Source organism: Bombina bombina, chromosome 3, assembly GCF_027579735.1.
Source record: "Bombina bombina isolate aBomBom1 chromosome 3, aBomBom1.pri, whole genome shotgun sequence".
In the NCBI taxonomy this organism is placed as follows: Eukaryota; Metazoa; Chordata; class Amphibia; order Anura; family Bombinatoridae; genus Bombina; species Bombina bombina.
In genome coordinates, this window is record NC_069501.1 from 168029974 (window position 1) to 168174152 (window position 144179).

Here is a 144179-nt window from a genome sequence, read left to right on the forward strand (position 1 = left end):
GCATAGGGAGGTAGGAGATTAGGTGAAGCCCAGCCATATTCAATCACTTTGATTAGGGTTATTGGAACAAGCAGTTATGTGACTTATATGCCTCTGTGAGCTAGTCACTGATTCAAATTCAGTCAGCACGTTATATGTTCTGTTAGCATAACATTGAAAGAGAGGTTATTGTTCAAATTTGTTAAAATTAGTTATAGGTATATATTTGCTTTTCCCGTTGAAAATAATGGTCAAAAATCCAAAGTAAATATTTTTCCAAAACAAATGCCCACATAAAAGAAATGTGTCCAAACCAAACATTGAGAAAAAATACAAAAACATTTTTGGACAAAAAAAAAAAAACGGTTTGCAAATGTCTAGTGTATTTGTGCATTATACATCTTCATATAAAATAAATGTTTTAAAAGCATTTTTTTTACAGAAATGTCCATTATTTTGCAGTCCAGGTACTCCTTCTCTAAAAGCTTCTTGGTATATTTATTATATTTCTCCTTGATTTGACCATTTACAGACAAATATAAATCTGCCCCTGCTCTGATCAAGTAATCACTTAGTAGAATGGTGTAGTGTCAAAATAATTTATCATGCAGGATCCACTCTAACCTTTCAGGGGCAATAGAAAAAAAAACCATTATATTATGAGTAGAGGCTTAAGGGGACTCCAAAGTCAAAATTAAATTTTCATGATTCAGATAGAGCATTCGATTTAGAGAACAAAATCCCATTTTACTTTTATGATCAAATTTCAGTGTATTGATGTATCCTTTGTTGAAGAGCAAATCTATGTAATCTCAGGAATGTGTATATGTCTTTATAACTCCATGTATAACATTTCTACAAACATTGTTGCAAACACTGCTGAATACACACATACATGCCTGAGTAAAAAAGGCATTTTTGTGTTGTTTTTTTTTTTTTTTTTGCTCTATTTTTTTGCCTAGATTTTCACTGCTACCACACACTAACTCTGGAGACTGTGTTGCAATGGCTTTATTTTTCTAACTATTTAGGACCCTCAGGACGTGCAAATAATTTGATATTGTAAATGTACTGCACTCTGATCCAAAGTATTACTCTAAAATAATTAAATAATTATTGACAGTAAGTAATAACATATCTAGAGACAGAAGATTTTTTTTTAATTACAATTAGTTAGCATTTAGGTTTGAGGTTTGAAGCACAATTTTTTTTTTTTTTTTTGTACCATTTGTTTCTCAGATTTAATTACCGGGTCATTAACATAAAAATTAAGCTTTCACAATTCAGATAAAGCATGCAATTTTAAGAGTTTTTTTTTTAAATTATTCCTATTTTCAAATTTAATTTGGTTATTTTAGTATTCTTTGTTGAAAAGTATGTATGGGTAGGCTCAGGAGCATCAATGCACTACTGAGAGCTAGCTGCTTATTGGCAGCTACATAAATATAACTTTTGTCATTGTCTCACCAGATATGTTTAGCTAGCTCCCAGTAGTGCATTTCTGCTCTGGAGCTGACTCTAACTGGGTTTAAACACAGTAGAGTCAATGACAATACTTTAGAAAAACTTTTGTTATGATTTGCCACAGAAAATCACAACTAATATCTATTGGTATTTTTGTAGATAAAGGATTGTGATCAACAGTACAATAAGACCATACATTCTAGCAATTTATTTTTGCATGCGTTTGTCACTTAAATCATTTATTTCATTTTAAATAGAAATGGTCAAGTTAGTTTTTTAGTCTTTTAATTATTTCAGCAATATGTCCCACTAATTCTACAGGTTATTTTGCCAGGTATATTGCTGGCCGTAATGTCTTCATCACAGTCTAAAGTCTATCTGTATTTTGGCAGACTTCCAAACATCTTGCTGTTAGTATTACTGTTTGAAGTTGCCACTAGCTCGGTGTATTAAAACTGCTCTCCGGGGTGTCCATCTTTTATTGACTGACTTGTATAATTTTTATGAACCTATTTTAGAAATGTTTAGCCTCTTTCTGTAAATACTGTAATGTTGCTAAAAGATTCAAAAATTTACAAAATAGCTCCTTATGTAAAGTGTATAACAATTAACCTTGAATTAACAAATGTACTGAGATTCCTTTATTTTCTGGCACTGGATTAATTTGATTTAATGGTTTGCATATTTGCACAGTGAATTATTTATGGCTAATGCTTAGAAACATACTGTAATTGAAAATTAATTTGGCAACATGTTAACCTCTGGTATTCTGTGAAAAAGAAGCTGCAATTCTTTGGTAGCCAATGGGTTCAATGAATATTATTTAAAACATTTAGATTCTTGTTTCTGGAATTCAGAAAAATTGTTTACATAAAAGTGGTATTACTATTTTCTGTATTTTACTTGTTACATAACTTTTTTCACTATTAAAGTAATTTATAAGTTGAAGATTTGTTTGCTTATTTGAGTTTTTATACTAAACCTTATAGGGGTCACACACTATACTACCCCTAGTTGTTCCTTATAGGTTTAGGCACTGTGTCATATAGACATCTCCTTTATCTCCTTTGAGCCTAGCTTCCCACCTATACTCCTAATCCGTGGATTCTAAAAAAACAGGTAGTCAGCAATACTTTTTACCCCATGCTTAGGGAGAGTCAGGGGTGGGACATTATGAACAGTATAAGCAGGGACTGTAGATTACTGGTAAAATGGAAAACAGGATCTCCATTGGTTATTCATTTGGTGCTAATTTATTTCACCCTATATATGAATGCAAAGCAGATATATAGATATATATGCAAAATATTTATATCCAGAAAAAGATTAATCCTATATAATAAAAGGCCAAGTGTGTTTGTCCAAAGCTGTCATGTGCAGTAGAGACTGCGTGCAAGGACAAACACACCTGGCCTTCCAACTGACCTGGCACCTGGCGTGTGGTGGAGTGGGCGTGGCCGGACGGGTGCAACATGGGCGTGACCGGGCTGGTGCATTGTGGGCTGGGCGTGACGCGGGGCCGAGAGTTTTATGGACGGGGCCTGGCATGACGCAGGTGGAGCCAGATGCTGGGGCCGACTGCCGAGACAGAGAGCTCTAAAGAGGGGGGATAGAGAGAGCAGAAGAGTGGGGATAAAGAGAGGGAGAGAGTGCACAAAAGAGAGGGGGAGAGTGCACAAAAGAGAGGGGGGAAAGAGCGCATAAGAGAGGGGGAGAGAGCACAAAAGAGAGGGGGGAGAGAGCACAAAAGAGAGGGGGAGAGAGCACAAAAGAGAGGGGGAGAGAGAACAAAAGAGAGGGGAAGAGAGCACAAAAGAGAGGGGGAGAGCACAAAAGAAATGGGAGAGAGAGCACAAAAGAGAGGGGGGAGAGAGCACAAAAGAGAGGGGAGAGCGCAAAAGAGAGGGGGAGAGAGAGCAAAAGAGGGGGAGAGAGCACAAAAGAGAGGGGGAGAGAGAGCAAAAGAGAGGGAGAGAGACAGTAAAAGAGAGGAGAGAGAGAGCAAATGAGAGAAGAGAGAGAGAGAGCAAACAAGAGGAGAGAGAGAGCAAATGAGAGGGGGGAAGAGAGAGAGCAAAAGAGAGGGAGAAAGACAGCAAAAGAGGGGGAGAGGGACAGCAAAAGAGGGGAAGAGAGACAGCAAAAGAGGGGGAGAGAGAGCAAAAGAGAACGGGGGGGAGGGAGAGCAAAAGAGAGGGGGGAGAGATAGAGCAAAATAGAGGGGGGAGAGAGAGAGCAAAAGAGAGGGGAGAGAGAGAGAGAGCAAAATAGAGGGGGAAGAGAGAGCTCAAAAGAGAGGGGGAGAGAGAGCTCAAAAGAGAGGGGGAGAGAGAGAGCAATAGAGAGGGGGGGAGAGAGAGAGCAAAAGAGAGGGGGGAGAGAGTAAAAGAGATGGGAGAGAGAGCAATAGAGAGGGTAGATAGAGAGAGAGCAAAAGAGGGGAGAAAGAGAGAGCAAAAGAGAGGGGGGATAGAGAGAGATCAAGGGGTGGGACCGCTCTTCTTCAAAAAATGGCCGTGTACACAGGCTTTAGGACTAGTATATTATATTTAGCAGCCAAATAGAGCATTCTGGATTTATTGGACTGATAGTGACCATGCATCCTGCATATGTGGTATTGAGACCAACATAATAATTACTTAAAATATGTAAGCCCTCCCTCTCCGCCCATGAAGGATTTAAAAGAGAGACTGGGGACTGACGAACATCTAGGTACGCTCTAAAGTGAAAGGTTAGTGAAGGCTATAGCAGATGCATAGCTGAGACTGAGCACTGTCTCTCCCTCTACTCCAACTATATGGAACTTAGGAGCTCTGCTGCACATTTATACTTCTGTAATCTGCTGGGTGGGAGTTCAAATCTTTCTATAAGTTGATTGCAGTAAGTATCTAGCTTTATGATCATGATGTGACAGAGGAAGTCTGCAGGTATTTATATAAGCATGTGGGTGTGAGTCTGAGTGTCATCTCTCAGGTGCTTGCATGTTCACACAAATATACATTTAGGCTGACACATACAGTTATTTGTTAGTGATCCTAGCTTTGTGTATGTAAGTTTTCATGTTCTTCACGTATGTGAGTGTAAATGTGAATTCCTATATGTGTAAACCTGAGTGTATATGTTATTGTGGGTGAAGAAGCCTGTGTGAGTGGGAAAGAGAAATTAATGATGTGTAAGTGTGAGATTCTGTTTAAGAGATACTAGGTGTATTATTTGTGAACCTAAACCTTTACAAATAACTCCTATATGGGATCATAGGTTTGAATTTCACTGACTAATGACTGGGGGCCCCCCACCTCTTAGCCGCCGGGCTTGTATTCATGTCATTGAAGCTTGGCCTAAAGGGGGACCAATAAATCTAGCTTGCATGGGGGCCTAGAAATAAAATGTTCTGCCCCTGTTCCAATCAAATGCCCAACCCCATCTATTTTTTACCCAAACTCAACCCTTGATTCATGCAGACCCTGGTCTGATCCTCACTGTCCCGAAAAGACAAATGTTAGTAGGTATGTGAGATTATTTATAGAGTAAGCCATAACATAACTAAATGGTACAAAGTAACAGTGTTGACCAGAGAATTGAAAAGGATGCTGTCGGTGAACCACAAATCACGTCAACTCCCTAAAGAAATCCATAAACTTACTCCTATACCACTGAATTGTCTGCACTCTGCATTCATCCAAAGCTAATAAACAATGTATTTTGGGGGACTTTTTTCCACCTCAAAATCCCATATCTTTTTATAGCTTAAAAGATGTTATAGTCTCTATATGACCCTTCAAGAAATAGAAATTGTTTCATGGTATAATTAAAATGTAAGCTACTATGCTCTACTAAAAGCAAAATCTCATACATTTTTCACGCATCTTATGAACTATCTGAGGAGGAATGTTCATAAACCAAATTGCATGATAATCAATGTTTTATACTTTGCACATGCATTTACCAAGGTAAGCAGATATCTTATGCCTATTGCAATGAGACATTTTGGCAAGTTTATGGAAAAAAATGAAAATAGCAATTTATATATAAAGCAAATCTTATTCAGACCTCTTACTTTCAATATATTAGTTAACATAGAACTGTAAAAACAAATCTATCATCTATCTATCTATCTATCTATCTATCCATATATATAAAAATCTTTAAAGAAAATTGCACTCTCTGGATTTAAAGCTCTCAAAAATGTAATATTACATTTTGGGGCCTTCACCCTTTCCTAAGACAAACCAACCAAATGAAATACTGTGTTTAAATGTGTTGTAACATTCTTCATACTCCTATCATAATCATAGTATTCAAATGACCTTTAAGTCAGTCTAGGATACTTCCAGTTAGTGACAATGATAGGGGTATTTATTTAGATATGCACAATATGTAGATATACGCACTATTTTAGATATATTTTTCATAGAGATGACACCATGGTAATTTGAACACTTTAATAATGATATGAGTATGAAGCACATTAAAAAGATTAAAGGGCCAGTCTACACCAGAATTTTTATTGTTTAAAAAGATAGATAATCCCTTTATTACCCGTTCCACGGCTTGGAAAAACCAACAGTTATATTAATATACTTTTTACCTCTGTGATTACCTTGTATCTAAGCCTCTGCAGACTGCACCCTTATTTCCATTCCTTTGACAGACCTGACTCCTAGGTAACTCCACCCGCATGAGCACAATGTTATCTATATTGCACACATTAACTAACACTCTCTAATTGTGAAAAATGTCAAAATGTATTCAAATAAGAGGCGACCTTCAAGGTCTAAAAAATTAGTATAAGAGCCTACCTAGGTTTAACTTTCAACTAAGAATACCAAGAGAACAACGCTAAATGGATGTTAACAGTAAATTGGAAAGTTGTTTAAAATGACATACCCTATCTGAATCATGAGTTTATTTTTGACTAGACTGTCCCTTTAATATAGTTAGTTGTAGTAGGTGGCGCAAAACAAGTTGCTATTCCCAATGTGTCTTACTGTAAATATGTGTGATAATATGTGGGCTCAATATATGTTAATATTTTGATGAGTCCTAATTTTATATTCTCTTTTGGAAAAAATGGATGTCGAAATATATGCCGCTCAGTGGGAACTTGAATATTTCAACTTGATCTTGAAAAAGGCTGTCCAGCCGAAACATGTTGATACCAGAGCACACCTGCACAGGATTTGAGAAGACAAAGTGAATACCAGCTATACCCAGTTGAAATATTAAAGTTCCCACTGAGCGGCATATATTTAACCGCAAAGATCACATTGATAACTAGAAATCCTTTTTCTACTTATCCTACAAACTTTCTACTTATCCCAACAACCACATTTCAGCACCCAGATCGGTCACTGACCGACATCTAAGAAACCTGGCAACAACAGACCGGAAAGGCACACAAAAATTCCACATCAGGAGGTTATCCAACAACCATACCATCGTGATCGGTCACTGACCGACAGACAAGCCACAGAATAGAAAAACCAGAGATACTTAAAAAACATCAGCAAACGGTTAGCACTTAACCGCAACGAAGATCCCACCAAGAAACCCTTAAGAGCGCGATCGGTCACTGACCGACAAAGGATAAGGTAACTGAGCGGCCACGACAACTACCCAAACACTTATATAAAAGTGAATTTTCTCGCAGCAAACAGATAATCCCACCTAATAAGAGGAAACCAAAGCGGCATTTATTTAACCGCCAGCAGCTCATATAGAACTGCCACCAGCTTGATCTTGAAACTTAATCAAAACACTGGCATAGCGGCGTTTATTTAACCGCAATTATCTCACAAAAGTGATATCAAACAGATACACTTCAAGGTACTAATTTGTATACTTATATTATAGTGTGATAAAAATCGCACCAACATACCTCTACATTTGATATATAGTTGCCTAAGATAAGATCTCAATTGCATAGCTGAACTTGAAACAAAGTATCCTATATGAACTATACAGCAACTATTGTTTTATCCACTATAAAATTGTATCTACAAACATTCTGTTAGAAATTACAACTTGTGATAAACCCAAAACTGTATAAATTATAAGATTTCAATGTTATTATTTTAATTTAATTTATTTTTTATATATTATGTACATTTTTATACATAGAGACACCGGTGTCATTTTTTAAACTTTGAAGGAATTGTAATAATTTTTGTTTAACTGTACTTTTAGCATCACTACTATTGGGTAAATTTACCATAATCAAATAAAGGATCATATTTATTTCTTAAATAGTTTCGACATCCATTTTTTCCAAAAGAGAATATAAAATTAGGACTCATCAAAACATTAACATATATTGAGCCCACATATTATCACACATATTTACAGTAAGACACATTGGGAATAGCAACTTGTTTTGCGCCACCTACTACAACTAACTATAACTCTTTAAACTTTGGGATAAAGTTTACTTCAGGTGTGCTAGATTCCCCACCAGCTAGACAGTCTAAACCTACCAAACATTCATTACTAATTGTCCCTTTAATATGTTTACATGTGTTTCACTTGATTGTGTTTGACATGTCAATTGTTTTTGATATATTTTAACAAACACACACACACACACACACACACACACACACACATATATATATATATATATATATATATATATATATATATATATATATATATATATCAAAGTTCAGAAAAGATAGAAAGATAGGCAAAATCCTTCTCCATATAGCTGCCAGGGTGCACATCAAAAACTGCAGACATGTATTGAAAGAAGAAATGGCACTCTCTGGACTTATATAAAACGTTACTTTTATTCACATCAGATTAAAACTGGCATAACGTTTCGGGATCCTTACAATCCCTTTGTCAAATGCCAAAGAATGATTCACCTTAGTGAATCTAAAAACATATGTTTACCTGCATCTCCAACCCGTTTATATGTATCTTAGAAAAAAGCCGCCAACATCCTGAGCGTATCACGCATGTGACGTCATCATGTAACGTCCCATACGTATCTACCCACATGGACAGCAGTTACCATAGTGACCAAATAAACAAAGCGGATGTAATGCTTAGTCAGTTAACACATAGCACATACACACATAGTTAACATACACACATCCCCATTGGTCACATCCCCCATCACAAAGAAGCCACAAATGTGATGCCCCAGAGAGGTGGAACAAAACCAATGTTAGGAAGGGTGTCATAGCAACGTACGTAGTTCAACCCACTAGTAGCGGTTATGCATGCAACAATAAATGTACATCTCCAAATCATATGATATGACATATTCACATTTACATATCCACATGGTATCAATTAATGTACATGCATTCTGTCACATTGGTTTAACAAAAACATTTAACAGTATTATACACTAAACCTATTGCATCTCATAATATCATCTTAAATAACAATCCATAAGGGACTGTTTGCGAATAACCACTATTATTCATTGACCACTGCAGTCTTACTACAGAGTAATCCCAATACAGAACCCAAACATATATTGCCTAACAAACTGTTACCACCACAGGGTCCAACCCCTATCCTTAAACAATTGCCCTAATCCTTGCCTTCAATGCCAATTGTTAAATGGTAGAAACCAGTGAGATTCATACTAGATTGAACAATCATGTATAATCCTGCTGATATATTCATACACATGAGCATGGATCAATTGCCATAGAAGGGACTATAATCCATATACGTATTAAGGCCTCTGGGTGTTACTGTATCCAAATTGTGAATCCATCTTGACTCTCGTTGTAAGAGTAAATTGCTCCTGTTGCCCCCTCGAGCCAGAGGTGGCACATGATCAATGATCATAGTGCGTATACTAGATACACTGTGTTTCAACTGCAAACAATGTCTTGTGACTGGTTGGTCTGATTCACCATCTTTACGAATAGCCAAGCGATGATTCGCCATATGTTCTTTAAAAGTGGTCACCGTCTTGCCAACATATACCAAGGCACAAGGGCACATAAGGATATATACAATGTGGTCACTGGTACAGGTGAGTCTGTGGCATATAACATACCTTTTATTGGTATAAGGATGTTGGAAGCTTGCTCCCCTCAACATACCATTACATGTGATGCAGCTCCCACATGGGAAACATCCCTTCTTCGAAGATTGGAGCCATGTATCCTTCTGGTAGCAAACCCTTGGGTCTGTATTCACTAACAAGTCCCTTAGATTCTGTGCTCTCCGATAAACCATTCTTGGCGCCTTCATATTGCTAAACTGTAAGGATGAATCAGATTCAACGAGTCCCCAATTCCTGCGTATTGATTTGGACAGTTTTTGGTGCAATACTCCATAAGTAGTTACAAAATTAACCTAAGTTTGCTTGGTCCCGACACCCCTATCTCATGGCAATCTTATAGGTTTCTTCAGTAGGTTTTCCTTGGTATCTCGGAACAACTTTGCATCATACCCTCTAGCCATGAGCCTGTCAGCCATCTCATTCAGTTGTATTAACATAGTAGAATGCTCATTGTTGTTGCGTATCACTCGAGTAAGTTGAGAGGTGACTATACTTCTCTTTTGGTGGTAAGGATGGAAGCTAGTGGCTAATAATAACGAATTGCGATCTGTAACCTTACTATATAATGAAGTACCAAATCTACAATGGTTATCTTCAACTAGCTTAAAGATATTCAAATCCAACAAGTGTATAATATTGTCATCAACCTCCAGTTTAAAACGTATTGGGCTATCAACTTCATTAAGACCTATAACCCAATTAACCACTTCAGTAGTCGTACCCCTCCATATCAGAAAGACATCGTCAATATATCTAGTGTAATATATAATATGATCATTAGACCAAGGTTTCATTATATTCTGCTCATACCACGCCCTATAGGTATTCACATAGCTCGGGGCCATGTTAGAGCCCATAGCCATGCCAGATAGCTGTAGGTAGTACTCTTTTTACAATTTAAAATAGTTCTTTTCCAAACAAAGTTGAAGCAGTTCACAAAGAAACTCAATGGGAGGGCCTTCATATACTTCACTATCAGATAAGATAGATCTGACAGCCTCCACACCACCATCATGAGGGATGGAGGTGTAGAGGCTGTCAACATCCATAGTTACAAGAATATCATTCTGTTGTAAATCAGAAAATCCTTTTAGAATATTTAACAGATTAGCAGAGCCCTTCAAATAAGCTGGGGTACTTCTCAAAACTGGCTGCAAAAAGTAATCTATATATTTCACCGTATTGGACAACAGAGAGTCGCTTGCAGAGACAATCGGCCTACCGGGTGGCTTTAACATGGTCTTGTGCACTTTTGGTAGAAGATATAAAACCGGGATTTTTGGAGTCTCACATGTTAAAAAACATATTTCCGACACACTAAGAACTCCCATCTCAAAACCTCTCTGAAAATATTGATCCAATTGTTTTTTAAATACCATTGTGGGATTGCCTTTAAGTTTAATATATATAGTACAATCTGACAATTGCCTGAGAGCCTCCTCTCTATAGTCAACATAGTTTTGAACGACAATAGCACCACCTTTATCCGCTGGGCGGATGATGATGCTATTGTCCCTGGTAAGACACCCTTCCTAACATTGGTTAGGAAGGGTGTCTCTGGGGCGTCACATTTGTGGCTTCTTTGTGATGGGGGATGTGACCAATGGGGATGTGTGTATGTTAGCTGCGTGCTACGTGTTAACTGACTAAGCATTACATCCGCTTTGTTTATTTGGTCACTATGGTAACCGCTGTCCATGTGGGTAGATACGTATGGGACGTTACGTGATGACATCACATGCGTGATACGCTCAGGATGTTGGCGGGTTTTTTCTAAGATACATATAAAAAGGTTGGAGATGCAGGTAAACATATGTTTTTAGATTCACTAAGGTGAATCATTCTTTGGCATTTGACAAAGGGATTGTAAGCATCCCGAAACGTTATGCTGGTTTTAATTTGATGTGAATAAAAGTAACGTTTTATATAAGTCCAGAGAGTGCCTTTTCTTCTTTCGCTATATATATATATATATATATATATATACACACACACTGTATATTCAGTACAAGCAAGGGAATGCTTGGAGGACTTATTTAACTTTATCCTTTATTTGAAATCCATAAAACATTATACAATCATTGTCAACGTTTCGGTTTCACATTAAGCCTTTGTCAAGACATCTGTTTCTATTTATTATTTGGCATGGATGTACACTCTGTACATACATCAAGTATGGATGCAAGTGCTCCCTTGCTTGTACTGAATTGAATACCATTATGAAGAAATAGCACCCGGGCCATAATAACAAAGATGGATGTGAGTGCAGGGCAACAGGAGTATATATATGTATATATATATATATATATATATATATATATATATATATATATATTAATATTATTTTGCAAGAAAAGAAATGGGTAAAATGTACTAAAACAGATTTATTGGGAGTTCTTTCTGAAAGAAAATCAGGCTGCCACATTTAGCTAGAGTTGGACATCAGTTAATGTTTGTGCACATTTGTTAAAAATACCAATTGTTTACCACTATAATGCTTAACCAACACTGAATGTTTGCAGAATATTTAACTTTTTTGTTGTTGCAAAGAAACAAATGTTAAATTTTACCAAATTAAATGAAACATTTGATTATAATATGTTTAATGTTTAGTCTCATTGTTTCTAAAGGGACATTAAATGAAAGTAAATATTTTCTGTATAGTATTTACTTTTGTCTTAAAGTGCTCAGTAGCTGTCCACCACAGGGAGTTACATTTATTTGATTTTAATAATTATATTTACACAAATAATAAAAATTAAAGACAAAAAGTTAATTATGTGAAATAATCAGCTTGTAGACTAACATAAAAAAAACGCTGAGAATAAAAACAGAGATGCCAATATGGCCTAGTAACGTCTATACAAAGGATTATGCAGGTTAAAGAAAAATAGGTACTCACAAAGGTGAAGCACCCAATGGTGCAAGAGGAGCAGACTGGATCAATATCAGTGGCTCAGCTCACTGTGTGCCAAACATCCAGGTACCCGAAGAGATGGTCAGTAGGTGGGCAAGGCAATGGAACCTGTCAGTGATAAAGCACAGCTACCATAGCCTAGAACAGGTGATGCAATCTCACTTAATGATTGTACTTACAAGATCTAGCGCACCTCCAGGTGCAGTCACAGCAAGCTGGGACCTCTCAGTCGCCCAGTAGACTATACTCAGGCGTAGGTAAAAGTCCTCTCAAAAACACACAAAATAACGATCCCAGAAGGAAGCAAGTGTATCATAAATCCATATTTCTATTAAAAACAAAGCAACACGTTTTTCGGTCCCGCAAGGGCTATTTCCTCAGGCTATACAATGTTAAACGTTTGATACACTTGCTATTTAAACCCTTCCAGGTCAAACAATAGGTTAATTAACACACCTAGAACTCTAATAGTCTCTGTGCAAATATCCATTGACAAAATACACAACCTGGCTTTTACCCAGCTGCGGGTTAAATTAACTAATAAAATCGCCATGGTGATACACTAAGCCCTATTTCATATAAACATAGGCACAGCTTTAATTTATGTGTGGTCTATACTTATAGCCATTCTTTAAAACCCCAAAAAAGGACCACACTCAGAGATCATAAAATAGTAAATTATAGAGTATATAAAAATAATGTTACAGATGTATAAAGCGTCAGATAAACCTCCCTCTGTGTATGTGCAATACTTAGTGAGTAAACTCTATAAGGCCCTGACTCTGTCTCTTGTATATAGCTAGTATGGTGGTCACGGACATTTTAAATTATCAAATGGATCCTAAGTGATCGATAAACAAACCAGGGAAAAATTGAATCATCTAAAAACCTTTTTATCAACTCTAATTAGTTGTAAATACGAGCCGTTGCAGCTCCTTTTTACCTGATAGTCATATGATAGAGGTGTGTATGATTCTGGCCAATGCAAGATGTCTAAGAAGGCGAGCCCATGGGATGATGACAACACATTACCTCCCACTGTCAGACACTTATCGGACCTACGATACAAAGACAATATGGAGAATCTACGCTATACACATCATCTGTGTGAATCATATAGCACATCCAAGCCACATAGGTGCCGGAACATACTTATCAAATTGTGATGATCACACCTTAAATATAAAATAAAGTGGTGACTTACGAGAAGTCTGCTCTGAATAAAAAAAAAAAACAAGAGGTGCACAAACCTTAAACATAAAGAGGACGCCCACCAAGAACACCATCTTCATAACGAATCTAATGTGCTTGTTAAGAACAAGTCTAAAGCCCACAGTGTCTCGAGACACTGTCTTTTGGCCCACAAGACACTTAAGAACCCTATGAGCATCCTGTCAATAGAGTCTATCTCCAGATTTCTGGGGAATGCCTTTTTGACTCTTAGTAGACGTGAATCCTATTGGATCACTAAACTCCAGACCCTGCAACCTAATGGTCTCAATAAGAACTTGGATTTGGCAGCATTTATATGACATCTTAATGACACTAGTACTCAATGGGAGATATTTATCAAAGGTCTGGCGGTCCTGATCCAACAGTGCGGATCAGGTCCACCAGACCTCGCTGAATGCCGGAGAGCAATACGCTCTCTGTATTCAGCATTGCACCAGCAGCTCTTGTGAGGTCAATCAACCTGATCATACTCGATCGGGTTGATCTGCAGCGATGCCTGTCCGCCTGCTCAGAGCATCCGGAGCTTGATAAATGGGCTCTAATATATCTATATGCATGTGTATGTCTACATACATGTATCTATATATATCTATATATATTGTCAGTTGCTGTTAGATATAGGTGTTCACACTCCTTTTCAGGATCAATAGGATGTGATCTCACATTATCATTACACATCACCTCATCACACATATATATATGTTCACATCCGGCTGTTCCATTGACATGTATAGACTCAGCCCTTATTTGAGAAGCACCTACTAAGTGTTATTTCCATCAACCAATTTGTCTAGTTTTACACATTACTTGACATGTCATTAATAGTAGTATTTCCCTTGACTGTGTCACGGGCATAAATATGATTTTTATTAGGGTATCACCTCACCATTTTTGAGGTAATCACTTCTCGCATTCCTATTTCACAATACCGTCACATATTATTATTTATTTAATGAGGGCACGTGACATTAGAGAATTCTCTTGTAGTAACCCCTTTCACATCTTCTCACATTGTATCACTTATTATATGAACACCACTATTGGTGTGCGTATTTCTCTAATTTGTCTACATTTATACTCGCACACAAAGTTATTATGTTGACTGCTAACATTGTCTTTATAGATTCCTAGATTATAGGAACAATGCAGTCCAAATATTGTTATTTGAATATCACCATTCCCCCTTTTTTCTATGATTATATTCAATCTGAATGTTTATTCCCCTATATTACTAATAGGGAGTTTACCACTGTATCACATAAGAGTGCATTACGACAGTTAATGAGTACAAGGGTTTGGTCCATATATATATATATATATATATATATATATATATATATATATATATATATATATATATACACACATAAAACATTTCTCATCAACAAGCACATTAGATTGGTTATGAAGATGGTGTTCTTGGTGGGCGTCCTCTTTATGTTTAAGGTTTGTGCACCTATTGGGGCTTTTTATTCGGAGCAAACTTCTCGTAAGTCACCACTATATATGTTCCGGCACCTATGTGGCTTGGATGAGCTATATGATTCACACAGATGTTTATAGCGTAGAATCCCCATATTGTCTTTGTATCGTAGGTCCGATAAGCACCTGACAGTGGGAGGTGATGTGTTGTCGTCATCCCATGGGCACGCTTTCTTAGACATCTCGCATTGGCCAGAATCATACACACCTCTATCATATGACTATCAGGTAACACGGCGCCGCAACAGCTCATATTCACAACTAATTAGAGTTGATAAAAACGTTTTTAGATGATTCAATTTTTCCCTGGTTTGTTTATCGATCACTTAGGATCCATTTAAAATGTCCGTGACCACCATACTAGCTATATACAAGAGATAGAGTCAGGGCCTTATAGAGTTTACTCACTAAGTATTGCACATACACAGAGGGAGGTTTATCTGACACTTTATACGTCTGTAACATTATTTGTATACACTCTATAATTTACTATTTTATGATCTCTGAGTGTGGTCCATTTTTGGGGTTTTAAAGAGTGGCTGTAAATATAGACCACACATAAATTAAAGCTGTGCCTATGCTTTTATGAAATAGGGCTTAGTGTATCACCATGGCGATTTTATTAGTTAATTTAACCCGCAGCTGGTAAGGGCCAGGGTGTGTATTTTATCAATGGATATTTGCACAGAGACTATTAGAGTTCTAGGGGGGTGGGCGTGTATCAATTAACTTATTGTTTGACCTGGAAGGGTTTAAATAGCAAGTGTATCAATCTTTTAACATTGTATAGACTGAGGAAACAGCCCTTGCGGGGCTGAGAAATGCGTTGATTTGTTTAAAAATAAAAATATGGTTTTATGATACACTTGCTTCCTTCTGGGATAGTTATTCGTGTGTTTTTGAGAGGACTTTTACCTACACCTGAGTATAGTCTACTGGGCGACTGAGAGGTCGCAGCTTGCTGTGAGTGCACCTGGAGGTGCGCTACATCTTGTAAGTACAATCATTAAGTGAGATTGCATCACCTGTTCCCACTGTACTAGGCTATAGTAGCTGTGCTTTATCACTGACAGGTTCCATTGCCTTGCCCACTGACAATCTCTTTGGGTGCCAGGACGTTTGGCACACAGTGAGCTGGGCCACTGATATTGATCCAGTCTGCTCCGCTTGCACCATTTGGTGCTTCACCTTTGTGAGAACCTATTTTTCTTTAACCTGCATAATCCTTTTTATAGACGTTACTAGGCCATATTGGCGTCTCTGTGTTTTTATTCTCTCCAGATCTACTATCACCAGGGACCAACCATCCTTGTGACAGAGTGCTGCCAGCTTGTTTGGAATATAAGGACTTATTTTATCTTTGTTTTTGTTTGACTTTTTGTGCTTTGGCTTCTATTTGTATTGATGATCAATATTATTATTGTTTATATACACTGATATACCTAGTTATAGGACTATTGTAGTAGGGAAGTGATATTTTATATCCCTTATTGACAAGAAAACTGCTTAAAACATTAGCTTCTGTATTTTTTCAGGATTAAAACCCCCCCACAAGAGGAGCTATAGGTTTACATTTTCTAGATAAAATGATCAATACAAAGTTATTTTTTGAAATATAATACCTACATATAAATTGTTATCTTATTCAGGTTACTTAAAGGGACAGTCTGCTCCAGAATTGTTATTGTTTAAAAAGATAGATAATCCCTTTTTTACCTATTCCTCAGTTTTGCATAATCAACACGTTATAGAAATATACTTTTTACCTCTGGGATCACCTTGTATCTAAGCCTCTGAAGACAGCCCCCCTTATTTCAGTTCTTTTTACAGTGTTTCATTTCAGCCAATCAGTGTGACTCATAAATAACTTCATGGGAGTGAGCACAATATTATCTATAAGGCACACATGAACTAGCGCTGTCTAGCTGTGTAAAACTGTCAAACTGCTCTGAGATAAGAAATTAGAAATTAGAATGGATTAGAAATTAGCATATGAGCCTAAGTTTCAACAAAGAATACCAAGAGAACAAAGCAAATTTGATGCTAAAAGTAAATTGAAATGGCTAGATTATGAGTTTTGCGTTATACTGAAAAAGCAGCGTTAGGTTATAGTGCTGCTTTTTTACTACCGCCGGGATTACGAGTCTTGCAGATTTAGGGGCACCGCACATTTTTTGGCCTTACCGCAAATCAACTTATGTAAATTGCGTATAGTCTTTTTTTCAATGGGATTTTAATAGCGCCAGTATTACGAGCTTGTCCCGGGAGGCCAAAAAGTGAGTGGTACACCCTATCCCGTCAAGATTTGTAACGCATTCTAAAGTCAGTAGTTATGAGTTTTACACTACAAAGCTGTAGCATAAAACTCATAACTAAAGTGCTAAAAAGTACACTAACACCCATAAACTACCTATTAACCCATAAACCAAGTCCCTCCCACATCGCAAACACCAAAATAATATTATTTACCCCTAATCTGCCACCCCTAACATTGCCGCCACCTATCTGCATTTATTAACCCCTAATCTGCCACCCCCAACATCGCCGCCACTATACTATATTTATTAACCCCTAAACCTAAGTCTAACCCTAATCCTAACACCCCCTAACTTAAATATAATTTAAATAAATCTAAATAAAATTAATATCATTACCTAAATAATTCCTATTGAAAACTAAATACTTACCTATAAAATAAACCCTAAGCTAGCTACAATATAACTAATAGTTACATTGTATCTATCTTAGGTTTTATTTTTATTTTACAGGCAAGTTTGTATTTATTTTAAATAGGTAGAATAGTTACTAAATAGTTATTAACTATTTACTAACTACCTAGCTAAAATAAATACAAATTTACCTGTAAAATAAATCACCTAACACTACACTACAATTCAATAAATTACCAAAATTAAATACAATTAAATAAATTAAATACAATTAGCAAAATTAAAAAAAACACATTAAATTACAGAAAATAAAAAACAATTTACAAGATATCTAATAGCCCTATTAAAATAAAAAAGCCCCCCAAAATAAAAAACCCTAGCCTAAACTAAACTATCAATAGCCCTTAAAAGGGCCTTTTGCGGGGCATTGCCCCAAAGAAATCAGCTCTTTTACCTGAAAAAAATACAAGCAACCCCCCCAACAGTAAAACCCACCACACAACCAACCCCCCAAATAAAACCCTAACTAAAAAAAACTAAGCTCCCCATTGCCCTGAAAAGGGCATTTGGATGGGCATTGCCCTTAAAAGGGTATTTAGCCATATTGCAGCCCAAAGCCTTAATCTAAAAATAAAACCCACCCAATAAACCCTTAAAAAATCCTAACACTAACCATTTGAAGATCCACTTACAGTTTTGAAGATCCGACATCCATCCTCAACGAAGCCGGGAGAAGTCCTCATCGAAGCGGCAAGAAGTCCTCAACAAAGCCGGGAGAAGTCTTCATCCAAGCTGGGAGAATTGTTCCTCCAGACGGGCAGAAGTCTTCATCCAGACGGCATCTTCTATCTTCATCCATCCGAGGCGGAGTGTCTCCATCTTCAAAACATCAGATGCGGAGCATCCTCTTCTTTCCGTCGAGTACCGACAAATGAAGGTTCCTTTAAATGACGTCATCCAAGATGGTGTCTCTTAGATTCCGATTGGATGATAGAATTCTATCAGCCAATCAGAAATAAGGTTGAAAAAATCCTATTGGCTGATGCAATTAGCCAATAGGATTGAATAGTTACTAAATAGTTATTAACTATTTACTAAAACCTAACCTAAGCCAATCAGCCAATAGGATTGAGCACACATTCTATTGGCTGATTGGAACAGCCAATAGAATACAAGCTCAATCCTATTGGCTGATTGGCTTAGGTTAGGTTTTATTTTACAGGTAAATTTGTATTTATTTTAGCTAGTTAGTAAATAGTTAATAACTATCTAGTAACTATTCTACCTAGTTAAAATAAATACAAACTTGCCTGTAAAATAAAAATAAACCCTAAGCTAGCTACAATGTAACTATTAGCTATATTGTAGCTAGCTTAGGGTTTATTTTATAGGTAAGTATTTAGTTTTAAATAGGAATAATTTAGGTAATGATAGGAATTTGATTTAGATTTATATAAATTATATTTAAGTTAGTGGGTGTTAGGGTTAGACTTAGGTTTAGGGGTTAATACATTTAGTATAGTGGCGGCAACATTGGGGGCGGCAGATTACGAGTTAATAAATGTAGGTAGGTGGCAGTCAATGTTAGGGTTGGGAGATTAGGGGTTAATACTATTTAACTAGAAAGTTTTTTAAAATTGCATGCCCTATCTGAATCATGAAAGTTTAATTTTGACTAGACTGTCCCTTTAAGCAACAATTGTGTGAGATATAGAAGAGAAAATAGTTTCCTTTCCCTATTTTGTCACAACCTACAAATGTAGTTACTATTATTTATAATAAATGCATATATCACTGACCAGAAGAAAAATAGACAAAATTCATACAAACTTTAATTTATGGTTTGTTCAATAAGGCTCAGATATTGCAAAAGGACGCAAAGGGTAATACAAGATAACAGTTGCAGAATACACTCTGTTTGCTGCTCTATGGACCCATGCAGTGATAGGCAGGAGCTGGACATGACTCTAATGCTTCTTACCAAGACTCATAATTTCACTGTAGGAGGTGAGAGACCCTTCTTTCTTTTATATATTCAATGATTCTGCTGGAACTGATTGTATATGCGTGCTGCTGCGTTCTTTGAAGTTTTTTTATTAGACAGCCTGCCATAAATTATGTACTAATAATACAAAGTATACAAATAAAGGATAAAAGTTATCTTTAAATTGTTTTAGTGTAGATAACTATAATACATCCTTTAATGTGTATTGTAGTTCATGAATGAATGAATAACAAGAACACAAACAAATTTCAGCCTATTTTCTTAGAATTGGAACGTTCTTCTTTATTAGGATTGAGCAATTCGGCAGATTTCTGCAGACCGACACAAAAGCAAAAAATAAAAACAGCCAATGGGAAATAAGAACATCATCAAAAATGAGTCAATTGATTTGTTTGATTGCATAGCTTCTTAAAGTGTATGTAAATTTTGATGCTAAAGTGCCCGGTTTTTAAATTTTTTATTAAAAACAGGGGCACTTTAATTCATCAAAATTTGCATTTCACTCCTGTTGTGAAAAAAACTTACCTTTTAATCTTCACAGCAGCTCCAGCTTCCTCAGGTCGTTGCAAGCCATTTCTGACGTCAGAAATGATGGATAGGTCATCTTCCAATCACGGCTCCCCCCCAGGGGAATCAGTGTCTGATTCAATGCCATGATTGGAGGAAGCCGGATTCCTCATTTTAGACCCAGGAAGAGGCTTTGCGATGGGTGGAGGAAGCTCGAGCTGCTGTGAAGTTTAAAAGGTATTTTTTTTTTCTCAACATGAGTGAAATGTAAATTTTGATGAATTAAAGTGCCCCTGTTTTTAATCGATTTTTTAAAACCGGGCACTTTAGCATCAAAATTGACATTCACTTTAACAAGCTCATGGCTAGATTACGAGTCTTGCGTTAGGCTTAAAAAGCAGCGTTGGCCGGTCCCAACGCTGCTTTTTAAAGCCCACTGGTATTACGAGTCTTGCAGGTACAGGTGTACCGGTCACTTTTTTGGACAGACTCGGAAATACCACAAATCCACTTACGTCAATTGCGTATCCTATATTTTCAATGGGACTTGCATAGCGCCGGTATTACGAGTCTGACAAAAAGTGAGCAGTAGACCCTCTCCTGTCAAGACTGGTACTGCATTTAAAAGTCAGTAGTTAAGAGTTTTACACTACAGCGCCGTAGCATAAAACTCTTAACTAAAGTGCTAATAAGTACACTAACACCCATAAACTACCTATTAACCCCTAAACCGAGGCCGTCCCTCATTGCAAACACTAAAATATATATTTTAACCCCTAATCTGCCGAACCAGACATCGCCACCACAAGAATAAATATATTAACCCCTAAACCGCCGCACTCCTGCATCGCAAACACTAGTTAAATATTATTAACTAATAATCTGCCGGTCCTAACATCACCGCCACCTACCTACATTTATTACAACTAATCTGCCGCCCCCAACGTCGTCGCCACTATAATAAAGTTATTAACACCTAAACCTAAGTTTAACCCTAACCCCACCTAACTTAAATATAATTTAAATAAATCTAAATAAAATTACTACAATTAACTAAATAATTCCTATTTAAAACTAAATACTTACCTATAAAATAAACCCTAAGCTAGCTACACTATAACTAATAGTTACATTGTAGCTAGCTTAGGGTTTATTTTTATTTTACAGGCAACTTTGTATTTATTTTAACTAGGTACAATAGTTATTAAATATTTAATAAAAACTACCTAGTTAAAATAAATACAAAAGTACCTGTAAAATAAAACCTAACCTAAGTTACAATTACACCTAACACTACACTACAATTAAATTAATTACCTAAATTAAATACAATTAATTACAATTAAATAAAATTATCTAAAGTACAAAAACCCCACACTAAATTACAGAAAATAATAAACAAATTACAAGATTTTTAAACTAATTACACCTAATCTAATCCCCCTAACAAAATAAAAAAGCCCCCCCCCCCCAAATAAAAAAAGCACTACCCTACACTAAATTACAAATAGCCCTTAAAAGGGTCTTTTGCGGGGCATTGCCCCAAAGTAATCAGCTCTTTTACCTGAAAATAAATTACAATTCCCCCCCAACATTAAAACCTACCACCCACGCAACCAACCCTACTCTAAAACCCACCCAATCCCCCCTTAAAAAAAGTCTAACCCGCTGAAGATCACCTTACCAGGAGACGTCTTCACCCAACCAGGCCGAAGTCCTCAACGAAGCCGGGAAAAGTCTTTATCCAAGCTGGGTGAAGTGGTCCTCCAGACGGTCAGAAGTCTTCATCCAGACGACATCTTCTATTTTCATCCATCCGGCACGGAGCGGGTCCATCTTCAAGACATCAGAGCATCCTCTTCATCCAACGGTTAAACAAAGAATGAAGGTTCCTTTAAATGACGTCATCCAAGATGGCGCCCCATCAATTCCAATTGGCTGATAGAATTCTATCAGCCAATCGGAATTAAGGTAGAAAAATCATATTGGCTGATGCAATCAGCCAATAGGATTGAAGTTCAATCCTATTGGCTGATCCAATCAGCCAATAGAATTGAGCTGGCATTCTATTGGCTGTTCCAATCAGCCAATAGAATGCCAGTTCAATCCTATTGGCTGATTGCATCAGCCAATAGAAATTTTTCTACCTTAATTCCGATTGGCTGATTGAATTCGATCAGCCAATCGGAATTGAAGGGATACCATCTTGGATTACGTCATTTAAAGGAACCTTCATTCTGTGTTTAGCCATCGGAAGAAGAGGATGCTCCGCGTCGGATGTCTTGATGGACCAGCTCCACGCCGGATGGATGAAGATAGACTTGTGCCCGTCTGGAGGACCACTTTGCCCGGCTTGGATGAAGACTTCTCCCGGCTTCGTTGAGGACTTTGGGGCAATGCCTCGCAAAAGGCCCTTTTTAAGGGCTATTTGTAATTTAGTGTAGGGTAGGGCTTTTTTTATTTTGGGAGGGCTTTTTTATTTTGTTAGGGGGATTATATTAGGTGTAATTAGTTTAAAAATCTTGTAATTTGTTTATTATTTTCTGTAATTTAGTGGGGGGGTTTTGTACTTTAGATAATTTTATTTAATTGTAATTAATTGTATTTAATTTAGGTAATTAATTTAATTGTAGTGTAGTGTTTGGTGTAATTGTAACTTAGGTTAGGTTTTATTTTACAGGTACTTTTGCATTTATTTTAACTAGGTAGTTTTTATTAAATAGTTAATAACTATTTAATAACTATTGTACCTAGTTAAAATAAATACAAAGTTGCCTGTAAAATAAAAATAAACCCTAAGCTAGCTACAATGTAACTATTAGTTATATTGTAGCTATCTTAGGGTTTAATTTATAGTTTTAAATAGGAATTATTTAGTTATTTGTAGTAATTTTATTTAGATTTATTTAAATTATATTTAAGTTAGGGGGGTGTTAGGGTTAGGGTTGGACTTAGGTTTAGGGGTTAATATGTTTATTATAGTTGTGGCAACGTTGGGGCCGGCAGATTAGGGGCTAATAAATGTAGTTAGGTTGCGGCAACATTGGGGGCGGCAGATTAGGGGTTAATAAATATAATGTAGGTTTCAGCGATGTTGGGAGCAGCAGATTAGGGGTTCATCAGTATAATGTAGGTGTCGGCGATGTCGGGGGGCAGATTAGGGGTTAATAAGTGTAAGATTAGGGGTGTTTAAACTCAGGGTTCATGTTAGGGTGTTAGGTGTAGACATAAATGTATTTTCCCCATAGGAATCAATGGGGCTGCGTTAGGAGTTTTACTCTGCTTTTTTGCAGGTGTTATTTTTTTTTTCAGCCAGCTCTCCCCGTTGATTCCTATGGGGAAATCGTGCACGAGCACGTTTTACCAGCTCACCGCTAACGTAAGCAGCGCTGGTATTGAGGTGAGATGTGGAGCTACATTTTGCTCTCCGCTCACTTTTTCGCGGTTAATGCCGGGTTGTAAAAACTCGTAAAACCAGCGCTGTCTGTAAGTGAGCGGTGAGCATAAACTGCTCGTTAGTACCGCACCCCTGTTAACGCAAAACTCGTAATCTAGGCCTCAGTTTGTGATGTGCACAGTTAAGCTTTACCTTGTTCATTATCATTGTGTATATATGTTTTTTATAACATCCAAACACTTAATTACAATCATGTACAAACATTTACATATTGATCTGTTATTTATGAATATGTTTCAAAGTTAAAAAATGCAATAATTCACTGTAATAAATGCAGGAAGTGAAAGTGTTTGTTATACTATGATGGTCAAAATAGAAACAATGATTTTTTTTAATGCTGTCAATACTAAACCCAAATAGTTTCTTTCATGATTTAGATAGAGCAAGCAATTTTCCAATTTACTCCTATCATAAATATGTATAAGTTCTCTTTGTATCTTTATTTGAAAAAGCAGGAATGTAAGCTGAGCAGCCGGCCCATTTTCGTTTAAGCGCCCTGGATAGCGATTGCTGATTGGTGGCTACATTAAGACACCAGTCAGCAAGTGGAACCCAGGTGATAAACCAAAAATTGGCCAGCGCCTAAGCTTACATTAATGCTTTTCAAATAAAGATACCAAGAGAATAAAAAAATGATAATAGGAGTAAATTAGAAAGTTGTTTAAAATGGCATGCTCTATCAGATAGTGGTTCTTAAACTGTGGGTTGCGACCCCATATGGGGTTGCGTAACCCTAATGTGGGGGGCGTGAAAAATTCAGGAAGGCCAGTGTAAGAAGGAGCCTCCTGATTCCATATTTTATCGTGCATACGCGATGGCACAAAATGTCTGCGATCGTACACTCCAAGCTCTGGCCGGCAGCTTGCTTCCTCCCAGCAGCAATCGGAGGAAGTGATCATATGTCACTTCCTCCCAGTGCACTGTGCTTCTCAGGAGAAAAGAGGAAGCCCTGCAGAGAAGGTCCTTGCCCAGCAGGTATGGGCATACAAGAGGGGGGTGGGAGAAAGATCTGAAAGGATGGTAAGGGGTTAGTCTGAGCACTGAAAGATGGATGGGGGGTATGAGCATGGAAGGGAGGGTATTATAATGGAAGGGGGATTTGAATATGAAGGGAGAGTATAGAAGGGGCATTGAGCATGGAAGGGGGGAGTATGATCATGAAAAGGGGGAGTATGAAGGGGAAGTAAGAGTAAGGAATGGAGTTTATGAGCATGGAAGGGAGGGTATGAATATGAAGCAGGAATATGGAAGGGGCATTGAGCATGGAAGGGGGGAGTATGAGCATGAAAAGGGGGAGTATGAAGGGGAAGTAAAAGTATGGAAGGGAGGGTATGAGCATGGAAGGGGGTTATGAATATGAAGGGGGAGTATGGAGGTAGCAGGGGGTGAACATAGAAGGGGCAGTGAGCATGGAACGGAGGGTATGAATATGAAGCAGGAGTATGGAAGGGGCATTGAGCATGGAAGGGGGGAGTATGAGCATTAAAAGGGGAAGTATGAAGGGGAAGAGTATGGAAGGGAGGGTATGAGCATGGAAGAGGGTTATGAATATGAAGAGGGAGTATGGAGGTAGCAGGGGGGTGAACATAGAAGGGGCAGTGAGCATGGAAGGGGGGATTATGAGCAATGAAAGGGGGTATGAGTATGAAGGAGGAGTATGAGCATGGAATGGGGTATGAATATAAAGGGAGAGTATGGAAGGTGCAGGGGAGTGAGCATGGAAAGGGGAGTGAGCATGGAAGGGGGGAGTATGGAAGGGGCAGGGGAGTGAGCATGGAAGGGGGAGTATGAGCATGAAGAGGTGAGTATGAGTATGATTTATTATCAGTAAAAGTTTGATTTGTATACCTATTTTATATACCCGGGGTCACTTATTGTGGAAAAAAGGGGTTGCGAGTGAAAAAAGTTTAAGAAGCCCTGCTCTATCTTAATCATGAAAGGAAAAAAATGGGTCTAGTATCCCTTTAAGTGAAGCCACATGCCACCAAATTTGTGGCAAAATAGAATACATATATTGTAGCTTATAAATATTTTATCAATTTGGGTGTTAAATATATTTGACTGAAAATGCAAGTTACAAATATATATGCAAATACACTACACTAACGAATATTGAACGCTGAATATTTGCACATAGCTACTGTTTAATATAAAAGCAATTTTTTTTTACTATTCAGTAAACACTTTATTGTAATTACTGAATCTATTTACGTTCATCTTTAATATTTGATAATTGCTAGATGTATATTGTTTTCTCTATTTGAGCCTTCTAGTATTTGTAAATACACAAATTCAAGTACAAGAATAGTAAATGTGAAAATCACAGTCTACAGACACATTTAAGTACAATTCCAGGGCCTGAATATAGTTTGAACATTGTCCTGATCTGACTCTGGTATCTACATTTAAAGGTCTGGGATAAATAGGTGAATCTGACCCACTTTTTTGAAGATCGACACAGACACACAGAGGTTGATGGCAAGTGGATCTATCCCTCTGGCGAAACAAACATTGATGCTAAAATGACTGAAGCTGTAATATGAACTGTCATGTAGAAGGGCAGTCAGTTTCTTATCTCAGTGGCTATGATATCATGGATGGACACCTCTGCTTCTGCTTTCCTCTGTTTACTATGCTGTGAAGTTATTACCTCAACATTCTTCCACTTTGCTAATGAGGTTTTAACAAGGTGACAGCACATTGAAGAGGTACTTGTGTGTGCTCTATTTGTTTTGGTTTATACACTTATCCTAATATTGTTTTCCTGCAAATGTATGTTAACTGCTACTTAAAAAAAATAAAAAAAAAAATAGAGAGAAATATTTTCTAAATATAGTTAATGATAGTCAGCCAGATTACAAGTTTTGTGTTATGAGCGGCTCGATAATAACTTGCAAGTTATTTCCAACGCTCACCTTTAATAGCGCTGCTATTACAGGTTTGCAAAAACCCGCCGTTAGCAGGCAATATGGCAGCGTTGAGCTCCATACCGCACACAAATACCAGTGCTGGTTTTACGTGCTCGTGCACGATTTGCCAATAGACATCAATGGGGAGAGCCAGCTAAAAAAAATCCTAACACCTGCAATAAAGGAGCGTAAAGCTCCCTAACACAGCCCTATTGATTCCTATGGGAAAAAAAAATAACATAAACCCTGAGTCTAAACACGCCTAATCTGCCACCCCCGATATCGCCAACACATACATTACACTTATTAACCCCTAATCTGCCGTCCCTAACATCGCCGCCACCTACATTACAGTTATTAACCCCTAATCTGCCACCCCCAATATCACCGACACCTACATAAATGTATTAACCCCTAATCTGCTGCCCCAACGTCCCCGCCGCCAATATACTAAGGTTATTAACCCCTAAACCTCTGGCCTCCCACATCACTAACACTAAATAAATATATTAACCCCTAAACCTAAGTCTAACCCTAACACCCCTAACTTAAATATAATTAAAATAAATCTAAATAAAAAATACTATCATTAACTAAATAATTCCTATTTAAAACTAAATACTTACCTAAAAAATAAACCCAAAGCTTTCTACAATATAACTAATAGTTATATTGTATCAAGCTTAGGTTTTATTTTTATTTCACAGTTTGTATTTATTTTAACTAGGTAGACTAGTTAGTAAATAGTTATTAACTATTTACTAACTATCTAGTTAAAATAAAAATAAATTTACCTGTTAAATAAAATCTAAACTGCCTCACACTAAAACCTAACATTACACTACAATTAAATAAATTACATTAATTAAATACAATTAACTAAAATGCAAAAAAATAAACACTAAATTACACAAATTAAAAAAGATATTATCAAATATTTAAACTAATTACACCTAAGCTAATAGCCCTATCAAAATAACCCCCCCAAAAAAATTAAAAAACCCTAGCCTAAACTAAACTGCCAATGGCCCTTAAAAGGGCCTTTTGCAGGGCATTAAAAGGGCCTTTTGCAGGGCATTAAAAGGGCCTTTTGCAGGTCATTGCCCCAAAGAAATCAGCTCTTTTACCTGAAAAAAAATACAAACAACCCCCAACAGTTAAACCCACCACCCATACAACCAAACCCCCCAAATAAAATCCTATCTAAAAAACCTAAGCTCCCCATTGCCCTGAAAAGGGCATTTGGATGGGCATTGCCCTTAAAAAGGCATTTAGCTCTTTTTCTTTGCCCAAACCCCTAATCTAAAAATAAAACCCACCCAATAAACCTTTAAAAAAAACCTTACACTAACCCCCAAAGATCCACTTACAGTTTTTGAAGACCAGACATCCATCCTCATCAAGTCTTCATCCAAGCGGGCAGAAGTCCTCAACAAAGCCGGGAGAAGTCTTCATCCAAGCGGCAAGAAGTCATCCACCAGGTGGGCAGAAGGCTTTATCCAGACGCCATCTTCTATCTTCATCCTTCCAACGCGGAGCGGCTCCAACTTCAAGACATCCGGCGTGGAGCATCCTCTTCATACGGTCCCAGCCATACACTGAAGGTTCCTTTAAATGACGTCATCCAAGATGGATGATAGAATTCTATCAGCCGATCGGAATTAAAGGTGAAAAAATCCTATTGGCTGTTCCAATCAGCCAATAGAAAGCGAGCTCAATCCTATTGGCTGATTGGCCATTGGCAGTTTAGTTTAGGCTAAGGTTTTTTTTATTTTGGGGGGGCTTTTTTATTTTGATAGGGCTATTAGATTAGGTGTAATTAGTTCAAATATTTGATAATTTATTTTGTATTTAGTGTAATTTAGTGTTTGTTTGTTTTTATGTAATTTAGTTAATTGTATTTAATTAACGTAATGTATTTAATTGTAGTGTAATGTTAGGTGTTAGTGTAAGACAGGTTAGGTTTTATTTTACAGGTAAATTTGTATTTATTTTAACTAGGTAGTAAGTAGATAGTTAATATCTATTTACTAACTAATATACCTAGTTAAAATAAATACAAACTTAGCTGTGAAATAAAAATAAAACCTAAGATAGCTACAATGTAACTATTAGTTATATTGTAGCTAGCTTAGGGTTTATTTTACAGGTAAGTATGTATTTAGTTTTAAATAGGAATTATTTAGTTAATGATAATAATTTTTATTTAGATTTATTTTAATTATATTAAAGTTAGGGGTGTTAGGGTTAGACTTAAGGTTAGGTTTAGGGGTTAATAACTTTAGTATAGTGGTGGCGGTGATGTTGGGGGTGGCAGATTAGGGGTTAATAATATTTAACTAGTGTTTGTGATGCTGGAGTACGGCGTTTTAGGGGTTAATATGTTTATTATAGTGGCGGCGATGTCCGGAGCAGCAGATTAGGGGTTCATAATTTTATTTTAGTATTTGCGATGCGGGAGGGCCTCGGTTTAGGGGTTAATAGGTAGTTTATGGGTGTTAGTGTACTTTGTAACACTTTAGTTATGAGTTTTATGCTACAGCTTTGTAGGATTTGGTTATGGATTAAAATATCTCAAATGTTATCACTATCAAATTTGTGATGTTTATAGATCATAAATAATCCATGTATTATTGTATTGCATATTTATTATATTATCTATTCTGATCTCATCATTTGTTCTATTGATTTTAAAGGAAATATGAGTGAGATTAATGAAAATAAAAATAATAAATTAAAATAAAAAAAAAATGTTTAAATAATTAATTACATTCCATCAAAATAATTGTGGACTTACTATTACCTTTACCCTACCAGTACAATTGTGTGTAAATATATTTGGGAGATATGTATTATCTCACAATATTAGATAATACATATCTCCCAAATTTAACATATATTTACACACAATTGTACTAGTCTATAATAAATTTAATATTTTTATGTAATAGAACAAATGATGAGATCAGAATCGATAATATAATAAATATGCAATACAATAATACATGGATTATTTATGATGTACAGGGAGTGCAGAATTATTAGGCAAGTTATATTTTTGAGGATTAATTTTATTATTGAACAACAACCATGTTCTCAATGAACCCAAAAATCTCATTAATATCAAAGCTTAATAGTTTTGGAAGTAGTTTTTAGTTTGTTTTTAGTTATAGCTATTTTAGGGGGATATCTGTGTGTGCAGGTGACTATTACTGTGCATAATTATTAGGCAACTTAACAAAAAACAAATATATACCCATTTCAATTATTTATTTTTACCAGTGAAATCAATATAACATCTCAGCATTCACAAATATACATTTCTGACATTCAAAAACAAAACAAAAACAAATCAGTGACCAATATAGCCACCTTTCTTTGCAAGGACACTCAAAAGCCTGCCATCCATGGATTCTGTCAGTGTTTTGATCTGTTCACCATCAACATTGCGTGCAGCAGCAACCACAGCCTCCCAGACACTGTTCAGAGTGGTGTACTGTTTTCCCTCCTTGTAAATCTCACATTTGATGATGGACCACAGGTTCTCAATGGGGTTCAGATCAGGTGAACAAGGAGGCCATGTCATTAGATTTTCTTCTTTTATACCCTTTCTTGCCAGCCACGCTGTGGAGTACTTGGACGCGTGTGATGGAGCATTGTCCTGCATGAAAATCATGTTTTTCTTGAAGGATGCAGACTTCTTCCTGTACCACTGCTTGAAGAAGGTGTCTTCCAGAAACTGGCAGTAGGACTGAGAGTTGAGCTTGACTCCATCCTCAACCCGAAAAGGCCCCACAAGCTCATCTTTGATGATACCAGCCCAAACCAGTAATCCACCTCCACCTTGCTGGCGTCTGAGTCGGACTGGAGCTCTCTGCCCTTTACCAATCCAGCCACGGGCCCATCCATCTGGCCCATCAAGACTCACTCTCATTTCATCAGTCCATAAAACCTTAGAAAAATCAGTCTTGAGATATTTCTTGGCCCAGTCTTGACGTTTCAGCTTGTGTGTCTTGTTCAGTGGTGGTCCTCTTTCAGCCTTTCTTACCTTGGCCATGTCTCTGAGTATTGCACACCTTGTGCTTTTGGGCACTCCAGTGATGTTGCAGCTCTGAAATATGGCCAAACTGGTGGCAAGTGGCATCTTGGCAGCTGCACGCTTGACTTTTCTCAGTTCATGGGCAGTTATTTTGCGCCTTGGTTTTTCCACACGCTTCTTGCGACCCTGTTGACTATTTTGAATGAAACGCTTGATTGTTCGATGATCACGCTTCAGAAGCTTTGCAATTTTAAGAGTGCTGCATCCCTCTGCAAGATATCTCACTATTTTTGACTTTTCTGAGCCTGTCAAGTCCTTCTTTTGACCCATTTTGCCAAAGGAAAGGAAGTTGCCTAATAATTATGCACACCTGATATAGGGTGTTGATGTCATTAGACCACACTCCTTCTCATTACAGAGATGCACATCACCTAATATGCTTAATTGGTAGTAGGCTTTCGAGCCTATACAGCTTGGAGTAAGACAACATGCAAAAAGAGGATTATGTGGTCAAAATACTAATTTGCCTAATAATTCTGCACTCCCTGTATAAATATCAACAATTTGATAGTGATAACATTTCAGATATTTTAATCCATATCCTTCAATGTAATGGACCTTGTATATACAAAATATATGAATGTATAAGGATATTGTTAACAGAAACTGATATTTCACATGCAAAATATTAAATATGGACACATTTTTTATTCATCAGTACCTCTAGATAATTTACAGAAATCATGATTACTCATCATTAAAAACCATGTCTACCTTAAATCAGACAGCTAACTTTTAGACTGAATCCTCCTTAAACAGTAGGCTAATACTGATCAGATCTCTACCAATCCAATTACAATCCTGGTAGTGATGGATAGTATTACATCCAATCAAATTACACGCAAGGCAGAACTTACGGTTCACACTGGCCATATATCCCTACACAGAAGGCGGCCCTCCACCTTTGATAAAGCCCAGTCAGGCGAAACGCGTCAGGGGGTTCTACATGAGCTGATGTGGGCTCTATTTTAACGGGATAGAAGTATATTCATTTGCTTTTTATTAACCTAGTAATGGAATAATGTTGACTTTAATCACTGCAGCTATTGATAGCACAGTAACTCCTACGGGAGAACATTTACCAATTGCACCCATATACAATATTCAGGATATGTGGATTATTATTTTGACTTGTTAATAAAGAGCGCTATCTCCTCCTGAGTATATAAAGTATAAACACTGATCACTTTTCTCAATGTCATTATCACAAAACTCATAACTGTTTAGTTTAACATTGTAACAATAGTGGTTGTATGCATTGCTACTTACCTCCATGCTAGTAGTCAATTTGTATCTATTGTGGATTCATACTTAGTCCTGTTGCACAGGATACAATAGCCAGGGGATTGATGATCATTGCCAGATTATATTTAGTGCTACGCTTATCATCATCATTTGATACAATAACTCTGGCATAAATTATTTAAGTTCATTACCAATCAATAGCGGATGTAAGCATTGATAAGCATGCTGACTAATTTTGCAACCATTAGACATTCAGTTTAAACTGCAAACAATAGCAGATGTATGCATTGCTACTTACTATCAGACCAGTCAATATTTTGTATCTATTCTGGATGTATACTTGATCCTGTTGTACAGGATATACTAACAAGGGGGCTGTTGTTTTCTGTCAGATTATATACAACATCACATTAATTATAACTATATGGCAGTATTCACTCTGGTATAAAGTGAATTATTCCAGCAATAGTGGACGTAAGCATTGCTGAATATATTACTATAATTATCATCATCATATATTCAACTACTACACTAGAATTGCCTACCAGGTGGATGATCATTCTATCTATATATATATATATATATAGCTTCACGCTGAAAATTAGCACAATTTCTGCTTTCAAGAAGCTCTAACATGCCCACAATCAACGGTTGCACTGGCGACCACATATATTGTTTATCCTTATTTAACTACAATAGTGAATCAGTATTACTACATTCTTGGGCTATTAATATGACCCGAGACTGAGATGGCATTATATCTTATGTGTTGCTTTATACTACCACTACCTCTTTATTGACTTAACCTGACCTTTCAGCTCTAATTTTACACCTTTGAATTATATTATTTACCACTGTTTCACAAGAGGTAGATATAGGTAGTAGACCCCACATAACGCTACTGTATGATCCACACTATACATTAATTTAAGCAAGTGTCTACTAGCAGGAATTACTGAGTTAGTGACCATGTATAATATTCTGGTACCATACACCCAGTACTATCCAGTACCTGTTTGAGCAATATTACATCCTAGCAGTAGAACGGATACTGGGATATAGTGGTTATTATGCTATTCTGCATGGATTTTGTCTCTTTGAGTGTTGTTGACTTGCCATTACACAGGCTGCTTCTCTTTACTCTGGAACTAATATAAGTCTTATTATACTTTCACTGACACTTCTTGATTCAGTATTATTCCTTGGATTATTGATGAGTAGATATGGACTCAAAGGCTCACAATTTATATTGATTTCCCAGGGTGTATATCACATACACTTTGAATCCCTATTTTTAATATTGGTTCTTACCCACTTTTAATTTGAATAAGAATGAAAGTTATATTTTAATTTTCTTTCTCTATTCCTGCCTAATAGTCAGGGCATAGAGTGCTGTTGTGCATACTGTAGTGGGCAATTTATCCCTTAGATGTTATCACTCCCAGCTGTTTATTAATGATGAACACATTTAACGCATACTTATATTAATGTATCTGAGAGATTGCCCAATTGTTGTGCGATTGTTTATTCTAGTGTTGTATAGACAGACAAGTATGGTGTAGTTTCCAAGACAGACAGGCATGGTGTAGGCTGCAAAGTAAGCAGACTATAGACAGAGAGATATTGTTTAGGTTGCAAGACAGACAGATACAGTGTTGGTTGCAAAACACACATGTATACTGTAGGCTGCAAGGTAAGCAGACTAAAGGCAGATCTGTAGCTTGTGAATGAGGTGAATGAGGTGTTTAGTGAAAAATGAAATATTGTCTATGATTTTTACTTATACTTGAACTGCAATCCCTTTAATTGACATTGTAAGTGGCCACATTTTGCTTTTTCTGTATATTGCAAATTAAAAGTATTTTCTGAAATAAAAAAAACAACTTAATTTATAGAGAAATCAAAAGATATCACGTTGTTAATCCTTATTAAACCTTATTAATCCTTTCGATACCAGGAATTTTCAGAGAACTTCCCCAGAGAATTTTTGCTATTACTTCATTTACAAAGAAATAGAGCCTTGTTTTCTTTTATTTACCTGGCAAAATGATATATTTGGTTTAAGTAGACAACCCAAGGTATTGTTTATACCACAACTGATATACAGTGGCACCACAACGGCAGCCTTTTCTATAATTGCAGTGAGTAGCAAACACTAAGTTAATGTTTCTGTGCTTATAGTAGCAGAAAAGGTGGTGCTGTGCAGTTGTATAATATACTGAACAAAAAGAGAGGGAGAGACCTCTCTAAAAGACTGCACACACAGCACTCTGTGCCTGGACTTGTAGTGGAGAAATTGGGAATTTAAAATATAACTTTTATTAAGTACATTAAAATTGAACACTCAATTAAAAACAACCTGGGAGTAGTAGGCCTATTCCTTAATCTTCTGTGAGCCTTTGATATATTTTAAGTGCTTAGAAGGAAATTGTGTAGGCAGGAAGTTATAAGTGAGACCACTCTGTTTAGTAATTTTACTGGTAATAAAGGGTTAATATTTTTGTGTCAAATACACATATATCTAGATATCTAAATAGGCTAATGTTTAGTCCTTGGATGTTGGGATTAGGTTCAATGCTTGTGACGCTCTGTGAACTCAGAAATAAACATAAAAATTGTGTTAGATGCTTCACTTTATTAATAAATGCAACTCCAGTTTTGTCTTATACTAGAGTATAGGTAGTTGAGATTTTCAGAATAATCAGATTACACGTAACGGTTTGTGAATCTGTTTTTTCTGGTTGTATTTTTGAAGTTCAAATGTCTATTATAGATCTCCTTTGGTCAACTCATTTCCACTGTTTATTGATTTATCATCAAAATAAATTATTTAAAATCTCTGTGTGGTCCAGTTGATTTATTTGCATGCAGAGTATTAACAAAGTAGTATAATCTTGATTTATTTCTGTTTAGTAACTTGTCATTCGTCTAAAATACCAGTGATCCTATACCTAGCGTTAAGGTTATTACCATATTATCTAAGCATCACTTACACATATGAAATACTAGTAGGATTATGTTATTTTGAAATAGGGGGTATATGTACACCTTCTATTGAATCCAATCCTAATGATAATAATGTGCACTTATAAGTAGCTAAGTGTAATATAGTTCTTACACTTAAGGACTCAGCCAGTCTAAGTGTGCTGTATATTAGTAACTATTGAGATAATAAGATGCACAAATGTTACATATGAATTTCAGTCTAATTGTTTCTACATATAGAGGTGACTGTAATAATTGTGTGTTTAAATTATATAAAAGAGGAACTAACTTTACTTGTTAGTGTGTAACCGCACTATTATGCAGCTATGGCGGTATTATACTATGCTTGCCCCTCTTACTGCGATATTCTGTATATCCTGTGTTCTCTCTTATAGTTATTTGGTCTCTCGTGTGATTCAGTGTCACACTAAAATTGCTGTATCGTGATTGGTGAAGAATACTTTAGAACCGGATACTTATTTTCTAGAGTTAATTTATCACAAGCCAACAGTTAAATTAGTTCTAGTTAGTTAGGTAGATTTAGTTTTTGCATATATGCACCCTTAACTGAACTGGTATGATTATGGTATTATTGAAGTAATAGCTAGAAGGTTTGAGTTATCTAATACAGCAGCAAACGTTAGATAGTTCACCGGTAAAATAGATTCTCTGACTGTGAGTACAACTGAGCTTGAAAATTCCCCCAGTGCAATAACCTAAGGTTGCCACCTAGTAAGTAGCCTAGTGCAAGTAACCCTTTGTTAAATCATATAGTCTTATGGTCAAAGTTATAACTTATTAAAAAAACTAATTGTGACTGTTAGTCATACATTAGTACTAGATACGTAATTTTTAAATTCTACCCCGCCTAAACAGGCCAACAACTCCAGGTAATTTTAAAAAATTAATAGAGCTCCCATACGCTCTAACCCCCTTACCGGTTTCGCCCGTATCGGCTGCTGTATTAGATAACTCAAACCTTCTAGCTATTACTTCAATAATACCATAATCATACCAGTTAAGGGTGCATATATGCAAAAACTAAATCTACCTAACTAACTAGAACTAATTTAACTGTTGGCTTGTGATAAATTAACTCTAGAAAATAAGTATCCGGTTCTAAAGTATTCTTCACCAATCACGATACAGCAATTTTAGTGTGACACTGAATCACACGAGAGACCAAATAACTATAAGAGAGAACACAGGATATACAGAATATCGCAGTAAGAGGGGCAAGCATAGTATAATACCGCCATAGCTGCATAATAGTGCGGTTACACACTAACAAGTAAAGTTAGTTCCTCTTTTATAGAATTTAAACACACAATTATTACGGTCACCTCTATATGTAGAAACAATTAGACTGAAATTCATATGTAACATTTGTGCATCTTATTATCTCAATAGTTACTAATATACAGCACACTTAGACTGGCTGAGTCATTAAGTGTAAGAACTATATTACACTTAGCTACTTATAAGTGCACATTATTATCATTAGGATTGGATTCAATAGAAGGTGTACATATACCCCCTATTTCAAAATAACATAATCCTACTAGTATTTCATATGTGTAAGTGATGCTTAGATAATATGGTAATAACCTTAACGCTAGGTATAGGATCACTGGTATTTTAGACGAATGACAAGTTACTAAACAGAAATAAATCAAGATTATGCTACTTTGTTAATACTCTGCATGCAAATAAATCATCTGGACCACACAGAGATTTTAAATAATTTATTTTGATGATAAATCAATAAACAGTGAAAATGAGTTGACCAAAGGAGATCTATAATAGACATTTAAACTTCAAAAATACAACCAGAATAAACAGATTCACAAACCGTTACGTGTAATCTGATTATTCTGAAAATCTCAACTTCCTATACTCTAGTATAAGACAAAACTGGAGTTGCATTTATTAATAAAGTGAAGCATCTAACACAATTTTTATGTTTATTTCTGAGTTCACAGAGCGTCACAAGCATTGAACCTAATCCCAACATCCAAGGACTAAACATTAGCCTATTTAGATATCTAGATATATGTGTATTTGACACAAAAATATTAACCCTTTATTACCAGTAAAATTACTGAACAGAGTGGTCTCACTTATAACTTCCTGCCTACACAATTTCCTTCTAAGCACTTAAAATATATCAAAGGCTCACAGAAGATTAAGGAATAGGCCTACTACTCCCAGGTTGTTTTTAATTGAGTGTTCAATTTTAATGTACTTAATAAAAGTTATTTTTTAAATTCCCAATTTCTCCACTACAAGTCCAGGCACAGAGTGCTGTATGTGCAGTCTTTTAGAGAGGTCTCTCCCTCTCTTTTTGTTCAGTAAACCCAAGGTATTGGTCTACGCCAATTGTGGTATATTTCATGCCACCATTTCACTGGCAAATGTGATCATATAAAAAAATGGTTAGCTTTTTCACAAACTTTTGGGTTTCTCACTAAAGTTTACATACTGCTTGTGCAATCAGGGAACACATGGTTGTAAAAGCTTCCCTGGGATCTCCCTTGTTCATATATAGCAGACATACATGGATTTACTATTGGAAATTGGTAATTAGAATGCGACTAATTGCAGCAGTGCACCACATTTTTATTATACCCGGCAATGTAGTGTAGGGATTACCCTCCCACCTGGCATCTCTCACCCCTGATCCCTCTGAAACAGCTCTCCCCCCCCATCTTTTTTTTCTGCAGTGTAGGGATCCTCCTCAACCTTCCCACCTCCCTGATCTCCCCCAAATAGCTCTCTAACCCTCTCCATCCCACTAATAACAGCCATCTTTGGTACTAGCAGCTATCTGTCATTACCTAATTTATGGCTATATTTATTATTATTAGTTTTTTATTTATATATATTTTTTTAATTCTGTAGTGTAGTGGTCCCCCAGCTCCCCACGGCAATTGTTAATTAGGGACCCACCCCCAATTCCACCACTTTTCTGTAGTGCAGCAACCCATCCACCTATCTCTTCATTTTTTTCTGCTTTGTAGGGCTCCCCACTCCCCTGCTCGGCCTCCCAACCTGCCCCTCACTTTCCTTCCAAGAACTTCCGCCGGCACCACAAGTTGATTGTTACAGACAGTGACAGACTTAGTGCCACTGTCGGTCATGATCTGACAGCCGAGACCACTGGAGCTTCCTGCAGCTGCAATGTATATATACACGTTATATTGGTATGGTGGGCTTTGTACCGCATGATATATATATATATATATATATATATATACTTCATATTGGGTCAAGGAGTTAAATAAAACACATTTAAAACAGTCTTGTCTCAATGTTTGCCATATTGCACAGACTAGGTTATATGTTGAACAATTAAGTTTTTACTTCACTGTTATGCAGAGATGCGGAATGCAAAATAAAGAGCTAAATAAAAATATGTATTGAATTTGCTTATGCTATGAGAGCTTACTGAAATGTATACAAGAGTAGTGTAACACAGTTCATCATATTTTTCCTCAGTGGAAAGTCAGATGATGAACTTAAATACTTTATTTTTTTTATTTTATTTTTTATCACATATGATTGCACCAGAACAGACATGTTGAGTTCTGCACCATCAGAATTGATATTCAGACAAAGATTTTGCCTTTGAATGAGTGAGCTAATGGATTTTCAACAGAAAGAGCAGCAAAAACCAGGTTGTAATTGCAAGAATGTGACATAAATTGATCACTCAAACTAATTGAAAATAGTGAGGCACTTTCAAGTATTTATTTTTCTCACATAGACAATTAATTCTAAAAGTTATTAAGCCCGACTACAATTTCTATGGGTTTCTTTTTTTTTTCTTCATTTAAAAATAAAAATAAAATTTATAGTAGATGTTGATTTATCACACTGCAATGTCTGTTTATATAGTCTGTAATCATTTTTTTGATTTTATTATTTTCAGATTTAACTGCATTTAATTCTTTGTAAAGGAGAAAACACTACAGTAGACAAAATCAAATAGTGCAATATGAATTACCTAGAAGGCAAATTAATTCACTTCTTCCAAGTTTATTATTTTCTATTGTGTATCTGAACATCATAATGTTGTTTTAAATCCACTCATAGTTTTTTGTATTGGAAAAAGTGTATGTTGTTTGTAAGATATGAAAGAAGAAAGTCATCTAATTAAAACAATTAAGATAATGGGCAAGATATAGTTATAAATTAATTGGCTGCCATGTAACGCCTACAAAATGTTCAATCACTTTGTGAATAAGTTAGACGGGATGCTGAATTATCTCAATTGAAATTTACAATTCCTTTATTCCCACTGCTGGAAGCCATTTCTTGAACAAACTGCACAATGGTTTTATGCATTAAACTTTATCCCACAGATGTACTAGATTTAATCTTGTACTTTACTTTGTTTTCCTCTCAAGAAACACTATAATAAGTCATAGCAAAATATATTTATCACTAAAGGGAAAAATGCTATGATAAAAACTGCATGCTGAAACTAAAAAGGCATAAGTGAAACATTAAGTAGTAGTCCTAAAGCCCGTTCACAGGGGTCATTTTTTGCAGTACAGCGGTCCCACCCCTTGCGCTCTCTACCCCCCCCCTCTCTTTTGCTCTCTCTCTATCTCCCTTCCCCCTCTCTTTTGCTCTCTCTCTCCCTATTTTTTGTGCTCTCTCCCCTCTCTTTTGAGCTCTCTCTCTCCCCCCTCTCTTTTGCGCTCTCTCTCTCCCCCTCTCTTTTGCGCTCTCTCTCTCCCCCCTCTCTTTTGCGCTCTCTCTCTCCCCCTCTCTTTTGCGCTCTCTATCTCCCCCTCTATTTTACGGTCTCTCTCCCCTTCTCTCTCCCCCTCTCTCTCTCCCCCCTCTCTCTGCCCCCCTCTCTCTCTTTCCCTCACTCTCTCTCTCCCCCCTCTCTCTCCCCCTCTCTCTCTCCCCCTCTCTCTCTCTCTCCACCCCTCTCCTCTCTCTCTCCCCCACTCTCTCTCCCCCCTCTCTCTCTCCCCCCTCTCTCCTCCCTCTCTCTCACCCCCTTTCACCCCCCCTCTCACCCCTCTCTCTCTCTCCCCTCTCTTTTTATCTCTCCCCCTCTCTATCTCTCTCCCCTTTATCTTGCAAGCGACCGCTCCCGGCCACACCCCCTTCACGTCCCTCCACTCCCGGCCACGCCACATTCACGCCCGGTCATGCCCCTGATCATGCCCGGCCACGCCCACCTCTGCCGCAGATCAGGTAGGGATCTCAAAGGCCAGGTGTGTTTGTCCTCGTGCTTTCTCTACTGCGCATGACAGCTTCGGACAAACACACTTGGTCTTTTATATAATAGGATAAACAAATGCATACAAATGGGTGGATGCACAAACAGGTACACAAAACTTGTAGGCACATAAGATCATTTTTTTCTTGGTGAACTATTTTGTAATCACATACAATTAATATTTTATTTTCTTCAGGATTTTTTTTTTTTAATAAATATACTCAACTGTCAAAACACACCACACGTTATGTTTTTTTGGGCTGAGAAGAAATCTGCCTCCTGTGATTGCCATGGATTGGATCACCTAGTCACATCCAAAATGGCATAGTTATGGCTTTATGGCTTGTCTAGTAGCTGATGACTTGAAATCTTGTGCTCTGTTAAGATATATATATATATATATATAAAGAAAATAAGTGTGGGTTAGGCGCAAAATAGGACCCCATGAGGTAGAGCAAATACAACCGTGCTGCCTCAATCTACTTATCAAAGCTGGTGGGTCCCCACGACCTCCAGCCTTGATAAGAGCAAAATATATAAAGACAAGATAAAATGGTAGACAAAACAGGGCGCACTAGTATGATGCTATCAATTATAAGGGATAAAGTAGTAACCCTCCCTATTATACATGTAGTATTGCCTAAGTGTAGATAAAATGTAGGGCTACACTAGAGAGGGTATGAAAGGGCCCTGCTAGAAAGAACTTCTGTGTAATAGAACAATATGAAGGACCTTCAGAAATGAAAAAAAAAAAACTATTAACAGAAACTAATTTGGTAAAGGGAGGTATCTAGTTAAAAAACGATATCGGCTGGCTAACCCATAGTTCTCACATTAGATAGTCTCTAGTATGCAAATAAAAATTTATAAACGTCTTTAGACATCAATATCTAGGTAGATAATTTCCCTAGAAAGACACAAAATCAACATCCATATAGGTACTTCGCCATAAAAAAACAATAAAATCCAATTGGCATCAGAGTACATATATAAATACAATAGAATGTCAAATGTGCAGAAATAAAATAAAATATAGTTAGTAAACAGAAATGAAAATAAATATGAAAAAAAAGTCTCTTTAAATTTCCAATGTCTTGCACATCAAACACCAGTGAACAGTTAATAATAGTTTTTAGTTGGCAGGGTGATATGAAGATCAAAACATAATCCAAAAAGAGGATGAGTGAGTCAAAACAGAAATCCGCAGTGCCCGGAGTACAAAAGTTCCCCTTTGGGGATTTACTTACACTCCTTACCCTCAATCAGTATGAGGTAAGTGTCGCACAGTGTAGGTAGAAACTTTCTCTGGCTTCCAGGAATATAGATGTCAGCTGTTGGATCCTGTCGATATTTTTATCTCATGTAGCCATATGCATAAAAGACAAAAGTAGAGAATAATAGTGCAACCCTGTATAGTAGTAAACACCAAAGTTATATTAAAAAACTTCAATAAATTATGAGGTAATTATGAACATTGTATATGGTCAAAAGACCTAACATGAAAACATAGCAAATAGATCGATAAAGTGAGATAAAGAGTCCACAGCTCAAAAGTTCATAGAATATATTGATATAGCAGACTGGTTATCCTGACGCGTTTCAAAGGTCTTAGCTTTTACAACCTTCTCCTTATAATTGATAGCATCATACTAGTGCACCCTGTTTTGTCTACCATTTTCTCTTGTCTTTATATACATATATATATATATATATATATATATATATACATACACATACAAACATGTGTGTGTGTGTGTATACAACATTTTTAGGCCAGTGTGAATTTATGATGCAAAGTAAGAATGCTTTCAAAAACAAAAATGTTAGTAACTTATTTTATCAATTAGCAAAATGCAAAGTGAGTGACGAGAAGAAAAATCAAAATCAAATCAATACAATCTGATCACCCTTTGCTCTCAAAACAACATACATTCTTCTAGAGGCACTTCAACACAGTTTTTATAAGGAACTCAGCAGGTAGGTTGTTCCAAACATCTTGGAGAACTAACCACAGTCCTTGTGTGCATTTAGGCAGCTTCAGTTGCTTTTTTCTTCATTTAATCCCAGACATACTCGATGATGTTAAGATCAGGGCTCTGTAGGACCCATACTGTCACTTCCAGGACTCCTTGTTCCTCTTTTTCCTAAAGATATTTCCTAATGACTTTGGTTGTATGTTTGAGTCAATTGTCATGCTGCAGAATAATAATACTTCTGTGCATTGAGGATACCATTAATTCTGACTAAATCCCTAACTCTATTTACAGAAATGCATCCCCAAACTAGCAAGTAACCTCCACCTTGCTTCACTGTTGCCTGCAGACACTCATTTGTGTACCTCTCTCCAGCTTTTTGGTGAATAAACTGCCTTCTGCTACAGTCAAATATTTCTAATTTGGACTCATCAGTCGAGTGCACCTGCTGCCATTGTTCTGCACCCCAGTTTCTGTGGTTTTTTTTGCATAGTTTAGTGGCTTTCCACTTGTTTCCATGTCAAGTCTTCCATGTAAACCACTTCTGAGCAAACCTCTTCAGACAGTAGATGGGTGTATCAGGGTCCCTCTGGTTTCTGAAAATTTTGAGCTGATAGCACTGCTGGACATCTTCTGATTGCAATTAAGCATGAGCTGCACTAAGTTTTCTTGGCTAATCATGTCTACAGCCCTCATTGTTTCCTGGTTCTTTGGGCTTCTTCAGAAAAGCTTAGATAGCGTATGAGAAAACCTTTTTCTGTTTCAAGGTTTCTGCCTGGGAGAGACCTTGCATATGCAGTATAACTACCTTGTGTTTAGTTGCTGCACACAGTCTTGCCATAGTATATGACTTTTGACAATAAACTGTCTTCAGCAACCTCACCTTGTGAGCAGAGTTTGGTTGTTCCTCGCACAGTTTTATCCCTCCTACACAGCTATTTCTGTTTAGATTAATAATTGTGCTTTCACCAACATATTAAATTGATGATCATTGTCAACTGTTTGGCATATTTATGTAATCTTCCACCTAACTATCGGCTAGATTACGAGTTTTGAGTTAAGCTGAAAAAGCAGCGTTAACAGGTCCTAACGCTGCTTTTTCACTACCGCTGCTTTTACGAGTCTTGCAGGTTTAGGGGCACCACACACTCCTTTGGCCTTACTGCAAAACGACTTACGTAAACTTCGTAAACCCTTTTTTCTATGGGACTTCCATAGCGCCGATATTACGAGTCTGTCCTGGGCGGCCAAAAAGTGAGCGGTACACCCGCTACCTCCACGATCCATAACGCATTCTAAAGTCAGTAGCTATGAGTTTTACACTACAACGCTGTAGCATAAAACTCATAACTAAAGTGCTAAAAAGTACACTAACACCCATAAACTACCTATTAACCCCTAAACCGAGGCCCTCCCGCATCGCAAAAACTATAATAACATTTTTAACCCCTAATCTGCCGCTCCGGACATCACCACCACTATAATAAACATATTAACCCCTAAACCGCCACACTCCCGCCTCTCAAACACTAGTTAAATATTATTAACCCCTAATTTGCCGTCCCTAACATCGCCGCCACCTACATTATACTTATTAACCCCTAATCTGCCGTCCCCAACATCGCCACCACTATATTAAATGTATTAACCCCTAAATCTAAGTCTAACCCTAACATCCCCTAACTTAAATATAATTTAAATAAATCTAAATAAAATTACTATAATGAACTAAATTATTCCTATTTAAAACTAAATACTTACCTATAAAATAAACCCTAAGCCAGCTACAATATAACTAATAGTTACATTATAGCTAGCTTAGGGTTTATTTTTATTTTGCATTAAAGTTTGTATTTATTTTAACTAGAATAGTAATTAAATAGTTATTAACTATTGAATAACTACCTAGCTAAAATAAATACAAATTGACCTAACCTAAGTTACACTAACACCTAACACTACACTACAATTAAATAAATTAACTAAATTAAATACAATTAAATAAATTAAATTAGCTAATTTACAAAGAAAAAACTAAATTAAAGAAAATAAAAAACAAATTACAGATCTTTAAACTAATTACACCTAATTTAATAGCCCTTTCAAAATAAAAAAGCCCACCCAAAATAAAAAAAACAAGCCTAAACTAAACTATAAATAGCCCTTAAAAGGGCCTTTTGCAGGGCATTGCCCAAAAGTAATCAGCTATTTTACCTGTAAAAAAAAAATACAAACAACAACCCCAACAGTTAAACCCACCACCCACACAACCAACCCCCCAAATAAAATACTAACTAAAAAAAGCCTAAGTTCCCCATTGCCCTGAAAATGGCATTTGGATGAGCATTGCCCTTAAAAGGGCATTTAGCTCTATTGCGGCCCAAATTCCTAATCTAAAAGATAAACCCACCCAATACACCCTTAAAAATATCCTAACACTAACCCCCGAAGATTCACTTACCGGGAGAAGTCTTCATCCAAGTGGCGAAATGTCCTCAACGAAGCCGGCAGAAGTGGTCCTCCAGACGGGCAGAAGTGGTCCTCCAGATGGGCAGAAGTCTTCATACAGACGGCATCTTCTATCTTCATCCTTCCCGCGTGGGGCGGGTCCATCTTCAAGACATCCGACGCAGAGCATCCTCTTCAAATGACGGCTTCTTCGTAATGAATATCTCTTTAACTGACGTCATCCAAGATGGCGTCCCTTAGACTCCGATTGGCTGATAGAATTCTATCAGCCAATCGGAATTAAGGTAGAAAAAAATCCAATCAGCCAATAGGATTGAGCTTGCATTCTATTGGCTGATTGGAACAGCCAATAGAATGACAGCTAAATCCTATTGGCTAATTGCATCAGCCAATAGGATTTTTTCTACCTTAATTCCGATTGGCTGATAGAATTCTATCAGCCAATCAGAATCTAAGGGACACCATCTTGGATGACGTCAGTTAAAGAGATATTCATTATGAAGAAGCCGTCGTTTGAAGAGGATGCTCCGCGTCGGATGTCTTGAAGATGGACCCGCTCCGCACTGGAAGGATGAAGATAGAATATGCCGTCTGAATGAAGACTTCTGCCCGTCTGGAGGACCACTTCTGCAGGCTTCGTTGAGGACATACAATACAAATAAACATACAAACAATATATTAAGGTTATAACATATGAAAAGCAATTAATAAAACCAATTATTATTAATTGCTTTTCATATGTTATAACCTTCATATATTGTTTTTACATATAAAGAATTTGAGGAATTAAGGCTAAGGTTAAATATCAATTGTGAGATTGATTTCTGGAGTGAGTGAGTAGTGTGTTTGACCTTGTATACAAAGTTTGAATGTATCTATTTTAAAGGAACTGTTAATAATATAAAACAACTTTTAGGGGAAACCTTGTATCAGTAGTATAGCTGATTAATATTGTTTAAGTAAGATTTTTAACTGTATGTATAGATTTAGTGAATAAAAATTGTCGCCTTTTAAAATCGAATATCTGACATTTTAAGGTAGAGACAGAAGATATATTAATCGTATATGGGAAAGTGCTATTTTGATATATCAAAAGGTGTCTATGTTGTAGCAAACAATTTAAGAATTAAGGGTAGCCTATATTAGAGGACATTGTCAAGGAGTCAGTTTAAGAATAGTTCTAATATCCAAATTAACCCATTAGCTTTTAGCGCCCTCTATATTTTAATTTTGTGATTGTATTTTTGACTACCTAGGAAGGAGGTAGTTATTGTTGAGTGGTAAGGTGGGAATAGTATAGCGCTTCATTTCACAACTCACTTTACAGTTATTAAATAGTTAATGACTATTTAGTAACTATTCTACCTAGTTAAAATAAATACAAACTTGCCTGTAAAATAAAAATAAACCCTAAGCTAGCTACAATGTAACTATTAGTTATATTGTAGCTAGCTTAGGGTTTATTTTATAGGTAAATATTTAGTTTTAAATAGGAATAATTTAGTTAATGATAGAAATTTTATTTAGATTTATTTTAATTATTTTTCAATTAGGGGGTGTTAGGGTTAGGGATAGATAGGTTTAGGGGTTAATACATTTAATATAGTGGCGGCTACGTTGGGGGCAGCAGATTATGGGTTAATAAATGTAGGTAGGTTGCGGCGACATTGTTGGTGGCAGATTAGGGGTTAATAAATATAATGTAGGTGTCAGCGATGTTGGGGGCAGCAGATTAGGGGTTAATAACTATAATGTAGGTGGCGGCGGTGTCCAGAGCGGCAGATTAGGGGTTAATAAGAATAATGTAGGTGTCGGCGATGTTGGAGGCGGCAGATTAGGGGTTAATAAGTGTAAGATTAGGGGTGTTTAGACTTGGGGTTCATGTTAGGGTGTAAGGTGTAAACATAAAATGTGTTTCAGCATAGGAATCAATGGGGCTGCGTTACTGAGCTTTACGCTGCTTTTTTTGCAGGTGTTAGACTTTTTCTCAGCCGGCTCTACCCATTGATGTCTATGGGGAAATCATGCACGAGCATGTACAACCAGCTCACCGCTGACTTAAGCAGCGCTGGTATTGGAGTGCGGTATGGAGCAAAATTTTGCTCAACGCTCACTTCTTGCCTTTTAACGCTGGGTTTAGAAAAACCTGTAATACCAGCGCTGTAGGTAAGTGAGCGGTGAGAAAAAACTGCTCGTTAGCACCGCATAGGTCCTAACACAAAACTCGTAATCTGTCTGTATATGAATACAAAATCCCTGATTTTGCACAAGTAAACCTAGAAGTAGTTATGCTGTTTTGAAGGGTAGCCATGATACTAATTTGATTTATTTATTTGCATTTTGTTAATTGCTAAAAATAAACTATTGACATTTATGTGTTTTTTTAAAGCATTCTTACTTTACAAAATTTTTTTACACCTGTGTACAACTTTTGTACATTACTATATATATATATATATATATATATATATATATATATATATATATATATATATATATGTTACAGTTAAAGTGCAGAAATCAGTTAATGTGCACATTACCTAGCTAATCTGCAGATTAACTAGGGTGATCAGTTAAAGTGCAGAAAAATTGTTTCATTTCTCAAATTACCTAGGTAATCTCGTGCACAGGGGCGGCGGGCGCGTGCACGGGGCGGGAGCGGGTGGGAACCTCTATACTACAGAAATTGTAATGTTTCAGAAGTGGGAGAAAGGGGGGTGGGAGTATGCCCTACATCATACGTTAGGGTACTTGGAGGGAGTGGGGGGTTTGTCTTTGGCGGGGGGGAAGCTACACTACAGAAAATTAAAAATAAAAATGAAAAAAAATATGTTTTATTCTAAGCTGGGTACTGGCAGACAGCTGTCAGTACCCAAGATGGCATCCATTAAGGTAGAGGGGGAGGGTTAGAGAGCTGTTTGGGGGGATCAGGGAGGTTGGGAGCTAAGGGGGGATCCTACACAGCAGCATATGTAAATATGCTAAAAAAAAAACCACAAAAAAAAAACAACAACTATACCTTTTATTTTAGTACTGGCAGACTTTCTGCCAGTACTTAAGATGGCGGGGACAATTGTGGGGTGGGAGAGGGAACAAAGCTGTTTGGGAAGGATCAGGGGGTCTGATATGTCAGGTAGGTGGCTGATCTCTACACTAAAGCTAAAATTAACCCTGCAAGCTCCCTACAAGCTACCTAATTAACCCCTTCACTGCTAGCTATAATACACGTGTGATGCGCAGTGGCATTTAGCAGCCTTCTAATTACCAAAAAGTAACGCTAAAGCCATATATGTCTGCTATTTCTGAACAAAGGGGATCCCAGAGAAGCATTTACAACCATTTGTGCCATAATTGCACAAGCTGTTTGTAAATAATATCAGTGAGAAACCTAAAATTTGTGAATAGTTTGTGAAAAAGGGAACAATTTTTTTTATTTTATAGCATTTGGCGGTGAAATGGTGGCATGAAATATACCAAAATGGGCCTAGATCAATATTTTGGGTTGTCTACTACACTACACTAAAGCTAAAATTAACCCTACAAGCTCCCTAGAAGCTCCCTAATTAACCCCTGCACTGCTGGGCATCATACACATGTGGTGCGCAGCGGTATTTAGCAGCCTTCTAATTACCAAAAAGCAATGCCAAAGCCATATATGTCTGCTATTTCTGAACAAAGGGGATCCCAGAGAAGCATTTACAACCATTTATGCCATAATTGCACAAGCTGTTTGTAAATAATTTCAGTGAGAAACCTAAAATTGTGAAAAATTTAACTTTTCTTTTTTTATTTGATCATATTTGGCGGTGAAATGGTGGCATGAAATATACCAAAATGGGCCTAGATCAATACTTTGGGTTGTCTACTACACTACACTAAAGCTAAAATTACCCCAAAAAGCTCCCTACATGCTCCCTAATTAACCCCTTCACTGCGGGGCATAATACACATGTGGTGCGCAGTTGCATTTAACGGCCTTCTAATTACCAAAAAGCAATGCCAAAGCTATATATTTCTGCTATCTCTGAACAAAAGGGATCCCAGAGAAGAATTTACAACCATTTATGCCATAATTGCACAAGCTGTTTGTAAATATTTTCAGTGAGAAACCTAAAGTTTGTGAAAAAATTTGTGAAAAAGTGAACTATTTTTTTTTATTTGATCGCATTTGGCGGTGAAATTGTGGCATGAAATATACCGAAATGGGCCTAGTTCAATACTTTGGGATGTCTTCTAAAAAAAAATATATACATGTCAAGGGATATTCAGGGATTCCTGAAATATATCAGCGTTCCAATGTAACTAGTGCTAATTTTGAAAAAAAGTGGTTTGGAAATAGCAAAGTGCTACTTGTATTTATTGCCCTATAACTTGCAAAAAAAGCAAAGAACATGTAAACATTGAGTATTTCTAAACTCAGGACAAAATTTAGAAACTATTTAGCATGAGTGTTTTTTGGTGGTTGTAGATGTGCAACAGATTTTGGGGGTCAAAGTTAGAGAAAGAGTGTTTTTTTCCATTTTTTCCTCATATTTTATAAAAAAAAATATAGAAAATTGTAAGATATGATAAAAATAATGGTATCTTTAGAAAGCCCATTTAATGGTGAGAAAAAAACGGTATATAATATGTGTGGGTACAGTAAATGAGTAAGAGGAAAATTACAGCTAAACACAAACTCCTGTTCCCAAACAGACAGAAAATTGAAAAGTGCTGTGGTCATTAAGGGGTTAAAGTGCAAAAAATGCACTTTGGCGGTAACATATATATAAACTAAAGGGAGTCCCATGGTTTTTCCTATGATACTCCGTTCATATCACTTTTTTATAAAGAGCCTGGGGCACTTTCTTCTGAAAATGGAGGTAAAAACAAAATCTTAAAGGGCAGTGCGGCGCACTTTATGCATCATTCATTGCCCAGACACACTTCAACTTCTTAACAAGTTTATAGTAGTTTTCCCAAGGGTATAACAACTGCTCTCATTCTGTTTTTGCATTAATTAGCATCTTGGCCTCTACACTTCTAAGCATTGTATATTTCCCATTCTGCATTCTGAATTGTTACAGAATCGACTTCCCTGCAACCCATTGTGGAATTATGCAATGAGCACAAATAAATGTAAGAACATCGTACTGAGAATGTGAAATATCTGCCATTCTAGCTGTAATGTATCTGTGATAATACAGTTGAAAAACAAATAATACACTTTCAAGCACTTTAGCTTTTTAGAAAAGTTTGTTTCTCTCATGTAAACTGTTTATTGAAAAAGAAGCCGAAGAATGTTCCGATTTCGACCGAGGACAGATACACTCCAGAGTTCTCTGTTCTAATCAGAGCCTCGGGCGCCACAACTGCCTCTGGGAACCTTACCATGGGTCACAGGCCGCACGTCTTAAAATTCTCTGTCTGGGAAATTATCTATCTATCGAATCTATAATAAATAGATAGATTCGATAGATAATTTCCCAGACAGAGAATTTCAAGACGTGCGGGCTGGGACCCATGGTAAGGTTCCCAGAGGCAGTTGCTGCGCCCGAGGCTCTGATTAGAACAGAGCACTCTGGAGCGTATCTGCCCTCAGACGAAATCGGAACATTCTTTGGCTTCTTTTTCAATAAACAGTTTACATGAGAGAAACAAACCTTTCCAACTTTAACTACACGGAAGCAGTTAATGTGCACATTACCTAGGCAAATCAGTTAATCTGCAGATTAGCTAGGTAATGTGCACATTAACTGTTTCTGCACTTTAACTGTAACATATATATATATATATATATATATATATATATATATATATATATATATATACTGTATATATGTAAGTCCACTGTTTTATGACTATTTCCCCGTACTCAGCAAATTTTATTCACTTTTGACATGAGTTTTATATTTCTATTATGCCTTTTCTTCTTTAAATCATGTTTTTCATTTAATCCTTTACCATTATGAAGGTATTAATTATTTAATTATTCTATATGTCTGACACAGAGAAACTTGTGCCATTTTTATAAATGCTTGTCCAATTCAACCTTGGCATTTCTACAAATTGCTCTAATATTTAACCTTCAAATACCAGTATTTCTTTTCCTTAATGACTTGTTCTAACTAATTTCTACTAAAATTACTATAATGTTTTCCCATTCACATTTGGTTATTAGACAATTATATGTCAAATTTAAAAATAATTATAAGATTAGAAAGTAAATGGTAAAAAAAGTTTTACATTATTATAGTGATATTGTGATTTTAAAACTCTTGAATATTACATTTTCATAACATATCTGTATAACCATTAATTTTACATCTATGCAACAATTTAATTTGGAGATTGCATTAAAGGGATATTGAATTTTATATAAAGGTTTGCTGCAATACAATCCTTGTGGCTAGTATTATGTAACACCTCATTAAAAAAATTTGAAATGTTTTTAAAAAATCCTTCAAATGTGATTTCCAGTTGGCGCTCCCAGCTGCCCCTTAACAGAATTTGTTCTGTTTCAGGTAAAGTGTGAGCACACTTTTGAGAAAGTATTGGGTTGATAGGTTGCCTTTCGATTAGCTGAACCTCTAGCTGTTAAAGGGACACTAAACCCAAACATTTTCTTTCGTGATTCAGAAAGAGAATTCAATTTTAAACAACTTTACAATTTACTTCTATTATCTAATATGCTTTATTTTTTAGATATCCTTTGTTAAAGAAATAGCAATGCACATGGGTGAGCCAATAACACGAGGTATCTATGTGCAGGCACCAATCAGCAGCTACTGAGCCTATCTAGATATGCTATTCAGCAAAGAATATCAAGAGAATTAAGCAAAATAGATAATAGAAGTAAATTAGAAAGTTGTTTAAAATGGCATGCTCTATCTAAATCACGAAAGAAAAAATGTGGGTTTAATATCCCTTTAATTAAAAAACAAACAAACAAACAAAAAACAACTTTAGCCAAGGGCACCAGCTGAAGATCTCATTGGAGGTTTTTGTTTATTTATTAATAGGGCACATTTCAATACTTTTTATTCAGGTACTTATGGGCTCTGGGGATTGTGTTTATAATAACATTCACTATCCCTTTAACGTTACATTAATTTACTAATCTGTTTGGTTTCAAGCTATTAGCTTCACTGGTGAAAATGATATATTAAGTATTTTATTTGTTATTGGTCTTAGGTGGTACCCTTAAAAATGAATGTCCAAGATTTAATATCTAACTAATCAATATCGCGACCTCGATAACTTGCACGCATATTACAAATTGAAAGTAAATAGGTGCGCTTTAGCGCAAGCAAAATTTGCACTTGGGTTAGTATGAGTAAAAAGCTCACGTAAATTGTAAAGTTTAAAAAAAATGTGCTCCAAACATTAACATTTACATTAAAATAAATTGTTACACTCGTATATACACTTTCTGATAAAAAGTATGTAATGTAAGTGTATATTAGGGCTGCACGGTTAATTGCATGTTGTGATTAACCACAGCGAATAATTGCCGTAATTTTAAATTGTTGGAGTATGCGATTTATAACCCCGCCCACTATGACGTACAGGAAGGCTCCGCTGCCAGGGAGCTCTGCAAACCTCGCTTACTTATTTCAAACAGCGGGTTGTCTGTCAGATTTTAACTCCTGACATTCCGATCAAAACCTCCGGATCCATTAGTGTGACTGTGTGTTGTAGCCTTAGCCTGCCGTTTCTGGTCAGCGATATCAGGTGATCTTCTACAAGCTGCTGCCAGGGAGCTCCGTAAAGCCTTGTTTGCTTTTGTTAAACAGCGGGTTATCAGTCGGATTTCAACTCTTTGCAAACAGGTAGGAACCTCAGGATCGCCTGGTTAAGGCTGTGTCTTGTCACCTCAGACTGACGTTGCCAGTCAGCGGTACTGTGTCTGCGAGGTAGACGGGTGACCTCTGTTTAGTAAAAGAGATTATTTAGGGATTCTTTAGGCAACACAGCTTAGGCCAGTAGACTGGAAACAAATGTGCTCTGCCATAGCACTCAGTCGACGCACGTTTCGCCCCACAGTGCTTTGCAAACTAGCCAGAAACATTTGTTTTCAGTCTACTGGCCTACGCTTTGTTGCCTAAAGATTCCCTTTCACTTAACAGAGGTCACACATCTACCTCGCAGACACAGTACTGCTGACTGGCAATGTCAGCCTGAGGTGACAAGACACTGCCTTAACCAGGAGATCATGAGGTTCCTATCTGTTTTCAAAGAGTTGATATTGAATGATTACCTGCTGTTTGACAAAAGCAAACAAGGCTTTACGGAGCTCCCTGCCAGCAGCTTGTAGGAGATCACCTGATATCGCTGACCAGAAACGACAGTTTAAGACTACAAGACACAGTCACACTAGTGGATCCAGAGGTTTTGATCGGAATGTCAGGAGTTAAAATCCAACAGACAACCTGCTGTTTGAAATAAGTAAGCAAGGTATAGAGAGCTCCCTGCATCTAATTCATCTCTGCTTGAGGAACATTAGGCATACGGCTTATACGGCTGCTGGATAATTTCAAGTTAAACTACCAGGAGTATTTATTTGCATCGCTTTTTTTTTTGGAGTGGTACATTCCTCATTATTGGATGAGGCTCTTTGGTCTTAAATGTATGTTTAACATGCAATCGGGATATTTTTTTGCCAAAATCACAATATTCATTTTTTTTTCTCATATCTACCAGCCCTAATATATATATATATATATATATATATATATATATATATATATATATATATATATATATATATATATATATATATTGTCAAGGTATATGTGAAGATTAATATATATATTATTATATATTTGGCAATCAGCACCAAATGATTCATTCATTTATAAGACATTAAATGCTTTGACTGACCAAAATTCAATCCTCCCCCAATTCTGTTGATTGGATGGGTCACAAAGTCACTTAAAAAGAAATGTTGTCAAAGTTATCTTGAGGAAGAGCAGAGGTGTATAGCTTAATATAGGATAGGACCATTGAACCATTTCAAAGAAAAGACAGATTGACCTCAAAAGATAGTCATCTGTATATTCTATGTATTAAACATCTGAGAACAAAGGATTGTTTCCAAAAGATATCCCGCTGAGGTGTGAAGTTAAAATCCTTCTTTCTACTCTGAAACCATTTATATTTTTGTGTGTTATAAATCTTGGAACAAACAGGAAATCTCACTTTCTTGATTAACAGAACATATGAAAACAGGATTGTCGGATAGATAACCTCATACAGTGTTACACAGACACAATGTCTGAGAAATGGCTGAAGCTACAAACATGTTCAAGAAATTATAGCTTTTAACAACTACTTGTAAAATGACCCGTGCTGTGTATTGAGACAATGAAAGTTTGACCAGCAAAGACACATGTTTACAATGTAGCTAATTGAATTCATTTTTTTATAGTAATTAATATAATTTTGTTTATTATAAGTGGAATAAATTTGTGTGTGGTCTTAAAATAATCAGAATGAATAATGTGACATAATACAGTACATTTGAATATGTAGCTTATTAATATAAACAAATTATAACATTTTAAATTACACATTTTAAAGAAATGCTTTTAAATGTTAGAAATTATTAAATGAAACTGTTTGTCATGCTGCCCCGATGGCCAAAATCCAGTATAACAGTCAAAAGATTTGACTGATTAAAAGATACTTCCCAGATGAACCAATCCATGCTCAGCTCCGTAAGGGCCAATTACAAAGCAGATCCGGAGGGCCTATCCAATTCACAAATGATGGTACAAAACAAACAGGGTGGGGTGATATCACATGATAAAAACCCCAAGCATAGAAAATTCAGGGTTGGCTGTCTGTGTGCATAATAGCTACCTTTCTTTTCCACGTGCAAAAACTCATTTTTGGTATTCTGAGGCGAGTTGGATAAACAAAGAAGTTTTTTTAGAAATTGAACTACAAATTGGTTCAAACTGGTGATGTATGATTGTTCTAATTTTTAATAATTTAAACAAAGGTAATTGGTAAGACCATAGTCAAATTGTAGTTAATAGATTTAAAGGGGCACTCAGTATTTTAAACTGTGTTTCATAGTCCTGTATAGTGCTAAGTTTGTCTTTTGTATGCTAAGTAATTTATCTTTGCAAAATATAGATATGTATATATCTTAGAATTGATTTTAATTATAAGTAACTAAGAATTTATTTCAGCTTAAATAAATGGGCATTTAAAGTGACTGTTTACATTAAGAATATATGTACTTTTAGTGTCCTAATTAGAATTGTATTAGAATCAATTGTAGCTATATAGCTGATTGTACTGTTTGAATGTTAGTAGCTTATATCTTGGTCTCATTGTGGTATTTTAAATGCAATTTGATAGACTATTGTGAATAAGGCTAGTTCTTAAGGTAAATTTTATTAGATTTGCATAGCATATTTTAATAGTTTTAAATGTGTATAGTATCGATTCATATTCTTGTTCCTACAAATATATTTTAATGTGTCTATAAATATTAACTAATAAAAAGAACTTATGAATTTATATTAATTTTATTGTCTTGGTATATGCATTTTTTGGGGGGGTTTATTTTAAAGGATAATAATTAAGTAAATTGTATTATAACCCGGCCATATACTGACAATATATATTTTATTTTTTAGTTTAATTGGAAAGGGCTATAATGTATGTGTGTGTGTGTGTATATATATATATACATATATATATATACCGGTATATATATATATATATATATATATATATTTATATATATATATATATATATACGTGTGTATATATATATATATATATATATATGGATCCATGTATGAAAGTGCACTCTCAGGATTTGTACATAAACCCAATTATTTCTTTATTGATAATATCAACAGAACATGGTCGACGTTTCGGCCCTCATTCAGGCCTAATTTGAGGCGACTCCTGTGGTTTTGCTTTTAGACAGTATTGATCAGTAGGTCTGTGCATGCAGACTATATAAATATTTTTTGCCTTTAGGTTGGAACATGCTGATTATATTTTTTGGGCAAGTAGAGCTCCCTGAATTTGGTCACTATTTCTTTTTTATTGGTTATAACATGAGTTATTGATGTCCCATAATGACCATTGGCTGGTTCAATACATACCATTTATTATCTCCCTCCGTGTTGTCACTGGGGGATACCATGATGTTTGTATGCACATAGATTCATATTCTGTTTATATATTTCTACTTGATTGGCGCACCTCTATTAAAAGTTTTTATCTGTTAAGTAGGACTTGTCCTGTAACAGTCCACCAAAGAAAACAAGTGAGAGCGCTAGTATAAAAATAAAATATAACCTTTATTGGTATATATAAAATAAAGTAGGACAACACAGTGTCAAAAGAGCAAAGATGGGGCACCTCTGGCTGGCAGGCTTACGCGTTTCGGCATAGCCGTAATCATAGCATACTGAAGCCAGCCACAGGTGTTCCTTATGTACATAAGTAAGAACAACCTCATTGGCTAAAAACATATTGAAAAACAACACGCCCTGAGTTTATTTTAACCCCATACATACTGGTTGTGAACTAAAGATAACAGAGCAACAAGAGGTCATGAAACCATTTCTTGTACATATATTTTTCTGGTATTAACAAATAAATGAAATAAATACCAAGTTTAAATACTATTATCTACAATGTATTTGTTTAACCTGAATATTCTTTAACAAAGCCATAATGATACAAATTATGAATTAAAGGTCAAACAAGTGGCAAAGAGTTATTTAATTTCCAAATACTTATTTTTCTGGATTTGTGGTTGTGTACCACACATGAGAGTAAGGGCCACTTATTCAGGCTTCTAAGAACCTAATACACAACTATGCGTTCATGTATACCGCTTGATTGTTTAGACCCACTCTCTGTGATTAAAAAACAAAAACAGAGTAGGTTGAAAAATTACCTCTATGCATTGATGTTTGAAATATACATATAGAGACACAATCTCCTATTTTCTTGATCCGTAGGATGACATATTTTTTAAAAAATCTACAAAAGCCTATATTCTAAGAGATGGAATAGTTAGTAGTTATATCTCTAGAATGAAACTGTAATATGTACATATATATACAAATAAGTGTAGTGTTTAAGACGATTGTTTATTTAATATGAGTAGCAGTGAGAATAATCTTTAGGAATATAATTGTATAGACATAGCATGGAATGAAACATTCATTTCTATTCCCAGTAATTTATAAGATCAAACTCAGAGTTCAGTCCTTTTGGGATTCTGGTTTCCATCTTAAAAATCCACAGCATCTCTCTTTTAGAGAGTGATACTTCACGATCACCCCCTCTTCTCGGTCTAGGTACCATATCAATAGGCTGCCAAGAGAAACAAGTCAGATCTTGTCCGTGGATTTGGGCGAAGTGATGTACTATAGGAGTAGTAGCCTTGCCCACTCTAATGGTGGACAGGTGCTTTCTAATCCTACTTCTGATGTCCCTTGTAGTGAGCCCAATGTATTGTTTTCCACATCTAGTGCAGGTAACGCAATAGATCACGACGGTAGATGTACAATTTAGGCAGAAATTTATTTCGTAGGAGATACCAGTCACAGTGGAGCAAAAGTGTTCTGACACAGTCAGATATTCACATGCCCCACATCTAGAGCTACCACATTTGTAGGACCCTTTGCTAGTTAACCAAGCACTTCCTTGTGAAATGGATTTCGGTAGGACAGTTGGAGACAAGATATTTCCTATGGTTTTGTTACGTCTATAGGAACATCTAAGTCCTTCTTTTACGCATTGTATTAGTCTGTCATCTGCCACCAGCATATTAAAATGATGTTTTACAATATTACAGACCGCTTCATACTGGTCGCTGTAGTCTGTCACGAAAGTTACCCCTTTCATGGTGTCCTTAGTTTTTCGATCTTTGTCTTTTAAAAGATCTTGTCTGTTCAGATTCTTAACTTCCCTCTGGGCCCTATTAACCACCTTTTTTGGATAGCCTCTCTGTAGGAGGCGTTTTTTAACTTCCATCATCTGTATCTCACCTTCTCTGGTGTCAGAGCAATTACGTTTTGCCCTCATAAGTTGGCCTTTCGCTATGCCATATGGCACATGCTTGGGGTGGCAGCTCTTGGCATGCAACAAAGAGTTGCCAGAGATTGGTTTTCTGTACAGACATGTTTTTACTGAGCCCTGAGGGCTACCACTTAAGACTACATCCAGATAGTTAATCTGAGTCTGTTGAATCTCACTCGTAAATTTAAGGCCTATGTCATTGACATTAAGCCCTTCAATGAATGTTTTCAGGACATTATAGTCACCCTGCCATATGAGAATCAGATCGTCGATAAAACGGCGATAAAGAATGATACAATTACGTGATAGGTTCCTATCTCCAAAGATGTGGGACAGCTCCCACCAACCCATAAAGAGGTTGGCATAGGAGGGGGCAAACTTGGCCCCCATCGCCGTCCCACATCTCTGGAGATAAAAGACACCCTGAAACTCAAAAAAGTTGTGAGTTAATAAAAACTCAGTCACCTGTAGAATATACTGTTGGAAATCTGTCGTGAAAGAGGACCAATTTTTTAGAAAAAATGATACAGCTTCCAATCCTTTGGAATGTGGAATGGTAGAATAAAGTGCTGTAACATCAATGGTTGCCCATAGATGTACCCCTTCCTGCCATTTAATGTCCTGTACCAAATTCATTAAGTGCTTGGTATCTTTAAGAAAACTGGGGAGTGATTCCACAAATGGATGTAGGATCATATCCAACCATTGGGACAGATGTTCAAAAAGAGACCCTATACCACTTACTATTGGACGTCCTCTGACATCCTGCAGGGACTTGTGCACCTTTGGGAGGTGATGGAAAACAGGAGTAACCGGATGTTCAACATATAGGTATGACAAAGTTTCTTTATCAATAAAGCCATTTTCCATCCCTTCGTCCAAAAGGTGCAATAGTTCTCTCTGAAAACGAAAGGTTGGATCGGTTGGTAGTATTGAATAGCAGCAATCATCATTTAATTGACGCAGTGCTTCGTTTATATAATCCATTCTATTCAGTACTACCACCGAGCCACCTTTGTCCGCATTTTTCACCACAATATTCTGGTTATTAGCCAAAGAGGAAAGGGCTTCCCTTTCAGCTCTACCCAAATTATCAGGTCTCTGTTTTGAAGACTTTGATAATGTTCTTAGATCACTCTCCACTCTTTTATAGAAGTTTTCAATAACTGTTCCCCTACTATGTATGGGGTAAAATTTAGATGGCGATTTAAGACTTTTCACTTTATTTGTACTAAGTCTAGCCTCTGGCTGATTGCCTTCTATAAAAAGAGTGTTGAGTGAAACCAAATCACAAGAGTCAGGAAACGAAAGGTCGGTGTTGAGATTAGTGGTAACCCACTGTGTACCCCGACTTTCATCTGGTGGTACTACATCTCCACCTGAATAATGACCCTTCAATGTAACATTGCGGATTAGACGATTTACATCAATTACAGTTTTAAAGAGATTGAAACTTGTAGATGGCACAAATCCCAATCCCAGGCTCAGTACATATATCTGAGTCTCAGACAATGTTTCATCTGAAAGATTAATCACACATGTTACTTGTACTTCGTTTGGTTCCTTATCTCTCTCAGTTTGTACCCTCTTTTTGCCTGTCCCATAGCCCCTCCCCTGTCGGGGTTGCTCTGGGGCAAGGAAAAAACCTGCTGTACTTGTTCATGTCCAATATCAGGGTTAGCGGGTAAAGCTGACCTCATGGTGTTAGCCACAATTACATCTCTTTGGGATACTGCTGGCTCACTGGCTTTATACTTAGTTTTGTTGCAGGATCTACCTCTGATGTTTTATTGTATGTAGGTGCACTGTATAGTATTCCCTCAGTTTGTTTATGTTTGAGGATTCCTTTCTGTGGTATAAGCTCATCCCCACTAGTGCTGTCCCCTGAATCTGCATCAGTGTCTGAAAAAGTTACTTGTGACTGTCTCCTCCCTCTTCTATTTCGTCTTCCCCTATTGCGGTTCTGTTGCCTACGAACTTGTGTCCGTCTAGATCTATTCATACCATTTATTATCTCCCTCCGTGTTGTCACTGGGGGATACCATGATGTTTGTATGCACATAGATTCATATTCTGTTTATATATTTCTACTTGATTGGCGCACCTCTATTAAAAGTTTTTATCTGTTAAGTAGGACTTGTCCTGTAACAGGGTACTTAGGTAATGCTTGATGGTTTGAACTTGTTATCCAGCGTGGTTTTTGACAGTTCTGTATCGGTCTGTCTTGTTAGGCATGAGCTTGAAAGTTTGACTGGCTTCACATAATGGTACATTGTTGCTGGCTGTTATTGTCTGTCCCTTTTGGTAAATTGTAGAATTCTTCTGATATTGTTTTTAATCATTTATGTATAGGTTGGTGATGGGTGGTTTTGTTGTTTGTCCACATTTAGGTATACACGATAGTAGTTTTTGTTTTATGTGTTTATTTTCAGATTATATATGTCCTGATGAAGGCCTGAATGAGGGCCGAAACGTCGACCATGTTCTGTTGATATTATCAATAAAGAAATAATTGGGTTTATGTACAAATCCTGAAAGTGCCCTTTCATACATGGATCCATATACTTCTTTCTTATGAGGATTGCACCCAGGTCTATCATACACCTCCCAGGTTGGAGTGCTGGGCCACAGGCTAATTCAAACATAATATATATATATATATATATATATATATATATATATATATATATATATATATATATATATATATATATATAGGTATATATATATATATATATATACATACACACTCTGGAACCCTTTCCAGTCAAATGCCTTGAAATATAATTTGTTATTATTTTATAATGTGCTTAACTATCAGATATCAGAAATATCGATTTAAAAATAAAAAAACTTTTCTTCTATGTGAAGAACAGTGGAATGTTAAATATTCATAAATACATTCAGCTTTAGCACAGTAAGTCTTATTCTGTGTTGGGTTAGTGCAGGAACGATAAGTGTTTTTTTCTGAACAGCATGCTCCATTAAAGTCTATGGGGAGAAGAAGCTAGTGAGGGTGTGATATTTAATGCCCTGAAGTTAGCGCAGGTTGAGTTTCTCTCTCGTCCTAACTTTTTAATTTCAACTTCTAATACATGCGCTAACCCACGCTCGTTAAAAGTTTACTTTCAGCGGTGTTAGCGTATAAGTGAAAAATATTTTTTGTGCGCCACATGTCATGTCACGTGACCCATAGTGGGCTAATATGTGATAAGAGGTTTCAATGCCTCATGTAGGAATATTGTTTCCCACAAAAACAAAAATTGGACAAAACACTTTCCTAGCACAGAACGTACTTTTTTAGGCAAGCTTTGATCTTAAAAATATATTAAAATATTCAATTAGCAAGGGATATTTGTATTCCTATTTGAAAAACATTATTATTTGATACTGTATATGCAAAATATGATTAGTGTTGTATTCTTTAGAGGGTTGTAAGTTTTTAAAGTAATTCTTTGAAAAGATACATTTTGAGACGAATAAGTGACTGCTGAAGCAAGGAAAATGATTAGAAGGATTAATTTGTGAAAAGTAAAACAATTCTATATGAGTTTGGAAAGAAACTTTGTTGAGCCACAAGTAAAGTATGCAGAAGTATAGCATAATATAATAATATAATATATGGAATCTAAAATTTAAAGTGAATTTGGAAACTTGTACTGCCAATGAGTATGGGAGAGAATTACCTATCATCAAGTGCAGTTAATGGGATATAAAACCCAAACATTTTCTTTCATTATTCAGATAGAGAATACAATTTAAAAAAAAAATTGTTATTGTTTATTAAAGAGATGTGTAAATAGGTAGCGTGCACAAATCTGGATCACTACATGACAGGAAAAAGTGCTGCCATCTAGTAGTGCTCTTGCTAATGTATAACATTGGTTCAAAACTGCTGCCATTTAGTACTGCATACACGTGCACACTCTTGAACTTACCTTCCTGATTTTTTATCAAAGGAAGAAAACAAAGAAAAAATGATAATAGAAGTAAATTGGAAAGTTGTTTAAAATTGCATCTGAATCACAAAAGAACATTTTTGGGTTTTATGTCCCTTTAATTTATTGAAAACATCATGCTGGTTCCAAATTGCTCTGAGAAAGGGAAATGAAACCACTGGATATATTAAAGGGGCATTAAACACTAAATACATGCTAGATAGAATGATGCATTCAAAGAAAAGATTAGTCCATGACTAACATGTAGATGTATTTTTTAAAGTTTCATTAGTTGTTTAAAAAGTGACAAAATAAGTGTAAAGTTTTAGTGTCTATAAAACACTGGGAGCTGCCATGTTGTAACTTGTGTTACCTTCTCTGCTGTGGCCAATTAGGGACAGTTATAAATAGGTCACTAGAGTGTGCAGCCAATGTATGTGCTGGATCTAACAGTGTTCTGCACTTCCATTTCTAACAGGAACTGAAAAGCTCACAATTTCAGAATGGAATTACAGGCAAAGAGGACAAAATAAATAATGAAAGTATATTGCAGAGTTGTTTTATATATACAATTTATCATTTTATATTACCATCTCAAAATGTCCCTTTAACTACAGCAGCACACCATGCTATTGTGTGACTGCAGCTCTCTAACCCATTACAGGGGCTGTTTGGTGAAACTTTACATCTTCATACTGGGTGCTGTCATCTTGAAGCCTATGTATGCTTGCATCCTGTGACAGAAGCAACGCGCATTCACAGATCAATGTTGTTGCTTTTTTTTTTTTACACATGTAGGTTGCACTTTAGTGAAGATCACACTTTAGAAAATGTAAGATTTACACGATTTCAGGTTTTTTTAAACAGTAAATCTCATGGAAATGAGCTTGAAATAATGAGATTTGTGGGAGAATTTATCAAGCAGCGGATGCTACAATCTTCCTGAAGTTTCTGGCTGACCGGAAACTTAAAGGGACATGAAACCCAAAAATGTTCTTTCATGATTCAGATAGAGAATATGTCAAACAACTTTCTAATTTACTTCTATTATCTAATCTGTTTCTCTTGGAATCATTTGTTGAAGGAGCAGTAATGCACTACTGTTTTTTAACTGAACACATGGGTGAGCCTAGCTAAAACTTTCAGCAAAGGATAACAAGAGAAGGAAGCAAATTAAATAATAGAAGTAAATTGGAAAGTTGTTTAAAATTGTATTCTCTATCTTAATCATGAAAGAAACATTTTGGGTTTTGTGTCTCTTTAAGTTAAGAAGCAGAGGTTGTAAGACCGCTGCTCCTTAACTCTTCAACCACCTTTTAGGTGGCGGACTGCAATCATCCTAATCAGATACAATCGTGATTGACACCCCCTGCTAGCGGCCGATTGGCCGTGAATGTGCACGGGGCAGCATTGCACAAGCATTTCTTGTGAAATTCTTGTGCAATGTCTAATGCCAACGGTGTATGCTGTCGGTATTTAGTGATGCCGGGCAGACATGATTTTCTGCAGCGAATCTTGTCTACTCGGCATTTGATAAATCGGCCTCATAATCTCAGAACTTTAGACTTTTGAAAGTAGCAAGAAGTTCAATTTTCATGCAGTGTTTGGATGACGCTACTTTCTATTAGTAAAACGATGTCAAAATGAAATATTAATGAATCAAATAGAGCATAACCTTTTATTTATATTTATTTTTTAATTGCTATTATCAAATTTTACTGTGTCTCTTAGTATTTGAATATTTTATGGCAGCAGTGTTTGTTAAAAACATAGTACTCAAGACACAAGCAGACTCCAGGGACTATGTTTGTCAATATTCTTGACAAAATGCCTTTATGTCATAAAATATGTAGGATATGCCTATGGCTTGTTGGTTGTATGCAATTAAGCATTGTTTTTAACCTTAAAAACATTCACTCTCTGACATTGATGGATATATATATATGTACATGTGTGCGTGCGCGCATGCACATACTCTTTATCTGAATCATTACATTAAAATTTTTACTTCAACGGCCCTTTAACAAAACAATGAGTACGATGATGGCAAGGACAAGTAAATCAGATATTAACACACTGTAAAATATATATAATATTATTTTATAGACACATATGCAACTAGATTATCTTTCCTTCTATTTTTTTTTAGGCAGCTTATAGTAAATTATATATTGTCATGAATCTTTTTTAAAGTTCTTACTAGTTATTCAGCTAATACTATTTTACCCTCTGAATATGTAGTAAATAAAATTAAATTTAGTGATGGCCTTAAATATTGATTGTGGGTGTATGTGCTTCAGTTCAGTAATCAGATAGAAATATAACAAAATGAATAAAAAGAAGATTGTCTTGAACATGATTGTGTTGCTTTTTTGTATATTGTCTGCTGAATTAATGTAGAATAATTTGAATAGTCCTCTAGAAGAATCAATATGAAAACAGAAGCAGTAACTCTATTGGCAAACAAAGAAACTGTAAAGAATACATTACAAATACATTACATCACAAATGGAATGTCCTGCAATTAAATTGATCAGATTGCTAAATTATTAAGCATAATGTAAAAATAAATAATATATATATATATATATATATATATATATATATATATATATATATATATATATATATTATTGAATATTTAAACTATTTTACAGTATATTTAAAAAAAAAATTGAATATTTTTTTTATATATTTTATATGTAATATTTCAATAACGTGCCTTAAGATTACTGTTTTTATCTGTGCTAACCTGACCGTGTTAAAATCTAAATCACAATGTGCAAAACGCATAGAAAATAATGTACGTTTTATTATTAAATATATATTTCTATATAGATATATAGTACTCTTCATGAAAAATACATATCTCTACCTATATATTGATAGGAGTAGATATATAGGTGTAGCTACAGTATATATATATATATATATATATATATATATATATATATATTATATTTATTTAAAGGGATAGTAAATTCCAAATTAAACTTTCATGATTTAGATAGGGCATATAATTTTACACAACTTTCTAATTTATTTTTACTATCAAATTTGCTTTGTAGAATTGGTATACTTTGTTGACAGCTAAACCTAGTTAGGCTCATATGCTAATTTCTAAGTCCTTGAAGGCAGCCTCTTATCTGAATGCATTTGACAGTTTTTCACAGCTAGAGGGCATTAATGTTTCATATAAATTACATTGTGCTCATGCACATGGAGTTATTTAAGAGTCTGCACTAATTGCCTGAAATGCAAATCTGTCAAGAGATCTAAGATAAGGAGGCAGTCAGCAGAAGCTTAGATACAAGGTAATTGCAGAGGTAAAAAGTATATTTCTATAACAGTATTGGTTATGCAAAACTGGGGTATGGTAAAAAAAATGGATTATCTATCTTTTTAAAAAATAACATTTTTGGTGTTCACTGTACTTTTAAGAATAAATAGAACATATTCTTCTATGTGAAGAACATTACAATATGAAATATTAATATTTCATGCCAGGTATAGCACGCTTGAATATACGTGGTCTGTGGGGGTGTTAGTTTTTTATGCAGTTTTCATGCTCCATTGAAGTCTATGGGAGAAGAAATAAATGCGGTTACAATATTTTTTTGCACGCGACCAGTTTATGTGCACTCGCAAACGCTTTACTTATAATATGTGTGCAACCTGACGTGTGCAGAAAGCCTTCGTCATAGTTTATTCTTGAGTGGGAGCATTAAATTGTGCTCCACTTATAATCCAGCCCTTAGTCTCCTTTTTAGTAGGCCTCAAAGTACTGAAATGCATTTTATACATTATGACATGTAACCTTTGTAAGGGTGTAAAACAAACACAATGTGCAATGATAAAATACAGGAAAAATAACAAGTGAATGTACATAGCTTTCTTAAAATTTTGCTAGAATAAAAAGAAAGGAGCCAGCTGTCCGGTAATATTTGCAGAAAGATACCAGACAGCTAGCTGAAAAAAATCCTGTTTTTATTAAGCAGATTATCCATGCAGATCCAGGTTCATTTTACCCCCTGCAAGTGGAAGAGTAGAAACCCTATGCTTTCTAGTCTTCCAAAGCGTGGGGTTAACAAACTGAAAGTAATCATCTTAGTACAGTCAGACTGTGCCCCCACCCCTTTCAGAGACTTGCTTCACTTACCGGGTTGCTGTGGGGGCGGGCGTCTGCTACTGCTGCTAAGAAGGGAGTTTGTGAAGTGTCTGCAGAATTTCTTCTTAACCTGCACACTGCCAGAACTGATATCTCACCTATGTCCCACAACTCTATTGTGCCTGCTTGTGTCCCCTAGTCTTTCTCATTTTACTTATGTATTTACAGAAGGTTTTGTTAGCAGTTTCCCTGACTGAATGTCTGAGCTGTAGTACCAGTTACCTGCATGGTGTTTTGTTGCATTCTATGTATTTCTACTGATAATCCCTGTACCCACTCATAATATATGTAATATTTTTTTTACACAAACTCCAGTTCCCTTTTTATTAATACCAATAATCATAGACATGTATAGTAAGACTGCTGCCATGGCCAAGGACCACAAAGGATTGTACTCTGAGAAGCAGCTGATTTTATGTTTTCTTGTTGCTGGGGTACAGACTTATCTGTAAATCTAAGGTTTTTTTTTAGGCAAATGAAAGGCTAACATTGGGAGTATATATAGCATTAGCAATAATCTGATTTCACTTTTCTGTCTGATAAAATACTGTTTAACTCCTTGACTTCCTTGAAAGGGCTGCCTGCTGTGCAGTATGTAGCAGATGGGCACACATTTCTGGCAGTTAAGGGTATTTTAGAACCTTATATATATATATATAAGTGTGTGTGTATATATGTATATGTATGTGTGTGTGGACTGTGCGAGCATGTGTGTGTGTATGTGTGTCTATATATGTATGTGTGTACACTTAAATTAAATTTTTATTTTATTTTACTCACCCCCCCCCATATGTCCGGTATTTTTGTGGTGGACACCTGGCAACCCTATTTGCAACTTGTAGGAAAACACGTGAATTTTATACTGTGTAAAACTTCTCTAAATTAGGGTTTGTTTCTTATATTAAAAAAAAACATTTTATGGTTCACCAGCTAAGCTCCCAAAACATACAATTTTGTACAAGAGATTAGAAGATCGAATTTGATATATTTTGTCACTTTGCCCTAACTTGCAAAACTGAGTTAGAATAAAATACCCAATGATACATTGGTTGCACAATTTGAAAACTACACAAAATCCAAACTCTATAGCACGGTGATTTTGACAAAGTATAAATGCTACTACCACTGACCAAAACTAAATTAAGGTCTATGTTGGTGCTCTGTAGTGTATCAGTAGCTTCCCTCTAACACCTCCATCTAACGCTCTGAAAAGTTTACGATTGAAGCGCGGCCCCGACCGTTTGCGCGGGCACCATTGACGTTGAGGGTGCGCCTCTCTGACAATTGCGCATGCGCATTGCAAAAATAAGCTACTTTGAATAAAATTAACTAAAAGAATTTAATAAGCCACGGGGCGGGGTAAGAAAACTTGGAAGTACAGCCCTTTTATCTGGGTTTTCCACAGTCGTCAACCTGCAATGCAATGCAGCGGACTAAAAAGGTAAATATATTACATATTTTAAAAAACATAATTATTCACTGTTCTCTTTTCATTTACTGGATACTGCGCAGTTGTTGCTAATGAACTCTATTTCATTGAGTGTACTGGTAATTTAAGCACTAGTGTAAATACAGAGGAAAAAGTTTAGGCATTGTACCCCCTGACCCTACGGGGGTCATATATGTACAGCGTATCAACATACAATCAGAGGTTAAACTCACCAGGAATTATTCTGTGGCAGTAAGTAGAATCCTTATCCTTACTGATGTCCTTCCCTGTGAAATCGACATCTGTCATGATATGTAGTTAAAACAAACAGACTGCCTTGTGTTCACACCTGGAAGGCTTCTTCATCCATGTAGGGGATGACGTGCTGGTCAGGTGTGCATGAAGGAATTAATGAAAGACCATTGTGGATTTACCTTCCAAGTCCTCTCAAAACAGCAGAAAGGCAAACAGAGGAAAATGGTCAAGCCATGTGTAAGAGGTAATGACACTTATGTATTTGTCTATAAATATATATTTCTTTTTTAAGACACAATGAGTCCACGGATCATCTTAATTTCTAATGGGATATTCACCTCCTGGTCAGCAGGAGGAGGCAAAGAGCACCACAGCAGAGCTGTTAAATAGCTCCTCCCTTCCCTCCCACCCCAGTCATTCTCTTTGCCTACGTTAGTGATAGGAAGAGGTAAAGTTAGGTGTTAGTATAGATTCTTCAATCAAGAGTTTATTATTTTTAAAGTAGTGCCAGAGTGTGCTGCTTTGTTCTAGGGTGTAGCCGTAGTCCATATCAGTCTCTACAGTAGAGTTTTTGATGGCTTTAGAGCAATGGGAACTGGTGGAACATAATTCTCACTGCGCCTCCCATGTAATTGTTTGCTGCCCTTACCAAGAAAATCTGAGGGATATTTACTCAGGACTTTCTTTCTACATTACAGGTCCATGTGAGGGAGAGGACCTTGCAAACCTGGGAACTGCCTTACTGTCCAGCAGGAGATAATGAGGTAAGTGCTAACTTTATTCTGGGGGCGAAGTAAGAGACTCAGAAGCAAGTTGGGCACTTTATTTTTATTTTTTCCTCATTGGATTTAGCCTTCTTATCAGAGGCTTACAGATAGATTACCTCAGAGTTTTATGGAACACTTGGGGACAGTTGAACCCAGGCACTGGGGCTGTTTGGGACATATGTTTTCAAAGCTAAGGGGCTATCAATCAGCCATAACGGAGCCATCAAAGCAAGTATTAGTAGCTCACCAAGCTGGTGGCTAAATAGCGAGTGTGATAGGTTTCTTACTCTTACTTTTATATTACTAGCCGACCGGGAGTTTTTTAATATAGTGATCTTTCTTGAACTGTTTGGGGCAGGTTATTACTCCCAGGACTTTATTTAAAAAGTAGGGCCAATCGGGAGATGTGCCTGTTAATGCCACCATGATGACTGACGGAGGTGTTTCTAACAGGGGTTTAGCTGCCCGGGAACGATACGCCCACGATGGGCGGAGCTATGCTGCATGATTTGCGCACCTTTTCACATAGCACTAATTGTTGAATCAGACTCTTCTCTGCTGTTGTTTGCCAAGCAGCAGAGTTACTGCATTTCATTCCCCAGATACCTTTGATCATATTAGGGTCCTAGTCCGGTGGCAAGTCACCTCAGCAGCCTTAACTGAAGTCTGAGGATCGTTTCAATTTTAGCATTAAGTATTCTAAACACAAAGCAGTTCATTTTAGCATACAGTTGGTATAAGAACCCCCTAGAAATATTAATACCATATCTTTTTAACATTTATAGTTATAGTACCTCTTGTTAGGATATTTGAAAAATGGAATAAAGAGGTTACATATTTTTTATGTTGGAACCAACTAAGGTGTTAAATGAGTCATGCATTTAAATGGGCACCTCAGCAAAATATCTGAGGTGTAAGTAGGTGCTACAATACTTGCTGGCTAATCTATCTCATTCATGCATGCAAAAAAGAAAAAAAAAAGTTGCAGTTTAAAATTTAAAGAGGTAGTAATGTTTTTTATATGTTAATTGTATTAAAAGATTTTCAGTTTATTTGCTTAATTCATCCTTTGTGATACAAGAGCACACAAAACATCAAGGTTCCCTCTTTTTTCTTAAAATTTAAAGAGACGGTAATGTTTTTTATGTTTCAATTTTTAGTAAAATTCCTAATCCTTCTAAGGTTTTTACTGTTTAGGAGTCTGTTGACAATGGTCAATCTATGCCACAATTTCTCCTATAGTGTCCCTTAAAATTTTATGGCCCACATGCCGTGCACTGCGCTTCCTCTCACACTCCTCTCGGAGTTACTTTGCATTTCATGCATTTTTACGTTCTTCCCACGTGGTAGAAATCATTACTAGAGGAATTATTTTCAATCATTTAGGGTGATTGATTCAGTAGTTGCTATTCCGAATGGTTCTTCTCTGTTGCTTGAAAGGGGAAGATACTCGGGATTATCTGGGAGAGAATATTCAGACTCAGATGAATAATATTTTATTTGTTCCTGAGGTTGGTTTTCTTCAGTTGTCTAGCTTCCATTTCTCCATTTGTTATTTTAGGAGGTTTTAGCTACTCTGGGAGACTCTGATGCTACTGGTGTACTCTTTCCTGGTGCGTCCAGTAAATTATAAGGAATGGAAGAGACCGCATTTCCTATATTTGAAGAGATGTTTCCCATAGCCAACTCAGCTAGAAATAGTTTTCAATTTAGCTAGGAGGATTGCTATTCCCCTAGAACATAGTTGGGGGGGTTTTCACAGGTCCTATGGCCAAAAATGAGAAAAAAGGATGTATACCAGGGTTTACAATGGCAACCAGCTGTGTATTTGGTCACCATCACTAGTGCGACAGCATATTGGTTAGATGTGTTGTCTGATGCTACTAAGTCAGAAACACCCCTGGATAAAATCCAGGATAGGATAAAAGCTTTCAAATTGACTAATTCCTTTATTGCGAATTCTTCCCTTCAAGTTATCAAACTGAGAGCATAGGATTCAGGTTTTTCTGTTCCAGCTCACAGACCCTTATGGTTAGAGCTTTTTTTCTATGGATGTATGCTCTAAGTCTAAGCTTTTAGTAATTCCTTACAAGGGGGAGACCTTGTTGGGACCTGACTTGACGGAAATAATCTCTTTTGAAATTTAAAGAATTAAAAAAAAAAATTCTAAATAGCCTGCTGTTGAATCAAATACAGCATGAAGGACATGCCCCTGATCCGGGAATGGATCTTGTATGGGGCAGACTTTCATTCTTCACTCAGGCTTAGGTTCGAGATATTCAGGATCCCTGGGCAATAGAGATGGTGTCCTTGGGATACAATTTAGAGTTCCAAAGTTTTCCACCCAGAGGCAAGTTTTCTGCTTTCAAGATTATCTGCGTGGTCGACCTCTCAGACATGGGAGTGGTTGTTCCAGTTACAATACAAGAACAGGGTCTGGATTTTTTATCCCAATTGGTTTGGGGTTCCCAAAAAAAAAAAAAGTTCTAAGGTTTGTCTCTCTGGACAAAATCTTTTAGTTCGTGGCTATTCTTTTCGGTCTTGCCACAGCTCTCAGTTTTCACAAAGTCTCAGGGATCACTGTTGGCGGTGCTCCTGTCATGGGGCATTGCAATGGCACCATATCTGGACGACATCCTAGTCCAGGCGTCATCCTTACAGCAAGCAAGATTTCATACGGACATGGTGTTCCCTTCCCGCAATCTCACGGGTGTAAGACTAATTTGGAAAAGGGTTCCTTAGTCCCAAGCACAAGGGTAACTTTCTTGGGAACCATAATAGATTCCATATCAGTGAAGATTTTTCTGACAGAATGTCAGGAAATCAGAGATTATCGATACTTGCCTAGTCATTCAGTCCACTCCTCGGCCTTCAGTGGCTCAGTGCATTGAGGTAATCGAGCTGATGGTGGCGGCATTGGACATCATCCCGTTTGCTCGGTTCCATTTCAGACCTCTGCAGTTAAGCCTACTCAGGCAATGGATCAGAGATTATACAGATTTGTCTCCTCTAATACTACTGGAGCAGGAGACAAGGGATTTTCTTTAATGGTGGTTGTCTCTGGATCATCTCTCCGAGAGAACCTGCTTTGGCAGACCATCTTGGGGGATTGTGACAAGATGCCAGCCTTCTAGGTGGGGAGCAGTCTGGGGCTCCCTAAGGGCACAGGGGGTTTGGACACAGCCAGAGTCTTTTCTTCCTATAAACATTCTGGAGCTGGGAGCGATCTACAATGTTCTTCTGGTCTGACCTCAGTTAGCCTTGGTCCAGTTTATCAGGTTCCAGTCGAACAAAATAATGTCAGTGGCTTACATCAATCATCAGGGAGGAACAAGGAGTTCCTTAGCGATGACAGAGGTATCCAAAATAGTTCAGTGGGCGGAGGCCCATTCTTGCTGTTCTGTCGGTGATCCACATCCTGGGGTGGACAAGTGGGAGGCGGATTTCTTGAGCAGGCAGGCCTTTCATCCAGGGGAGTGGGAACTCCATCTGGAAGTGTGCTCTGATTTTTTCCTCCATTTGCTTTCTTCCTCGGGTCATTGCTCGAATCAAACAGGAGAGGGCATCACTGATTCTCATAGCACCGGCTTAGCCTAGCAGGATTTGGTGTGCAGATCTGGGGGACATGTCATCTCTGCCATCTTGGAGACTTCCATTGAGGAAGGACCTTCTTATTAAGGGCCCCTCTTTCACCCAAATCTGTTTTCTCTGAAACTGACTGTTTGGAGATTGAACTCTTAATATTTTCCAAGAGAGGTTTTACGGACTCGGTAATTGAGACCATGATTCAGGCTAGTAAGCCTGTCTCTAGAAAAAAATGTCATAAGATATGGCGTAAATATCTCTATTGCTGTGAATCAGTGGGCTACTCATGGAGTAGAGTTAGGATTCCTAGAATCTTATCTTTTCTCCAAGAGGGTTTAGAGAAAGGTTTATCATCAAGTTTCCCTAAAGGGTCAACTCTCTGTCTTTATTTTGTTACACAAATGTCTGGCAAATGTCCCAGATGTACAATCATTTTGATAGGCCTTGGTCAGGATCAGGCCTGTGTTTAAACCAGTTACTCCTTCATGGAGTCTAAATTTAGTTCTCAGAGTCCTTCACGGGGCTCTGTTTGAGACTATGCATTCCTTAGATATAAAGTTATCTTGGAAAGTTTTATTTCTTGTTGCTATTTCTTCTGTTCGGAGAGTGTCAGAGCTCTCAGCATTAGAGTATTTTCCATTCAGATTTACGTACTAAATTAGGATTTCTTCCTAAGGTTGTTTCTGATCGGAACATTAATCAGGAGATTGTTGTTCTTTTCTTGTGTCCTAATCCTTCTTCTCACAAGGAGAGACTTCAGCACAATTTGGATGTGGTTCGTGCTTTAAAGTTTTGCCTGCAGGTGACTAAGGACTGTCGTCAGTATTCTTCTTTGTTGGTGGTTTTCTCAGGAAAACTCAAGGGAGAGAAAGCTACAGCTATTTCTTTTTGGGTATCATACGTTTTGCATATGAGACTGCTAGACAGCAGCCTCTCGGGAGAGTTTCGGCTCATTCCACGAGGGCTGTTGCTTCCTCATGGGCGTTCAAAAATGAAGCTGCTGTGGAACAGATTTGCAAGGCTGCAACTGGGTCCTCTCTTCACACTTTTTCAAAGTTCTTCGAATTTGGCACTTTTGCCTCGGCTGAGGCCATTTTTGGGAGAAAGGTTCTTTAAGCAGTGGTGCCTTCAATTTAGGTTCCCTGTCTTGTCCCTCCCGTATCATCTGTGTACTCTATCTTGGGTATTGAATCCCATTAGTAATTAAGATGATCCGTGGACTCATCGTGTCTTAAAAGAAAAGAAAATTTATGCATAGGCCCGCCCTGTTCTTATAGACAGGTTGTTGGTTATTGTAAACTTCATACACCTCTGCACCTTGGCTTTTCCTTTCTCTTCCTAACTTCGGTCGAATGACTGGAGTGGGAGGGAAGGGAGGAGCTATTTAACAGCTCTGCTGTGGTGCTCTTTGCCTCCTACTGCTGACCAGGAGGTGAATATCCCATTAGTAATTAAGATGATCCGTGAACTCATTGTGTCAAAAAAGAAATACATTTATCAGGTAAGCATAAATTTCCTTTTATATATATATATATATATATATATATATATATATATATATATATACATACACTATATATATTGTATATATACATATATATATATATATATACTGTATATATATATTTATATGTGTGTTTATGTGCTTATATGTGTATATATGTGTCTGTAAATACATATATACACATATAAATATATATATATATATATATATATATATATATATATATATACATATGCATATTTAGACATATATATGTATGTATCTCAATGTCAAAACCCTTTTGAAGATTTTTTTCTATCACCTTATGATCGCATATCTTTGAGCACTTATAACTTTTTTATGCATTTTTTGTTATAAATAATTTTTAATAGAGAGTGTTTTTATGAGCTCAACTGTACTTTTTAATGTTATTTTGATGTGTTTTGTGCAATTTTTTGACTCAAGTAATAGTTAACCAGAGCTTTGAAGTCAAGCTATGGTGAAGCGCATTAAATTAAATTGTGCTCAAGCGAACATGTTTACTTTTAACTTGCAACGATAAACCCCTTATCGATTGCGCTCAACACTTAGCGTGCCACTCTTTATCTACCACTTTATACGTTTAATTTTGAGATTAACATCATTTTAAGCAAAAAGAGGTTTTGGAAGAAGAATAATACCCAATCATTGTTGGAAATGGAAGTCTCTTGCTGACATTTTTTAAAAAACTGATTCGGAATCCTTTTTTATTTAATCACACATTTTGTTATAAGTCTATATTTCAAGAAGAAGGAAAAATGGGAGTATTTTTGTATTATTTTTAGTAATAAGTCACTAACCAAACAAAAGGTTGTGTTTTTGTACTATTAAAACTGTAACATTGGGGCTGAGCTTGCTGAAAAAAAACCTAACACCTGCAAAAAAGCAGCGTTCAGCTCCTAACGCAGCCCCATTGTTTCCTATGCAAAATAAAAAATATGTCTGCACCTAACACCCTAACATGAACCCTGAGTCTAAACACCCCTAATCTTACACTTATTGATCCCTAATCTGCTGCCCTCGACATCGTCGCCACCTGCATTATACTATTAACCCCTAATCTGCCGCTCCGGACACCGCCGCCACTTACATTATACTTGTAAACCCCTAATCTGCTGCCCCCCACATCGCCGACACCTACATTATATTTATTAACCCCTAATCTGCCCCCCCCAATGTCGCCGCAACGATATTAAATTAATTAACCCCTAATCTTCTTCCGCCAACATCGCCGCCACTATAATAAAGTTATTAACCCCTAAACCTAAGTCTAACCCTAACACCCCCCTAATTTAAATATAATTTAAATACATCTAAATAAAATAACTACAATTAAATAAATTATTCCTATTTAAAACTAAATACTTACCTATAAAATAAACCATAAGATAGATACAATGCAACTAATAGTTACATTGTAGCTAGCTTAGGATTTATTTTTATTTTACAGGCAACTTTGTATTTATTTTAACTAGGTACAATAGTTATTAAATAGTTATTAACTATTTAATTGCTACCTAGCTAAAATAAGTACAAGATTACCTGTAAAATAAATCCTAACCTAAGTTACAATTACACCTAACACTACACTATCATTAAACTAATTACCTAAACTACCTACAATTAATTACAATTAAATTCAATAAACTAAATTACGAAAAAAATACAAACACTAAATTACGAAAAAACAAACACTAAATTGCAGAAAATAAAAAAATTACAAGAAGTTTAAACTAATTAAACTTAATCTAAGCCCCCTAATAAAATAAAAAAGCCCCGCAAAATAATAAAATGCCCTACCCTATACTAAATTACAAATAGCCCTTAAAAGGGCCTTTTGCGGGGCATTGCCCCAAAGTAATCAGCTCTTTTAACTGTAAAAAAAATACAATACCCCCCCCCAACATTACAACCCACCACCCACACACCCCTACTCTAAAACCCACCCAATACCCCCTTAAAAAACCTAACACTACCCCATTGAAGATCACCCTACCATGAGCCATCTTCACCCAGCCGGGCACCATTGGTCATCCGATCCGTCCAGAAGTCTTCATCCGATGGGCCAGAAGAGGATATCCAAACTGGCAGAAGTCTTCATCCTATCCGGGCAGAAGAGGACATCCAGACCGGGAGAAGGCTTCATCCAACGGCATCTTCTATATTCATCCATCCGACGAGGAACGGCTCCATCTTGAAGACCTCCGGCACGGAACATCCTTCTAGGCCGACGACTAACGACGAATGAATATTCCTTTAAATTATGTCATCCAAGATGGCGTCCCTCGAATTCCGATTGGCTGTTTCTATCAGCCAATCAGAATTAAGGTAGGAAAAATCTGATTGGTTGATGCTATCAGCCAATCGGATTGAAGTTCAATCCGATTGGCTGATTGGATCAGCCAATAGAATGCTATTGGCTGATCCAATCAGCCAATCGGATTGAACTTCAATCAGATTGGCTGATAGCATCAACCAATCGGATTTTTCCTACCTTAATTCCGATTGGCTGATAGAATCCTATCAGCCAATCGGAATTCGAGGGACACCATCTTGGATAACGTCATTTAAAGGAACCGTCATTCGTTGAGTAGTCGTTGGGATGGAAGGATGTTCCGCGCCAGAGGTCTACAAGATGGAGCCGTTCCTCGTCGGATGGATGAAGTTAGAAGATGCCGCTTGGATGAAGTCTTCTGCAGGTTTGGTCATTTTTAAAGGGGGTATTGGGTGGATTTTAGAGTAGGGGTGTGTGGGTGGTGGGTTGTAATGTTGTGGGGGTATTGTATTTTTTTTTTACAGGTAAAAGAGCTGATTACTTTGGGGCAATGCCCCGCAAAAGGCCCTTTTAAGGGCTCTTCGTAATTTAGTATAGGGTAGGGCATTTTATTATTTTGGGGGGATTTTTAATTTTATTATGGGGCTTTGATTAAGTGTAATTAGTTTAAACTTTATTTTCTGTAATTTAGTGTTTGTTTTTATTCGTAATTTAGTGGGGGGTTTTTCTCGTAATTTAGTTTATTGAATTTAATTGTAATTAATTGTAGGTAGTTTAGGTAATTAATTTAATGATAGTGTAGTGTTAGGTGTAATTGTAACTTAGGTTAGGATTTATTTTACAGGTAATTTTGTACTTATTTTGCTAGGTAGTTATTAAATAGTTAATAACTATTTAATAACTATTGTACCTAGTTGCCAGTAAAATAAAAATAAATCATAAGCTAGCTACAATGCAACTATTAGTTATATTGTAGCTATCTTATGGTTTATTTTACAGGTAAGTATTTAGTTTTAAATAGGAATAATTTAGTTAATTTTGTACTTATTTTAAATTAAATTATATTTAAGTTAGGGGGGGTGTTAGGGTTAGGTTTAGACTTGTAAGTAGGTGTCGGGGATGTTAAGGCAGGCAGATTAGGGGTTAATAAAATGCAACTAGTGTTTGTGAGGCGGCAGTGCGGCGGTTTAGGGGTTAATACATTTATTAAAGTGGCGGCTATGTCCGGTCAGCAGATTAGGGGTTAATAAGTGTAGGTAGGTGGAGGCGATGTTGGGGGTGGCAGATTAGCGGTTAATAAATATAATGTAGGTGTCGGCAATGTTAGGGGCAGCAGATTAGGGGTTCATAGGTATAATGTAGGTGGCAGCGATGTACGGTCGGCAGATTAGGGGTTAAAAAATTTTATTATAGTGTTTGCGATATGGGGGGCCTCGGTTTAGGGGTTAATAGGTAGTTTATGGGTGTTAGTGTACTTTGTAGCACTTTAGTTAAGAGCTTTATGTTCCGGCGTTAGACCATAAAACTCTTAACTACTGACTTTTTAATGCGGTAGGAGTCTGGACAGGAGAGGGTCTACCGCTCATTTCTTCCAAGACTTGTAATACCGGTGTTAGGCAAGTCCCATTAAAAAGATAGGATACGCAATTGACATAAGGGGATTTGCGGTAGCCTCGAGTCGTGGAAGAAAAGTGAGCGGTAGACCCTTTCCTGCCTGACTTGTAATACCAGCGGGCGTTAAAAAGCAGCGTTGTGACCTCTCAATGCTGCTTTTTAAGGCTAACGCCAAACTCGTAATCTAGGCGAAAGTGTGCACACAATGGTGGTGTGGAATATTTGTGAAAGAGACTTGAAACCATGTTAAATAGTTACTTTAACATTGAAAATCCAATCAGGCTATTCTTTGCTATAGCATTTCTTTGCTATTTAGTGTCCCTTTAAAGGGACATTGTACTCAGGCAGCTGAAAATAAGTCAATTTTATTCAAAGCAGCTGCAGGAATACCTTTTAAAAATGTCTGGGCTGTCTTTACCACCCCTAACTTCCTACCTCTTGCTATTGTTTACATAGCTATTGTGCACACAGCAGTATAGAAATCTTGAATATAGGTTCAGATTTCCAAAGGGAAAAACTGTTATTTCAAATGGTCAAATAAAGTGAAATTAACTATTTGTAAGCAAATTAACAGGTATAATGTATTGAGATCACATCAAAAGGAAGAACGTGTTAGTGCACAATGGCCTTTTAACCTTTTTGTTTTGCAAAAAGTTGTTTATAATATGTTTAAAGAGTGTTTTTTTATTAGGTACAATGAATAATGTGTCTTTAAATTATTCATTTAGATCAAAGAAATAAGTAACGTAGTATGGGTAGACTTGATGTGCATTTTTTTGTTCTAATCCACCGTCAAATTATATTCTTCAATGTTTCCATCTTCCAAAGTATAAAAATAATGTTTGTTTTTCAAGATGCCTTTAAATTATATTTTGCTTCTTATTGTGACTTTGTACCTGTATTCTTTAATCTTTATCTTCAACTTAACTCATTAAGCTTCCATTTATCCAGTAGCCAAAAAAACTTATCTTTAGCTTGTGTGCTTTTGGGTTTGAAGAATTAGAGAGACTGTTTTTGGATATCAAAACTAGAATTAATGTGTAGGTGTACAAACATTCCTTATTAGTTAATGGCTGATTGTATATTGTCACTAGTCTAATTGCTGATTGTCCATTCTATTTAAGTGAACAGATGGTAGTGAGCTGTTTGATTGTGGCTCTGCTTGTTTAGTGATGTGTTTGGTTGTTACTTTTTGGCTGAATAAGCTATCCAAGTTCAAATAAAACTGCTCATATTTGTGGCTGGCTCATTTTCCAGAGAAAACACACAAAAAAGGCATATGTTTTTTATTTGTTTCTCTTATTGTAATAAATGTGGTCCAACAATATTAAAAGGACTTGTTTAGTATATTTGTTTTGTTATGATTTTTAGATTAGCCACTTATTTATGTTTTGCCAAATACTGAATATTCAGCATAAAAAGTATCCTTGATCTCGATATTAAATATGATGAGTTTTAATCTCATCAGAATTCAGAGATCACTGATCCTTTGCTGGAATGTTTTCATTTTGTTTCATATTTGATAAGGAAACAAAATGTATTTTGAAATGATGAATAATGCAAGATTTTGTCTTTAAACTGTTGGTATTTTTTATATAACAAGCAATTTGTTTATATACATTGTTTGTCACTTGACAAAGCTACACTCTTGAAGGGATATATAATTACAATGGTAGGTTCGGAGAGCCTACGAAAGTTACTCTTTGAAGGCATCAAACTAAATGTGTTGCCTTTTAGAATTTTAACCATGCTTAATATACCCTGGTGGGGAAATCATAGCCTACTTGGTTTATCAATACAAACAACATTGATGCAGGATGGTAAATTGAAATCTCATTGTTAATATTGTGAAATATTTACATGAAAGGGTTAGATCCTGGAATGTTACAGGTTAATAGAGACCAATAATTGCAAAGCAGCAATATTGGACCTGCTAATAAAGTTATTATTGAAGAAAGTGACCACTTTGCATTTACATTTTGACTAATTTTGATGTAGATGTGAGCATTGGAGATTGATCTTTGTACCTAACATACCGTCCCCGGCTTCCATCTTGCCTGACTCTTCAGCATATCACCATGTGGGAGAGTTATGGAACAGTGCAGCCTTGTCTGTGTTATCTCCTAGAGCAAGGCTCAGTGTTGATGGTCAGTTGGAGAATTGCCCTGCTTTGAGTCTTTTATGGGGAAGCATGTCCAGCCTTTGAGGTGGAATGAATGCCTAATTGATCTTGGATCAATGACTGTATAGTCATTGATCTCGGATCAATGACATTGGCTAAATAAGAGAGACTTTTACTGTAAGAGCAGCTGTTTTGTTTGATTCTATAGCAAACATTTAGGAATATTGGTGCTTGTTAAGGATGATTACTCTTCAACTTTAAAATTAGGTGATTCACTTTACTAAACAGTTGCTATACAACTATTGCATAAAGTTTTTTTTCTCCTTGTAATTGGAGAATACATTATATTCAAGACAATTTAATGATGGATTATGTTCTTGGGCTATAAAAACATGATTTTTTTTATTTTGAGATCAGTTAGGGTTACATACCTAAAATTGGAGCTGGGTAAATCAGGACTCTTGATACTAAATGGGATGGTTTCCTGGTTGCTGGATCCTTATCTGCTTGCTTCCAACTAAACCATATTTATTAGTCATGTGCATTATTTCAGGCTTTGCTATAAAGTTAGTGAAACTAAGCCTGAAAATGGCTGCTGTCTATGGCTTTCGGCTATTTTCAGTGCTGGATTTTTTTCAGAAAAAGTGCAACACGCAAATATCTGTGGACATAGAGATTGTTTTGTGTTGCACTTTTCTTCAAATATATCCAGAGCCAAAAAAATCTGACCGTGACCCCTTTTATACTTAGTATTTATTAGTTATTTAAACAAAGCCTGAAAATGGCCTCACGTGCCTAATATTTAAACATAATCGCCTAGATTATGAGTTTTTGTCGGTAATGGTGTGCGGTGCTAACGCACAGTTTTTCCTTACCGCTCACCTAAAGTAACACTGGTATTACGGGTCTTTAGAAACCTGGCGTTAGCCGCAAAAAAGTGAGCGTAGAGCAGAATTTAGCTCCACATCTCACCTCAATACCAGCGCTGCTTACGGTAGCGGTAAGCTATTTCCCCATAGGAATCAATGGGGCAGAGCCGGCTGAAAAAACACCTGCAAAAAAAGCAGCGTTCAGCTCCTAATGCAGCCCCATTGATTCCTATGGGGAAATAAAATTTATGTCTACACCTAACACCCTAACATGAACCCCTAGTCTAAATACCCCTAATCTTACACTTATTAACCCCTAATCTGCCGCCCCTGACATCGCCGACACCTGCATTTTATTATTAACCCCTAATCTTCCTCTCCGGACACCGCCGCCACCTTCATTATACTTATGAACCCCTAATCTGATACCCCCAACATCGCCGACACCTACATTGTATTTATTAACAGGTTTGGATTCAATCATATCCACGGTTATGGGAGGCAAGGGAAGCAAGGGAGCTTTCCTACCGTAGGATAAGAATCCTAAAGGATCTACATTTTGTATCAGTCCAAGGGAACTTTGAAGCCTGCTCAGTCTTGGAACAAGTCCAAGCAGAACAAGAAGCCCGCAGAGACAAAGTCGGCATGAAGGGGCGGCACCTGACTGGTCTCCAGACCAAGTAGGGGGCAGATTATCTCTCTTCTCCGAAGCCTGGTTGCAGGACGTTCAGGACCCTTGGGTTCTGGAGGTTGTCGCCCAAGGTTACTGGATAGGATTCAGGTCCCTTCTGCTCAGGGGCAGATTCCACCTGTCAAACCTGTCTTCAAGACTGGAAAAGAGAGAGGCCTTTCTAGAATGTTTGAGGGATCTCTCCTCTCTAGGTGTTATCGTACCAGTACCCCAAGCAGAAAGGGGTCTAGGGTACTATTCAAATATTTTTGTGGTTCCAAAGAATGAGAGATCCCGATTCTGGACCAAAAGTGTTTAAACAGGTTTCTGGCTGTTCCATTGTTCAAAATGGAAACAATCAAATCTATTTTGCCCCTAGTTCAAGAGGGGCAGTTCATGACGACAATTGACTTGATGCTTACCTTCATGTTCCAATTCACAGGGACCACTTCAAGTTCCTAAGATTTGCATTTCTGAACTAACACTTCCAGTTTGTGGCCCTTCCCTTCGGTCTGGCGACGGCCCTGAGGTTCTACACAAAGGTTCTGGGGGCGCTACTTGCAGTGGCCAGATCCAGGGGCATTGCTGTGGCACCCTATGTAGACGACATGCTAGTCCAGGCTCCGTAGTTCAGCCTTACAGAGGATCATTTGAGGACTCTTCTTTACTTGTTCCAATCGAACGGTTGGAAGATCAACTCAGGAAAGAGTTCCCTGGTTCCCAGCAACAGGGTGGAGTTCCTGGGCATGATATTAGACTCTATGTCCATGAAAATATTTATCACAGATCAACGATGCAGGAAGATTGCGTCCACCTGTCTTGCCCTTTAGTCCTCCTCAAGTCCTTCGGTGGCTCAGTGTATGGAGATGATTGGGCTCATGGTCTCCAGCGTAGACATCATCCCTTTTGCCAGGGTCCCTTTCAACATCAAAATCTCGTTTCTCTGAGGCTGACTGTGATTGAACGCTTAGTTTCAGCCAAGAGAGGTTTTTCAGAAAGTGTGATTGACACTCTAGTCCTAGGCAAGGAAGCCAGTCACTCGTTGCATCTCCCATAAGGTGTGGAGGACTTACTTGTCCTGATGTGAGAAGCATGGATGTCCTTGGCACAAGGTGAAGGTATCCAGGATTCTGCCCTTTTTCCAGGAGGGTTTGGAGAAGGGTCTTGACGCTAGTTCCTTAAAGGGACATATTTTGACATTATCAGTCTTGTTGCACAGGAGACTCGCTGAGCTTCCTGACATTCAATCTTTCATTCAGGCTCTGTCTAGAATCAGGCCTGTCTTTAGGCAGTCTGCTCCCATGGAGCTTAAACTTTGTCCTTAAGGTATTGCAGAGGGTTCCGTTTGAGCCTATGCATTCCATTGACATTAAGATTCTGTCCTGGAAGGTTCTCTTCCTGTTGGCTATTGCATCAGAGTATCTTGCACCTTGCAATCCGAGCCTCCTTACCTGGTTTTTCATGTGGATAAGACTGTTCTTCGCACCGGTTTGGAGTTCCTTACCAAGATGGTGTCTAACCGTAACATCAATCAGGAAATAATTGTTCCTTCTTTGTGTCCTAACCCTTTGTCTTCTAAGGAGAGGTTACTTCATAATCTGGATGCAGTTCGTGCCTTTAAGTTCTATCTTCAGGCTACAAAGGATTTTAGACAGTCTACATCTCTTTTTGTGGTGTATTCCGGGAAGCGCAATGGGCAGAGGGCCTCTTCTACTTCTTTTTTTTTTTGGTTGCGGAGTTTGATTCGTTTGGCCTATGAGACAGCGGGACATAAGCCTCCTCAGAGGATCACGGCTCATTCATCTAGAGCTGTGGCTTCGTCTTGGGCCTTCAAGAATGAGGCCTCTATGGAGAAGATTTGTAAGGCGGCTACCTGGCCCTCCTTACACACATTTGATGTTTTTGCTTCTGTGGAAACTGTTTTAGGGAGAAAGGTGTTACAGGCTGTGGTGCCCTCAGATTAGGCTCTGCCTTTTAACCCTCCCAGTTTCATTCAGTGTCCTCTAAAGCTTGGGTATACATCTCCCAAAAGTAATGAATGAATCTGTGGACTCTCCTCCCCTTTAGATGGAAAACATAAATTATGCTTACCTGATAATTTTATTTCCATCATGAGGAGGAGAGTCCACGGCTCCCGCCCGTAACTCCGGTGGGCGGACCTAAATTGAATTTATCTTCTGCCACCATTTATACCCTGATTTTTCTCCTACTGTTCCTTGTTCCCTCGGCAGAATGACTTGGGCATGAGGGGAGTGGGAGAAGTATTTAAGCCTTTGGCTGTGGTATCTTTGCCTCCTCCTAGTGGCCAGGTTCTTTATTCCCAAAAGTAATCAATGAAGCCGTGGACTCTCCTCCCCACAATGAAAATAAAATTATCAGGTAAGCATAATTTATATTTTTAGTTGTCAATAGTTTTACTTACTTATCCTATACATTATGAATTAAATTTATTACTTCACTCTTGTTTTAATATAAAACCATTATATTCAGATTAATCTACTATGTACTGGCTTTTTTTTTTTACTTTACTGTATAAAATACCCCTAAATTATATAATTACAATATAATAAATCAATAACAATACTAATTAGTTACATTTCAGTGAATTTACACATGCCTATGTTTTCTCAATATTATTATAAGACTAGATTTACCTCAGTAAGCATATTATATTGCATTGTATTAAAGATATTTATGTCTGCACTTCACTGAGCTCACTGGAGATTGAATTACAGCTTCAATAGAATTCTGTATTGATTTGCAATAAAATCATAATTCATTGTGGTCCATCAATAATTAATATTTTAGCATTCATTATTTGTTAATTTAGTGAATACATGAAATCTAATAAATGTTTGATGGGTGGCTCATTGGCAGGCAAGAAAGTGTGCTTCAACTAGCTTTTTAAATGTTGTAAACAAACAAGGTGATTTATGGTAGAAACATATATATGCTATATAATTCCACCTCTATACACCGTATTTGCACTTTACCCCCCCCCCACACACACACACACACACACATTAAATGTATTACTAGTAAGGAATTAGTGCTTACTTGCATTAATAGGACAGGGTTCCAGCCACATTTAAGTAATATAGGAAAATATGGAAAGAAAGACTCAAACCGTTTCCAAGTTATAGGAATCCATTTTAAATCCCATTGATATGTTAAATCAGTATTAAAGGGACAATTCACACTGGAAAATAAAGGAAAAAATATTTAAAGGGACATTCCACCCACATTTTTTCTTTTATGATTTAGAAAGAAAATGCAATTTTAAACATCTTTCTAATTTACTTATATTATCTAATTTGTTTTATTCTCTTGATATTCTTTGATGAAAAGCATATCTAGATATGCTCACTAGCTGCTGATTGGTTGCTGCACATAGAAGCCTCGTGTGATTGGCTCACCATGTGCATTGCTTTTTCTTCAAGTAAGGATATTTAAAAAATGAAGCAAAATAAATAATGGAAGTAATTTGTAATGTTGTTTAAATTTCTATTCTCTATCTGAATCATGAAAGAAAGATTTTGGGTTTAGTGACCCTTTAATGGAATCTACTCATCATGATCCTAATTTCAAATACACATTTTAAATAAAAACTAGCTGGTGTAAAATAGGATATGTTTGGTTCAAGACAGGTGCATCAAATCATTCAAAAATCACTATCAACAAAAAATTATACAAACAAAACCAACTGATTCAGAACTGACCTCACTGATTTGTGTTAACTTGATTCTAAATAGCTGATGCATTTGCCTGTTTTTAGATGGCTGGCAACTAACAATTTTACTGGTTTCAATCCATTCAAAGTCTGTTGAAGCCATCTTCTAAGCTGACTTAATAGGCTACTGAATTCAATAACCGAATATCTTTACTTTATCCTGTCTATGTCTACTATTGCCATAATAACAATTGACACTTCTATTTTTAATAGTGGGTGGAGTTTCATTATATAAAAACAATTAAAGCAAACAAGATGTTTATTTTTATTTTTTTAGACATGGCTGATATGTTATTCTGTAACAACACAACATAACTGTTTTGTATTTACTAGGTTTATATTGCCCCTTTAATGGTTAAATATGTACATTCATATATCAAGAGATGGCAGCAAGAAAATACTGCCCAGTGGTACTCAATTTTACCAGGTGTCTTTGCAGTCAAATTACTTTTTAAGAAATAGCCAAATTGAAACATTTCCTCTAAGCCATCTATTTCACTAACTTTAAAATAATTATCATTTCCATTTATATAGTGTATATATAATCAAAATGATCATATTTTTATTTTTTATAAATAATTTATCACTGTTTCTTTTCAAGTCTTCTGTTTTAACAAATGATTATTTCATGGATGCAATTTCCGCAAATTCATATTTTCTCTATTGCTTGTTAATTAATGTTGCCGCAATAGAATAACATTGGCAATCAAAAAAGATATACTGTTCTTGCCAGCACCATATGCTTATTATTAAATATTTCTATATTAATTGATTAGGAAATTGAAGGAAGACTTCCAAATCAGTGTAGCCTGAAAAAAGATCCCCTTTCTTCACTTACAGCACTTATTTAATTAGCTTTTTAGTAAAATATATTGTATTATACAAATGCTATATGGTTGTCCAATGTTTATGGCTTTAGACAGATTTGATTTAAAAGGGAGATTCTAATGCAAAAAATAACATGTTGTAATGGTCTGATGATGTTTTCATTAGTGATCCTAGTTTATTATGGTTTAGATTACAAGTGGAGCGCAAAAATGTTTGCGCTAATTTGTGCGCTAACACCACACCGCTCAAGTAAAATCTTAGAGCTTGAGTGAAAGCCTACAGTACGCTAACATCTGGATGTTGGATAGCATGGGTGCACTAAATCTCTCACATAAAAGACTTCTATTGGGGACATGCTGAACAAACTAATTTAGGCTATTGCTGTAGCCTAATGCCTGAGGTGTGCTAACTTGTATCAAGCCAAATGTCAAATAGTGAAAATCTTCATTAAGTTTAATAACTATGCTTTTCTATTGAAGTATATATATTTTTTATTGTAATAAATGTTTTAACAGTAATTTAAAGGAATGTGGTATATGGTGTTGAACTGGGAAGGGCTCAAATGTGTATACATATTTGTGTGTGTATGGTGTGTATATATATATATATATATATATATATATATATATATATATTTTTTTTTAGATATAACAACAGTCCAAGTGACAAACAGCACTGTACCTGGTGCCAGTGATATTGGGGCAACTGCAAACACCCCTCAAATCATACAAATCAGAGTCCACAGCACCCAATCGTATTTAAGCATAATGACACACAACAGCAACCTTTAATGTTTGGTGTTATTCACCCGTAATCTTGCTAATCATGATTAGGGGTGACCCAAAACGTTGCTGGTTGCTGTTGTGTGCCATGATGCTTTAATAAAGTAAAGATTCTTCATAAGATTGGGTGCTGTGGACTGTGATTTGTGTATTTTTTTAGATATGTGTGCGTATTTATGTATGGGTACACACACATACTATTATATGATGAGCTTGAAGGCTTGTAATATGATGATCACGCACCCTGCACTATCCATTAAAAATATAGGGTGCACTAAAATAATATTGGCTGTGTTAAAATTATCTGGTAAATCATTCACCCTAGCATCACTTATAATACCAGAGTTTGCATTATTCTTAGCACAGGGTCACAATATAAATAGGGCTCCAATTGGAATCTTGGCATATGTGTCTAATGTTTTTGCAGCTCCTTAGCAGGAGATAGCTGTTGATTGGCCTCTAGGAATCCTGACATTGGGTCACTCTGGTCCCAGGGTGAGACTTTACCTAAATATTTAAATTTAACCCCATTGCAGGGGGGTAAACACTAAGGGATTGATCACAATCTTTCTCTTGTTTTAGCTATTTAGCAATTTCTGAACTTCCATGATTAAAGTATTTTTCCAGTGATCACAATCCTAAAATGCTTCTGGTGATGTGTGCAAATAACCCGTTGTGCTCTAAAACCGTAGATCTATTTATTTAAGGGATTTAAACAGGATTATGGGTACAGGGGTGTGTGTGCTTGACGGGCTATTGATTTTGCTAATTTTAATTAATGTAAAAGTGCTTATTATTAATTTTTTAATATTAATTGATCAAGCAGGTAATGTTTGTATATTTTGCCTGAATTTTCTTCCTAATGTCATTCAATACGTTGAAAATAATTTAAGTGTGTTTTGCCCATACCCAAAACCAATGTTAAATTCAACAACTTTTAGGGGTACTGTAATAAGTTGAAAGTGTTGTCTGGGGTTTATCAAGTCCTTTTAGCTGTGGAAGTTAAAAATAGCCCCATAGATGTGTTATTATGTATCCAGAAAGGGAATTGCGATCAATGACTGATTGTTATAGGATCAACACAGAAAAGGGCTTATTTACAGTTGTTTTATATATATATATATATATATATATATATATATATATATATATATATATATATATATATATATTTATTTAATTAATTAAACCAACAAGAGAAAAAAAATACAAATCATACAGATCACATAATTATTTGCCACGCAGGGCAAGATACCGTCATTTATAATACATAAAAACTAAACAATCTGATTTCCATCTTTCATCTGTGATTACAAAGATATATACATCAAGTTGGCTTATTTTTCTCTTTTTCATTACAACGGAAAACAAGGAATAAAAAGGAAAGGAAAAAAAAAAGGAAAAAAAAGGGGACCATGGAACCCGACCCAAACCCCCAAGCCCCTATATATATAAATATCTTCATTTTCTTTCTATTCACTCGCTTCCCTATAACAAGAGATCCATGAAGCAGGGAATTCATCATAAAGTACTAATTCTGCAAAACTATCTGAACTTAAGAACGGGGATAATATACGTTTTTGAATGGGCAAGGGATAAGATTTGATTATAGGTAGCCAGTCTAGAATGAATTTTTTTCTTTTTTTTTCTTTAGCTGATTTTAAGTGAAAGGATTCAAAAATTATTTGATTTTGTACTTCCTGAATAACCATTGAATGGGAAGGAACAGATTTTGCTTTCCAATTTTTTACTATAAGATGTCTAGTTATTAGAATAATTGAGGCTAATATCTTCAGCCTCAATGGAGAGTCTGTGAGTTGAAAATTAAAAAAAATATATATTTTCTGGTTTCATGAGTATATCAACTCCATAAAAAATTTTTAGCCAGAAAGATATCTTTTTCCATAATTGTACCATTCTAGGACAATAAAAAAAACACGTGTATCATATCTGCTTTAGAAAAAGAACAGCAAGGGCAATTAGCTGATTGTGGTACAAACATTTTTGAGAGTTTAAGAGGTGTTATATAAAACTTATTTATCATTTTAAAATGTGATTCTTTCCAGCTAGATGGAATTCGACATTTATTTACCAAAATACAACTTGATTTTATTACTCCGGCTTCCAAGTTTGGAAAGTCACGTAGCCAGGAATCGCTAATCTTGTTAAGAAAAAATACGCTCTGTTTATTCAACAGAATATCATACATAAGAGAGATTGACGGTAATCCTATTCTAAATTTATGAATACAATGTTTTATATCGGACCATGCCAAGCATTTACTATTATTCCAAGTATGACTTTTTATATAGTGTCTTAATAGAAAATAGGCAAACAAATCCTTCCTAGAAAGACCAAATTGATTAACAAGCGACTCAAATGTTTGAATATGTAAAATCTTTTAAATAAATAATACATATTGTAACAATTTGATTTTGATCACATATAATCTACTGTTTAGTGATTTTTTAATACAACAATGAAACAGACAGATGTGATATGAACATAACATTTCTAAAATAAATATATATTTTGGTTTGGTTAATCTGGTGCTTTTTCTGAGACCACATGGGTATTCTAGTCAGTGTCTGTAGGTCAGTGAATAACTCATTCTTTGTAAAAAAAAAGCTGAATTGATCATTTCCTTAGTCACAAAATAGTAAGTACAAAAAAGTGGATTCACTTCATACACTAATAGATTATCTAATGCCATCAAAGTATACTAATTTGAAGATCATTGTCCAGCTTCTTTTTAGTTATTGAACTCATAAGCAATAGTTGAATTGGAAGGTGAAATTATCTCCAAGTTATTAGTTAGATCAATTCTTTTTTTTTTAGATAGGGATAAATACAATGATTCATTCAGATTAAAATGACTTAATCCATAGCAGTTTTCTGCTCTAAAATTGGAAATGAAATTTTGCCTTATACAGCAATTCAAAATTGGTATAAGGAAGCAAATATTTTACAGATCACATTTTACAAAGAGGAGAGATGGATACAGCTGAAGCAAAACTACGACGTAAACTCAGAGATGGCAAAATACTGTTTACACTATTCAGGTTAAAGAGAAAAATATAATTTTAATAAACATACTTTTTTGAGTTAGCACTTTGTATTCATGAGTGAACAATTCTGTATATTGGACACAAAATGTGTTTTATCTTCCACTGAGATCACCCTACCATGTAATCCTCATGCATTGTAGCATCATAACCTCCTGCTGTGTGTGATGTCTCCTCTATAAAGCTTGATTGCTATACTTATGGAGCAAGGGGTTGTATTCTCAGTCTTGGCAGTGTCTGTTTCAGGTATGTTGTTGTTTTTAAAGGGGCATTGAACTTAAAGGGACATGAAACTCATGTTTTTTTTCTTTCATGAATCAGAAAGCAGATGTCATTTTAAATAATGTTCTAATTTACCCCTATTATCTATTTTGCTTCATTCTCTTTGTATCCTTGGTTGAAAAGTGTACCTAGGTAGGCTCAGACACTGCTGATTGGTGGCTGTACATACATGCCTCTTGCTATTGGATTTCAGCTAGTACCCATTAGTGCAGTACTGCTCCTTCAGCAAAGGATACTAAGAGAATGAAGCAAATTAGATAATAGAAATAAATTGAAAATTTGTGTAAAATTGTATGATCTATTTGAATCGTGAGCAAAACAATCATGTATTTAAAAGAAGAGCATGTATACATGTTGCCCCAAAATGTGTTAAATAAGAGGGAGAATGTAACATTTAAATTTAAAGGGACATTAAACACTTTGAGATGGTAATATAAGATGATAAATTGTATATATAAAAAATACTCTGCAGTTTACTTTCATTGTGTAATTCAATTCTGAAATTGTGAGTTTTTCAGTTCCTGTTAGAAATTGACTGCACACTCTAGTGACCTATTTATAACGGTCCCTAATTGGCCACAGCTGAAAAGGTAACCTAAGTTAAAACATGGCAGCTCCCATTGTTTTATACACACTAAAACTTTACTTTTATTTTGTCAATATTTTAACAGCTAATGAAACTTTAAAAAACACATCTACATGTTTGGCTCAGACTAATCTTTTCTTTGAATGCATAATTATATCTAACATGTATTTAGTGTTTAATGTCCCTTTAAAATAATACTACTGGCTCACTTGGTGTTTTCTATTAAAGGGAGATGAAACCCAATATTTTTCTTTCATGATTCAGGTAGAGTATGCAACTTTAAACAACTTTCTAATTTACTTCTAGTATCAATTTTAATTTGTTCTCTTGGTATCTTTTGTTTAAAAGCAGGGACTTATGCTTAGGAACCTGCCTATTTCAGGAGCACTATATTGGAGCAGTTTTGCAAGAATGTTATACATTTAGAAGAACGCTAGATGGCAGCAGTATTTCCTGCCATGTAGCGCTTTAGATGCCTAACTAGGTATCTCTTCAACAAAGAATACCAAGGGAACAAAGCAAATTTGATAAAAAAAGTACATTTGAATAATTTTAAAAATTGTATGCTCTGTGCGAATCACAAAATACATATTTTGGGTTTCATGTCCCTTTAATGTTTACTGGCAAATAAGGACAATTCCTTCAGCTCTATTGAAGGAGAGACACCTATCTACACACCTAAAAACAAATGTGTTTATTCAGGACAGCAACGGGTTAATCAAAAAATAAAATAACCCAATTACAATTTCAACTTTAAATATGATTTACTTTAAATAATTTTTGTTTACTTCAATATAAACATTTCTGTTGGTGTTGTGAGATACAAACATCAACAGGGTCCTAAAAATAATCTCACACCAACTTTATAATTTTGTTCTGATTACTTAAAGGTTTTCTTTGTTTAAAGTAAAGGGACAGTCTACACCAGAATTGTTATTGTTTTAAAAGATAGATAATCCCTTTATTACCCATTCCCTAGTTTTGCATAACCAACACAGTTATATTAATATACTTTTAACCTCTGTGACTATCTGGTATCTAAGCCTCTACAGACTGCCCCCTTATTTCAGTTCTTTTGACAGACTTGCATTTTAGCCAATCAGTGCTGGCTCCTTGGTAACTTCACGTGCGCGAGCACAGTGTTATCTATATCAGTGATTTTTAACCTTTTTTTGCCGTGGCACACTTTTTTACATTAAAAAATCCTGTGGCACACCACCATCCCAAAATTTTAAAAAAATCACACATTGTAACCTAATACAGCATATATATATACACATACACTCAAACACACACATACTGTATGTATTGTGCTGTTATGCCATGCCTCCTACAAACTACCCCTGCACTGGGAGTAAAAAACAAGAAAAGTTTAAAAAACATGTCACACTGTTGTCAGTCTGCCGTGGCACACCTGAGGATCTCTCACGGCACACTGGTTGAAAAACACTGATCTATATGACACACATAAACTAACATCCTCTAGTGGTGAAAAACTGTCAAAATGCATTCCTAAAAAGGCAGCCTTCAAGGTCTAAGAAATTAGCATATGAACCTCCTAGGTTTAGCTTTCAACTAAGAATACCAAGAGAACAAAGCAAAATTGGTGATAAAAGTAAATTGTTTTTTGGATGTTCCCTGTATTGAAACCAGCATGTTTCTACCAACCTGTGAGCAATAGATACTAGATAGATATGTGGCTGTAACACTTACAGGTAGTTTTAGGATTTGTTTTATGCAAAAAAAAAATGTTTAAAGAGACATAAAAATGCAATAGAAAAATACTGAGAGTGTTAGATGTGTTAGATCATTACTGCAAAATTGTTAAAGGGACATGAAACCTAAGTTTTTTTTCTTTCATGATTCAGATAGAGCATACAATTTTAAACAACTTTCCAATTTACTTTTGTTATCAAATTTTCTTCCTTTAATGGTTATCCTTGGTTGAAAAGCAGAGTTGTAAGCTCAGGAGTGTGCACATGTCAGCAACACTATACGGCAGCAGTTTGCAACAATCTTTTACATTAGCAAGAAAACTAGATGGCAGCACTATTTCCTTTCGTGTTGTGCTTCAGGCATGTACACACTAGCTACCTAGGTATCTCTTCAACAAAGAATAATATGAAAATAAAGCAAATTTGGTAATAGAATTGGAAACTTTTTTTAAACTGTAATTGAGTTTCATGTCCATTTAAATACAACTATGCAAGAGCAGCAACAAACTAGGGGGATCTAGTGAAATACGTGAGCCAATGACAAGAGGCATATATGTGAAGTCACCAATCACCAGTTAGCTTCCAGTAGCATAATACTTCTTCTAAACCTGCCTTATTTGGAGGAGCCAATCAGGGCTGCAGTCAAGACAAGGCTAGCCACTGTCATAAAGTAAGTGTAAAGTGCATTGTTTTGTAGTTTTTACCTAATAAAGCTAATTAGTGACTGATATATAACAGATTAACCCTTGAGAAGTCAGCTGGTTGCATTCCAAGTTTTGAAAATGAGAATTTGCTACATTTTTGTAGCTAAATTGCATGAAAAGGGGGGCAACATAAATAATGAACATATATTGCAAAGTTGTAACATTATGCATAACTAAATATTTTAGATACAAATCTCAAGGTGTTTACTGTCTCTTTAAAACTGTATGATTTGATTGAACCATTAAAGGGACATTCTAGTCAAAAATAAACTTTCATGATTCAGATAAGGAATGTTATTTTAAACAACTTTTGAATTACATTTTATCATTAAATTTGTTTTGTTCCCTTGGTGGTATTTTAAAAAGTTAAACCTAGGTAGGCTCAAACTGATTTCTAAACCGTTGAAAACCACCTCTTAACTCAGAGCATTTTGAAAGTTTTTCACAGTTAGACAGTACTAGTTCATGTTTGTCATATAGATAACATTGTGCTCACTCCTGTGAAGTTATTTAGGAGTCTGCACTGATTGGCTAAACTGCATGTCCGTCAAAGCACTAAGATAAGAGGGCAGTCTGCAGAGGCTCAGATACAAGATAATCACAGAGGTAAAACATATATTAATATAACTGTGTTGGTTATGCAAAACTGGGGAATGGGTAATAAAGGGATTATCTATATTTTTAAACAATAAAAATTCTGGTGTAGACTGTCCCTTTAATTTTGATTCTCATGTCCCTTTAAATGTGTCTCTTTCGTATACATAAACCATTGTTTATAGCCAGAAAATCTTGTTATATCAGGAGCCTCACAAGGCCAGTGAGATACGTCAGTTGCTTATTGTTCAGATCACAGGGTCGCAAGTTCTATTCTCAGCAGGCCCGACTCAACCTTTCATGCTTTCAAGGTCGATCAATGAAGTACCATTAAATAACAATAAACTATTATATATCAGTGATGTCATGACTCTTTTTATTTCTTAAGTTATAAATTTTGTCACTAATTTGGAAATGGAAGGGGAGATTATGCATCAATGAGGTGCCATTAAATAGCAATAAAGCATTATTTAGCATAGATTTCATGGTTGTTTCATACATTTTGGTGTGGTTAGAATTTACATGCAACATTAAATTCCAAATAAATTCCAAAGCAGAAACCAACCTCATACTGATAAGCTCTATTGTGAATGAAGTGGCTGTCCATGAGTCTGATGTTCTGGGGCCATACTTAAAGGGACATTGCATGCATAATTGTTTTGTAGATGATCCATTTATATAGCCCTGGGAGTGTTTTTGTAACAATGTATAATTTCACTTATTTTTTAATAACATTGTGCTGCTTTTCAGACTCCTAACCAAGCCCCAAAGTATCAGATGTAGACTGAAGTCTATATATTTCTCCTCTTGTTTGTCTAATGTATTTTCAGAGGAGGGGGTGGGGGGTGTCTGCTCTTCCTGCTTTCCATGCCCCTCTCACTGAATGTCCCAGCCTAACCTCATCAGCACTGATAAACTGAGAGCTTCTAAGTAAGTTTTTAAAAGTTTCTTTACTGGATTTTTGGATCAGTATATGTGCATATTCTTCTTTTATTGTACTTTTTATTGTATCCAGTTATATGAAAATTGGTGTACACTGTCCCTTTAAAGATGTCTAAAGGAGAAAAAACAACTCATCCACTGTGTGTATAGTGACAAGTATTAGATAGTTGTAGAGCCAATGTATACATATTTCCACAGAAAACCAGAACTGCCAGGCTTATTCCCTGGAGCAGAGGGTTCTGGGTACATAAAAGCAAGTTAGGTATACAAATCCTCATCTTTGTTGCTTCAGTTGCCATTTTAAAGTGGTATAGCAGGTATAGCTGGAATTGAAGTGTACAGCAAGAGAAATAACACATGGGGAATTGCTTCTGCAAATTATTAATGCAATATAAAACATTTATTTTGTATAGGTGTTTAGCAATTCAGTTCTTACAATGATATTCTATAACATTTCATATTTCATATGGAACAAAGAAAACATTATTTTGAAGGGACATTGCAGTGAACTTTTTCTTTTATTTCAACAAAAAGAGAATATTTCTAAATGTTTTTTGTGTTTTTTTTTTTTTTTAAATGTTTCCTGTTCTGAATAACTGAATATTCAAGACAGGAAATGTTCACACTGCCTCCACGTTTAAAGGAGGACGTTGTCCTTATGAACCAATGAGAAGTACCAACACTGCAGTATTAGTTTCAAGTTAAATTTATACCAATTTTACTTTATATTTTTGCTCTTTTACATGCCTGATAGAACTTTTTTGGCATATAATGTCTCTTTAATGTATTTTTACAGCATTGCCCTAGCAATAGGGTCTCTATAAAACAAAGAAACAAAAAATGGAGATATTGTGAACATAATTTGCACATAATTACCCACAATCCCCCTGGTACATTGGAGTTACTAAATGTATAATATTTATGTTGGAAAATAAGTATTCTGATTTGTAAATCTGCATACAGAGATTCTATTTATTAAAGGCTAAAGTGTTTTTTTTTATTATTTAGAAAAAACACACACAAGAAGAATTTGCTATTGCTAGTTCTAAATGTATAGATTATAATCTGTGTTTAGAAACCATAATACGGTTCTAAAAAGATATTCAGTGATAAGAATGTTACTTAGCAGTACGTTTCCTGACATTTCCAATTTGTTCCATTGTTATTGTAAAAAATAAGGTCAAGATTCAGTAAAAAACTAACATTACATGTAATTTTCACAGCTTAAAACAAACACAATATATGGAAAATGTATTTTTTTTTGTAGTTAAACAATCTTAAAGTACGTATAACATATATAATACACTACAAGCCTCTTTAATATCATTATATTGAAAGCAATTGTATTATTATTTCAGATAGAGCATGCAATTTTTAGGAGGCTTTTCAATGTACTTCTATAATCAAATGTAATTTGTTATTTTGGTATCCTTTGTTGAATAGCATTCATAGGTAGGCTCAGGTGGCTACACATACTGTATATACCTTTGTTCATTGGGTTACTAGATCTATTTTCTTTTTTTTTCTTTTTTTTATACTCTTTATTGAGGTTTCAAATAAGGCAAACATACAAAAAAATGTCAGTGGAAAAAGTACAAATACAGTGTATAGTTACATTGCACGACATAACACAATCTTAAAATGCACAACAATTGCCTTTAAAACTTTAAACCCACTAAACAATTTGGCGGGTCACTCTAGGGCCTTATAATGATGTATTGTGGATGAAGTTATAGCAGGTAAATTTAGATAGATTGAAATCACTCGTGGATCTCAGATGAGAAACCTTGTTTTACTCTTTTATTTATTTTTGTTATGATTAACAAGCGAAAATGCTAGACAAACCTGCAAAGCTGGTGGGGAGGAAAAATATGAGCATTATCGGATTGCGCTGCAGGATATTTGGACATGAAAATAATCAGGGTGCGGTATAGGCATGATACACCTGTTAGATGACCCTCTGAACCTATGTTAAATTAGAACAAAAATTAAAAAAGGTAGTTAGGGTGCAGTCCAATAAGGGTTGTTGTTATTTAAAGCCATATGGTGCTGTCGAGAGAGAAATGCGGCATAGGAAAGATAAGCCGCGTAGTTAGCTCTCCTATAAAAGGAGGTACTTTATGGTGATGGGGGGGGGGGAGGTGGTAGTGAAAGTATGATGAATGAAGTTAGTAGCTCAAGGACTTAGAGGTTTGTTGCAGATAAAGAGAAGGGCAGGCGAACATACAAAGTGTGTCATGGGTACTTAGTGGACTGAATACTACGCCTTAATTGAGGACCAATGGATATATATATTTAAATTCAACCATGTAACAACAGCTATAATCGTGGGAGCATGGTAGGTATTTAATAATAGGAGGCATACTAATAGTATAGTAACGGGGGGAGGGGGAGTTGGTAAAGTAGATACTGTGAGTAAGGTATATGCCAGAAAAAACTTTTAAGGTATAAAGCACTGATTGTGTAATGTCACTAAGCTGGAGGTGAAAGCAAATGAAACTATAGAGAGGGCGAGATGTGTGCGGAGAGTATAGGTTCATCCAACTAGTATTATCGATCAGTCCTGCTGATCTAGATAAGTAGGTGGAGTCATTTGCTTAGTATGTAGAGTACTTACTAAGGGAGTAAATAGGTTGCAGATAGAATAAGTAGCATATGTGGTTTAACTGCTAAAGAGCTCATTTTGGGTTGTAGAGGAGATACCTAAGAAAATATGAGAGGTAGCTAATACTGAACAGATAGACTAGGTAGGTATAGGGCAATGTAGTCGTATATATGACCTCATAAACCTGGTATTAATCAGGGGGGGAACAAAAGTAGGCTGGCTATCTAGTAGGGGAGTAGTATTTCTGACATGTGAGATCCTAGTTCTAATTTTTACAATCGTAGTGATATCAATTTCTTAAGGAGATACCAAATTACAAATAACAACAAACTATGTAAAGAGCATATGTTATTACTCAGCAGAGATTTGCTAATGTGTACCAGATTGAAAGATTAGGGTGAACACATTAAGTGTAGTGTGAGAATGTCAAAGTGAAATAGAGTAGGTTTACATTGTTATAATTTCTGCAGGGCAAAAAAGTGATATGTTACCCAGACTTCTACCTGCGATCTCGGCCGCTGATCGCATGTATCGAAATAACCTCAGTGTACTAAAGCAAAGATTCACCCAACTCATAATCCCACTTCCCTAAAGAAGATAGGTGAACACATATAAGTAACAGTACTACAGTGAGGGGAAACATAAGCTTGGCTATTAACATCTGCACACTGCATAATATAAGGAATGAAGGTGTCTTAGCTATAGCGGATTATTTAGGATGTTAGACTTTAAATTCCTAACTTAGACTGGATTTAATATAGCTAATGAGGTTTCTCTGCTGTAAAGAATTCTCAACATATGCAATGAAGACAGGAACTAAAATTAGATATCATTCACATTTAGCATGTCACAACACCATATGAACTAATGAGAGCTCAGAGCTTAGCGTAGATAGTATAAACAGTAACAATCATCAGGCTTCTACTAATAGCATTGTCTCTTTTAACCAGTAGGAGGCAGCAAAGAAAGATATGTAGCTACCTGGCTATGACCTGTATGTATATAACTGCAGAGGATAGCTCAATATATACATTATTAGGCATCTTGAAGCAGTCCTAAATGATATATAATCTAAGCCAAGTTTAGACAAGTATAAGCTGTAATTAAAACAAAAGCGAATCTCTACACCCCTCCAGTGGTAGAAAGATGTATCTGTATCAGCCATCAGAAAAGTAAAAGTTAAAATTTCGGATTGTAGTTTATAATAATATAAATGGTTTAAATGAATTGGGTCTATGAAGCAAGGTAGGATAAGTCAACTAAAACAACTCCCATATGATTGCTCCAAGTGGAGTGAGAAATACAGATAGAAAAATATAACGGCACAATATAATCAGCACTATCACCCTCATATACTAGATTAAGGTATGGTTAAACATACTTTGCTCAGTAATAAACAGAACATATACACAATAGAACTTTGTTGTAAGAAATGGGCAATATTTGTGGCAGACTATATAACCTACAGAATTTAAGTTTGAACCTCTATTGTGCAAGATGACTTGTGTCTGAAAACTAAGTTCTTTAGCTAGATTTGCAGCAAAAGCGTGAAACTGTGAGGTGCTGCACTTATGCTAAAGAGGGAAAGTACTGCGAGGTCCTTTAGGCCAGACATCAGCAAGAGTCCAAACCCATCAAATAGTTTAGCCTATTCCGTCTCTGAAGTTGACTTGTCCAGGGGCCAGTGGAAAACAATAATGCATCAGGTGATGTAAAAGCCGGTGTCTCCACACCATCTCCGTGGAACAAATCCTCCGCCGTCAGGAAATACTGGTAGGTAATGGTCCGTCGCCAAATCTTTATAGATTAGGACCCCAAGTGAAGTCAGCCCCAGCTGTTTCACCGGAGGGCCGGCGGCCGCACGATCAGTAGAGAAAGGTAAGTCATGGGGTTCACCAAGTGGCAGCTCTAAAGTGCTACCTTCCATGTCTGGCACCGACCTCACTGATTCTCTGGATGTCGTCTCGCGGCTGCAAATCGGGGTTAAGTCAGTGAGCTCTTTGTTGCAGGCTGAGTCCGCATCTATCAGGACTTGGGGGGAATAGCAAAATGCCTCCTCGATAGATTTCAAGAAGCGTGTGCGGTGCCCAGACAGTAAGTCAGTCACGATGTTTAAAAGTGTGAAGGGCTCCATCAGTACAGTCGATCATTCAGAATATTTGAGTCCTGATATTGACGGAAACAGACCTCTTGGGGCAATCAAATCTAGGTTGAGGGAGATAGTGCAGCAAACTGCTATGGCGTAGTTAGAGGCTGCCTCACCATGCTGTTAGGCCTGCGGTACATAGAAGCTGTGTAAAACACTATGATACTGTCCTGAAAAGTTCAAGAAAAATAACCCTGTTTAGCCAGGAGGTTTACTAAGTTACATCTCGGTTTTTAAGCATAGCTGCACACTGTTATAAGATGCATTAAATTGTTTTTTGATAGCCGTTGTGTAGAGCTTCTTTCTTAAGCAGCCATCTCTGTCGGCAGTTGGCTCCGCCCCCCTAGATCTATTTTCAAATGTGCTTTGTTCTCTTGGTATCCACTGTTGAAAATGAATGCAGACATACACTAGTTGAAGCTAGCTGGTGATTGGTGCCTGCATACATTTGTCTATTTTGATTGGCTATCTAGGTGTGTTCAGCTAGCTGCCAGTAGTGCAATGCTGTTCCTTTCCACAAAAGATAAATCAGAGAATGAAGCATATTTCATAATATAAGTACATTTGAAAGTTGTTTTAAAATTGTATGTTCTATCCAAATTATAAAGGAATTGTTGGGGATTTTCTTTCCCTTTAAGCTACAATGCTTATTTATCCCCTTTGCTAGGGCTAAACACACATACAGTAGATATATAACCAATAGTGCAATAACAAAATGCTCTAACAGATTAAAGCATTTTCATTTTTTTTTTTTGCACTTTTTCTGTTCCTGTTAAAGGAACAGTCAACTCCAAAATTGTTATTGTTTAAAAAGATAGACAATCCCTTTATTACCCATTCCCCAGTTTTGCATAACCAACACAGTTATATTAATATACGTTATACCTCTGTGATTACCTTGTATCTAAACCTCTTCTGACAGCCCCCTGATCACATGGATATTTATTTATTAACTATTATGGCATTTTAGCCAATTAGTGCAGTGTGATCCACAATTCCATGGGATTGAGCACAATGTTATCTATATTGCCCACATGAATTATCAGTCTTTTGTTGTGAAAAGATAATACAAAAACATGTTATAAGAGGCTGTCTGTAGTGGCTTAGAAACAGGCAGATATTTAGAGGTTTAAATGTTCTAAAATATTTTAATATAACAATAGTGGTTGTGCAAAACTGGGGAATGGGTAGCAAGGCATAATCTGTCTTTTTAAACAATAACAATTTTGGTGTTGACTGTCCCTTTAAGTTTAGACAAATAAAATATTAAAGATATGGTGTAAAAATACTGAATATACCAGAGGGCAATGCAAACATTTATCTGTAATTCATGGTACATTGGATAAAATTGTTAAGTACTATTTTGATATAGGCATGTATCTGTAAACTCAATCCTTGTTTTTAGTTGAACTGAGACCTTTCTTCTGTCCAATTTGAGAACAAATTCTTGTTATTCCGGTGCAGTGTATAGAAAGCTTTAGTTTAGAAAAACTGTCATGTTCTTTAAAGTGACTGACAGTGACTGACAAGATGAGAAGGAAGACTGTTTGGGGCAGTTTGACCTTCAAGTAAAGGCTGTGACGGCTGACCTTCTGAGCATAAAGTAAAAGAAACACAAAAGCTAAGCTATCAAATATTAATATGTAACCGGATTGCTATTGTGTGAATGTACAAATGCAACTTTGTCTCCCCCTTTTAACCTAATTTATGCTGACATAAGCGTTTTGTCTCTCTTGCTTGCATTTCATGTGTATATCGTTTTCAAACTGGCAAAATATGAGCTATTTATTTGAATATTATTTTCTTTTTAGATTATTAACTATTCCTAATGTTCAATATAACTTTAGCATGAATTTAAAAAAATTAATTTAAAATGATTTGACAAATTTGCACAAGTTCCAAAAATGGAACTTGTGAGTAAACTTGTTACAAAAATGGAACTTGTGAGTAAACGTGTCACAAAAGTACAACATTTTTTTTCAAAAATGTATTATTAATTACAAGTTACAGTGTTATTGAGGTGGCCATTAACCCTTTAAGGACACAGCTTTCAGTTTGCTCAATAGTTTTATGACGAAAAATTACGTCATATGTCCTTAAGAGGTTAAAGTGATGGTAATCCAAGCATATAACAAAAGCTAGGATTTACCAGCACTAAAACGTTTCTGTCATCGTTTACTAAAAAATTTTTTAAACTCACCCTATCTGTAAGGCAAGCATATTGCTAACTTAGCGCCTCCGGCCGCCCACAACACATAAGAAAATTATCATTTAAATTGGGATATTGTCCTGTAGAAAAGAATTAGTGCCATGGGGTAATTTTTTTTAACTTGTTCATATCCAGCTGGCTTTGGGAGTTATAGGGGCCGACTTATCATGGCCCGTATTGTGCCTACTGCACCTATTTCTACGCGAGCCTTTAGGCTCTCTGGAAACAGGAGTTAAGAAGGCTCCTTAACTCGTCCGCTGCCTCTGAGGCTGCAGACATCTATCTGCCTGATCTCATATGATCGGGTTGCTTGACACCCCTGCTAGCGGCCAATCTAGTGGCTGCGAATCTGCAGGGGGCAGCATTGCACAAGCAGTTCACCAGAACTGCTTGTGGAATGATAAATGCAACAGCAATTATCGATGTCTGGCGGACATGATCGCTACAGCGGATCATGTCTGTCAGGACACTTGATAAATCAGCCCCATAGTCTGAGACTTTAAAGGGATATTAAACCCATTTTTTTCATGATTCAGATAGAGCATGCAATTTTAAGCAACTTTCAAATTTACTTCTATTATCAATTTTTTCTCTACGTGCTCTTGGTATCTTTATTTGAAAAGACAATAATTTAAGGTTAGTAGCTGGCCCATTTTTGGTTCAGAACCCTGGTTAGCGCTTGCTGATTGGTGTAGCCAATGTAGCCATCAATCAGCAAGCGTAACCCAGGTGCAGAATAATAAATGGGCTGGCTCCTAAGCTTAAATTTCTACTTTTTAAATAAAGATACCAAGTAAAGTAAGAAAAATTGATAATAGGAGTAAATTAGAAAGTTGCTTAAAATTGCATGCTCTATCTGAATCATTAAAAAAAAAAAAAGATTTGAGGTTTAATATACCTTTAAGTTACATACTCTTAACCTTCTGACTTGCTATAGTTAGTCAGAGGCTGCTTCCTGGTGGTAAATCGCCATAGAACAAGCCACTAAGCTGTTGTTCGTTCCTGGTAGAGCGCTTCTCTCTTCGTATGCAAATTATTATGACCCTGGGGAAGTCTCCCTATGGGTGATGGGGGAAACCAGACGTGGACTCCTTGCCCAGTGTGCTTAGAGGAATGTGACTGCACCTCACTGACGAGGCCCATAGGAGGCCGAAACGATCGTCTGGGGTTGTCATGTTCCTTGTTCAGAGGAGAATTGCCTGGTATTTCGGGGCTGGACTGACCTTACTTGGCGGGATCAGACTGATATACTTCAGGAAAGTTTTCTTCTGTGAAAAGCACACTGGTCTAAAAGAGGCTGCTTCCGGGTGGTAAATCGCCATAGAACAAGCCACTGAGCTGTTGTTCGTTCCTGGTAGAGCGCTTCTCTCTTCGTATGCAAATTGCTATAGTTAGAACCTTAATATTTCAGGCCTTAGATGTAAAATTTTTAACACTTTTTGTTCAATCTTATTTCTACTCAAACAAATTAATTAACTATTAAAATGCAAACACCCCCTTATAATTGATGTAGAACAAAGATACAAGATACTCATAAATTAAATTATTCTAGTGTTAATATATGAATAATCAAAATAGTAATAATAATATTAAGTTAATATTTTATCCAATAAATATACATATATATTTTTGCAACACCTGTTCAATAGTATTTATTTAAAAGCAGGGGTCAAGTCGGACGGAACGCATGGGAACGGAGTTCCTGCACTATTTTTGCAGGAGGAACTAAGTTCCCTCTGGACAGAGAACAGAAACACTTCAGTAAACACTGCTGCTGCTGCTGGTGAGAGGAGCTGAAGCACAGTCTGGTTAGAGGGATTGTAAAACTATCTAGTAATGGGCAGTAACACTTACTACAATACACTAAATGCAAGCCTGTCAACGGTCCTGCAGTGTGATCAACCCACACTGTGGAACACATGGTGCTTACATCTCTGTGTGGCTTGATTGGGGTTATTTAGCTCCCCTCAGCAGAAATAGGACTATTGCACCTTAAGTGGGTGAGACTTTGTGACAGAGAAGGAGTCTCAGGCCCAAAGGCAACCATTCAACCCTTCATTGGATTTAATTTTGCTTTCATTAACCAAAGCGTATAGATTGTATACATATAATTACAGTGTGTATATATACATGTATATAAAACAATGTTAATTGTGGGCGAGGGTGAAAAGTCTTGGTGAAATCCCACAATTTTTTTTTTGTAGAACTTGACCCCTGTTTAAAAGATTCCTAATGACTATCTTACACACATTTATCTTGTAAATATGTTTCTGATATGTAGTCTTCCTGCCCTCATACGTTATCCTGCTTTGCAAAATACTTTAAAGGAACAAGGAAGTCACAATTAAACTTTTCATGATTTAGAAATGCATTATCACATTTACCTGTTTGTTTTGTTACCTTTGTGAGAGGCATACTGAGTTAAGCTGTGTATTGAACATTATATGGCAGCAGTGGTTTTTAATAACAATGCTATAAAAGCAACCTGGTGAGGAAGATTTTGCTTCAGCAAGCATTGCTAAGTAACAGCAGGAAACACCCAAATAGTTCTGTTTTCAATTATTATTACTTGCACACAACTGATGTTGTTTTGTGTGTGTTTTTTTATACAAAGCTATAAATGCCCTTTAAATTTGTGTTTGTGTTTATTGAACAATGCTTCCTACTATAAAGCTAAGTTTACCATATAAATTTAGCAGACAGTGGGCTATTTTAGCGCTCCCACTCGAGCAATAAATTCCCTAGAAGTATGCTTTTTGTGCACATCGGATAGCGCGTATATTACAAGTTAATTGTAAAAAGTTTTAGCATGAGCACTAATCCAATGTGCACAAAAGCCAAACTTTGAATATCGCAACTGTCTTAACGTAATTCACCCTTACTCTCTCGCAAACCGAATCAATGTTTCTCAGGTTCACTAACCTGACATGAAATATTAATATTTTACATTCCAATGTTCTTCTCATAGCAGAATATGTGCTATCGCTCTCTCTCTCTCTCTCTCTCTCTCTCTCTCTCCCTCTCTCTCACGCTTCATTCATTACTTGTGGGAATTAAGAACCTGGCCACCAGGAGGAGGCAAAGACACCCCAGCCAAAGGCTTAAATACCTCCCCCACTTCCCTCATCCCCCAGTCATTCTATGCCTTTCGTCACAGGAGGATGGCAGAGGAGTGCCAGAGTTTTTGAGTAGTATCTTATGGAGGGGTACTCTTGCAGTGGGACTGGAGTTTTAAGTAGTCCTGTCAGCCTCTCAGTGAGAGCCTGGGTGAAAGTTAGAGTCTGGAGATGCAGGGAGAGTCTTTCTGCAAAACCATCCTGACTCATATTAACAGCAACAGTAGAGCAATCAGCGTTGACGAGTTTCGCTGCCTGCTTTCTTCACTCAAGTCCATGTCAGGAGTGAGACTACTAACCTGTCACACTTGAAGGGGCCGTGTTCCTGTTCCATGGCATAGATTCTGGTAAGATCATTTCATTTTTATTAATAATTGATAACATAGAAGACAGGCTCACAGTGTGGTGCCTTTTTATCTTTACAGAATCAAGGGTTAATATTCCTGGAAGGGGATTATTGAACAGGGGGTTTATACATGATATTGTTTATTGTGTCATTGCTGTGCTATTTGCAAGATAAGGTTCTGGCAATGTGTAGAACTTTCAGGTTACTTGCGGAATCCTTGCACGGGGCCATTTTTGACATGTTTTTTCCCTAGTGCAGGGGCAGTTCTGCCAGGGCATTCCATGCACTGGATGGGCTATCTATCCTTCCAGTTGATTTGTGGAACAGGAGGACGTAGCGATTTCTGTAGTCTGGATCGTAGGAGGTGGTGAGGTGCCCCAGCAGTCTAACCAAGTACGCAATGCGATGGAGGACTCTGATACTTTGGAAGGCTCTCCTTCCTTAATAAAGTCTTATTCCTGTGTTTATTGTGAGGAAGTTCTGGTAGATCAGCCTGCTCAACTATGGTTCCACATGCCTTGATAAAGTTACAGCATCTAAAAGTAAACGGGGGGGGGATGTTCTAACACTACTGAGGCCGTGCACCTCTGAGGTTCTTCGTCCCGAGTTCTTCGTCCCGGGAGTGCGTTCCCTAAATTCATTTTCAATTGCACATGCAGCACCCAGGGGTCCAACTGTTACTCCTTCAGGAGAGATTCATTGGCCGTCAGACTTTTCGGACCAACTGGAATCGGCGATTCGAAAGTGATCCATGCCTTACCACGTTCTGCTAAGCACAAGTGTAGGGTTTATCATAGTGGCCCTGCCCAGGGTTTTGTCCTCACTGATGGGGAGATACAGAGGCTCTATACGAGGACGAGGCCCACTCCGACTTTTTGGAGGAGGCCCCTTCGGGGTCGGAGTCCGTGTTATCTAAACCTCTGGCAGTGGGAGGAGCCTGGTTATAGGTTTAGGGTGTAGAATTTGCGCTTTCTGCTATGGCAGGGTGCTTGCTACTCTGGAGGTTTTGGAACCTAAGATACCAGAGGAATCTGCTATTCCTAAGCTTGACAAGGTATACGAGGACAGGGTAGTACCTCAGTCCTTCCCGGTTCCCGTTAAGATGGCTAATATTAGTAAGAACGAATGGAGTGATAAGGTTATTTCTTTTCCCCTTCTTCTTCCTTTAAAAGCTGTTCCCCGTTCCGGACTCTCAGCTTGAGCTGTGGGGGACCATCCCTAAGGTGGATGGGGCTATCTCTATACGCTCGCAAGTGAAAGACTATTCCCCTCGAGGATAGTTGTTCGTTTAAAGAGCCCATGGTATAAAAAGCTGGAAAACATGTGAGAAAGATTTTTCAGCACACTGGGTTTGTTTTTTCAGCCAGCAGCGGCCGTTGCGGTGGTCGCTGGAGCTGCGACATATTGGTGTAAATCCCTGTGTGAAATGGTCGGGGGGAGACATCCATCCAACGAAATACAGGAAAAGATTAAGGCACTGAAGATCGCCAATTCTTTCATCTGCGATGCCATATGCAAATTATACGCCTGAATACTAAGGCGTCAGGGGTTTTTTTTAGGCACGCAGGGCTCTGTGGCTAAAATCTTGGTCTGCAGACATGACCTCTAAGGCGAGGCTATTGTCCTTGCCTTTCAAAGAAAGATCCTGTTCGGTCCAGGATTGGATTTGATTATATCCACGGTTACGGGAGGCAATGGGTGCTTTCCTATCACAGGATAAGAAGGCTAAGCCTAAAGGATCTACTTTTCATCCCTTTCGTGCGGATAAGGCCCGACGCCAGCAACCCGACGCAAAAGCTGACCAGTACAAGGGATCTTGGAAGCAGACCTCAAGCAGAGCAAGAAGCCCGCCGAGACAAAATCGAGATAAAGGGGCGGCCCCTGACCGGGTCTCCGGATCACGTAGGAGGCAGATTATCTCTATTCTCAGACTCATGGTTTGCAGGACGTTCAGGACCCTTGGTTCTAGAAGTGGTCTCCCAGGGATACAGGATAGGGTTCAGATCCCATCCGCCCGAGGTCAGATTCCTCCTGTCAAACCTGTCTTCAGAGACCAGAGAAGAGAGAGGCCCTTCTCTAGAGTGTGTAAGAGATCTCGCCTCTCTTGGGATATTGTAACTAGTACCCCTATTAGAGAGGGGTCTAGGGTATTATTCCAACCTTTTTGTGTTCCAAAGAAGGAGGGCAACGTTCCGCCCGATTCTGGGACCCTCAAGTGTTTAAACAAGTTTCTGAGTGTTTCCATCGTTCAAAATGGAGATGATCAGATCTATTCTGTCCCTAGTTCAAGAGGGGAAGTTCATGATGACTATAGACTTGAAGGACACTTACCTTCATGTGCCAATCCATAGGGACCACTTCAGGTTCCTAAGATTTGCATTTCTGGACCAACACTTCTCTTGGGTCTGGCAACAGCCCCGAGACTCTTCACAAAGGTGCTGGGGGTGCTGCTTGCAGGTGGCCAGGATCAAGGGGCATTGCGGTGGCGCCTTACTTGGACGATCATCCTAGTTTCAGGCGCGTTCGTTCAGGCCTCGCAGAGGATCATTTGAGGGGGCTCTTCTTCTTCTGCTCCAATCTCACGTTTGGGAAGATCAACTCAGGAAAGAGTTCCCTGGTTCCCAGCAACAGGGTGGAGTTCCTGGCACAATAATAGACTCTATGACCATGAAGATATTTCTCACAGATCAGTGGCGCAGGAAGCTTGCGTCCACCTGTCTAGCCCTTCAGTCCTCTTCAAGCCCATCGGTGGCTCAATGTATGGAAGTGATAGGTCTCATGGTGTCAGCATAGATGTCATCCCATTCACCAGGTTCCCACCTAAGACCTCTTCCATTGTGCATGTTGAGACAGTGGAACGGCGATCATTCAGCTCTATCACAGCTGATATCCCTGGATGCTCAGACTCAGAAGTCTCCCTCTCTTGGTGGATTCGTCCAGAGCAACTGTCCATGGGCACATCCTTCTTGTGACTGTCCCCTGGGAGATTGTGACCACAGACGTCAGTCTGTCAGGGATGGGGAGCTGTTTGGGGGTGCCAGGGATGGCACAAGGAAAGTGGTCCAGGGTGGAGTCCTCTCCTTCCAATCCAACATCCTAGAACTATGAGCAATCTACAATGCTCTGAAGGCTTGTCCTTCTCTGGTTCGGTCAGTTTTTATCACATCCAGACCAACAACATTACCTCGTGGCTTACATCAACATCAAGGGGGGACGAGGAGCTTCCTCACGATGATGGAGGTGTTTTGGATCCTGGAGGGGCGGAGTCCCACGACTGCTCGCGCTCAGCGATTTACATTCCGGGTGTGGACAACTGGGAAGGGGACTTTCTCAGCAGATAATCTTTCCATCCGGGGGAATGGGTCCTCATCCGAGGTGTTTTGCGGAGATTTGTCACAGATGGGGAACCCTTCCTCTTCAAAAGAGTGGTTTACTTCATAACCTGGATGTGGTCATGCCTGAAATTCTATCTACAGGCTACAAGGGATTTCAGACAGTCTATATCTCTTTTGTGTGTATTCTGGGAAGGTGCAAGGGGAAAAGGGCCTCTGCTACTTCTTGTGTCTTTTTGGTTGAGGGAGCTTGACATAAGCCTCCTCAGAGGATCACGGCTCATTCAACTAGAGCTGTGGCTTCATCTTGGGCCTTCAAGAATGAGGCCTCTATGAAGCAAATTTGTAAGGCAGCTACCTGGTCCCTTACACACTTTTACAAGGTTTTACAAAGTTTACGTTTTTGCTTCTGCGGAAGCTGTTTTTGGGAGAAAGGTTTTGCAGCTGTGGTGCCCTCAGATTAGAGTCCCGCATTTTACCCTCACGGTTTTCATTCAGTGTCCTCTAGTGCTTGGGTATATGTTCCCACAAGTAATGAATGAGAGCCGTGGACTCTCCTCCCCTTTAGATGGAAAACATAAATTATGCTTACCTGATAATTTAATTTCTATCGAGGGGAGGGAGAGTCCACGGCTCCCGCCCGAGCTCCGTTAAATTGCCCTAAATTTATTCATCTTCTGGAACCTTTTTTACCCTGATATTTCTCCTACTGTTCCTGGTTCCCTCGGCAGAATGACTGGGGGATGAGGGAAGTGAGAGAGGTATTTGAGGGCAGTTGGCTGGGTGTCTCTGCCTCCTCCTGGTGACCAAGTTCTTAATTCCCACAAGTTAATGAATGAAGCCGTGGACTCTCCTCCCCTCGAAAGAAATGAAATTATCAGTATGCAGACTTTATGTTTTTTATTGGTTATAAATATAATATATATATAATATATAATATTATGATTACATAGGTATAGGTATACATAGGTATAGATATAATATCTAGTATATATATATATAGATACATAGATATTATATATATTAATAAATATTCTTTTTAAAAACATACATAATTCCTATATGTGAAGGAACATTGGAATGTGAAATATTTACAGTTAAACACTTTATTAAAATATGAATATTGCATAAATATGATTGTACATGTTTTCAGCTACGTGTTAGACATGTATATGTATGTATCTCTATGGTTAAAGCCTTTTGCAGCCAACACCTGAGACCTCATATCTTTGGTCCCTAGAACTTTTTATTGCAATATTTTTTTTATTAGACAGTGTTATATAAAGTGTAACTGTACTTTGTAATGTATTTTGACGTGTTTTGTGCAACTTTTTTGACTTGCGTAACAGTTAACCAGAGCTCTGAAGTCGCGCTATCCTGGCGCGTGGTTAAATTCAATTGTGCTCAAGCGAATGTGTTTACTTTCAACTTGTAATACATGCGCTACTTCCTAACTCGCTTAAAGACCTGCAATACATCCTTATTGCTCGTGAGCAACAGTTAATGTGCCACTCATAATCTAGCCCAGAGTCTGAATCTACTGAACTCTAAAGCTCCCTCAACTATTGCTTAGTATAAAAGATTACACTGCCATATAGTGCCCAAGACACATAGGGGCCTATCTATCAAGCTCCGAATGGCGAGCCTAAAGACCGCTGCCCCATAACCCTGTCCGCCTGCTCTGATGAGGCGGACAGGAATCGCCGGGAATTGAACCCGATCGAGTACGATCGGGTTGATTGACACCCCCCTGCTGGTGGCTGATTTGGCCTCGATCTGCAGGGGGTGGCGTTGCACCAGCAGCTCACAAGAGCTGCTGTGTAATGCTGAATACAGAGAGCGTATTGCTCTCCGCATTCAGTGATGTCTGTCGGACCTGATCCGCACTGTCGGATCAGGTCCAACAGACATATGATAAATAGGCCTCTTAGCATGCTCTTGAGCACACCTCAATATGCACTCATTGAAGGTGCTATTTTTATTATTTAAATTGCACACACTGAAAGTTTAATTTTGACATTTCCATCTCTTTACAATTAGTATTTGGCTGCCAGTGACTTTAGTTATAAATAAATCATGCAGATATTTTTTTAGAATCATCTATGCACTATTTATTTAAATTCAGTTAAACAAAAGTACAGCCAATCATATATGAGTTTGCACAACTCACCCCTATTTAACAACTATTGAGTTTATTACAATAAGTTTACACAGTTTTGATATAGCCAAGTTTGATTGACTTCTGTTTGCAGACAACTTTTGAAAACAAGTTGGCTGGACAGCTGGCTTTTAATGAATAAGCCTCTGAGTCTTTTCATAGGAAAATATAAATGTCTAAGGTGTCTTTTCCTTGTTATACTTTTTATGATCATATTGACTTGTGGGTTGTTAAATTACTAAATGAATTAGACACCACAAAGAATTGTTGAAGTAAGAGTATGTTAGCAAAAGAAAAAAAAAAGTGATGAGACTACACATTTAAATGGGCCTATAGTGGCATAAAAACAAAATGTGTCCCTGTAACAACCCCAATAGTTAGTGACTCAGGGAAAAGCACAAGGTTTTATGCATGTGAAATCAAATAAAGTATCAGATTTCATAGTCCATAAAAATTGTCAAATTGTAAGTGGCAAATCTGTGGTCACACAATTTTATTAAAGGCTTTAACTGATGATTTATTTTGTGCTATGTGACTTAATACTATTAAGTCTTTTTTTTCTGCCAAGTTCTACTATATACTATAACACTAATTTTAACTATAGTGAATATGATTTATTGGGATTTTGCCGATGAGGTTCCCTAAGTGATAATATTTATATGGGTTCATTATAATCATAATGAGAATAGCCTATGTCAACATTTTATAAAGGGGTAAAAATTGGGCATCAGGGATAATAAATTATACTATAGAATGAGATACTGCACAAGCACAAAATTGCCCAGCTCATCAGTGAATTATATGACTTTAAATGAAGTAATTTAAACATTTCCTTTGAGTGTAATTCTACAGCAAAATGCAGTCACCATTTCAAAGAATGATGGGCTTTTCTAATAATTTCTTTAATGGTTTGCAGTTTTACTTCATCTGCATTTTTGCTAACACAAATACAGTTTTTATTCTGAGAGCTGAAAATGTTTAGACTATAAGGTAATAAATTCTTACAGCTTATTAGCACATTTATAAAGTAGTTATGTTTTTAAATATACAATATTCAATACAGAGCTTCTCAACCTCATATATGTTGTTTTTTGTTGTTTTGTTTTTTAATTGTGCATGATTTGTGAATACATTTTAAAATATTATCAATTAAAACAAAAAAAGGTTTGAGAAGTTATATTGAATTAAATATGCACAAATATATGTATATATTTTTGTAAAATGGGATCTTATACCCCTTATGAGTTAAGGGGCAGTAAACGTAAAAAAGATTGTTACATAAATCTGCACATAGTGCAGAAAAAATGTATCATTATCTTATCAACATCTTGAAAAAAAACCCAAAAGATTTCAGAGTTTTTAGCCCCCAAAGTTATAGTTACCTTGTTTCCTCTCCAGGCTCTTCTGATTGGGTCTTCGTTTCATAAGTGATTTGCGGGTGCCTGATCTTGCTATTGAACTAAATGTAGTATATTCCCACTACCAGACCAGAGCGGGACCAGATCAGTTACTGTCCCTTTAAGGAGCAGTGACAGTGCTTTTAAAATAACCATTCTCTCACCTGAAATTCCTCCCTGCTGCCTAGTTGGGCCAGTCCATTACCATTACCATGACAATTACTTGGAAATTCTAGGGACTTGTATGTCCCTCATTCAAAAGAGAGAAATCTATCAAAATCTGGTTTCCATTGAAACAGTTAACCAATATTTCTTGCATCTTGGAAAGGGGGCTTCTCCAATTTAAGGGGCTTCTCTAGGTAAAGTAGTAAGATTCCTCCACCCATACTACTATCAATGAGGAAGTGTCTCGGTCTCCACATCAGATAAATAGACACACTTTTTCAGAATAACATTATACTGTTCTCGATATTCAGGTGGTTCATGGCATGCACTGTGCAATGATTAGATGAAATAACTTTTAATGAGTACAAAGAAAAGCATCTATTTTAGAAGTTATGAACTGAAATCATGCTAGTATTCTCAAAGTTCTATTCAGCTAAGAGATAAAAGTTGATATTGCTTTTCAATATAAACTGAGACTTACATACAGACAGAAGAAAATGTTTCACCCTCTGAACTGTATCAAGCATTCAATTATATCAAGTAAAAAAGATGAGCATTCAATTATATCAAGTAAAAAAGATGAGTAGTGAGTAGTAGTAACATGACATATTCTCAAAAATCTATTCTTATTAATGTAACATAATGCAGATTTAAAAATAATTTGATTCCCATTACCAATAACCCCTATAAACAACTAGATGCATAGAAAATGAAACCTCAGAAGCATGTCCACAGATACATATTTAATAATAACTGGACCGGCTACCTTTTGGTGTGTCTCCTTCTTGAAATTGATCGAGGTGGAGGGTTCCCTCAACATTTTTCAGGGAAGAATTACGGCCACCTCTCCTTTAAGGGAAACAGTTTATTTGTCTACCTCTACGGTTTCAGGGGCCAAGGGTGCCTTCATACCGTAAGATAAGGAGAACAAATCTAAAGGACAAATTTAGTTCTGATAAAAGCCCAGCATCAGAGGCCTCCGCTAAGCCAGGGTAAACCAAGAGTTCTTGAAGCCCGCTGAGACTTAGTCCGCATGAGGGGAGGCCCCTGGTCCTATTTTGGATCATGTAGGGGGCAGACTGTCGCTCTTTCAGAGGCTTGGTTCAGGGACATGCAGGATCCTTGGGTCCTGGAGGTCATAGTTCAGGGTTACAAGATAGGTTTCAAATCTCATCCACCCAGGGGTGGATTCATCCTCTCAACCTGTCTTCAAGACTGGGAAATAGGGAAGCCTTTATGGGGTGCATAAGGGATCTGTTCTTCTTTGGAGTAATTGTCCCAGTGCCTATCGCAGAGAGAGGATTTGGATACTATTCAAACATTTTTGTGGTCCCAAAGAAGGAGGGAACTTTCCACCCAGTTCTGGACCTAAAGTGCTTAAACAAATATCTAAATATCCCCTTCTCAAGATGGAGACAATAAGGTCTATCCTTCCCTTAATTCAGGAAGGGCAGTTTATGACCACTATATATGTGAAGGAGGCATTCCTTCACCTTCCAATCCACAGGGAACACTTCCAGTTCCTCAGGTTTGCGTTCCTGGACCAGCACTTTCAGTTTATTGCAATTCTGTTTGGTCCAGCTACTGACCCAAGAATTTTAGCGAAGGTTCTAGGGGCTCTTCTAACAGTCACCAGATCCCCGGGGGTAGCAGTAGCTTCCTAATTGGATGATATTCTGGTACAACTACCATCATTTTGTCTGGTGGAAGACCATTCGTAATATCTCCTCTGTCTTTTTCGATCCCACGGAGGGAAGATAAATCCAGAAAGGAGTTCTCTTATTCCAAGCACCAGGGTGGAATTCCAGGGCCCGATAATAGGCTCCATAGACATGAGAATATTTCTAACAGACCAGAGAAGTTGCAAGCTATCTTCAACATGTCTTGCCCTCCAGACCTCCTTAAACCATCTGTGGCTCAGTGTCTGGAGGTGATTGGTCTCATTAAGACCATCCTGAGTGACTGTGACTACGGACGCAAGTCTGTCAGGATGGGGAGCTGTTTGGAGCACCAAAAAGGCACAGGGCCTGTGGAAGCAGGAGGAGAGCTCCCTCCCATTCAAAATTCTAGACCTTTAGGCAATATTCAATGGTCTGAAAGCTTGGCCCCTACTGGGTACGTCACAATCTATATGATTCCAATCAGACAATATATCCTCGGTGGCTTACATCAACCATCAGGGGGAACGAGAAGCTCCCTAGTAATGAGGGAAGTATCTCTGATTCTGGAGTGGGTGGAGACCCACATCTGTTCGCTGTCAGCGATCTGCATTCTGGGTGTGGACATCTGGGAAGAGGATTTTCTCACCAGACAATCCTTTCATCCGGGGGAATGGTCTCTCCATCTTGAAGTGTTTGCAGAGATATGCAACAGTTGGGGAACGCCGGAGATAGTCTCATGGCATCCCGTTTCAATACCAACAGATATGGGTCGAGGTCCAGGGATCCTCAGGTGGAGCTAATAGATGCATTAGCGGTGCCTTGGAAGTTCAAACTAATTCCTCCGTTCCTGCCATCCTGATTTTAATACATTGATAAGACAGGTGTCAGTGCATCTACATATGATAAGACATTATCTCTTTATACCGCTATAATTATCATCACATCCAGTGTAATTTCCCCCATTGGGCTAATGCTTTTTAATGTAAAGTAATGGTTTGCAAAGTGGGATGCAGTATTGAGGAAGTTCAAAATAGACGGTCCAGGAAGTATAACATTTTAGGCAGTGATGTTTGCAGCCAGGAATGTCCTGACGTTGGCATGCATGCGCATTACGGTGTGAAACAGCTGATGCCCCGCCACAGGAAGTGACGTAGTTCACTACTTTCTCAGGTTCACCATTTTCTCAGAACACCGGCCATGAGTGAAAATATTATTAGAATATATTGGTTTAGATCATAATTTGTGTGCATGTGTATCTGTGTGAAGCTTTATATTAATGTAGAACATAGAGAGAATACAATATGGTAGTCACAGTTACCTCCAGAGTCCTTCGTCCATTGTAGTTCTTATATTAACTTAGAAATAAGAACATTAGCCTTTTAAATATGAATTTTATTGGAAGACCAGAGGAAGCAGTTTACTCTTTTAATTAACATGTCTTTGACACTGTAAATCTAATTTTCACCATTTTTCATTTGCCCTTCAAATATAACCTTCTGCATTTATCTAAATTGAATATTAATTGAATATTTAATAACAATAAACCCAGCATGGTTGAAAAGGAATATACAAAGCAATCTCTAACGCCAAAAAAAAAAAAGAAAAGAAAAATGAATGTTTTACTTTGTATTTTTTTCTTTTTAATTTATTTGTCTCCTCTGAAAGTCCTTAAAATGCTTGCACTTGTTGAGGTTTTGAACTGGCAGTATTATGATTTCAGCTTTTGTTTGTGCAAGATTAGATTACTGAGGTTCTTTGTTTACAATCTCCCGTCAATCTACCAGAAAATACAGCTATAGCTTTGGTTTTAACCCTAATTCAGTTAAGCTTTTCCTGAATACATGTTTGTTTTTGTGGAATTTAGTTTCCATTCTTTACTGCATTGAAAGTAAACAATTGTTCTTCACATTTGATAGAAGTACTTATCTAAATTATTTTTCTCTGTTGTTAAATCTTTCTTTATCTTTTGTGTTATGTATTCACATCAATGCCAAACCAATTATTATCAGGATTATTTTAAAATTCTATTGCATAACAGACAGACAAATTAGACAGCCCATCAATACAATAAAATGATTTTTTATATATAGTTTTATGAACAATGCTAATTTTTATTTGAGAAAAAAATCCAACATTTATAAAAATTTGCATAATAAAGAATACAATACTTTTTAAGCAGACACAAGGTTAAATACCCAATCCCTAATTACTACCTTTTACTGAGACATAAAAAGTAAAAGATTTAAAAACAATTATGCTTGTCTGATATCTTAAAAGTGTCAACATAGATGTTATTGTGTGTTATTTGCTTGTGCTTATTTATTGCACTGAGCTCAATTATTACATTTATTTAGCTAATTATTTAGAATAGTGGATGGTCATAGAAGATTGATTGGTAGAATAATGACTTCCCCAGTCAATAACAATAAATTAGGAAGGGTGAAAAATAATCATTCTAGGAACATCATGTAGAAACACAGTTACAATTGAAAAATAAATAACAAAATTGAGAGATAAACAGTAGCAAAAATAATCTTAAACTTAGAAAAAATTGAATTAAATTGTTTATTTCTTTCATTCATATTTTTTTTAATTACTGGTCTTGTTTATTATTTTATATCCCACATTTATATGTTGTGTTCAAAGTTGAATAATTTTGATTGTACCACATGTGCTCAGATAATAAACTCCTTAAATGTTGGCGTGTTTTTCTTCTCTGGGACTGAAGTTAGCAATCATGGCTTGGTAGAGCATAATAGTGTATTTAAATATAATTATTTGGAAATGAAAGGTGTAGATAGACAAATTACAGAGATTGTTATGTTTTTCACAGACCACCTATAAGATATTACTTTTTAGTTGAAATACTTGCCAACCTACCTCTCAATGTTTCCAATGCATAAAGGGGGCAATTATAATCCTGGTGTCATAAGTCACTGCATTTTCCGATATGCTAAGATTATATTTATGATATATCATTATCTATCTCTCTGTCCATCTACCTATCTATATTACATTCACTGGTTTTGCATAAACACACACATTCTCATCAATTTCTGTGAAATGTAAAATTTGCAATATATATATATTATTTAAATCCAGTGAGTGCTAAATATGAGCACTGTATAAAGCTTGCAAAATCTACTCTTAAGAATTGGACTGTACATACCAATGTGCCAGTGATGGATGGTTTTATAGACAATATTGTTACAATAATAATTTTTTTCTGAGCAATTAAACAATTTTTTTTTTTAAATAATCATCTGAGAAAATGTTTTTTTAAAGATCTAGGCTGTATTTCCTTTTTTGCTTCATTGGAAAACAGGACTCTTAAAGGACAATTAAACCTATAGGAAATGATAATGGGCAGAAAATTATCCAGCAGGTAGACTACATTAAAAAGAGTAGATTCAAGGCAAAAATGCTATAGTAAACAAGAAAGTATTAAAACATATTACTTTGAATTTTTCCAATTTCTGTGGCCACAGCCCATTGTCAGGGAGCCTTTTCCCGTATAGTAATTCACATTTCCATTAATCTAACCATGACGCATCAATTTCAATACATAGGTCCCCATTTATAAAATACCAGATGGAGATGGTTTGTTCCCAAGAACATTGTCTGTACGGCATTGTGGCGAGCTATCTTAAATCTTAACCCGTTTGCATTTTGCTGATTTTTAAAGATACAAAATTATAGTTTCATCCTGTGAATTGATACCACTTTTTTATGTTGCAGTACATTACTGGCCTTTGCAAATGCTGAATGACATGTATCTATAATAACTCCCAACTCTTTCTCATTTAAATGGATATTAAACAGTGCTCCTTTGGTAAAAACAAATATGTTAAATCAAAGTAAACACAAAAATAGACTGTGTAAAAAAAAAACAACTTACTTATTTTCTTGCATAATGAGAACTTAGAGATTCTCAGTGTAGCCCCTGCCCTCAGTGTGATAATGGAGCTGGTACATATTCGTCCCTGTCCACCCCAGCTCACCTGTGGCGGGCAGCAATCCGCTGCCGGAATTCAGCTTTGCACAACAGCACTATTTTGCACTCTTTTGTGTAACGCTATCCCCTGCCCGCGCACAGCCAGTCACAGGTGGGCAGGAGCTGTCAATCTCCCTGGTCTGATGACCGCTGCTTGATAAATATTGACTGCTGGTTCTCTTGTGAGAACCTGAAGTCGTAGGGGAGTGAATGGCTTGATAAATCAAGCCCATATTCTATCATCTATTCTCCAAAACATTTGTGGTTAAAAGTGCATGTTAGACCTTACATTATCCTATAATATAAAAAGCCAAGTGTGTTTGTCCGAAGCTGTCATGCGCAGTAGAGACAAGGACAAACACACCTGGCCTTCAACAGACTGACCCGAGTGGCATCAGGGACTGACCGGGCGTGATGGAGGCGGGGCCGTGCGTGACGCGGATGGGGCCGGGCTGGACGTTACACGGGCGGGGCCGGGTGTGACGTGGACAGGCCAGGTGTGACGTGGACGGGGCCATGTGGACATGAGAGAGAGCTCAAAAGAGGGGGATAGAGAGAGAGCAAAAGAGGGGGGATAGAAAGAGCAAAAGAGAGGGAGAGAGACAGCAAAAGAGAGGAGGAGGGAGAGCAAAAGAAAGGGAAGAGAGAGAGAGCAAAAGAGGGGAGATAAAGAGAGAGAGAGAGAGACAGCAAAAGAAAGGGGGGAGAAAGGGGAGAGAGAGAGCAAAAGAGAGGGGACAGAGAACAAAAGAAAGGGGGAGAGCACAAAACAGGGGAGAGAGAGAGCAAAAGAGGGGGAGAGAGAGCAAAAGAGAGGGGACAGAGAGCAAAAGAGAGGGAGAGAGAGAGCAAAAGAGAGGGGGAGAGAGAGCAAAAGAGAGGGGGAGAGAGAGCAAAAAAGAGGGGGAGAGAGACAGCAAAAGAGAGGGGGAAAGAGAGCAAAAGAAAGGGGGGGAGAGAGAGAGAGCGAGCAAAATATGTGGGATGAGAGAGCAAAAGAGAAGGGAGAGAGAGAGAGAGCAAGAGAGGGAGAGAGACAGCAAAAGAGAGGGGGATAAATGGGAGAGAGAGAACAAAAGAGAGGGGAGAGAGAGCAAAAGAGAGAGGGAGAAAACAAAAGAGGGGGAGAGAGAGCAAAAGAGAGGGGACAGAGAGCAAAAGAGAGGGAGAGAGAGAGCATAAGAGAAGGGGAGAGAGAGCAAAAGAGAGGGGAGAGAGAGCAAAAAAGAGGGGGAGAAAGACAGCAAAAGAAAGGGGGGGGAGAGAGAGAGAGCGAGCAAAATATGTGGGATGAGAGAGCAAAAGAGAAGGGAGAGAGAGAGAGAGCAAGAGAGGGAGAGAGACAGCAAAAGAGAGGGGGATAAATGGGAGAGAGAGAACAAAAGAGAGGGGAGAGAGAGCAAAAGAGAGAGGGAGAGCACAAAAGAGGGGGAGAGAGAGCAAAAGAGAGGGGGAGAGAGAAAAAAAGAGAGGGGAGAGAGAGCAAAAGAGAAGGGGAAAGAAAGAGCAAAAGAGAGGGGAAAGAGAGAGCAAAAGAGAGGGGGAGAGAGACAGCAAAAGAGAGGGGGGAAAGAGAGCAAAAGAAAGGGGAGACAGAGCAAAAGAGGGGGGATAGAGAGAGCAAAAGAGAGGGGGAGAGAGAGGGCAAAGGAGAGGGGGGGATAGAGAGAGAGCAAAGGGTGGAACCACTGTATTGCAATAAAATGGCCCATGTACACGGGCTTTAGGACTAGTATAAATATATTTGTAGAGGAGACATTTAAAATTAAAAGGCATAATTAAAAAAATGCTGTCTTTGGTCTTCCAGAAGATGCATTCTGAATGCATACTCTTGTGTATTACTCAGATTGGGTATCAGATTGTCCGGTAGCATATCTGCAGCCAAGTGAGGCTAATCACATATTCAGCTACCACATTATTAAAGGGACAGTATACTATAAATAGTTTTTTCCTTAATGTGTTTCCAATTACTTTTTTTACCAGCTGCAGAGTATAAAATGTATGAGATTTGCTTTTTTAAGGCTTATTTGTGTATAAGAATTTGCTGATTTTGTGTTTTGAAGCCACAACCTAATAAAATGGGTTGAGTTTGTAGGTATAATCAGATCTCATTACTTTATCACATTGTGTAAATATACCTGCTTCTTTATCTTATATCTGTCCATAAACCAGTCACCAATACTTGGAGAGAACAATGGAAAATTAACATTTTATTACCTTATCTCTTCTATAACCCACTGGGAGTGTAATTTCTTCTACTGGCTGTTAACACAGCTTGGTCTTGTGGCCAAAAACTTTCAGGTTGGGTGGGGATACCACAGGCTAAATAAACAAATTCAAATGCCAATATAAGGTTAATGGAAATACTTGTAAACAATTTAATACACTCCAGCAGGTAAATTGGATCATTGGGAACAAATTAAAGGGGAGAAATTTTTTGAGTAAACTGTCCCTTTAAGGACAGTGTAACTTTAACTCTTTCATATTATAATTATTACTGTACACCTCAAAATGTTTTTTTTGCTCCCCCAAATTCTACCAAGTACTATACAGAAATTAAAGAATATTAGGAATTGGTTATGCAAATAATAAAATCAGTTTTAAAGGGATATGAAAAGTATTCTTTTTTATTTTGACATCTTAAGATGTTTTTAAAATATTAATATATGAACTAATATTTAAACTATAAAGAAATACAAGTTTGTGCACATCCAACACTGAAGAATCAACTGCTTATTGGTCTATGAAGCCAAAGGGCTCCAATGCATTATATGTGTGTACATATGTATGTATGTGTTTCAATGTGTTTATATCTGTAAATACATATACACACACATATAAATGCATATGTACACACATAAATACAAACAGACACACACATGTGTGTATATATATATATATATTTAATATATATATACACATACACATATATTTACATATTTATACATGTATATGTATGTATGTATGTTTGCAGTCTTTTTCTTCTCTAACACCTGATACATCATATCTTTAAGCCCTTATAACTTTTTTGTAAAATATAAAAAAAATATATATAATTTTTATTAGACAGTGTTATTATGAGTGTCAATTGTGCTAAAGTGATGACATTTACTTTTAACTTCTAATACGAGCGAACAACCAGACGCACGTTAACACCTCGATAAACCCTTTTTCGCTTGCACGGAACTGTTGCTCCACATTTATTATATTTAATGACCATGTAAGTTTTCCTTTTTGTTTTAAAAAAGTTTACAAAGAAAAAAGATCCTGCAACTTGGTACAATAATACTTTGTGGACTTTTTAAAGTGTTTTCCTACATTCAATAATATTGTTCTGGTTTACATTTGCTTAGCTCTACCTAGCATTAAAGTATTAATTAAAATGCACACACACAAAAAAAAAATGATTTCTCTAAGTATTATTTTTAAAACTAACAGATGTTAGATGTTTGTTGTCTGATCTATTTTAAAATGCAATTAACAATCTGATAATCACCTGCAATGCATTGCTAATGTTATTCAAATATGTTTTACTGTAACAGATTTCAACCATCCTTTTAAAGCAACACACTGCACTGCTATACACATGGGATCTTAACCAAGGCTTATTAAAACAAGAATCCAAATTTCCTTATTTATAATGCATTAACTTTGCATCTATTAAAATATTTTAAACTATATTTATAATAAATCTAAAAGAATTATATTTCAAAGTGCATTTTGCATTAATATATTTAAAATTAATTCAATGAGGTCATGACTCATAACTGTTGAACCACTGTTTTAATGATCATATCGTCCTAATAGAAACTGTTACTCAGATCACGTTGAGATGAATTCAAAATAATTATTAAGGCAATAAGGCAAACAATCTCTCATTGCTTTCTTAGTTTCTTTCTTTCGTTTTTTTGTTTTTAAAGCTTCTTTTTCAGACACTGGGCGAGATACAAATGGAGCGAGATTTAACACTCCGCTCTAGCATTAACTGCAGTAAAAGTAAGAAATTTGGGTGTCGGGTTCGTATTACAATTTGAAAGTAAACTGTTTTCGGTCATGCGCTAACCCGACGCTAGTAAATTGCTGAACTTATCACGCATGCAGTAATTTATTCCCCCATACAAGTCAATGGAGGAACTTAAGGGGAAAAACAACACCCTACTCGTACGCAAACCAAATCACATTCTCAAGTGCTCTAACCGGACATGAAAATATGAATAGTTCACTATCCAATGTTTTTCACATAGAAGAATATGTTCTCTTTATTCATAAATACATATTTCTACATATATTTTTTATTGGTAAAATATATATATATATATTTATATATATATACAAAAGTTCATAGGGATTTTCACTCTCACCTCGTAATATATGAGCCAGGGTGTCAGGAGCAGCAATATCCAATTCCAAGTAATAGTTCCGCACTCTCTGGACTTTCAAAATACAATAGTTTATTGTGTACAGTGACGTTTCGGGGAGCCAACTGTCCCCTTCATCATATATATATGATGAAGGGACATATGTGTATATATGTCTGTATATGGCTCCCATCTTGTGGAAGTCTCTGCCTCACTCCACAAGACTCTCCCCTAGTTTTGAAAGCTTCAAGCTTTCCCTAAAGACTCTACAGGATGCATACAACCTACACTAACCTTTCCTAATACCAGTTCCTCTCCTCCATTGTTATCCCTTGAACTCCCTTAGCATGTAAGCCTAAGAGCCCAACAGTTTGCAGATCACCTTCATAAGAGCTGACTCTGTTGGCGCTCTACAAATAACCGATAATAATAATAATGATAATAAATACAAATGTATATATATATATATATTTATAATATTATATACACACACACACACATATTAATATATATATATATATATATATAATATATAATATATATATATCACATGCACACATACATACATATTAAGACATGTATATGTATGTATCTCAATGTTTTAATCATTTTATTAGATGGTGTTTTTATGATTGTAACTGTACTTTGCAATTAATTTTTTGATGTGTTTTGTGACACTTTTTTTTTTACGAATCAGTTAATCAGAGCTCTGACGTCACGCTAAGTGATTGCGTTTACTTTCAGCTTGTAATACGAGCGAAAAAACGGAGTCACACTAACAGCAGTGATAACCCCCTTTTCGCTCAAAAGAAACACTTGTAATCTAGCCCTGAATGAGAAAGTTTCCATTTCATTACACTCAGAGTCTAGAAGAGGTCATTATCATTAACATGTTTTGGTACATGCAGTAACGAATAAATGGAAATAAAACTAGCCTACTTAATACTGCATTATTGGAAATTACAAGTATTCTATTCTAATTTTGCTTGCCAGAACTTATCAAAAACATTTGTTTAAGATTAAAGGGACACAAGTCAAAATTAAACTTTCAAGATTCAGATAAAGCAGGCAGTTTTAAGAGACTTTTTAATTGACTTCCATGATCAATTTTTATATGCACACTTTCTGAGGCACCAGCTCCTACTGAGCATGTGCACAAGTTCACAGAGTGAAAGTATACTAGTCTGTGATTGGCTGATGGCTTTCACATGATACAGGAGGAAATGGGGAAAAATAAATTTGTCAGAAAAAAGCTTCTGAAATTCAGAGTAAGTTTTATTGCCTTGTCTTCTCATTGTGAAATTATTAATTATGCAATTCTACTATATTTAGTCTACACCTATACTGTGTGTGCAATTGGTTATTGATTTGGACTGGTTTTTCTTTTCTAATGAACTTTGGGTAAAATATTACAAATATAAAAAATGTGAATTCTTAGGTCCCCATTTATTATACCTTGTGTGAATAAGGCTCTCAGAAAGAAAAGGTGTCTGCTCACATTCAGGGCTTGCATAAGTGAGCCTGCACAGAAACAGCCTAAAAGCTGCTACACAATCTTCATAAATGGGGGCCCAATTATATAATTTTACTTTTGTTTAAATAACATTAGATTAAAAGAAAAAAAACTGCTTTGATAAGTGAAAATTTTCTCTTGTCAGTAAACAATTTTGTCATATTATTGGGATGGAGGCAAGGCCGTCTTTAATATAGACTTGACCTTGGGCAAACATTTTCTTGCCCCCCCCATGCAATTTCGCTCTCTACCCCAACATCCCAAAAAACAACTAAATCAATTTTTTTTTTTTTTTAATTATTAGCCCAACAGTGGATCATCCACTGCTGGGCTAATCATTTAAAAAAAATATAATAAATTGCAATATGTGAAACTGGACCTAAGCAGTACTAATAAGTAAATAAATATATAAATTAATCCACTGTGGATTAACTTAATCTGATTTTGAATGTGATTCTGGTGTGAGGTTAGCTGGTTAAAGAGATTTAGGGCAGCCAACAGGAGCAAAGCAAGGTAAAGACTGAGGAGGAAGCATGGAGGTGCAGACAAATATAAGTTTACTGACTGGAACAGCAGAATTTACTGGGAAGCTGTAAAATCTGAGACAGAGAGAAAAAAACTATAAAAAGAAACCTTACCTTAATGTGTGAAGTATGACACTATATGTCAGCCACAGCAGCACATGTCACTTCCCTCTCACCCTGCACTAGATGATGCTGCATGGGGGAGGGGCGTGTGTGCACTTATTCTTCCCACTGACACCTTTCTACAAAGCACTGTTCCCCTAACAAACTCAGTTTGTTGATCTGAGGGCCACAGCAGAAAGAGCAGGGCTAAGGGGGCAAGCAGACTGGATGCTGTCTGTCCAAGGCTGCATGAATACAGTGTGAGAGACGAGTCACACAGCCTCAAGACCAAAGAGAGCAGTGTCTGCAGCTGCACAGATGTTCAAATCCTCACGTGCCTTCCGCTCCAGCTTTCTGCTGCATGCACCTACAGTCAGCCCTACCCTGAACAATTCCCACCACCAGAGCAATTACCTGGTAACAGTGGTAACCCCAGCAGGACCTTTTCTTATGCAGTGGGATTGGCTGGATGCCGAGTTAGGGCTTAGCATTAGTGCTGCACAGTGCACACCTAAAACAGCACATGGCATTAGCTTGGCATGTCACATGACACTGGCACGGTCTGGCACCGTTTCTCACAAATAAATATAAGCAGGAACTTTTGACTGTAACAGTATATTAGGACTGACTGTGTGTGCCCCCCATGTCACATGAATCAGCAGTCTGGCATGAACAAAAAAATTTTTTTGTTAGGACTCTTGGGCCCCTCAACAAAGACTGGGCCCTGGGCAGCTGCCCCTATTGCCCTGTGTTAATGATGGCCTGGCTGGAGGAATCACTAAAAATAGTAAATGCTCTATATGAAAACATAAAGGAAGAGGATACATTTTCCATACTGGAAAGTTTTTTGAACCCCATAAGTGTTCTCTAGTCCAGGAATATTAGGAAATGGCAATTGATGAGTAATACATAAGTATTGTCCCGTATTTAACATTCAGTGGATGGGCGACTCTGTATTCTGATTGGTAAATTATAGTGGTGCTTGTCCACTATACACAATCAAACTTATTTATAGCTGTTGGTAGTTAAAGGACCAGTAAATACAGTAGATGTGCATAATCAACAAATGCATGATAACAAGACAATGCAATAACTTAGGGCTTGATTTAGCAAGCATCGGTGGACAGGGGCGTACATATGCACCCCTGTCCTGCTGCACCTTGCCTCTGCCGGGCAGTATTCATTGGCTTTATTCAGAATTGCACAAGAGCACTATTTGTGCTCTTTTGCATCGCCACCCCTGCCCTACAAAAGGCCCTTTTAAGGGCTATTGGTAGTTTAGTGTTAGCTTAGGTTTTTTTATTTTGGGGTGGCTTTTTTGTTTTTTTAGGGGTATTAGATTAGATTTAATATTTTTTTATTTTAGAAAATTTCATTTATTTTTTTCTGTAATCTTAGATTTTTTTATTTTTTGTAATTTTAGGCTTTTTATTTTCATGTAAAGATAGGATTTTTCATTTTTGTGTAATTTTAAAATATTATTTAAGGTAGTCTTTTTTATTTTATGTAATTCTTTAATTGGGGTTAACTTAGGGGGTTTTAGGTTAGGGGGCTTAGTTATTAGATTGATACTTTGCATTGTGGGAGTTGGCAGATTAGGGGTTAATAGGGTAATTAGGTAGATTGCATTGTGGGGGTTGGCGGTTTAGGGCTTAATAGGGTAATTAGGTACTTTGCATTGTGGATGGATGGTGGATTAAGAGTTATAGTGTTAATAGGTACTTTGTGTTGTGGGGTGTTGGCAGTTTAGGGGTTAATAACTTTATAAGTTTGATTGAGATGTGGGGGGTTGGCGGTTTAGGGGTTAATACTTTAAGTAGTAGTTGTGATGTGGGGGATGGTGGATATAGGGGGTTTGACATGTCGGTTTACTTTTTTCAAGATGGATTAGATTTTTACGTGGTATTTTGTAAAAAAACGTAGGTGCTGGCAGTTAATATACTGCTGTAAGTCACTGGTGACTCCAGAAATGTGTATTTGCAAACATTTCTGAACCTTGCCAGATTATCTGATTACGGCAGTATATGATCTGCGGTGCCATATATGTGAAAAACCTGATGTGCGAGGTGAATTTACGGGGCATTGAGGGTTTTAGCAGTTGCGCTGAAATCTATGCCGTATATGTAATCTCGCCCATTATATTTGGCATTTTTTTACTGATAAATGTCCTCTAAGTTTAAACATCATAGTTTTCAATGCTGCTTGCATACTGCATTGTCGGGGTAATTTAAAATATGCATATTTTATTTTTGCATATCTTGCAAGGAAATTTATTTCTGCAGTTTTTTATTAGATCAATCAGAGGCCATATTGCACAACGACATATTGCACAAACGACTATTAGAGTAAGATCCCAAGTGTTTGTTGCCTAAGAGGAGAGAGGCACTGCACATGTGACCCTTACACCAGATGGTGTTAAAAGATGTTTTGGAAAAAAAAATTATCTCACTAGATAAAAAAGTCATCTTGAATTGTTACTGCTTCAGTTAGTAAGCTATGAATTAATCATTTTGCCATAGCAGGTTGAAATAATGACCTGTAATAATGACATGTAACTCTGGAACAGCAAAATGACAGAACAGAGGTGATTAAAAGTATCAGCTATGCTTTTTTTTACAGATGCATTGCCTTAAAAATGTACTATGCCTGGACAGTAGATGGGGATTGCAAATTTGGGGTGTAGTTACAAAGCTCCAACTTTAAAACTGATGTTTTATTTTAAAAAAAAAAAGTGAAAAAAAATAAATCAGATGAGGTCTGTTAAAGACTGGGTCTTGAGGTCATCATGAAGCTGAGTTATCCACATTTCAATTTATGTGACTAACATTGAAATCATCAGACTTGTTTTTGATTTACATGTCAGCAAACTTTCAGTAACTTTATTCTGAAAAAATACTGTAAAGTATTAAAGAGACATGAAACCCAAATTTTTTCTTTCATGATTCAGATAGAGAACACAATTTTATACATCATTCCAATTTACTTCTATTATCTGATTTCCTTCATTCTTTATATATCGTTTGTTGAAGAAATAGCAATGCACATTGGTGAGCCAATCACATGGAGCATCTATGTGCAGCCACCAATCAGCAGCTATTGAGTCTATTTAGATATGTTTTTCAACAACGGATATCAAGAGAATGGAACAAATTAGATAATAGAAGTAAATTGGAAAAATGCATGCTCTTTTAAATCATGAAAGAAAAAAATTTGGGATTCATGTCCTTTTAAATCTGCCTTAAATTCCCCCTTTAAACTTTGATAATTCAAATTTAAAAACCAATGCTGTTGTCAAAAATTTTAAGCTAAAAATATGTAACAATTTGAAATGTTTAAAGGGCCATGAAATCCAATTTTTAAAAAGTTTCCAATTTACTCTTGTTACCAATTTTGCTACATTCTTATAGTATTCTTTGATGAAGAGATACCTAGGTAGGTAGCATGCATGTGTCTAGAGCACTGCATGGCAGGAAAAACTGCTGCCATTTAGTAGCCTTGCAAATGTATAACGTTCTTGCAAAACTGCTACAATATTGTGCTGCAAAGAGCTTTACATTCCTGAGGGTCGATTTATGAAGCAGCGGATGCTGCCTCCGACCCACTCCGCTTCAGTTCCGCCTGAAGCAGAAGTTAAAAAGCAACAGTCCTAAGACCGCTGCTCCTTAACTCGTCTGCCGCCTCTGAGGTTCCGGATCGCAATCAGCCCAATCGAATACAATCGGGTTGATTGACACCACCTACTAAATCTGTAGGGGGGCGTTATTGCACCAGCAGTTCACAAGAACTGCTGGTGCAATGATAAATGCCGACAGCCTATGCTGTCGGCATTTATCAATGTGAGGCGGACATGATATGCTATAGCGGATCATGTCTGTCCGCACCGTGGTAAATATACCCCCTGGACTTACTTCCCTGATTTTCAACAAAGGATAACAAGAGAGCTAGGAAAATATTTGATACTTGGGGCTGAATTATCAATGTGCGGACAGACATGATCCACTGTATCGATCATGTCCGCCGCACATCGATAAAGGCCGACAGCATACTCTGTTGGCATTAATCATTGCACAAGCATTTCTCAAGAAATGCTTGTGCAATGCAACGCCCTGCAGATTTGCGGCTAATCGGCCGTTAGCAGGTCAATCAACCGATTGTATCCGATCGTGCTGATTGCTGTCCACCGCCACCGTCTTAAGACCGCTGCTGCTTAACTTCAGTTTCCTGCGAGCCTGAAGGCACGCGCGGAAACAGATGCATTGGGGCTGATTGACTGTTTAATAAATTTGTTGTTTAAAATAGTATGCTCTATCTGAATCATGAAAGCAAAATTTGGGGTATCATGTTCTTGTAATATAAATACCTAAACTTGAAGATAATATTGTGACATTTTAAATGTAATGTATGATTTTAAATGTTATTTTGTTATAATTTAATGTAAATATTTAAATGTCAGAATGTGTTTACAAAATGATAATTGTTTTTAATTAGTTTTCCCTGTTCTAATTAATCTAGTAAAACCTGACATTTGCATTTAATAAATATTATCATACTTGAAGCTTTTAATAGCTATGTTCTTAAATACTAAGCATAGCAAATTGGTAGATGAAGAGAAAGCAATTTGAAATCATGAACTATAGCCTCAAATTCAAGTTGGTTACAATTCTGTGCTTTGAATATCACAGAACATGTACTAGGAAGTCATCCAAACCACTAGAAAAAAAACAAAATTGCATGGGCTGTGTGAACGTTAAGATTTCATTATTCACATGCAACATGTAAACAATGTTTGCAGCAGTTTTACACATTGTTGCAAACACTGCTGCCACAGTATCTTAAAGACACATGCATGTTTGAGCTCCTATGAGCCTATGTAGTTTTACTCTTCAAAAAAGAATAACAAGAGAACAAAGCAAATTTGATGATAGAAGCAAAATGAAAAGTTAAGTGTACTTTTAAGTGCATAGCCATGGTAAATTTAATTGAAATCAAATTGATTTAAATCATTATTACTAGTCAGTAAGGCTAGATTTAAATAATGGTTTTCTACATAAAGATTTCATTTTTAGAATAACTTTTCAGATTATGTTTTTACAGTTATATCATAAAATCACAGATTTAGTTGTATACCATTACAAATACATAGACAATTATGAAATTATTAGGAGGTTACGTTTACTTGGTTAATCATCCATATTTGATCAACTTTTCAGCTGCACTATATTGGTAGGAAAAAAATAATCATTACCTTAGTAACAACAATTTAATTTGTTTTATTTAACTACAACAACAACATTATAGGGAAGGGACAATAAACACCAAAAAATGTATTGTTTAAAAAGATTGATAATCCCTTTATTTACCATTCCCCAGTTTTGCACAACTAACACTGTTATATTAATATACTTTTTACCTCTGTAATTAACTTGTATCTAAGCTTTTGCTGAATGCCCCCTTATCTCAGATCTTTTGACAAACTTGCATTTCAGGCAATTAGTGTTAACTCTTAAATACCTCCATGGGCGTGAGCACAATGTTATCTATATTGCACACATGAACTAACACCATCTGGCTGTGAAAAACCTGTCAAATGCATTCAGATAAGAGGCGGCCTTCAAGTACTTAGACATTAGCATATGAGCCTACCTAGGTTTAGCTTTCAACTAATAATACAAAGAGAACAAAGCAAATTTGATGTTAAAAGTAAAGTTGTTTAAAATGACATGCCCTATCTGAATTATGAAAGTTTAATTTTGACTAGACTGTCCCTTTAATCTTCACACTTAGGTCCTTGTGCAGATCTATTCCATCCCAAACAGTCCTCTATTATTGAACTTATTGAAGCTTAGTAAGGATTGATTCTGTGTAAATATAATTGTAGGGGAGCAAAGGCATTAAAAGTAAAAAATTAAACTCCTTGTTATCCTTTGTTGAAAAGCATACTTAGGTAGGCTCAGGAGCAGCAATGCACTACTGGGAGCTAGCTGCTGACTGGTTGCTGCACTTATATGCCTCCTGCCATTGGCTCACCTAATGTGTTCAGCTAGCTCATGGTAAAAACAAATCCTTATTCCAGAATAAATAACCTTTGTTTTATAATATATCTTAAATAGAAAACTACCTTTAGATCAATATTTCCTCAAAAAGTATTTATTAAAAAACAAAATACTATTTGAATGTAAACAAAATCTGATTTAACTATAATATAATCTGATTTAACTATAATATAATCTGATTTAACTATAATATAATCTGATTTAACTATAATATAATCTGATTTAACTATAATATAATCTGATTTAACTATAATATAATCTGATTTAACTATAATATAATCTGATTTAACTATAATATAATCTGATTTAACTATAATAAAATCTGATTTAACTATAATATAATCTGATTTAACTATAATATAATCTGCTTTAACTATAATATAATCTGATTTAACTATAATAAAATCTGATTTAACTATAATATAATCTGATTTAACTATAATATAATCTGATTTAACTATAATATAATCTGATTTAACTATAATATAATCTGATTTAACTATAATATAATCTGATTAAAACAGAAAAAATCTTATCCACCCTTTTCATAACAAACTTGCCTTTATAAAAACACGGTCATGGGGATATCTTTCTATGTAAATTATAAAGTATAAAACCTTTGTGCATAGACCTCATCATTTCTCCCTCACAATAAGAGTTGCACAATATACGTGAAAGGCAGATTTCAGTGTCTACTAATGCAAAATATATATCATTTCTCTCCAAGCAGTTTTTCAAAGGTAATTTAAACAAGTACTTTTTACTGATGATGTGAACACTTCACCATTATATTTTAATTAATCCAGACTACTATAATGCATAAGAAGCCATATGACAAAAGCAAAGCTGAATCTATTTCCTATTCTTCTTGTCTCCTGACCCATTCTAACCTGATTTTCTTTGCTCTCTCTGCTCTCTGCATAATTCAATCAGTGAGTCACAGTAAATAATTAATACAAATAGTCTGTGGACATAGATAATTACTTTTATCAACCATCCTCTGCCCTGATCTTCAGCACAGGTGGCTGTTTAGGAATCCAATGTACTTTCATTTTCACAAACATTAGTTAATCTACGCTACTGAATGAAACATGTGGGCAAAATTATAAACCCGCATGACAAAGCTCACAATCTCAGACTAGTTTTGTTTTCATATTTACTAATTAATCATTCAAATATGTTGTTTATGTACTTACCAACACATCTCGCTGTCAAGCGACAAATTTCTTTACAGGATATGCAAATTTGTATTAAAGGAGTATAAGGAAGTCATTCAGTGTTTATATTATAATGATCGCCACCACCATCATCACAGACATAGGGCTCTATGTACGAAGCATTGAGAGATGCTTCGGAGCCCTTGTGGTCATTAGACCACTGCTTCTTACACTCTCCGATCCTCTGAGGTGGGGAGAAGAAATCACTGAGAGCTTGCTCGCTCTCTGTGATTGACAGTCCCTTCACTTGCGCCTATTGGTCGTGCGAGTGAAGGGGCAGGCATTACAAACTCAGTGGAGTGTGTAATGGTACATACAGGCCAGTGGTCCGCGGATCAACAGATCTGCTGCCTGCATGCAGCAAAGGTGGACGGACAGCTTCGCAAGTTAAGAAGCTGTCCGCATACCTTTTAATACATGGGGCCCATAATGTGTATTTTATGAAGATGGCATTTATTAAAGAAACATGAAACAGTTTGCTCAGTAGCAGCTGGTGCCTCAGAAAGTGTCTATATATAAAGACTGTGCACAATTTCATAATGGAAGTAAATGGGAAAGTCTATTAAAATTGTATGCTCTATCTAAATCATGAAAGTTTAATTTTGAATTTAGGGTCTCTTTAACTTTGAAAAGATAATAATTGGAAATGCACACTTCAGACCTCACAAACATAACCTTATTGCACAGTGGCAGGTTTTGTCTGCTCCAGTAAAACATATGCAAGGCAAAGAGTGAGGGGACATAGAACATTATAAAACAACCACAACAATGTTAATTAAATTATTAAGACATGTTTGTGTTTTTGTGCTTGTGGAGAAGTGTTCTTGTCCACCAATAGAAGTGGTTCTGTTAAGCAAATCAAACTTGAGTATCCGTTGTCCAAAAATATGCATCATTTCAATATCAATTTATTAATTATTTTGTTTGCAAAAAAATAACATATATAATTCTTTCTCTTTTGTCTGTAACTTCCATCCAGATCCCTTAAAGGGAAATTATACACTAGATTTTCCTTTGCATAAATGTTTTGTAGATGACCCATTTGTTTAGCCTATACAGCTTTTTTTTAAATTTGAAATATATATGGTTTTGCTTATTTTTAATTTTCAGACTCCTAACCAAGCCCCAAGGTTTTAGGAGAATACTGATGAATACCTACTCCACCTTGCTCCTGTTTGTGAAAAGAGTCTTTTCATATGCAGAGAAAGGGGGGTCTGCTTTTTTATTGCTATAGAACCACTTGCAGTGGGTGTTCCAGCTAACCTTTTCAACAGTGCTAAACTGGGAGCTTCTAAGTACGTTTTTAAATAGTTTTATACTGGATTTTTAGATTAGTATCTGTGCATATTATTCTTTATAGTAGTGTCTATTACATGCAGTTATATAAAAAATGGTGTATACTGTCCCTTTAAGCTTTCAGCAGCAGCCTTGCACCTCCAGGTTCCTGGGGTTGATTATGTAACTACAGCGTGGAGACATCACTGGCATCCCGCGATTCCCTAAACTATACCGGCCCACATGGCCACCTGCTAGCTTTTGTTTATTCTAGGGGGGCCAGTGATGAACTCTGAAAGCACCCCCTCATGATGATGACACATGATTGTCATCTGCACTAAAGACATTTGACCATATCATCTTCTGCCTCTTAGTGATTAAATGTATTTCAGATTTAATTAAGTTTTAGATTTATTTTTATAATTAAAATAACCATCCATGACAAAAATTGCAGTACCTAAGTTTTGGTCATTATTTATAGATAGAGCTAAGATAGGGAGGTCTGCTTTTCCTGCATGTTCAGCCCATTTGAATGGGTGACAATTTCACTTAATAAAACAGTTTTTTTAAATACAAAAATAAACTGAAATGAGGCTTTTTGTGCATGAAAACTGTAAAAAAAAAAAAAAGATATTTAAATTGAAAATAATAGATTAGTATCAGTTGTCTACTTCATACCAATGTTCACTGGCTGATAGGTACTGCCTAATAAACCCTTGTTGGTTGATAGACATTTCCTACTAATCTTTATTTGCTGATAGATGCTTCTTGCTAATGCTAATAGCCACTAAGCAGTACCTATCAGACAAGAACCACTAGCAAGAACAGTGGTGATATCACTATATTCATTTTAATTTAAAAACAGGTTTTTCCTCAAAAAAAATTTTTCATGCAAAAATAAATAAATAAAATAATGCTCTTTCATATTGATGCGTTAGGACTGGACTACACTTACCTGTGTGTACCTTGATTGTTCTTATGGAGTTTCACTTCGTATGTTTTTAAACTGGATTAATACATTTTTTTATATTTTTATTACTCTGATGTGGATCGTTAATTCTCTTGCTGGAAACCAGAGCGCACCTCCATTGGATGACTATTTGCTGATTTGTGTGTGGAGTAGACACACCTGGTGCGGCATTGTTTGTTCCAGCATTTGAGCGATTTCGCTACAACCACTCTCCATTGCGCCGCTTATTTCTATACCTGGCTGGAAGTGAGCGCTTTACCTATAAGACTCTGTGTGGGATATTATCAGACAAGAACTACTAGCAAGAACAGTGGTGATATTACAGTATTCATTTTAATTTAAAAACAGGTTTTTCCTCACATTTTTTTTTCATGCAACAATAAATAAATAAATAAAATAATGCTCTTTCATATTGATGAAAAAATGTACTACGTCCCTTTAATTTGCAATCTAGAGATTATGAATTGGTTATGTTTTTTGTTGCTTTTACATGAAAAGGACAAACATAGTAATTTAATTTAAATCATATTCACAATTGCAAGTTTCACTACACTTATTTTTTTAAGTTTATGGAAAGAAATCAGACCCCAAAATTTTCCTGCCATTATTTCTGACACTTAAAATGAAGTTAACTGAGGCAAATTGACACAGTAATGTTCCCCTTTCCTGCTTTCATATTGTTAGGCTGATAACCACAGAAGAATTTACACTGTTCTGCAATTTAACATTCAGAATATAACTTGTAGAGAAAAAAAATCTGAGCATTTTTGAAAATAAAGTAAAATAATATAGATAAGTTGTATTTTCATTTTTACTCATTTTAACACTGAAAAGTAACAATAATAAATTGGATATGAATTGTAAGTTGACTTTATTTGTAACTCCCAAGCATAACTCAATTAGAAAAGTATCATATTTATTTTTATTCGACTTACTTTTTATACCGAGTCTTGTAAAACAAAATGTCATGTTTCGTTCCAAAGCCATTTTCCATTTATGTTGGATACTTTGAGTTATCTTTGTTTCATTTCCAACAGTCTACTGCATTAGAAGTTAAGTAAAGTATATTAATAGAAAATTAAATACAAACTTAAAAGTTTACTGAACTGTGTGATATTATGAAATCTGTATTTTGTATTGGGTACTTAGGAGTCTAATAGCAAGACGTAATGCAATAGAAGAGTTTTCTATAGATAAAGTTAAAGATACACATGCATTTACCCCGAACACAGAGATAGATAGATAGATGGATAGATAGATAGATAGATAGATAGATAGAGCGAGAGAGAGAGAGATAGAAAGCAAGCTGCACACTTACAGCAAAATTCAATTAACGTTAGTAAATATACAAAAACATATGATTTCCTAACAAATTCATATCCAGCATGTATGGTATCCTTAAAGGGACACTGAACCCAATTTTTTTCTTTTGTAAATCAGAAAGCGCATACAATTTTAAGCAACTTTCTAATTTACTCCTATTATCAATTTTTCTTCGTTCTCTTGCTATCATTATTTGAAAAGAAGGCATCTAAGCTTTTTTTTTGGTTTCAGTACTCTGGACAGCAGTTTTTTATTGGTGGATGAATTTATCCACCAATCAGCAAGGACAACCCAGGTTGTTCACCATAAATCGGCCGGCATCTAAACTTACAATCTTGCATTTCAAATAAAGATACCAAGAGAATGAAGAAAATTTGATAATAGGAGTAAATTAGAAAGTTGCTTAAAATTTCATGCTCAATCTGATTCACGAAAGGAAAATTTTGGGTACAGTGTCCCTTTAAAGAAAAAGAGCAATATGAAAATGGGTATGACAGATCTATCTATAAGCAGAGCAGATAGAGGCCTATAAATACTTTCACTCAGGAAACATCGATCTGTACACTTGATAATTAAAAAAAAAAAAAAAAAACATTTAAGAAATGAAAAGTAGGTTTGTTTAAAGGGGTATAGGGCCAATATGTAGGATCACATTATCAACTTACATTAAACTTAAAGTAAAAAAAAAAACTGCTTGAGACTTAAAGAAATATGAAACCAAACTATCTTCTTTTGGGATTTAGACAGAGCATACAATTTTTAAAAAAGTTTCCAATTTACTTCTAATGTTATATTTGCTTCATTCCTATGATATTCTTTGTTGCAGAGATACCCAAGTAGGTGTCTAGAGCACCAAATTGCAGGAAATAGTGCTACCATCTAGTGCTCTTGTAAATGGATAACATTCTTGCAAAACTGCTGCCATATAGTGCTCTAGAAATGGCTCGGCTCCTGCACTTACAACCTGGTTTTCAGCAAAAGATACCAAGAGAACAAATTTGATAATAGAAGTAAATTAGAAAGTGGTTTAAAAGCACATACTCTATCTGAACCATGAAAGAAAAAGTTTGGGTTTCATGTCCCTTTAAGTTTCTCTAGAGACGCTCACCATTGTGGGAACATTGTTATCACTAGTAGTTTTGTTTTGTTTGCAGTTCAGAATTCTAGATGCACATAAATGAGCAGATGTCTGTGGTATAAAAGAGAGCAAATATAAATAGCTAGAAAACTGGTAAAAGTCAATGACATAGAGATCTCAGTAGGTTTTAGAAGGTATTAGACAGGGTGCAGGGTTAGACAGCAAGTTAGGAAGGAGATGATGGTAAGAAAGTGGTAAATGATGACTAGAGAAATAAAGAGTTGTACAGAGCATAGAGAAAGGATGTAAAACACATTGGTCCTCATGGTGTATGGAAGATTTAATTATGTATAACAGGAAAAAGGATTACATCGAAGTTCAGAAGCAGTATGGCCATCAGTTACAGGGGAGAAAATGAGGCATAAAGTATTTAATCTCTATCCTCATATTATTGCATATCTGCCAGAATTTTCTATCTGGTATCTAGGACCATGAGGCTGGAGGCAAAGGTAAAGAAACCCATAATCCGAGTCTTAATGCTCATGTGCTGCTGAGACTGCCTTTTGATTAACAGTGAGTTGTGGCATGGAGCCAGGATGTGCTAGAAGCATGGACACAGCTGTCTGGGACATTCTAACACTACTCTTCCTTCCAGATATATTTATGGAGAAGGGTGAATGGTAGGAGGGACAGTGGGGCACAGTTACCAATTGAGGATCATCTCATAAAATGTGGGATATCAAAAAACACTGAACAGCAGCAGTCCTGAGTGTCAGTGCCAGTGAAGACAGGGGCGCTGCCAAACTTCCCCAATCATATATAGTAGAAAAGTAAATGTCCACAGCACTGTAAGTCAATTCCTCTTTATTAGACAGACTTCAATCGATGTTTCCGGTTCAATTAACCCTTATTCACGCTAATAAGGGTTAATTGTACTCGAAACGTCGCTTGAAGTCTGTCAAATAAAATCTACTGTATTTACTATAACTGGACCTAAGCAGTACTAATAAGTAAATAAATATATAAATTCCTCCACTGTGGAATAATTTAATATGCTTTTGAATGTGATTCTGGTGTGAGGTTAGCTAGTTAAAGAGATTTAGGGCAGCCAACAGGAGCAAAGCAAGGTAAAGACTGAGGAGGAAGCATGGAGGTGCAGACAAATATAAGTTTAATGACTGTAACAGCAGAACTACTATGGGAAGCTGTAAAATCTGAGACAGTGGGGAAAAAAAGTATAAAAAGTATAAAATAAACCTTACCTTAATGTGTGAAGTATCAGCATGACACTATATATATCAGCCACAGCAGAACATGTCACTTCTTTGCTAGGAACAAGTTCCCTCTCACCCTGCACTAGAAAATGCTGCATGGGGGAGGGGCATGTGTGCACTCACTTATTTTTCACACTGACACCTTTCTACAAAGCACTGTTCCCCTAACAACCTTAAGTTAGTTGATCTTAGGGCCACAGCAGAAAGAACAGGGCTAAGGGAGCCAGCAGACAAGATGTTGTCTGCCCAAGGCTGCATGGATGTAAGACTGGAGAGAGCAGTGTGTGCAGTTTCACAGATGCTCAAATCCTCACATGTCTGCCGCTCCAGCTGTGTGCTGCATGCGCCCACAGTCAGCCTTACCCAGAAACAATCCCCACCACCAGATCAGTTACCTGGTAACAGTAGTAACCCCAGCAGGACCTTTTCTGATGCAGGGGGATTGGCTAGATGTCGAGTTAGGGCTTAGCATTCAGTGCTGCACAGTGCACACCTAAAATAGCATATGGCATTAGCTTGGCATGTCACATGACACCGGCACAGTCTGGCACAGTTTCTCACAAATAAATATAAGCAGAGAACTTTTGACTGTGACAGTATTAGGACTGACTGCGTGTGTGTTTGTCCCATGTCACATGACATCAGCAGTCTGGCATGAACCAAACAAAATTTATTTTTATTTTTTTAGGACTCTTGGGCCCCTCAACAAAGACTGGGCCCTGGGCAGCTGCCCCTTTCGCCCTGTGTTAAAGACGACCATGATGTTATTGGTATATTTAATGCAGGGAAACATTAAGAAATGTTTCACACATCCCACTGTCTCTCCCTTATGTTCAACATTATATTTAAAGGTACAGTCTACAACAGGATTTTTTTTTGTTTTATAAGATAGATAATCCCTTTATTACCCATTCCCTAGTTTTGCATAACACAGTTATATTAAAACACTTTTGCCTTTGTGATTACCTTGTATCTAAGCCTCTGCAAACTGCCCCCTATTTCAGTTCTTTGGACAGACTTGCATTTAAGCCAGTCATTGCTGACTCCTAGGTAACTCCACGTGCATGAGCACAAGTCTATTTATATGACACACATGAACTAACGCCCTCTAGTCGTGAAAAACTGTCAAAATGCATTTAGATAAAAAGCAGCCTTCATGGTCTAAGAAATTAGCATATGAACCTACTAGGTTTAGCTTTCAACTAAGAATACCAAGAGAACAAAGCAAAATTGGTGATAAAAGTAAATTGTAAAGTTGTTTAAAATTACATGCCCCGTCTGAATCCTTAAAGTTTATTTTGAACTAGACTGTCCCTTTAATATCCTCATTTTGCACTCCAAGCCCTCCTTTTACTATGTCATTTGTGCATCATCCATGGGTTGGGTCAGATTTGTTTTTCCTCTGGCACATGTTAAAAAGATACATTTTAGAAATAGATATTGACATACTTTGTGACATCAGAGGTGCTTGACAATCCCACTAGATGCAGTAAAGCTCAAAATGCCATTCATATAGGCATGCTGGGCTTGGATGATTGACAGGTATTGCATGTTTGCTTAACAGTGGCAAGTATTTTGGTATGCAGGGTAATACATTAAAGTATGATAAGGAACACAGTAAATTAGGGTCCCTGGGGGCCGAGACACAACATTGTTATGATTTTCTTTTGTTATCATATTCATACCTACAAGGCAAAATGTATTGCTTTTTTTAATAATATAACTATATTATTTTGTAAATGTTTCTCAAAGGGGATATTTTCTAATTTAGTCCCTCACTAAGCAAAAATAAACTCTTGTGGCTGCTTTTGAATTTCATATGTGATTAAGGAAGGTGGACATTAGATATAAATGTAGCAAGTCCCAACTTTGGCCTTAATACATAAGGGTATATATTAGCTAGAGTACATTATGCATAATTGAGAAGGATCAAGTTAAATTGGCAAGAATGAAGACTCCCTGGAGAACTACAGTACAACGTATGACAATCTATTGACAGCAATTCAGCTACTGCGAAATAATTTGTGTACAGAGACTAGCAACCTTGCTGAAAGGAGGGGGATAGGATCATTATTTAGCTAAGAGAAGTAAAGCAGATGCTTTAGTTTGCCAACAAGTATAAATTAACATACCAAAAAGTTTGTGCACAGTGTTGCAATTGCCCTGTCCCCTGTAGAACAAACATTAATTTGGATTAACTATTAAAACAAAAAAATGTAGTTCCAATTATTATAGTCTGTTATGGTAATATTCTGTCTGGTGTATTTTCAAAACTAGAAGTGTCAGTATACTGGGTAGCTAAATGAAGTTTTACTTTTTTATTTTGTTATTATATTTGAGCATAAAAAATACAGATCCTTCTTGTTATATATAAGGAAATGCCCAGTGCACTGAGGTTTTAAATATTTAAAAATGTAAACAAGCTGACTTTGTCCAGCACTAACTTATGTTCGGAATATTTCATTAAAAGCTGTTGTAGACTCCAAGCAATAAGACACCCGAGTCATGACCAACAGACAAATTCTGCAAAAAAACATTACAACATTTTAATTAAATAAAAGCTATGAATACACAGTGAGTAACAAAGCACACATACTAAGAAACAGCTTTACAAGGGGAGCGGAGTCGTGTTCATAAGGAAAAACTGAAGGCGGACATGATAGGAATCTATTAAAGGGATAGAACGGTCAATATTGAAATGTGCATGGATGCATTTAAATTTTAAAGGAGGCATTTTTGCAACATGCTTCTAGTAAAAGTTATTACTGTTTTTCCACGGCATACGCACATATGCTGCGATTGCCCAGTACACCATTATTCAACCTGAGAGAGCTGCTGGTGATGTATTGTACCTGTGAATACATACTTAATTTGTGCCACTGCTGATTCTCTATAAAGGTCTGGTGTTTGAATACTGGTGCACAGAACAAGTAGATGAGCATCATTGAAAATTAATGTCTAACACTATTATTCATTATATGCTCTCCCTAAGTGCTGTCTGAGACCCCTGATCCAGTTATAGAGTTGGCCCCGAATTGCTGCTAAATTGTTGCTCTAAATGTGGCATTATAGTCTTCATGATTTATGGATTCCTAATAAGGTTGTGCTATACAATTTATTAAATGGAAGTAATGGGGAATAAAAAAAAATCATAAGCCTAGAAATGTTGTGAAGAATATTTTTCTTGGTCTGTATTTTAAAGGGACAGTATACACTCATTTTCATATAACTGCATGTAATAGACACTATTATAAAGAATAAGATGCACAGATACTGATATAAAAATCCAGTATAAAACTGTTTAAAAACTTACTTAGAAGCTGTCAGTTTGGCTCTGTTGAAAAGGTAGCTGGAAAGCCCACTGCAAGTGGGAAATAAGACACTCCCCCTTCTTTTGCATATGAAAAGACCCTTTACACAAACAGGAGCAAGCTGGAGAAGGTAGCTGACGGTATTCACATAAAACTTTGGGGCTTGGTTAGGAGTCTGAAAATCAGAGCAATGTTATTTAAAAATAAGCAAAACTATACATTTATTTAAAAAAAAAACTTTATGGACTATATAAATAGATCATCTACAAAACATTTATGCAAAGAAAAAATGAGTGTATAATGTCCCTTTAATTTAAAAGTGATTAGACATGTTGATTCTACATACCTCTCCCATTTGCTCTAGGATTTCTGACACTGAGAGGTGAGGGTCCAGCAGACTTGTGGGTAATGACCATTGAGTTTTTTTTGGATGGAACCACAGTTGGAGGAAGGGACATGAAGTGTTGTGGGTGGAGCTGTGTGGACAGTGGGAGGTGTTGTTGTGGGCCATCTGCAGAGCTGGGGAATCCACTTGTTTTGCTCTTAAAACCTGGATATTTGCCCTGAAATAGAAGCTAGTAGAGGAATAGCAGGCTGCAACTCCCAAACTGTGCAATGTGATGGGCATTTGGTAGCTCTGGAACTCTCACACTAAATAGGTGGGAATATAAAGTCAGGGATCCCTGTCAATCTGTTTCGTATTCTATGTGCATTGTTGAGAGAGAAAATATAAAGGGACATAAAGCACCTTGAGATTTTCATATAAAGGACCAGATTACAAGTGACACGCTATTTAGCACTTTCGCTCAAGCATAATCTTTACTAGAAGTAAGCTTTTTCCACGTACTGGGTTGCGCACATATTACAAGTTGAAAGTAAAAAGATTGTGCACAAGCCGTGTTAACGTATCCTCCCCATAGAAGTTGATAGAGAGCGCAGAAGAAGAAAAAAACCTAACACCTATAGCTTGTGCGCTAACCCGACAGGAGTTATTCATATTTCACATTCCCATGTTATTCACTTACAGAACAATGTTATTTCTATTGTAAATACATATATGTATATACCTATATCTGTATATATATTCCTATAGATATATAGGAATATGTATTTATTTTAAATTATCATCTAGATTGCAAGTTCCCACGGCAATAGCGCCCTCAATTTCTCCTGTATTTGTTTTTAATTTTTGTCCGGTGTCTTATATTGTATTGTATCACCATTGTACTTTTATCTTTGTACCCATGTACAGCGCTGCGGAATCTGTTGGCGCTTTATAAACAAAGAATATTAATAATAACATTATCATACAGACACACACACAAATATATATATATATATATATATATATATATATATATGCACACACATATGTAGACATGTATATGTATTTATATATACATCATAGGTAGTGATGTCGCGAATAGTTAGCCGGCGAATAGTTCCCGTCGAACATAGCATGCAGGCGAACATATGCGATGTTCGATCCGCCCCCTATTCGTCATCATTGAGTAAACTTTGACCCTGTACCTCACAGTCAGAAGACACATTACAGCCAATCAGCAGCAGACCCTCCCTCCCAGACCCTCCCACCTCCTGGACAGCATCCATTTTAGATTCATTTGGAAGCTGCATTCTTAGTGAGAGGAGGGACAGTGTAGCTGCTGCTGATTTAATAGGGAAATCGATAGCTAGGCTAGTGTATTCAGTGTCCACTACAGTCCTGAAGGACTCATCTGATCCCTGCTGTAAGGACAGCACCCCAAAAAGCCCTTTTTAGAGCTAGAACATCAGTCTGCTTTTTTTTCCTGTGTAATCTAATTGCAGTTGCCTGCCTGCCAGCGTGTGTGTCAGGCTCACAGCGTATACTGTGCCCACTTGCCCAGTGCCACCACGCATATCTGGTGTAACAGTAGTGTACATTTAAAAAAAACAACACATTTTTTACTGTGAAATAATAGCAGACAGCTGCCAGTAGCCAAGATGGTCGCCAATAAGGCAGATGGGGAGGGTTAGAGAGCTGTTTTGGGAGGGATCAGGGAGGTTGGGGGCTAAGGGGGGATGCTACACCACAGCATATGTAAATATGCTTAAAAAAACCCTTTTATTTTAGTACTGGCCGACTTTCTGTCAGTACTTAAGATGGTGGGGACAATTGTGGGGTGGGGGAGGGAAGGGAGCTGTTTGGGAGGGATCAGGGGGTCTGATGTGTCAGGTGGGAGGCTGATCTCTACACTAAAGCTAAAATTAACCCTGCAAGCTCCTACAAACTACCTAATTAACCCCTTCACTGCTAGCCATAATACACGTGTGATGCGCAGCAGCATTTAGCGGCTTTCTAATTACCAGAAAGCAACGCCAAAGTCATATATGTCTGCTATTTCTGAACAAAGGGGATCCCAGAGAAGCATTTACAACCATTTGTGCCATAATTGCACAAGCTGTTTGTAAATATTTTCAGTGAGAAACCTAAAATTGAGAAAAAAATTAAGTTTTTTTTAAATTTGATTGCATTTGGAGGTGAAATGGTGGCATGAAATATACCAAAATGGGCCTAGATCAATACTTTGGGTTGTCTACTACACTACACTTAAGCTAAAATTAACTCTACAAGCTGCCTACATGCTCCCTAATTAACCCCTTCACTGCTGGGCATAAAACACGTGTGGTGCGCAGTGGCATTTAGCAGCCTTCTAATTACCAAAAAACAACGCCAAAGCCATATAAGTCTGCTATTTCTGAACAAAGGGGATCCCAGAGAAGCATTTACAACAATTTATACCATAATTGCATAAGTTGTTTGTAAATAATTTCTGTGAAAAACCTAAAGTTTGTGAAAAAGTGAACAATTTTTTTTTTATTTGATCGCATTTGGCGGTGAAATGGTGGCATGAAATATACCAAAATGGGCCTAGATCAATACTTTGGGTTATCTACTACACTACACTTAAGCTAAAATTAACTCTACAAGCTGCCTACATGCTCCCTAATTAACCCCTTCACTGCTGGGCATAAAACACGTGTGGTGCGCAGTGGCATTTAGCAGCCTTCTAATTACCAAAAAACAATGCCAAAGTCATATAAGTCTGCTATTTCTGAACAAAGGGGATCCCAGAGAAGCATTTACAACAATTTATGCCATAATTGCATAAGTTGTTTGTAAATAATTTCTGTGAAAAACCTAATGTTTGTGAAAAAGTGAACAATTTTTTTTTTATTTGATCGCATTTGGCGGTGAAATGGTGGCATGAAATATACCAAAATGGGCCTAGATCAATACTTTGGGTTATCTACTACACTACACTTAAGCTAAAATTAACTCTACAAGCTGCCTACATGCTCCCTAATTAACCCCTTCACTGCTGGGCATAAAACACGTGTGGTGCGCAGTGGCATTTAGCAGCCTTCTAATTACCAAAAAGCAACACCAAAGCCATATAAGTCTGCTATAATGGCATGTCTGGCACAGAGTGTTGGGGCAAGGGTCCATCTGACCACTGATACCTGGTCTGCAAAGCATGGTCAGGGCAGGTATATAACCTACACTGCGCACTGTGAAGCGGGCGTAACCCTTAAACTTCCTGATCGATACAACATCATACCTGATGTTTTAAAGCACGTTATTCCAAACAATTTAGGAATGTTAGGTGGTTTATGCCCTTTATGGATTAAAACCAGACTCTGCATCAACTATGTAATTTTCCATGGGAGTTTTGCCATGGATCCCCCACCGGCATGCCACAGTCCAGGTGTTAGTGCCCTTGAAACAACTTTTCCATCACTATTGTGGCCAGAAAGAGTCCCTGTGGGTTTTAAAATTCGCCTGCCTATTGAAGTCTATGGCGGTTCGCCCGATTCGCCTGTTCGCGAACTTTTGCGGAAGTTCGCGTTCGCCGTTCACG